Raw genomic sequence first — 143,557 nt, forward strand, 5'->3', positions numbered from 1 at the left:
AAACAGTTAAAATGCGGGTAGTTTGAGTTGAAATGTAATGTAAATGTAAAATGCACTCTGGACTTTGAGGCTTAGAATAAATAAAAAGAATGCAAGCTTGCTAAGTTTTTAATATTTTTATAGTATTATGGTCATATATTGGATTAAATCAAATAAATTAGTTTTGCTTTTCTTTTTTTACATTGTATGTGATTATTAGAGAATTTAAATTGCATTTGTGGCTGATACTATGTTTCTATTAGACAATGAGATTCTACCCCATTTTATGTATTTTATTCTATACATTTAAATATACATGCACTCATATATCAAAATGTATGGCTTTATTTTTCATAAATAGGAAACATGATGTTGTTCTTCAGATTTTTTTAAAATGATTTATTGATTCGAAAGAAAAAACAGATCTTTCATCTGCTGGTTACTGCTCAATTGGCCAAAATAGCTAAGTGGCAGCCAGGAGCCAGGAAAGTTGTCCTGGCCTCTCACAAAGTTTCCAGGGGCCCAAGTACCTGGGCCATCATCTGCTGCCTTCCCAGGCACTTTAGCAGGAAGCTGGATCAGAGAGGGAGCAGCTGTGACTCTAACTGGTACTCTGATGTGGGATAGTGGCATTGCAAGTGGTGCCCTAAGCCCTCTGTTCCGCATTGCCAGCCCTTGTCCAAATTTTTTTTCACTTAATAGTTTTGAACTTCTTTTTACACCAGTTCCCATAGACCAACCATATTATTTTGAACTTCTCTGTGGGAGTATGTATTATGGGTATTCATTTATCCACAGATGAGCAGTCATATTTTGTTTTTGCTGTTACAAATATGCTTGCAGTAAAAAGATCTTGTACAAGTCCCTTTGAATTTTTTAAAGATTTATTTATTTTTATTTATTTGAAATCGAGAGTAACAGAGAGAGAGAGAGAGAGAAGGAAGAGAAAAAGAGAGTTATCTGCTGGTTTACGCTCCAGACGGCTGTAACAACCAGGGCTTCTATAATTTAGAATTAGGTTATCACCTGAGAAGTGAGTTGGCTGAGTCAACAAACTTTATTAAAATTTTTTCTTCTAGCATTATTGAGGTATAGTTGTCAAGTAAAAATTATATCCATTCAAGGTGTAGTGTGATGGTAACATACATGTATACCTTGTGTAAATATTACCATTATCAAATTAATTCAGATATCCATCACCAAACATAGTTACTTATGTGTTTGTGTAGTGAAGACATTTAAGATCTATTCTTGAGGCTGGCTTGTGGTATAGAGTGTAAAAGCTGCCACTTATGATGCTGGAATCCCATATGGGTGCCAATTCGTGTCCCAGCTGCTCTACTTCTGATCCAGCTCCCGGCTAACGGCCTGAGAAAGTCAGCAGAAGATGGCCCAAGTGTTTGGGTCCCTGCCACCTATGGGGAGACCTGGATGAGGCTCTTGGTATCGGCCTGGCTCAGCCCTGACCATTGCAGCCATCTGGGGAGTGAACCAGTGGATGGAAGAACTCTCTCTCCCTCTCTCTCTCTGGAACTACAGAGAGGCAGAGAGAGAGAGAGATTGATTGATTGATTGTTTGATTGATTGATTCTGTATTGGTTCACTCCCAAATGACCATAACAGTCAGGTTCGGGCCAGCCTGAAGCCAGCAGCCAGGAGCTTCATCCAGTTCTCCCACAGGGGTGACAAAGGCTCAAATGCTTAGACTGTCTTTCACTGCTTTTCTCAGACCATTAGCAAGGAGCTGGGTGGGAAATGGACCAGCTGGGACATGAACTGGTACATGTATGGGATGCCAGTGTGACAGGTGGCAGACCACAATGCTGTCTCCTAGAGAAAGAAAGAGAAATCTTCCATCTGCTGGTTTACTCCCCAAATGTCTGCAATTGGGCCAGGCTGAAGCCAGGAGCCAGGATTTTCATCTGGGTCTCCTGTGTGGGTGCAGGTGCCCAAGGACTTGGGCCGTCCTCTGTTGCTTTACCCAGATGCATTAGCAATGAGCTGTATTGGAAGCAAAGCAGCTGGAACTTGAACTGGTGCCCATAAGCGATGCTGGCTTTACCCGCTATGCCACAGCCTTATCCCCCCACCTCAAATATTCTTAATTACAGTCACCATGATCTACATTAAATTCTCCAAAATTTGATCATCTGGTTCCTGAGAGTTTGTACCCTTTGATCATCATCTTCCCACATCTGCGTTCCCCGCCCCTAGCCCTGGCAGCTACCATTCTACTCTCTGCTTCTATAAACTTGACTTTTTTAAGATTTCACATATGCAGGTCTGGCTTATTTCACTTTGTATAGTGTCCTCCAGAGTCATCCATTCTATTAAAAATGGCAAGATTCCTTCTTTTCTTTATCTGAATAACATTCAGCCTTATGGATATTATTGATTATGTATTGTTTTTGTATGTGTCGTATCTTCTTTATCCATTCATCCCTCGATGGACACTTTGCTATTGTAAATGATCCTGGAATGGACATGATGTAAGTATTTCTCTGAGATGCTGAATTCATTTCCTTTGGATATATACCCAGAAGTGGGATTTCTGGGTCATACGGTAGTTTATTTTTAGTGTTTTGAGCCCAAGCACTTGGGCTATCCTCCACTGCACTCCCGGGCCATAGCAGAGAGCTGGACAGGAAGAGGAGCAACCGGGACAGAATCCGGCGCCCCCACCGGGACTAGAACCTGGTGTGCCAGAACCACAGGCGGAGGATTAGCCTATTGAGCTGCAGCGTTGGCCTCTACTAGTTTTAAGATGCTATTTTATTCTCTTCCACTCTCTTGTTTGTGATAAGAAATTAGCCATGATTCATATTGCTGCCCTCTTACATAATATATTTTGTTCTTTTGGTTTTCAGCATTTTCTCTTCTTTTTTCAACAGTGTCACAGTGTTGTGTGTGTTGTATGCATGTGTGTATCTCCTGCTTGGGTTTTGCTGAGCCTCTCAAATCTATAAATTAATAGTTGTCATAAAATTTATGCAATTATTACTTTGCCTACTTTTCTATTCCATTCTCTTTCTTTGTGATTCTATTGATATGTATATTAGCCATTTGATATCAATCCACAGATCACGAAGGCTCTGTTTATCAATAATTTTTTTCTGTGGTTTTGAGTTTAGTTCTGCCTTTGTGTTTATTGGCTGTCTCTTCTGCCAATTTCCTAACCATGGGTGTGGCCAACCAGTGAATTTTTCAGTTCCACTAATGAACTGGGATTTAATGTTGGAAATTTGGATCTTTTAAAATATTTTACGGTTTCCAGTTTTCTGTCATGATGTCTCATCTATTCAATGATAGCTATCATTTCCTATTAGACCTTTAATATAGCTGTAATAGCTGCATTGGAGTCCTTTGCCCATTGAAATGTGTGTGAGGCAACTTGGAATCAGTTTCTATTGATTGCGTTAACATTAATTATTTAGAAAAAGTAATGAGCATTTGTAGCATTCCCCTTAGTTCCTTAAAATTTTCACCAACATTGTCTGGATTTAACTAGCTTAAATATTTTTAATGTTTATTTTTTCATCTACTTAAAAGGCAGAGTGAAAGAGAAAGAAGGGTGGTGGGGGGAGCTTCCATCTGCTGGTTCTGTCCTCAGATGCCCACAACATCGGAGGCTGGGCCAAGCCAAAACCAGGAGCCCAGAACCCCATCCAGGTCTCCCATGTGGGTGGCAAGCACCCAAGTACTTGAGCCATCATCTGCCTTCAGGGGTGTGCACTAGCAGGAAGCTGGAGCAAAAATGGAGTAGCTGGAACTCAGATCACATACTCCAATATGGGATGTAGGAGTCATAAGCAGTAGCTTAAGCCACTGTGCCTTAATATCCACCTCAACTTATTGAAGTCTTTAAAACCATGTGCCATAGTAATCTCTCTGAAATGTTTGCAAATGTGATATTCATCAAGAAATTAGTATATGCCATGTACTCTATATCTTAAGATTAACGGCCCTAACTGTAGCCTCCAAATTTGGTGAAAATGTATCCATTATGCAGTAACAAACAAATAGATACTCAGAAGTTGAGAAGTGGGCAGTTGGCATACTAACAAGATGCCAGGTAGAATGTCCCTGTGCCACATCAGAGTGCCGCAGTTCAACTCCTGGCTCCAGCTCCTGATCCCAGTTTCCTGTGAATATACACCCTGGGAGGTAACAGGCAACAGGCGATGGCTCAAGTACCTGGGTTCCTGCCACCCACGTGGGAGACCTGGGCTGAGTTCCATACTCTGAGCTTTGGCCCCCAACCGTCACAGGCATTTAGGGAGTGAACTGGCCTATGGGAGCTTGCTCTGTCTCTGTCTTTCTCTCTCTCTCTCTCTCTCTCTCTCTCCATCTTTATTTCTCTCTGTCTTGAAAATAAATCAGCAAGTATTTTAAAACAGAAGTAGAAGAAGAAGTCATCATCATCAATGACGTTTGTCCGCAGCCCTGTGACATCCATCTGTGTTTAAGGTCACCCCTGGCTGCTCTGCCCTCACACTCATAAATGGGCACCTGAATCTAAGTGAAGGAACATTGAGTCAATCATTTATGGGTTTGTAGATATTTTTTGGCAGGGAAAAGAACCTATCCAACTCTCATTGATGTTGATTTCAATTCACAGGTTTTTTGTTATAATCTTGTTTGCTGTCACCATTGTCTGGGTCCCTATTATGAACACGCTCCAGAGCGAAACACTCTATGAATACAAGCAGGCAGTCAGGAGTTACTTGACGCCACCCATTACTGCCATCTTCCTACTTGCCATCTTTTGCAAGAGAGTCAATGAGAAGGTGGGTGTCGGCACGGCCACCACATGGGGTGGTGGGAGGGGCTTTGCTTTCACACTGGCATAGGCTTTGCAGGAGTCGCCCTAGGAGGGTGTCTTGCGCTTCCGGAGTTCCCACTGTGGGGTCGTTTGCTCCCTGAGAGATTATTTCCTCCTCGATGGCAAACCTGGTCCAAGCTCCCTCTTGTGCATGGAGGGGAAGGGAGAACTCTCATTCGCTGTCCTGCCTTTATGATGTAATCCACGCTCACCCATGCCTCGGATGGTGCAAAATGGCCCTGATTCTCCCTCACTCACTCATATTTGGCTGTAGGAAGATTTCCTTCTGTTGCTCATGGATGCATTGTGCTCAGAGACTTCATCCTGCACAGAAACAGCCTCCTCCCACCTCCCCTCCTGAGGTGATGATTAGTTTGAGCATCCCTTTCAGCCACACTGAAGTTCAAATGAAATCCCAGTTAATGGTTTGATCACTGCATCCTTAAGACTTCGAAAGCACAATTTGCCCAAAAACAAATGTTTGAGTCTTAAACCTTCTTTTGCGAAACAGCGCAGAGCAGCAGAGCCTTCCCCAGGTCCCTGCGCGGTGCTGAAGGACGCTGTGACCTAGCGCTGCCTACCTGTGGGCCTTGGCCTCTCCGTGCCAGGTCCCAGCTGCTCCAAACAACCTGTAGTTCTGAGGTCCTTCTCCAGCCACTCCCCACCCCATCGTTTGCATGGACCGTTTGCTTTGCCAGAAATATCTGTTTGCTCCCCCACACCTGGCCAGTGCTTTCTTCCAGACTCATCTCAGGGGCTCCGTTCTCCAGAGCAGGGGTGGAGAACGTTCAGCCCGCAAGCCATGTAAAGCCCTGCCAGGGCAACCACAGGCGAGACTCAAAACTCAATACATCCACAGAATTTTGTGATTTTGTGTGGCTTGCAAATGATGTTACAATTACCCAAATGGCGGCCGGCGCCGCGGCTCACTAGGCTAATCCTCCGCCTAGCGGCGCCGGCACACCGGGTTCTAGTCCCGGTCAGGGCGCCGGATTCTGTCCCGGTTGCCCCTCTTCCAGGCCAGCTCTCTGCTCTGGCCAGGGAGTGCAGTGGAGGATGGCCCAGGTGCTTGGGCCCTGCACCCCATGGGAGACCAGGAAAAGCACCTGGCTCCTGGCTCCTGCCATCGGATCAGCGCGGTGTGCCGGCCGCAGCGCGCCGGCCGCGGCGGCCATTGGAGGGTGAACCAACGGCAAAGGAAGACCTTTCTCTCTGTCTCTCTCTCTCACTGTCCACTCTGCCTGTCAAAAAAAAAAAAAAGAACAATTACCCAAATGGCCCTTGGCATAAAAACATCCCCCCTCCCCCGCCTGCCTTCTCTAGACCAACTGGCTGGAGCAGGACCCCTGCTCCTGCTGCGCCCTCTCAGCGGGATTCACTGTAGCCAGGCATGCGCCCCGAGGACGCCAGAGCTGCTGCTCTGCTCCGCTGGAAGGCACGTGGGCAAGTGGAGCAGGAGTCAGGGGATTTTGCCTCCCAGGCACGATGCCGGCCTCAGGGTCTGGGAGCCCAGCACCAGGGAAAATGCTGGGGGCAGAGTCTGGTCGAGGGCTTCCTGCCACCACACCTAAGGCCGGAGAACTCTCCAGGCCTCTCCCCTGCTATGGCCGGGGGCTCCTCATCTGGCTTCTGCCCTTTGCCTTCAGTAAGTGAGTCCTGCCTTCAGGTCCTACCTCGACGTGCTTGCCTATATACAAGGGGCTTTCAAAAGGTTCATGAAAAACTATGCCTGAATTTCAATATTTGGGGTACCAACATAAGCGTATCCTTTACTTCCATTTTCCATGAACGTCTTGACCTCGCACTGTGTCCTCTGTCTCCTCTGCCATCCGTGCCCCTGAGTCAGGCCCAAGACCGGTCCTCGCTCTCACAGAGTAGAGGTGCAGGTAATGGAGGTGGAGGGGACAGACAACACCGCTGAGGAGGTTGAGGTTTCTGACAGTCGTGTGGTGCTGTTTGGGAGAGAAGACAGGGAAAGGGCTCTGGTGCAGTGGTTGAAATGCCACGTGCGACACTACCTCCCGTTTCAGAGTGCCTCGTCCCAAGTCCTGGCTCTGCTCGCGATGCCAGCCTCCTGCTAATGTGCACCCCGAGAGGCAGCAGGTGATGGCTCCAACACCTGGGTCCCTGCCAGCCACGCGGGAGACCTGGATTGCATTCCCATTAACTAAGGAGGTGGGAAAAGACCTCTCCAAAGAAGTGACCTTGAATCTGAAACCTGAAGGGCAAGACAGAAATACCAAGATCTGGGGAAGCCCCAAGCAGACAGATGGGCAAGGGGGAAGACCCCAGCCAGAAACAGAAGGGCAGGCTGGAGGTGTGGGAAGATGGCCGCGATGACCGGAGGGAAAAGACCAAGGAGATAGAGCCGCTGGGCCGGGCTGGGGGTGGGGGCGTTGAGGTCTGATTGTGTTGGACGTGGTGGGACATCATTGGAGGCTTTAGACAAAGGCATGGCATCCCCCAAGGGGAGCCTGGAGAGAGCACTCCAGCTCCTGTGACCAAGCAGGGGACCAGGAAGGGCCCACCTGCTCCTGAGAAGAGCACAGGCCGGGTTAGGTCTGGGTTGCCATGGAGATGGTGGCGAGAGCTGGGATCCCGGATACCTTTGGGAGGCACAGCCAACAGGATCTGGTGAGAGGCGGGACAAGATGGAAAGGAAGGCGGCAGGGATGGCACCTGAGATTTTGACCTGAGCAGCCAGGGAGACGGAGGGGCTATTCAGAGGACTGCGGAATACAAGACTCTTTTTTTTTTTTTGACACATTTATTGAGATGCCCATTCATTATCTCACTCAAGAGTTTTTCAATCCTCTGATTGACCCAAGAGAGTGCAGGCGTCTCAGGCCTGGCATGTCCTCACCGTTGCAAACTCTGCTTCTGTGAGGTCCTGAGATGGCCTCCCCAGGACAAGTTTAAGTTCAGTGGCCTCGTCAGGAGAGTGAGGGTGAAGCCAGTCAGTCTCATGGCGTCTCCCTTGCAGGTGACTCTGTGGGCCCCCTTCTGATTGTAGAAATCCACTGGTACATTTTAAAACAAATGTATTCCATTATGCTGGCAAAGGCTTATGTGCAAAGAACAACTGTTCAGATTTAAGCTGCACAAAGCATCCCCAGGAGCACTCGTGGCAGGGACTCTGGGCCCAGTGTGGCACCCAGGGCTGCTCTCCGCAGCACACATCCTCCTTGGTCCAGTGGCCCCTACGGCCCGGCCTTCCGGTCTGATCCAGCCCAGGGCAAAACCTCCTGAGCAGGGATCTCAGTCTCTCAGCCTGGAAAAAGCGGCTTTCAGTCCATTCACGTCTCCAAATTTCTTTTTTCGTCCGGCTACCTTTAAAACATGCTCCATTATTTATTTTTACTTGACAGGACGAGAAACAGAGATCTTCCACGCACTGGAGTCCCGGCCCCCGCTGATCAGGGAGTCGCCTGCACCGAGGTAGCCCCAGCCCGGCACCAGCTGTGCAAGCAGAGGCACTGGTGAGCGGACTGCAGGCCGCCGCCGGGATCTGGCGAGGGTCCAGTCCAAAAGGCAAGGCCAACCAGAGCCTGGGAGGACAGAGGTCAGGTGGGGGAGGGTGCTTGCCGAGCCCCGGTGCCGGGAACCTGGAGGAGATATGGGGACCTGCCTGCCAGGGCAGGTAGCCACTGCTGTCAGCGCTGGGCTTCTGGGGCAGCCGGAAGGGGCGGGACACTCGGGCTTCCTGGGCCGGCAGCCGCCGGGTCGCAGGAGCGCCCTCTTCAGGCAGGGAGCTGTGGTGCCGTGCTCCCGCTGCCCCGCATCACTGCGCAGGCGCAGAGAACAACCCGCCCCACCTCAGGATGCTCAGCAGCCCCTGAGCAGCTTGAGGACCGCCCCCAGGGCTGGCCGCCTTTGCGCAGTCGCCAGCATTCCTTTCTGATTGGTTGGTTGGTGCCTTCCACGGTACGCAATGGAAGTGAACCTCTCAGGAGCCCTCATTTGAATAGCGGGGCTATAAATGCGCTGCCCGGGGGCTGCGGCAGCCTTGTTGCTGTGGTTATGTTCTGAGACGGAGGGTTGTCGCCTGCAGGATGTCCAGCGCGCCAGGCTTGACCTTCAGGACCGGAAGACGCTGTGGAGAGCCCCGAGGGAAGAAAGGGCCGGCACAGGGACACGAGGGCTCCAGGTGCCGGGCGGGTCCGCCTCCCGCCTGCAGAACGTCCCTGGTCCCTGGTGCCCGGTGCTGCACGTCGCCATCCCCGCGCTGCCCCTGAGGCCCGGTGAGTCCTGTGGTCAGCGTCTGAGGGGGCGTCGCGGGGTGGGGGTCGTGACCGGAGGCCCGGGACGCTCTCCCGGGGGTGGGAGCCGGGAGGAAGCCTCCAGGACGCTGGGAGTGTGCGTGTCGGGGACTCGGTGCTGCTTGGGGGGCGGCTGGTCTGCTGGGTGTCCTGCTGCGGGTGCTGCCGGGGCGGCGAGTTCCTGGAGTTGGAATAGAGGGAGGAGTTTTTGTTGTTGTTGTTGGTCATGGTTAAATTCCACGTGAGAATTATGACCTGCGCTGTGTTTTCATGAAGATTGTGTGTGTGTGTGTGTGTGTGTGTGTGTACTGTGTAAGGTTTCCTTCCAAAGCTTCTGTTTGTCATGCTTTGGGCTTATCGTTGGGGAAGTTTTGGGGGGGGATCATGTTACGTCTTGTGCGATGGTTTTTAGGTGAATAGTATTCATATTTAGGGCGTGTTCTTGCAGTGTTGTTGCGGTGTTGGTTTGTATAACTGCGTGGCTACTGAAGGGTGTCCTGTAACTTGGGGGTCACGTGTTGGGGTTTTGGGTGCCTTCCAGTTGGGCGGGTGTGTAGAATGATGTGAAGGATGGGTGGTTTTAAGGTAGAAATTGTTACTGGGTTTTAGAACGCAGAAGATGGAGTGACTTGAGGTTGAGGAAGTTGGCCTTTGTGGTTGTCCAGCTGTGGTGTCCTAGTGATGAAAGCTGGTTAATGTGGGTGCTGGTGTGGTTGGGTGGTCATCGTTACACTTTTATTTTTTACTTGAAAATTTTTTTTTTAGTTTATCAATAGTTTGTTTTTGAGGTAGCATTCTTGGTTCCCATTGTGGTCGAAGGCTTAGTGCTGCACCAAGTGAAGAGTTCAACAAGTACAGAGTGAAAAGCCCATAGCTGAGCAGGAGTGTAGGCAAGGGCTGTAAGTGACCATCAAATTAAAAGGGTTTCAAATTCATTCATAAATTTTAAAAGTCACAGCATCATTAAAACTGTAGTAGTGTCTAATTCTTAACTGTGACAGAGATTTAAAACAAAGTTTGTGGGCCAGTGCTGTGGTAAAGCAGTAAAGCGTCTTTCGAGTCTCCCACAGGGGTGCAGAGTCCCAACACTTGGGCCATCCTCCACTGCCTTCCCGGGCCTTAGCAGAGAGCTGGATCGGAAGTGGAGCAGCCAGGACTCAAACCAGCACCCATATGGGATGCTGGCACTGAAGGCCACAGCTTTAACCCACCTGTGCTAGGCCCTCAAACACTTACGTATCTTGATTTAGGTGCGTATTGTGTATCTATTTTATCTAACCCCTGTAGGTGTTTGAGTTTGTTTTTGTTTTGAGGTAGCATTCTTGGTTTCCATTGTGCCAAAGGCTTAGTGCTGCACCAAGTGAAGAGTTCAGCAAGTACAGAGTGAAAAGACTGTAGCTGAGCAGGAGTGTAGGCAAGGGCTGTAAATGATCATCAAATGAAAAGGTTCTCAAATTCGCTCCTAAATTTTTAAAGTCACAGAATCATTAAAACTGTAGTAGTGTCTAATTCTTCACTGTGACACAGATTTAAACTAAAGTTTGTGGGTCCAGTGCTGTGGTAAAGCAGGTAAAGCTGTCACCTGCAGTGCCGGCATGCCCTATAGGCACTGCTTCAAGTCCCTAGTGCTGCACTTCCAATTTTTGTTCTAAATTTTAGCAACTGCATGTAGCAGAGAACATGCGGTATTTTTCTGTGTTCAGCTTATTTCACTCAACTTGATGTCCTCCAGTTACAGCCTTCAGATCGGCACAGTTCTAGCCGTTGCGGCCAATTGGGGAGTGAACCATCAGATGGAAGACCTCTCTTTCCCTCTCTCTGCCTCTCCTCTCTGTGTAACTCTGACTCTCAAGTGAAAAATAAATAAATCTTTAAAAAAAAAAAGTGGAGCAGCCGGGACTCAAACTGTCATCTATATGGGATACTGGCACTGCAGGTGGCAGCTTTACCCACTACGCTACAGCTCCAGCTCCTGTTTTTCTGTCTTTAAGTTAACTTTTTTTTTCTTTCAAAGATTTTTAAATTTATTTTTGAAGTCAGAGAGATGGAGAGAGAGAAAGAGATCTTTCATTCACTGGTTCATTCTCTTGATGGCTACAATGGCCAGGGCTGCACCAAGTCAAAGCCAGAAGCTTCATCTGGGTCTCCTACATGGGTAGTAGGGGCCCAGGCACTTGGGTCATCTTTTGATGCTTTCCCTGGATCAGAAACAGAACAGCCAGGACTGTAGCCAGCACCCATATGGGATGCTGGCATTGCAGGTGGTGGCTTTACCCACCACACCAAAAAGTCAGCCTGAATCTTTTTTTCCCCAGTGCTTTCTCTTTCATGGGCTGTCAGGCCCATCCTATTTGTTTTAGTTTTTACTTTATAGTTCCAGAATTTCTCTATGATACTTAAGTAAAATGTCTATATTAGCTTGGTTTCCCATGAGTTCTCTCATTGAGAACATGTTGTCTTTTAAATCTTTGAATGTACTTTCCTCTGCATTTTGAATTTACTAGCATTTCCTTAAAGCCTTTGCTAAACCCAACGTGTGAAACATCTTGATGGCAGTTTCTATTGAGTCCTTGGTTTCACTGTAAATCGGATTTTCCTGTTTCCTTACATATCTGGGAACTTCAGGTTATTTAATGGTCCCCATGGAGGATTCCTCACGGAGGCTCTGGATTCTGCCATGCACTTGACTTCTGCCATCTGCTTTGTCCCTACGGAGGCCTCCTCCCTCTGGGGAGCCTCAGATAGTCTCCCTCCCCCACATATGTGCATCCCAGGCCTCAGCCAAGAACTCATGGACACTGCGCATGACATCTCTGCCCCCCCCCCCCCCCGTCCACGGCTCTATCCTCTCCAGTACCAGGATTTGTGGGTCACAGCTGCTCCGGCAGCTTTGTGCCCCTAAACACCTCGCTGTGCTGTGATTGGAAAGCTGTTCCCCAGGAAAGAGCCAGGGCAATTGTGGGGTGCATCTCGCAAGGCCTACAGGCTATCCTGGTGCTAGGAATTCCATCTGAGTCAGACCAATGACCTGATAATGTCTTCATTTTCTCCCTTCCCCTCCTCACCATCCACTGAGGCAAGTTCCATATCTGTTGGCTCAGCTGAGAGACGAAGCAGCAGAGAGAGAAAATGGTGCAAAGGTACAGTCTCTCCAGACACTAAGCCTGTGAAGAAGTAGGGCTCTCTAGGGAGACCACCCAGAGAAAGGAGGAATTGACATATGAGAGCAATGGTGAGGGGGCTCAGATTCCTGGACAGCCTCCCAGGAGCAGCAGGATCCTGGGAGATGGCCCTGCTGCCCACGGTGTCTAAGCTGGCATTGCCACCAGCAGTCTCCTGCCCTTGTGTGGCACTGAGGCAGCAGGAAGAGTCCCACAGCCCCAAGCGGAAGTGACCAGAAGTGGAGGGGGAACGTCCGCAACTCGAAGATCACAGGAGCACAAGGGCGATGCTTTGCTGTGACCTGTGAGAGAGGACCACAGACTGGTGTCCCTCCAGCCCACGCCTCTGCAGAACATGAGGCCTAGAACACGGAGAGAAGCCCCTACATTCACGAGATTAGTCTGACTCTCTAACAGACTGCGAACCGTAACTTGTTATGTACAGATAGACAGAAGTCTGTTCATGGCACACCTCAGTTGGTAAACAGAGATTTGTGTCATAATCACCATCGCAGCCCCCGTGGACAAGGACTTTCCTGCAAGCTGTACGTCCATTATCTTATTTACTTTTTAAAATATATATGTATGTATATTTATTTATTTGAAAGGCAGAGCAACAGAGAAAGAGAGAGAAATCTTCCTGCCATTGATTCTCTTCCCACATGGCCGCAACAGCCTGATCTGAGCCAGCTCCAAAGCAGGAGCCAGGAGCTCCATCCACTTGGGCGGCAGGGGCCCAAGGACTTGGGCCATTCTCCTCCGAGCTCATTTATTGGGAGCCCATAACCTCATCCTCCTCTGATGACTCCTATAATGTGGAAAGCTCATGATAAAAACATACACCTACTTGGCACCAGGAGTTAATGCTAAGGATCTCAGTCACGTCGTCGTCATCCTAAACCTATGCGGCATGTCCTGCCAGCTCTACTTTTCAAGTGTGGAAGCTGGAATTCGGAATTGTGAAGTGAGGATGGTATTTAGATCCCAGCCCTCTGGAAGTCACTTTATATCCCTTGCCATCAAGGAAACAAGATCTAAGGGCCTAACAGGAATATCCACAATATGATTTACACAATGAGTTTCTTTACATAACTTAAGCCAACTCCCTTTTTTTCCCACAACAAACATTCTAAGATCAGATGGATAATCTCTTGAATAAATGTTATATTCTAAGGAGACATTAAACAAAGCTCTGTAGCTGACACTGCTCTTCTTTCATACCTTGCTTTGGATCTTTTTTTGTTTCTGTTTTTGTTTTTGTTTTACTGTCCTCTCCTCACCTCACTCAGCGCTTGCCTCTGCTCTGTCCCATCTGAGCTCAGCTCATCTGAATGCTTTATTCACAATGGATCTGTCAGCTCGTGAATGTTCACTTTTTTAAAAGATATATTCCAATTCTCAGTTGAAATGGGCTGTCAGCATTTTTCTATCATCCCCCCTGCTTGCTTTAACACAGTAAAACTCTTGGTGAAGGGAACTGGCATTGTGGCACAGCAGGTTATGCAGCCGCTTGTGATGGCGGCATCCCATTTTGAAGCATGAGTTCGAGTGCTGGCTGCTCTGTTTCTGATCCAGCTCCCTGCTAGTGCACCTGGGAAAGCAACAGAGGACAGCCCAAGTGCTTGGGCCCCTGACACCCATGTGATAGAAAGTCAGAGTTACAGAGAAGGAGAGTCATAGAGTCCGAGAGTCCATTTGCTGATTCATTCTCCAAATGGCCACAACAGCTGGGTCTGAGCCGGGCCAAAGCCAGGAGCCAGGAACTCCATCTGGGTCTCCCATGTGAGTGGCAGGGGCCCAAGCAATTGGGCCATGTTCCACTGCTTTCCCAGGACATCAGCAGGGAGCTGGTTTGGAAGTGGAGCAGCTGGGACTTGAACCCGAGCCCTTATAGGATACCAGAATCACAGGCATTGGCTTTACCTGCTATGCCATAATGCCAGCCTTGACATTTTATTTTTACAAAGATTTATTTATTTGAAAGGCAGAGAGAGAGAGAGAGAGAGAGAGAGAGAGAGAGAGAGAAATAGAGAGAAATAGAAAAATCTTCCATCCATTGGTTCACTTTCCATACACCCACAACAGTCAAGGCTGGGCCAGGTTGAAGCTGGGAGCCAGGAACTCCATCTTGGTCTTAAATATAAGTGACAGGGGCCCAAACACGTGGGCCATCAACTGCTGCCTTCCCAGGTGCTTTAGCAGGGAGCTGGATTAGCTGAGTGGCCAAGATTCGTACTGTACTACAACACATTGCTGGCCCCTTAAATCCCCTTTTTTTCTCTGAATGTTCTGAAGTATACTCACCTTATATATACAAGGTGGAAGGTTAATCATGTCTTCCCCCAGAACTTCTTCCTCCGTCTCTGTTACACAGTGTTACTTAAAGGGATGGTGCCTCAATCCAATTGGAAATTGAGCTGAGCAGCGTGAGTCACAGTTCCAGTTGGACTTGAGCCACCTGGTTTCTTTCATCTTGAAGGCGAGGTCTCTCTTTGCTGTGGGAGATCTCCCTCTACCTTTGCAGCCCCTGTCCTGGCTCTACCCCAGCACTCAGCAAATATACAATGGGGCAGACAAGACCTCTGTCTGGGGTTCCTGTAGATTTTAGCCTGTAACAACAGCCTGAGTGGCCATCAAAGGTTTAATGTAGGGACAGGCATGGAGCCCAGGTGTTAAGACACCCACATCCCACATTGGAGTGCTTGGGTTGGATACCCGGCCCCAGGTCCTGACTCCAGCTTCCTGCTATTGCAGACTCTGGGAGGCAGCGGTGACAGCTCAGATGATTGGATTCCTGCCACCCACATGGGAGACCTGGATTGCACTGCAGAATTTCAGCTCTAGCTGAGCCCTGGCTGTTGCAGGCCTATGGGGGGAAAACCAGAGTTGGCGGCACTCTTTCTGTTTCTGTCTCTCTACCTCTGTTTCTCTGCCTCTCAAATAACAGAAGAAAGGTCAAGTGTAAGCCAAGTCCAATCTTCAGCCTTGACAAAGGCACTCGGGCTGCAAAAGACCAGCAAGGCCACCTCACTGAGGATGGGTGTCTCCTTCTCAGCTACTGCTGCTCTCTGATACCATGTGTGGGGCTGGCACTGTGGAATAGCAGGTAAAGCCTCCATCTCCAGTACCAGCATCCCATATGGGCGCTGGTTTGAGTCCCAGCTGCTCCACTTCTGATCCCGCTCTCTGCTTTGGCCTGGGAAAGCAGTGGAAGATGGCCCAAGTCCTGGGGCCCCTGCACCCGTGTGGGAGACCTGGATGAAGCTCCTGGCTCCTGGCTTCGGATCAGCCCAGTTCCAGCCATTTTGGCCATTTGGGGAGTGAACCAGTAGCTGGAAGCTGGAATCAATCAATCTCTCTCTCTCTCTCTCTCCATTTATAACTCTGCCTCTCAAATAAATAAATAAATACAACTTTAAAAAAATACCATGTGTGTCATTTATCCTGATTTTTTGGTTTGTCCTGGTTATTTGAGGGTAACAATGAGTTACTGACACCCACCCTTTCCTAGCTGGAAACACAGATTCCTGGAGGATACCACTGAGCATGCTGGGAGTACCTTCACAATCACCCCCGGAAAATCAGAGACAGCTTCTTGCATCTTCTCAGCAAACATCACAAAGACAGAGGACGTGTGATAGAAAGTTTATTTAAGATCTGTCTCTACCTTCTAGTCTCTCGGCAGTGCTCTTTGTTTACTCAGCTCCAGAGTGGCTAGGAGTGTAAACATACTTATCCTACTGGAGAGGGCTTTGAAAATTCAGTTGTTTGCTGTAATAGGATTTGCTCTTCCTGAAGTTTATAACATACCATTACAACTTCTAGGTTTTTTGTAATTTTTTTTACAATTTATATTTATTATTGTGAATAGATAACATTCTCACATGTTCAAATGTTACAAAAAAAAAAAAAAAACACTAGTCTTTCTAGAACTGTTTCCTTTCCTTTCCCAGTTCTTATTCCCAACAGGGACTCATGATTTTTAGTTTCATTTTAAAAAGACTTATCTATTTATTTATGTTAAAGGCAGAGTGGCAGAGAGAGGGAGAGAGAGAGAGAGAGAGAGAGAGAGAGATTGATTTATTTCCCATCTGCTGGTTCACTCCTCAAATGGCTGCAGCACTCGGGACTGAGCCAGGCTGAAGCCAGACAGCCAGGAACTCTACCTGGGTCCCGCACGTGGGTGGCAGGTACTCAAGGACGTGAGCCACCACCTGCTGCCTCCCAACATGCATTAGCAGGAAGCTCCATGGGAAGTGGAGTAGCTGGACCTGAACCAGGACTCTGATGTGGGGTGCAGGTGTCCCTGGAAGTGGCTTTATCTGCTGTACCTCAACACCAGTCCCCTGCAGGAAAGATTAAATTCATGTTCAAGCCAATACATGCAAACATTATTTCCCCCTTCTCTTCTACACAAACAATAGCACACCATGCTGCATGCTTTGCACCTTGAATTTTTTTTTTTGCTTTATCTGAAAGGGAAAGTATTGGCCCATGGCACTGCAAAGTCCAGAGCTGACAGCACCACAGGATCCAGGATCTAAGGCAGTTATGTCCAAACTCAGTTTCTTTCCTCCTGCCTGCACGCTTCTCTATGGGGGCCTCATTCTCAGACTGGCTCACCACTCCCCACACCAGATGCCCCCTCGCAGTCCCCAGTTTAGGATGACAGTCTGGCAAACCCAGAGAAGGCACACCTGCTACTACGTTCCCAGTAAATTCTAGTACAAGTCCTGGGGAAGGCTCTCATTGGACCAGCTGGTATCACAAGCTGCTCCTGAACCAATCACTGTGGCCAAGCCAGTGGGGTATTTTCATTGGCCCAGCTCAAGTCACATGACCACATCGGAGTCCTAGGCTTGAGCAGCCTCTCAGCCTGGTGTGAGTCTCACAGGCCGAGAGCTGGGAAGGACAGCTCCCTAAAGCGATGCCAAGGAGGTGTGGGCAGGCCAAACCCACGGAGGTCCATGGTGCAAGGCACTGTTTGCATGGTGCTCATTATTCTCCATGCTTTCCTCCCTGGACGCTGTTGTTTTGTGCTGAACTGACATGTGGCTGAGGCACACATGGCCCCTGGGACTGGGTCAGGGTGGGGAGGGGTGGTTCCCTCCTATGTTCTATGTTCTCACAGATGGTGTGTGTGTGTCACGCAATCACAGGGCACCCTGGCAGCCAAAGTTGCTTCTGGTTCCCCTGTGACACAGCTTTAGTGGTTGCCCCAAATCCTATTTCAAGCCCTCCAACCAAGCCTGAGGCCAACCCTCCAGCCACCTTCCTCACCTAACTTTTACCAGGCCAGTACTTCCCCCACCCTCAACCTCCCCAGCAGAGACAACTGGGGGCAGCCCTGATGCCACACAGCCCACCCGCAGCATTCCAGCCAGCCAGTCCCCAGCTGTGGCCCTGCCCTGCCCGGCCTTTGCCACGGGAACTCCCAGACAGGCTCTGAGTTGGCCCTTCCCTCACTCCTTTCTGCCTCTGACCAAACCTGCTGCTTCTCCGTGTGGCCCAGGGGAGTGTAGTGTGCCCCTTTGTCTTGAGAAATGCAGGTAAGTGATTCTCCTGTCCACAACACTGACTTCTTCTGCGATCACTCAGTCAGCCCCAGAACTGAAAATCCCCAGAACAATGGGGACAGCCAGCACTGTGAGCCAGGAGGCTGCTTCATGGTGGATGGGGCCCTGGGCCCACTCCTGGCCACGGCTACGGGGAGCCCCAGCGCTGTTGGCACACTTGCTCCCTGGCTGCCGCTCCTTTGTATGCACCTGCTGTTGGCTGCCCTGGACTTGCAACCTCAGCAGCTGCAGGACCCTGCAGGGGTCTCCTCTGGCTTATCAGTGCCATAGTCTATGTCAACAAGGGCCCTAAGTCCCCAGCCAGCACCCTACCAGAACAGTCCAGTCACTGCAGGCTGGATCTGTGCATCTAGTCTTCCTGGGAGGAGGGGGAGTTTAAGGTAATTGGCTGAGTTTCCAAGGGGAAGGTGCAGGGCTTCCTCAAACAGAGGAGTTTGAGTTCCACCTGTCTAGCCAAGGAGTCAACGGCTGCTCATGTGACTTCCCTCTCTTGAGGTCCTGTAAGTGATCAGCCTAATCGGGCTCTCCTCTTGGGGGGTGTCCCTGTCAGAGACCCGGGCTCTGGTCTCCGACATGCTGCAGGGATCAATGGATAGCATGGGGAAGGGATGCTCCCTCTCATGACAGCCACACAGAGCAGAGGCTGGAACGTGGCTTTAAGGGACATCCCTGGAGGCCCGAGCCTTTCTGTTGGGTGAACAAGGGAGTGGGGAGGAGTGCTTCATTCCACTCTGCTGTGACGCCTGAGGGAGTCTCACTGCTCATAGTTTGGACAACCTGGCCAGGGTGTGTGGGTGTTCCAGACAGCTGCTCCTGTCAACATGCTATGAACCGCTGCCTCTCAACATGCTAAGAGCTTCCTCAAAATTGTTAAAGCCATTGCTTCAGACTGAGAGCCTGTGCTAGGCCCCAATGGACCAGACCAAATCAAAATGGAGTCACTCACGCTCAACACCACATCATCAAACTTTAAGGAAACAGATGAATCCCTCAGGTTTTTCCTGAAAACAGGAGGTTCCAGCCTACCTGAGTCACTGCAGTAAGTCCCAGAGGGACCCGAGGTTCACCAATCCGCTTTTTCTCCATTGTTCTGTTTCCTGGTTCGTGCTTACAGAGCTCACTGCTTGGCTCTCCTCCTGTTTCCTAGAATGGATGACATCCTGGTCTGGTTCACGAGACAATTAGATTTAAAACTAAATTCAGCACTATTTTTTTTTTTTTGGACACAACCGAATGTTGTAAAATCAGAATGTGCCACCACTGCCCTCTTGGAAGGAGACCCCAGACCCTCTGAAGGTGACCAGGACAACTGGGAAAAGGAGGCCACTGCTCACAGCCCAGGCCCTCTGGGACCTCCAGACGCCTTTCAGATAAACACCAAAGGGAAATGGCAGGGACAGAGAAAAAGAAAAAGGGAAACCCTGAGCCCCTAGGAACACAAGCTGCTCTCAAGAATTTGTTTAAGGGGAGGGAAGTGGGATGGGAAGGAGAGGTTAGGTGGAGGCACAGTGGGGGGACCCTATCCCCCTTTCCTCAGCCTGAGGTGGAAACTGAAGCCTTCCACTGCAGGAGGTGGGAAGCAGAGGAGCCTGCGAGAGGAGCAGAGACACAACCCCAGATCCAGGGGAGAAAGTGAGAAGTAATTAAATTATGCCTAGAGACACAGCAGGGTACTTAAAAAACTTTCTAGATAATGGAATCGGGGGGGGGGGGTGTGTGTTATGGCACAGCAGGTTAAGCTGCTACTCGGGACACCTGCATCCCATATCAGAGACTCAGAGTTCCGGCTCTTCCACTTCCGATTCAGCTCCCTGCTAATGCATCCTGGGAGGTGATGGGTGATGGCCCAACATCTGCTCAGCTTATTGGGACACTTATTCTGTATTATGGAATGAAGTGTTGCTTCTTTTTTGTTAAAAAAATGTTTTATGCAAAAGGTAAAACAGGCATTTCCATCCACTGGGTTCATTCTTCAGATGCCTGCAACAGCCAGTGCTGGGTGTGCTAGGCCAAAGCCAAGGGACCCAGAACTCGATTTAGCTCTCTTGTGTTGGTGGCAAGGCCTCAAGTACTGGAGCCATCACCTGCTGCATCCCAGGTGTGCACTGGCCAGAAGCAGAGCCAGGACTCAAACCCAGGCACTAGGATATGGAATGTGGGCCTTGTCACCATTGTGTCAGATGCCAGCCCCCATTGCTTGATTCTTCAACCTCAAAATACAGCCCACTACAATCTTCAAATTGGGGGCCAGCACTGTGGCGTATTGGGAAAAGCTGCTGCCTGTGATGCTGGCATACCATATGGGCTCCAGTTCGAGTCCCAGCTGCTCCTCTTCTGATCCAGCTCCCTTCTGATGTGCCTGGGAAAGCAGCAGAAGATGGCCCAAGTATTTGGACCCCTGCCATTCATGTGGGAGACCCAGAAGAAGCTCCCAGCTCTTGGCTTCAGCCTGGCCCAGCCATTAGGGGAGTGAACCAGCTACCAGATTATGGGTCCCCAATGGTGCTGCCTTTCTGGGATGATGGTGGAGGATTTCTCCATGAAGTGGCACAAAAATCTAATCAAACAATTGAAATGTGCTCTGGTTTGGGGTCTCCCAGTGAAACATTAGTCCTCAAAAAGTGGGTAAAGACCACAGGTTGGAGGATGAGGATGTCATTCAGATTGTGAAGAAGTGAAACCTTCCCTTGTCCCCACCTGCTGAGCCAACCACAGCGGCTTTCCCAATGACCAAGCACCCTATCCATGAGCCTGTTGGCGCTGGCATCCACTGGGTCAGGACTCGGGGAGGGAAAGGAAGGCAAACGATCTAACTTGTCTTATCCTGGTATTGCCTGGTACATTGAACTGCATGAGATCTGGTAGACATGTCAAAACACACACTCATACATGCACACATTCACACACAGTTGCACACATGCACACTTGGCACATATGCGCATATACAGACACTTGCACACATGCACACCTACACACACACACAATAACTTCAGCCAGTGTGCTCTCAGTGAGGCAAACTTGAGTCTAAGAGGAGTAGAGGCAGCAGAGCCTGGCAGCCACTGTGCCACCCACAACACGGCCGCCCCCACTCCCTGCTGTGTCCAGGTGATTTTATTTCTAAACAAGATGGAAATCCAAGCAGCATTAATTTAGGGGAACAACAACAAAAGGTTAAAGACAAAGATGGTGCATGGGCAGAGCAGGCAGGAAATGCTAACGTCAATTCATAATCTGGGTTGTGGAGACACAACCGCCAACCAGCTCCCTTTAATCTTTTTGTTTCAGGAATTTGTTCAGCGTATACGAGTTTGTGTATGGATTTTGTTCCCAACTGGGTCAGATTAAGGACCTCTGTTAATTAGTTGGAGGGGACTATAACCAACACAGAGAATACCTTCATCACCATCCAGCCCCATGAGGGCCGGGGGGTGCTTGTGGAAGAGACCACCAAATGTCTGGAGCAGAAGGGATTCTGCCTTGTCAGTCTGAAATTAATGCAGGCGTCCGACACCTCCTCCAGGGTCACTACAGTGACGTGAAGGACCAGCAGTTATTTGCCCACCCGGTGAAATGCATGCACTCAGGGCCCTGGGTCGCCATGGTGTGGGAGGAACTGAATGTGGTGAAGACGGGCCGAGGAAGACTCTAGACTCCAAGCCAGGCACCACCTGTGGGGACTTGTGCAGCCAGGTTGGCAGGAACATCACTGGGAGAATGCAAAGAAGGATATTAGCTCATGGTTTCAGCCCAAAGAATGGGTGGATACAAGAGTTGTGCTCAGGGCTGGATCTACGAGACAGGAGGTGGGACTGGGTGGATACAAGCGTTGTGCTCAGGGCTGGATCTACGAGACAGGAGGTGGGACTGGGTGGATACAAGTGTTGTGCTCAGGGCTGGATCTACGAGACAGGAGGTGGGACTGGGTGGATACAAGTGTTGTGCTCAGGGCTGGATCTACGAGACAGGAGGTGGGACTGGGTGGATACAAGCGTTGTGCTCAGGGCTGGATCTACGAGACAGGAGGTGGGACTGGACTGTAGCAAACCTGGTCACTTCCAGAATTTCCTTATAGTCTGGAGGGAAACTCTTGGAGCTGTGAGTGTCCCTTGTACAGTGTCATGTGCTCTCATCAGATTAAAGTATTTCATCCAAAAGAAAATTTCTATTAACGCTGCATGGATTTTATGCAGGATGGCACTCAAGGTACAGGTCTGCCTGGGAGTTCCTACAAATGTAAGCATGTCTCATGTCATCTTGAGAAAGTAACTAAAAAGAAAAAAAGATATATCTTACTTTAATTATAGTCTGGCCTAAATTCCCCATTGTCATTTTTCATTGCTACATCCCCCTTACCGCACCCTAATGATTTCCCAAAACCCATCCCCTGTTAGGCACAGACACTGCACACAGCGAGGACAGAGGACATGAAAGGTGACAGGGTCCCCCCTCCAGCCTGCAGTGATCTTAGAGTAGAGCTCCAGGGCCCAGTGTTGCAGCATGGCGGGGTAAGCTGCTGGCTTATGTCCTGGCTGCTCTACTTTCCATCCAGCTCCCTGCTCCCCTGCCTGGGAGAGCATCAGACGATGACCCAAGTGCTTGGGCCCTTGCTGCCCACGTGGGACATCTATTTATTTATTTATTTATTTATTCATTTATTTATTTTTGACAGGCAGAGTGGACTGTGAGAGAGAGAGACAGAGAGAAAGGTCTTCCTTTGCTGTTGGTTCACCCTCCAATGGGCGCCATGGCCAGCGCGCTGTGGCCAGTGCACCGCGCTGATCCAATGGCAGGAGCCAGGTGCTTCTCCTGGTCTCCCATGGGGTGCAGGGCCCAAGTACTTGGGCCATCCTCCACTGCACTCCCTGGCCACAGCAGAGAGCTGGCCTGGAAGAGGGGCAACCAGGACAGAATCCGGCGCCCCGACCAGGACTAGAACCCGGTGTGCTGGCGCCGCAAGGCGGAGGATTAGCCTATTGAGCCACGGCGCCGGCCACGTGGGACATCTTGATGGTGTTCCTGGCTCTTGGCTTTGGCCTGGCCCAGCCCAGGCTGTTGTGAAACCAGCAGATGGAAGATATCTGTGTCTGTTTTTGTGTTTGTTTGAGTGTGTGTGTCTGTAACTCTGCCTTTCAAATAAATAAATCTTTTTAAAAATTTTAGAGCTCTAGCTTTAAGAACTAACTGCCCCCTCCTTCCCTCCATAATTTCCCAACTTCAAACACAGTCGGACCGGGCTAAGACTTTAACACAGTAGTCTCAGGGGGGCACAAACTTCAGTCCATGACCGGGGCATCCTGGTGGATTATTGCAGCTTAATGCCGTGGCCCCATTCATCAGGGCCCCCACATCCAAGATCCAGTATTACTTAAATTACAGACTCTATGAGAGTTCATGAAAACGTGTATTATGGAAAAACTATCCATGAATTTCAATTTTTTGTACCAAAATGAAATCATCTTTTAATTCTGTCTTCCCAGGAACTTTTTTAAAAAAGATTTATTTATTTGAAAGGCAGAGCTAGAGAGAGAGAGAGATAGAGAGAGAGAGAGAGAGATCTTCCATCCACTGGTTTACTCCCCAAATGGCTGCGATGGCCAGAGCTGAGCCAATCCGAAGCCATGAGCCAGGAGCTTCTTCCAGGTCTCCCACATGGTTGCAGGGCCCAAGGACTTGGGCCATCTTCTACTGCTTTCCCAGGCCATAGCAGAGAACTGGATCAGAACTGAAGCAGCCAGGACTCGAACTGGCACCCATATGGGATACCGGCACTGCAGGCAGCTGCTTTACCTGCTATGCCACAGTGCTGAACCCTCCCAGGAACTTTTAAGTGCCCTATTCCACTCTTATTATACTGGTACATAATTGGTGGACAGACGTGGCTCATATGTTGTGCTCAGTGCCTGTTGAAGCAGCTGCAGGTCTCCTTCCCCTCCTGAGTCATACAAATGCCTTTTCCAAGAATGAGGACATTGGCAGCCTGGCCATCGCACATGCTCGTGATCATGATTCTTTTTTTGTTGTTGTTGTTAAAAAAGATTTGAAAGGCAGAATTACACACACACACAGAGACAGAGATAGAAAGAGAGAGAATATTCCACCCTCTGGTTCACTCTCAAGACTGCAACAGCTGGGGCTGGGGGGAGCCAGGAGCCAGGAGCCAAGAGGTTTTCCAGGTCTCCCATGTAAGTGGCCGGGGCCCAGATACTTGGGCCATCTGCTGCTGCTTTCCCAGATGCATTAGCATGCAGTGGATCAGAAGTGGAGCAGCAGGAATCCAACTGGCACCCATATGGGATACTGGCATCACAGGCAGTGGCTTAACTTGCTAAGCCACAGTGCCGGCTCAGAGAGATCTGCAATCCGCTGGCTCACTCCCCACGTGCCAGGAGCCGGGAACTCCACCTGAGTCTCCCACATGGATGGCAGAGACCCAAATGCCTGAGCCATCACCTGCCCTCTCCCAGACACATTGGCAGGAAACTTTCCTCGCTTTCAATTCTGCTTCCACAGAAGAAGTCAACAGGCACTCACATTCGTACCCCCAGAGGTTCCTTCACCGCAGGGCCTGCATCAATCTCTTCTCCTGGCTCCTGTGGTCCTCAGATCCCAGGGCTTCTGATGAAGCCAGGTGGGGGCATTTGGCTGAGTCTCAATCATGCAATCACAGGGCACCCTGGCAGCCAAAGTTGCTTCTGGTTCCCCTGTGACACAGCTTTAGTGGTTGCCCCAAATCCTATTTCAAGCCTGAGCCCAACCCTCCAGCCACCTTCCTCACCTAACTCTCACCAGGCCAGTACTTCCCCCACCCTCAGCCTCCCCAGAAGGGACAACCAGGGGCAGCCCTGATGCCACACAGCCCACCCGCAGCATTCCAGCCAGCCAGTCCCCAGCTGTGGCCCTGCCCTGCCCGGCCTTTGCCACGGGAACTCCCAGACAGGCTCCGGCTTGGCCCTTCCCTCACTCCTTTCTGCCTCTGACCAAACCTGCTGCTTCTCCGTGTGGCCTGGGGGGTGGTGTAGTGTGCCCCTTTGTCTTGAGAAATGCACATAAGTGAGTCTCTTGTCAGTGTCTTTAGTCTGTCCAAGTCAGCAGTCACCTCCATGAATTCAAACCCCGAGGTTTCCAGTGACAGGGGCTGATGCTAGTGCTCAACATCAGACTTTTTTTCTTGTTAAAGTGTATTAACAGAAAATTCATCATTTTTAATATTTGTTTATTATCATTTACTTGAGAGAGAGAAAACACCTCCATCCACTGCTTTACTCCCCAAAGGCCCCCAAGCCCAAAGCCAGGATCCTGAGACTCAGTCTGAGTCTCTTTCTCTCTCCCACTTCCAAGCCATCACTTGCTGCTGTCCAGGGTACACATCCCAGGAAGCCGGATCACAACCCCAGGCACTGCACTATGGGATGTGGCATCTCAGCTTCTCCAGATACCCAGCCCAGATGTTACCACTTTTAAGTGTACAGTGACACTGAGCACTCACATTGTTGTGAAACCTTCACTGCTAGCCATTTCCAGAACTTTTTCTTCATCACCCCAAATAGAAATTCTGCCCATTAGTATCTACCCCCTTACCATCCCCCCAAGTCCTGGTACCCACTAACTTATATTGGAGAATTCAAGGTACCTCACATAAATGGAATCACACAGTACTTGTTCTTTTGTGACTGCTTATTTCATTTAGCATAATGTCTCCAAGGTTTTTATGCTGTGGCCTGTATTCAATTTCCCTTCCTTTTCAAGGCTGCATAATATTCCATTGCACTATGTGCCACATTTCATTTATCCATTCATGGGTATCAATGCATGCTTGCCTGTTTCCACCTTTTGACTGTTGTGAACAATGCTGGTATGGACTTGGGGTACAGATATTGTTCTCCACACAGCAACCAGAAAGAGCTTTCTAAAATGGAGAAGTATTCAAATTATTTCTCTTCTGAATACTTTCTGTGGTAAATTAAAACCAAAACAAGACACTTTTAAGTGACTTCCAGATAGCTAAAGTGAAGAGGACTGACAGTTTCAAGTGTCGACAGGATGTAGAAATAGAATTCACTGTTGGTGGGAGTGTGACATGGTTAAACAACTACTTTGAAGGGTAGGCATTCAGCCTAGCAGTTGAGATGTCCCTGTCCCACACTGGAGTACCTGGGTTCCATTCCTGGCTGTGGCTATTGACTCCTGCTCCCTGCTAATGCAGGCCCTGGGAGGCGGTCGTGATGGCTCAAGTCACTGGGTTCCTGCCACCCACCTGGAAGATCGGACCCCGTTCCCAGCTCCCAGCTTTGTTCCAGTCCAGCCCCCGATGCAGATACATTAGGGAATGAATTGGCGGATGGGAACTCTGCCTGTCTCTCTGCCTTTCAAATAAATAAATAATAAATAGACTTAACTAAGACCCAGAAATTCCATTCCTAGATATTTACCAAGGAAAAAGTCAATGCATTTATTTACAAAAAGACTTTTGGCAGTTTTATTTATAAAAGCCAAAGGGAAACAATTCAAATGCTCATCAATAGATGAATAATTGTATTGTGTTCATAACTGCATCCTACTGTTAAAAATACTTTTAATTTAAGCATGACTATCATGCAAACATAAAAGTGTCTCAGATTTTATTTAGCTTGTAAATTAATGAGATTCAAAAAGATTAGCTGATTCATAGGAAAATTCAGAGTCCTACAGGATGACAAATAATGAAATAACTTTGCAAACAGATGCAAAAACTAGCAGAAATGCTCACATCCAAATTCAGATTCCACTGAACGCAATCTACCTTTTGTAGACAAAAGTGGATTTTCTTAAAACGTAGAGTCATTCTGTAGCTCAGAGGCAGTGAAAGGCGGACAGCCCCCACTCAGTCACACATTTCACTTTGTTAACGAATGCCTAAGAAGAGCCTCTTAAGAAGAAAGAAGGTTTAGCTGGGCTCACAGTTTTGGAGGCCAACAGTCCAAGCTTGAGCAGCCCCATCAGTCTGGCATCTGATGAGGGTGAAGGGAGAAAGGAAGGGTGCCCATCCTCCATGGGACCTCACCTTATAAAGCCACCATGATTCGGTCCCAGGCTCCACCCCAGTGACTGAACACCATCTAATCACTTGCCAAGCCCACCCACCCCTCCCTCCTTCAGAAGCCACAACTGGATTAAGTTCCCTCCTTAATCCATTAGCACAAGATTCTGGGGGTCAAGTTCTTCACACACGGTCTTTGGGGAGAACCTAACTTATTATCTAAGCCATAACAAATCAAGACATCCCAGAAGGGTATGCTAGACATCTTGAGTTCAGCTGAATACCCTGACACCTTTTGAAAACCACTTCAATGCGTTTCACAATTTTTGTCTGTATTACCCAGCAACAGGGGAGAATAAGCTACAATACATACGGTAAGGATGAGGTCACAGGTACTGGGCTGAGCAAGAAACTGCAGACAAAACAGTATCCACTGTGTGACACCAGGTTACCCCTAGGAAGAGAGTGGGATGCTCCAGGAGAGATTCTTAGGGGGTGCTGGAAATCATTCATACTTATAGACAGACACACGATTGGTGCATAAACCTCTCAACACACCACCCTCACTCCTACAAAATGCTTCCTGCAGGGTGAAGTCCGAACTCAGATCTGGTCCCTGTGGCCTCTAGGTCAATTCTCCCCACACCCCATCTTCCTGATGGTTTCTCAGTTACCTTATCATCTTCCCGGGTTCCTGGCCTTTGAGTCCACATCATACCCCTCACTCATCTCTCGAGGTTCACCACACCCTCTCTGGAGCCTGAAAACCTCAGTTATGTGTCCCCCCCCCCCCGTGCTCACATAGCTGGCGTTCTCATGGTTTCACTGTCATTATGAAAGTGCCTTCCTCCACCAGACTGTGGACTCCACCAGGTAATTCCCAGAGCCCGGCACAACAGACTACAACAAAGAAGGCAAAGAAGTTGAAGAACAGAGAGGACAAAAACTAACAGGAAATGAAGGCAGAGTGTGGGCCCAGTGCTCTGGCACAGTGGGTTAAAGCCCCGGCCTGCAGTGCTGGCATCCCATATGGGTGCTGGTTCAAGTCCTGGCTGCTCCACTTCCAATCCAGCTCTCTGCTATGGCCTAGGAAAGCAGTGGAAGATGGTCCAAGTGCTTGGGCACCTGCACCCACGTGGGAGACCCGGAAAATACTGCTGGTTCCTGGCTTTGGATCAGTACAGCTCTGGCCATTGTGGCCATCTGGGGAGTGAACCAGCAGATGGAAGACCTCTCTCTCTGGCTGTACCTCTCTCTGTAACTCTTTCAAACAAATCTTTTAAAAAATGAAGGCAGAGAAGTGACACACACAGAGATTTATGATTTGCTGGTTTATTCCTCAAATGGCCAAAATAACTGGGCCTGACCTAGGTGGAAGCCAGGAGCCTCCAGCTGTAGTGGTGGGCGGCAGGGGCCCAAGCACTGGGCCATCTTCTGCTGCCTTGTTAGACTTTATTACCAGGGAGCTAGATCCAAAGTGGAGCAGCCAGGACTCCAGCACTCAGCTCTGGGATGCTGGCATCCACAAGCAGTGGCTTAACCCATTTACAGGCATTTCTCAGGCTGTATGTAGCTATCTGCTACTTCGTATCCTCTGGCCCAACGTTGTCCCACTCTCCCCCCAACCACTGTTTAGTTTTCTTCTAAAAAGATTCTGCGTGTAAGTGAGCTCATGCAATATTTTTTCTTTCTGATTGTTTCATGTAGCCTAATGTCCTGCTAATACCAGGATCCCAGGGTTTTTTAGGGCTGCGTAGTATTCCACTGTGTTCACATCCGAGTCTCTCCACATTGCTAGGCCTACACTCGTTTCCGGTTTTCTCGTCTTCTGTGACCAGCGTTGCAATGGACACGGGAGCAAAGCCTCTTGACGAGCAGGAACCTGCCCAGAAGAGGGATTGCTGGCTCATAAGGCAGTTCTATTTTAGATTTCTCTGGACAACTTCCCTTCTGTTTCTCATATTGGCTGTGACCATCGACATCCCCTCAGTGCTTAAAACAGAGAGAGGCGATGCAGGCAGGGCGGAGGGAGGGAAAACGGAAGAAAGCAGGATCCGGCCCGCTTTCCCGCGTGGCGACAGTCCGCTGGGACGCAGGCGTGGTTTCCCTCTCGGGTACTGCACCTGTCCCGGAAGGCCCCTGAGTCTGCGACCCCTTTTCCCGGCCAATGACAACTGGCAGTCGCTCGTGCACAGGAGTCCGGGTGGGCCAGAGGCCAGCCAAAGCCTCAAGGAGAGGCTGGTGGGAAGCGGCAAGTCTCAGTGCCCTTCAAACTCCAGGGTTTCCCAACCTTCCCATCGTCGGTCTCCCGCTGCCAGTTTCACTCGAAGCCTTCACCAACACTTAACACTCCAAGACAAAGACCCCGCCCAATACCGGAAGTCAGGAGGTTAATCATGGTCACCTGACCCTCCCATCTCGGCTCTGATTGGGCTTTGGGAGTACATGCATCTCCCAGCGCTTGTGGCGACCCCGCCTATCAACCCGAGGGGGCGGGGAACAAATGCCAAGGTATGACGGTATTGGTCGGCATCCTCAAGACGCAGCCAATCGGAGTCTGAGAGGGCGCCCACGCCGGGCCGAGATGGCGGCGCGCGGAGTTTGGATCGCGATTCGGCGGGCTCTGAACCCGCGGGAGAGGTGAGTGCGGCGCGCGAGGCTACGGGCGGGCCGCGGTTTGGTTCAGCTCTGCTACCGTGGCCCTGGCCCGCAGCCGGGGGCCTGGCCGGTCCCTCCGTTCCCTGCCCCGGTTCGCCCGGGCCCGCTGAGTGAGTGGTGAGGCGAGCAGCCTGGGGAGAGAGCGGGGACGCCGACGTCCTGGGACCCAGAGAAACAGAGCCGGGCGGGGCGGGCTTTGCCAGCTCGGGACGTCGGTGGCCACGCTGGGCCTGCAGCTCCTTATGTTCTTGTCGGTGGACTCCAGATGCCCACCGTGAGGCCTGCTGTGGAGGACTCCCTGGGTCACCCCGGGCCTCTGGCACTGGAGCCCCCGGTCTCCCCCAGAAGGAACAGCAAGGCGCCTTGTGCTTTTTCTGTGACCCTCCTTAGTCACGAGCCCGGCTGTTATTCCGAGTGTGTGTGGTGTGCCACGTACCTGGCTGGCACCTGCTGTCTTAGGCGGGTCGCTTCACGGATCGCGTGGGTTCGAATCCTGGCTAGCTCTGTGGCTGTTCACACCTTAGACAATTTGTGTGCCTTGTTTTTTGGCTGTCTTCTACTTCCTGGAGTCTTCTTTGTATTTAAGGAGATTGATGTATGCAACGGATGCTTCAAAGAGTATCTGGTGCGTATTTCCCACGCGCATAGGTGAAGCTGGCCTGAGATGGGGCAAGGGCCTGACAGCTCCCGGTACCACGTGGCATATAAGTAGCCGTCCTTTGCCACACGTAGATTAAGGGGCAGGAGAGGGGAAGGCAGTACTGTCTGGGCACTACTATATATAATTAAATTAATCAACATTTCATTGACCTGGTTACTCTCCTTGCATTCTGATAGGAGCAAGAGACCTTCTGGGTAACTTCAATGCCAGTCACCATGAAAGTCACCTTATACGTAGAATTTATAATCCTCATGTTAGCTGGGAGAAGTAGCTATTTTTTTTTTTTACTTTTATTTAATGAATATAGATTTCCAAAGTACAGCTTATGGACTACATTGGCTCCCCCCCCCCCATAACTTCCCTCCCACCTGCAACCCTCCCCTTTCACACTCTCTCTCCCCTTCCATTCATATCACGATTCATTTTCAATTTTCTATATATACAGAAGATCAGTTTAGTATGCATTAAGTAAAGATTTCAACAGTTTGCACCCCCATAGAAACACAAAGTGAAATATATTGTTTGAGTACTCGTTATAGCATTAAATCTCAATGCACAGCACATTAAGAACAGAGATCCTACATGAGGAGTAAGTGCGCAGTGACTCCTGTTGTTGACTTTACCAATTGACACTCCTGTCTATGGCATCAGTAATCTCCCTATGCTCCAGTCATGAGTTTCCAAGGCTATGGAAGCCTTTTGAGTTCTCCGACTCTTATCTTGTTTAGACAAGGTCATAGTCAAAGTGGAGGTTCTCTCCTCCCTTCAGAGAAAGGTACCTCCTTCTTTGAAGACCTGTTCTTTCCACTGGGATCTCACTCACAGAGATCTTTCATTTAGGTTTGTTTTTTTTTTTTCCCAGAGTGTCTTGGCTTTCCATGCTTGAAATACTCTCATGGGCTTTTCAGCCGGATCCGAATGCCTTTAGGGCTGATTCTGAGGCCAGAGTGCTGTTTAGGACATCTGCCATTCTATGAGTCTGCTGAGTATCTCGCTTCCCATGTTGGATCACTCTCCCCTTTCTTTATTCTATCGGTTAGTGTTAGCAGGCACTAGACTTGTTTATGTGATCCCTTTGACTCTTAGTCCTTTCATTATGATCAATTGTGAACTGAAATTGATCACTTGGACTAGTGAGATGGCATTGGTACATGCCACCTTGATGGGATTGAACTGGAATCCCCTGGTGTGTTTCTAACTCTACCATTTGGGGCAAGTTTGCTTGAGCATGTCCCAAATTGTACAGGGAGAAGTAGCTATTGCCTTCATGTTACCTGGGAGGAAACCAGGAGTTAAAAAATTAGGGGTCAGCGCTGTGGTGTAGTAGGTAAAGCCGCTGCTTGCAGTGCCGGCATCCCATATGGGCGCTGGTTCGAGTTCCGGCTGCTCCACTTCCGATCCAGCTCTCTGCTATGGCCTGGGATGGCCCAAGTCCTTGGGCCCCTGCACCTGTGTGGGAGACCCGAAAGAAGCTCCTGGCTCCTGGCTTCAGATCAGCGCAGCTCTGGCCGTTGCGACCATGTGGGCAGTGAACTATTGGATGGAAGACCTCTCTCTCTCTCTGCGTCTCCTTAGCTCTCTCTCTAAGTCTGCCTTTCAGATAAATAAATAAATAAATATTTTTTTTAAAAATTAGACATAGATATCATAATATACTGAAAGAATCCGCAGGGGAATTTTGCACATTCATCTTAGTATTACCTATGAGAGGGGGAATAAGTGGATGGGGCTAACAGGAGTGAGTGGGATTTCAACTATATCTAGAATGTTTTATGCCATTGAAAGAAACAGGGCCAAACTGATATGTGTCTTTATATTTCTTTTAAGGGGAGAAAGGTTAGAAAAGACCTGCAAAGTAATGCAAGATAACCTTGGGAGTTTAGTGCTGAAAGTCCCAGAGGTCTCCATCACCTGTAGGGTAAAGTCAGCTCCTGTGTGTGGTACAGGAGGCCTTTGAGTATCCACTGCTCACGCCATACCGTTCCACCCCCGCCTGTGTACCGGTAGTGCTTACACTACTCTTCTTCACAGCCTCAGGCCTGTCCTGCAAGATCCAAGTCAGTGTTCTTGTTGTTTTTAAGATTCATTCATTCATTCAAAAGGCAGAGAGATGGGGAGAGGGAGAGACAGAGATCTTCCCTCCACTGGTTCACTCCCCAGTTGGCTATGATAGGGGCAAGGAACTCCATCTGGTCTCCCACATGGGTGGCAGGGGCCCAAGCACTTGGGCCATCATCCACTGCTTTCCCAGGCACATTAGGGAGCTGGGCTCCAGGACTCAAGCCAGTCCTGTGATATGGGATGCTGACATCATAACACTGGTCCCAATTCAGTGTTTTCAAAAAGCTTCCCTATGATTTTATGATTTTCCTTTATCTGGAAAGCCATACCACTTTTTTTAAAAGATTTATTTAGTTATTTGTGGGACCAGCATTGTGACCCAGAGGGTTAAGCCACCACCTGTAGTGCCAGCATCCCATATGGGTGCTGGTTTGCATCCTAGCACCTCTACTCCTAATCCAGCTCTCTGCTAATGAACCTGGGAAAGCAGCAGTAGATGGCCCAAATCCTTGGACCCCTGCACCCACCTGGGATACCAGGTTGGAATTCTAGGCTCCCAGCTTCAGCCTGGCCTGGCCTTGGCTGTTTGTGGCCATTTGGGAAGTGAATCAGCAGATGGAAGATCTCTGTCTCTCTTTCTGTCACCCTACTTTTCAAATAAATAAATTTGTTTATTAGGGCTGGTGCTGTGGCATAGCAGGTAAAGCTGTTGCCTGTGATGCCGGCATCCTATATGGATCCTGCTTTAAGATCTGACTGCTGCACTTCCAATCCAGCTCCCTGCTAAATGTGCCTGGGAAAGCAGTGGGAGGTGGCCCAAGTGTTTGGGCCTCTGCTACCTGCATAGAAGACTGCAATGGAGTTTCTGGCTCCTGGCTTCGGCATGGCCTAGCCTGGCCCTTGCAGCCATCTGGGGAGTGAACTAGCAGATTGAATATTTCCCTCTCTGTAACTCTGGTTTTCTAATAAATAAAATCTTTTTTTATTTCACTTCATTTTTTTATTTTTTTTATTTTTTTATTTTTTTAAACTTTTATTTAGTAAATAAAATTTCCAAAGTATACTTTATAGATTACAATGTCTTTCCTCCCCCCATAACTTCCCTCCCACCCACAACCCTCCCATCTCCCACTCCCTCTCCCCTTCCATTCACATCAAGATTCATTTTCGATTATCTTAATATACAGAAGATCAGCTTAGTATACATTAAGTAAGGATTTCAACAGTTTGCTCCCACACAGAAACATAAAGTGAAAAATAATAGATGATTTTTTTTAATGATGATGAAATCAGATCAGACCTATTGTCATGTTTAATCCCAGTGAGAGTCAAGTTGGGAGTTGATAATTTCTTTTTTTTTTTTTACAGAGGATCAGTTTAGTATGCATTAAGTAAAGATTTCAACAGTTTGCACCCCCATAGAAACACAAAGTGAAATATATTGTTTGAGTACTCGTTATAGCATTAAATCTCAATGCACAGCACATTAAGGACAGAGATCCTACATGAGGAGTAAGTGCACAGTGACTCCTGTTGTTGACTTTACCAATTGACACTCCTGTCTATGGCATCAGTAATCTCCCTATGCTCCAGTCATGAGTTTCTAAGGCTATGGAAGCCCTCTGAGTTCTCCGATTCTTATCTTGTTTAGACAAGGTCATAGTCAAAGTGGAGGTTCTCTCCTCCCTTCAGAGAAAGGTACCTCCTTCTTTGAAGACCTGTTCTTTCCACTGGGATCTCACTCACAGAGATCTTTTTGCCAGAGTGTCTTGGCTTTCCATGCCTGAAATACTCTCATGGGCTTTTCAGCCAGATCCGAATGCCTTTAGGGCTGATTCTGAGGCCAGAGTGCTGTTTAGGACATCTGCCATTCTATGAGTCTGCTGAGTATCTCGCTTCCCATGTTGGATCACTCTCCCCTTTCTTTATTCTATCGGTTAGTGTTAGCAGGTACTAGACTTGTTTATGTGCTCCCTTTGACTCTTAGTCCTTTCATTATCATCAATTGTGAACTGAAATTGATCACTTGGACTAGTGAGATGGCATTGGTACATGCCACCTTTATGGGATTGAATTGGAATCCCCTGGTATGTTTCTAACTCTACCATTTGGGGCAAGTCAGCTTGAGCATGTCCCAAATTATACATCTCTTCCCTCTCTTATTCCCACTCTTATGTTTAACAGGGATCACATTTCAGTTAAATTTCAACACTTAAGAATAACTGTGTATTAATTACAGAATTAAACCAGTCATATTAAGTAGAACAGACAAAAAAAATACTAAGAGGGATAATGTATTAAGTTGTTCATTAACAGTCAGGGCTATGCTGATCAAGTCACCGTTTCCCATAGTGTCCATTTCACTTCAGGAGGTTTCCTTTTTGGTGTTCAGTCAGTTGTCACCGATCAGGGAGAACATATGGTATTTGTCCCTTTGGGACTGGCTTACTTCACTCAGCGTAATGTGTTCCAGATTCCTCCATTTTGTTGCAAATGACTGGATTTCGTTGTTTCTTACTGCGGTATAGTATTCTAAAGAATACATATCCCATAATTTCTTTATCCAGTCTACCGTTGATGGGCATTTAGGTTGGTTCCAGGTCTTAGCTATTGTGAATTGTGCTGCGATAAACATTAGGGTGCAGACCGCTTTTTTGTTTGCCAATTTAAACTCCTTTGGGTAAATTCCAAGGAGTGGGATGGCTGGGTCGAACGGTAGGGTTATCTTCAGGTTTCTGAGGAATCTCCAGACTGACTTCCACAGTGGCTTGACCAGTTTGCCTTCCCACCAACAGTGGGTTAGTGTCCCTTTTTCCCCACATCCTCGCCAGCATCTGTTGTTGGTAGATTTATGCATGTGAGCCATTCTAACCGGGGTGAGGTGAAACCTCATTGTGGTTTTGATTTGCATTTCCCTGATTGCTAGCGACCTTGAACATTTTTTCATGTGCCTGTTGGCCATTTGGATTTCCTCTTTTGAAAAATGTCTATTGAGGTCCTTGGCCCATCTCTTAAGTGGGTTGTTTTGTTGTTGTGGAGTTTCTTGATCTCTTTGTAGATTCTGGTTATTAACCCTTTATCTGTTGCATAGTTTGCAAATATTTTTTCCCATTCTGTCGGTTGTCTCTTCACTCTCCTGACTGTTTCTTTTGCAGTACAGAAACTTCTCAATTTGATGCAATCCCAATAGTTGATTTTGGCTTTGACTGTCTGTGCCTCCCGGGTCTTTTCCAGAAATTCTTTGCCTGTGCCAATATCTTGAAGGGTTTCTCCAATGTTCTCTAATAACTTAATGGTGTCAAGTCGTAGATTTAGGTCTTTAATCCATGTTGAGTGGATTTTTGTGTAAGGTGTAAGATAGGGGTCTTGCTTCATGCTTCTGCACGTGGAAATCCAGTTTTCCCAGCACCATTTATTGAATAGACTGTCCTTGCTCCAGGAATTGGTTTTAGATCCTTGATCAAATATAAGTTGGCTGTAGCTGTTTGGGTTGATTTCTGGTGTTTCAATTCTGTTCCATTGGTCTATCCATCTGTTTCTGTACCAGTACCATGCTGTTTTGATTACAACTGCCCTGTAGTATGTCCTGAAATCTGGTATTGTGATGCCTCCGGCTTTGTTTTTGTTGTACAAGATTGCTTTAGCTATTCGAGGTCTCTTGTGCCTCCATATAAATTTCAGCACCATTTTTTCCAGATCTGAGAAGAAGGTCTTGAATATCTTGATTGGTATTGCATTGAATTTATAAATTGCTTTTGGGAGAATGGACATTTTGATGATATTGATTCTTCCAATCCATGAGCATGGAAGATTTTTCCATTTCTTGGTATCCTCTTCTATTTCTTTCTTTAAGGTTTTGTAATTTTCATCGTAGAGATCTTTAACGTCCTTGGTTAAGTTTATTCCAAGGTATTTGATTGTTTTTGTAGCTATTGTGAATGGGATTGATTTTAGCAGTTCTTTCTCAGCCATGGCATTGCTTGTGTATACAAAGGCTGTTGATTTTTGTGCATTGATTTTATACCCTGCTACTTTGCCAAAATCTTCTATGAGTTCCAGTAGTCTCTTAGTAGAGTTCTTTGGGTCCCCTAAATAAAGAATCATGTCATCTGCAAAGAGGGATAGTTTGAGTTCTTCCTTCCCAATTTGTATCCCTTTAATTTCTTTTTCTTGCCGTTAACAAATCTTTTAGATAAACTGGTGCCCTGTAGTTAGGTGCATATACATTGATAATTGTTATATCTTCCTGTTGAATTGATCCCTTAATCATTATGTAGTGTCCCTCTTTGTCTCTCTTAAAAGTTTTTGTGGTAAAGTTTATGTTGTCTCCCATGAGAGTATTTCAGGCATGGAAAGCCAAGACACTCTGGCAAAAAGATCTCTGTGAATGAGATCCCAGTGGAAAGAACAGGTCTTCAAAGAGGGAGGTGCCTTTCTCTGTGTGGGGAGCAATCCGGACTGGACTGAGTTACTGGAATTAAGACTTATTCTATGCATCTGCTCTCCCACAATATGGCGCTGGGAGAGGAGGCAACAGCTTCTACCCAGCTGCCTCTCACTAACTTGACAAGCTGCAGGACCTGCTCCTGATTGGAGGAGAGCAGCGTACTCGGCGTGTGGGCAGCCGAGTTAGGATTGGTGGAGGAGGACTATAAAGGAGGAGAGAGACGGCATGCACCAGGAACATCTAAGGGGAACACCTGAGGAACACCTGTGCAGCCCCCGAGAGAGCCGGCCGGCGGTGTGCCGCTCCCCCGCGGAGGTGGGGAATGTGGCAGGGGGAACCGCCCTTCCACGGAGGTGGAAGGGACGGCAGCCAACCCGGGAAGAACCAGCAGCAAACCCGGGGAGGGCCAAGCAGACGAAAGAACAGCGCAGGGTCCTGTGTCGTTCCTCCACGAAGACGGGGAGCGACATAATGGTGCCGTGACTCGGATATGAAGCCTAGGCAGGGTTCAGTGTTGCTCCTCCACGAAGATGGGGAGCGACAGTTACTTACACCCTGAATAAATAAAATAAGTAAGTAAATAAATAAATAAAATGACAGAGATTTACCACGCATAACCTGAGGGTGTCACCTTTGCACACCTTTAACCAGGAAGAAACAAGCAGAGCTCTCAGGCCGCACCCATCTCAAGCCTCCAAGGCTCCTCCAACAGCAGGCAGTCCACTTAACACGGACATAGTATAAAATAAAATAAAATAAATTTAAAAAAAAACGCACAGTGACGAAAGAAGAATTAACTATGCCAAGCAACAAACACAGAAATCGAGGGAACAAGATCAACGATGACACTATGATGCCTCCAAATAAACAAAACACCCCAAACCAAGATTATGAAATGATGAGATAGAAGAAATGCAAGATACGAATTTCAAAAACTTTATGATAAGAACATTTAGAAGTTTTCAAAAGCAAATCCTTGAACTACAGAAATCCTTACTGGACAGGATTGAAAATTTCTCTCGTGAAAATGAAATTTTAAGGAAGAATCAAAATGAAACTCAGAAACTAGTAGAACAGGAAAGTGTGAGAGTGAAGAGAAATCAAAGTGAAATGAAGAGCTCAATAGATCAAATGACAAACACATTAGAGAGCCTTAAAAACAGAATGGGTGAAGCAGAAGAGAGAATATCGGACTTAGAAGACAGAGAACAGGAAAGGATACAGTCAAGCCAAAGAAAAGAAGAGGAAATTAGAAATCTAAAAAATATTGTTGGGAATCTACAGGATACTATTAAAAAAAAACCAACATTAGAGTTCTAGGGGTTCCTGAAGGCATGGAGAGAAAGGATTAGAAGGCCTTTTTAGTGAGATACTAGCAGAGAACTTTCCAGGTTTGGAGAAGGACAGAGACATCCTAGTACAGGAAGCTCATAGAACCCCCAATAAACATGACCAAAAGAGATCCTCACCACGACACGTGGTAATTAAACTCACCACAGTGAAACATAAAGAAAAGATCCTAAAATGTGCAAGAGAGAAACGTCAGATTACTCTCAGAGGATCTCCAATCAGACTCACAGCAGACTTCTCATCAGAAACACAACAGGCTAGGAGGGAATGGCGAGACATAGCACAGGTTCTAAGAGACAAAAATTGCCAGCCCAGAATATTATATCCTGCCAAGCTCTCATTTGTGAATGAAGGTGAAATAAAGACCTTTCATGGCAAACAGAAATTGAAAGAATTGGTCACCACTCATCTGGCCCTGCAAAAGATGCTTAAAGATGTGTTACACACAGAAACACAGAACCACGGACATCAATATGAAAGAAGGTAAAGGAAGAACACCTACCAGTAAAAGAGCATGGGAAGCTCAAAGCATATACTAGAAAATATTTCCGGGAAAATGGCAGGGCAAAGTCACTATGTATCAATAGTCACATTGAACATTAATGGTCTGAATTCTTCAGTTAAAAGACACCGTTTGGCTGACTGGCTCAAAGAACACAACCCAACTATTTGTTGCCTACAAGAAACACATCTCTCTAACAAAGAGACATGCAGACTGAAAGTGAAAGGTAGGAAAAAGATATTCCATGCCAACAGAAACCAAAAAAAAGCAGGTGTAGCCATATTAATATCAGACAAAATAAACTTTAATACAAAAACTGTTAAGAGAGACAAAGAGGGGCACTATATAATGATTAAGGGTTCAATTCAACAGGAAGATGTAACTATTACAAATGTATATGCACCTAATTACAGGGCACCGGTCTATTTAAAAGATATGTGAAGGGACTTAAAGGGACATTTAGATTCCAATACAATAGTACTGGGGGACTTCAATACTCCACTCTCAGAAATAGACAGATCATCCGGACAGAAGATCAACAAGAAAAAGCAGATTTAATCGACACTATTGCCCAAATGGATCTAACAGATATCTACAGAACTTTCAACCCTACATCTACAGACTTCACATTCTTCTCAGCAGTGCATGGAACCTTCTTTAGGATTGATCACATACTAGGTCATAAAGCAAGTCTCAGCAAATTTAAAAGAATTAGAATCATGCCATGCAGCTTCTCAGACCACAGCGGAATGAAGCTGGAAATTAGCAACTCAGGAAACCCCAGAAAGTATGCAAACACATGGAGACTGAACAACATGCTCCTGAATGAACACTGGGTCATTCAAGAAATCAAAAGAGAAATCAAAAACTTTCTGGAAGTAAATGAAGACAACAACACAACATATCAAAACTTATGGGATACAGCAAAAGCAGTATTGAGAGGCAAATTTATAGCACTAGGTGCCTATATCAAGAAATTGGAAAGACACCAAATAAATGAGCTTTCAGCGCATCTCAAGGACCTAGAAACACTGCAGCAAACCAAACCCAAATCTAGTAGGAGAAGAGAAATAATTAAAATCAGAGAAGAAATTAACAGGATTGAATTCAAAAAAACACTACAAAAAATCATCCAAGCGAAGAGCTGGTTTTTTGAAAAAATAAGTGAAATTGACACCCCATTGGCCCAACTAACTAAAAAAAGAAGAGAAAAGACCCAAATCATTAAAATCAGAGATGAAAAAGGAAATGTAACAACAGACACCACAGAAATAAAAAGAATCATCAGAAATTACTGCAAGGACCTGTATGCCAGCAAACAGGAAAATCTATCAGAAAGGATAGGTTCCTGGACACATGCAATCTACCTAAATTGAACCAGGAAGATATCGAAAACCTAAATAGACCCATAACTGAAACAGAAATTGAAACAGTAATAAAGGCCCTCCCAACAAAGAAAAGTCCAGGACCAGATGGATTCACTGCTGAATTCTACCAGACATTTAAAGAAGAACTAATCCCATTTCTTCTCAAACTATTCAGAACAATCGAAAAAGAGGGAATCCTCCCAAATTCTTTCTATGAAGCCAGCATCACCTTAATCCCTAAGCCAGAGAAAGATGCAGCACTGAAAGAAAATTACAGACCAATATCCCTGATGAACATAGACGCAAAAATCCTCAATAAAATTCTCGCCAATAGAATACAACAATACATCAGAAAGATCATCCACCCAGACCAAGTGGGATTTATCCCTGGTATGCAGGGATGGTTCAACATTCGCAAATCAATCAGTGTGATTTACCACATTGACAGACTGCAGAAGAAAAACCATATGATTATCTCAATAGATGCAGAGAAAGCATTTGATAAAATTCAACACCCTTTCATGATGAAAACTCTAAGCAAATTGGGTATAGAAGGAACATTCCTCAATATAATCAAAGCAATTTATGAAAAACTCATGGCCAGAATCCTATTCAATGGGGAAAAGTTGGAAGCATTTCCACTGAGATCTGGCACCAGACAGGGATGCCCGCTCTTACCACTGTTATTTAACATAGTTCTGGAAGTTTTAGCCAGAGCCATCAGACAAGGAAAAGAAATTAAAGGAATACAAATTGAGAAGGATGAAGTCAAACTATCCCCCTTGCAGACGATATGATTCTTTAGTTAGAGGATCCAAAGAACTCTACTAAGAGACTATTGGAACTCATAGAGGAGTTTGGCAAAGTGGCAGGATATAAAATCAATGCACAAAAATCAACAGCCTTTGTATACACAAGCAATGCCACAGCTGAGAAAGAACTGCTAAGATCAGTCCCATTCACAATAGCTACAAAAACAATCAAATACCTTGGAATAAACTTAACCAAGGACGTTAAAGATCTCTACGATGAGAATTACAAAATCTTAAAGAAAGAAATAGAAGAGGATACCAAAAAATGGAAAAATCTTCCATGCTCTTGGATCGGAAGAATCAACATCGTCAAAATGTCCATTCTCCCAAAAGCAATTTATAAATTCAATGCAATGCCAATCAAGATACCGAAGACCTTCTTCTCAGGTCTGGAAAAAATGGTGCTGAAATTCATATGGAGGCACAAGAGACCTCGAATAGCTAAAGCAATCTTGTACAACAAAAACAAAGCCGGAGGCATTACAATACCAGATTTCAGGACATCCTACAGGACAGTTGTAATCAAAACAGCATGGTACTGGTGCAGAAACAGATGGATAGACCAATGGAACAGAATTGAAACACCAGAAATCAACCCAAACAGCTACAGCCAACTTATATTTGATCAAGGATCTAAAACCAATTCCTGGAGCAAGGACAGTCTATTCAATAAATGGTGCTGGGAAAACTGGATTTCCACGTGCAGAAGCATGAAGCAAGACCCCTATCTTACACCTTACACAAAAATCCACTCAACGTGGATTAAAGACCTAAATCTACGACCTGACACCATTAAGTTATTAGAGAACATTGGAGAAACCCTTCAAGATATTGGCACAGGCAAAGAGTTTCTGGAAAAGACCCGGGAGGCACAGACAGTCAAAGCCAAAATCAACTATTGGGATTGCATCAAATTGAGAAGTTTCTGTACTGCAAAAGAAACAGTCAGGAGAGTGAAGAGACAACCGACAGAATGGGAAAAAATATTTGCAAACTATGCAACAGATAAAGGGTTAATAACCAGAATCTACAAAGAGATCAAGAAACTCCACAACAACAAAACAAACAACCCACTTAAGAGATGGGCCAAGGACTTCAATAGACATTTTTCAAAAGAGGAAATCCAAATGGCCAACAGGCACATGAAAAAATGTTCAAGGTCGCTAGCAATCAGGGAAATGCAAATCAAAACCACAATGAGGTTTCACCTCACCCCGGTTAGAATGGCTCACATGCATAAATCTACCAACAACAGATGCTGGCGAGGATGTGGGGAAAAAGGGACACTAACCCACTGTTGGTGGGAATGCAAACTGGTCAAGCCACTGTGGAAGTCAGTCTGGAGATTCCTCAGAAACCTGAAGATAACCCTACGGTTCGACCCAGCCATCCCACTCCTTGGAATTTACCCAAAGGAGTTTAAATTGGCAAACAAAAAAGCGGTCTGCACCCTAATGTTTATCACAGCACAACTCACAATAGCCAAGACCTGGAACCAGCCTAAATGCCCATCAACGATAGACTGGATAAAGAAATTATGGGATATGTACTCTTTAGAATACTATACTACAGTAAGAAACAATGAAATCCAGTCATTTGCAACAAAATGGAGGAATCTGGAACACATCATGCTGAGTGAAGTAAGCCAGTCCCAAAGAGACAAATATCATATGTACTCCTGATCGGTGACAACTGAATGAACACCAAAAAGGAAACCTTCTGAAGTGAAATGGACACTATGAGAAATGGTGACTTGATCAGCATAGCCCTGACTGTTAGTGAACAACTTAATACATTATCCCTCTTAGTATTTTTTTGTCTGTTCTACTTAATACTACTGGTTTAATTCTGTAATTAATACACAGTTATTCTTAAGTGTTGAAATTTAACTGAAATGTGATCCCTGTTAAACATAAGAGTGGGAATAAGAGAGGGAAGAGATGTATAATTTGGGACATGCTCAAGCTGACTTGCCCCAAATGGTAGAGTTAGAAACATACCAGGGGATTCCAATTCAATCCCATCAAGGTGGCATGTACCAATGCCATCTCACTAGTCCAAGTGATCAATTTCAGTTCACAATTGATGATAATGAAAGGACTAAGAGTCAAAGGGAGCACATAAACAAGTCTAGTACCTGCTAACACTAACCGATAGAATAAAGAAAGGGGAGAGTGATCCAACATGGGAAGCGAGATACTCAGCAGACTCATAGAATGGCAGATGTGCTAAACAGCACTCTGGCCTCAGAATCAGCCCTAAAGGCATTCGGATCTGGCTGAAAAGCCCATGAGAGTATTTCAGGCATGGAAAGCCAAGACACTCTGGGAAAAAAAAAACCTAAATGAAAGATCTCTTTGAGTGAGATCCCAGTGGAAAGAACAGGTCTTCAAAGAAGGAGGTACCTTTCTCTGAAGGGAGGAGAGAACCTCCACTTTGACTATGACCTTGTCTAAATAAGATAAGAGTCGGAGAACTCAAAAGGCTTCCATAGCCTTAGAAACTCATGACTGGAGCATAGGGAGATTACTGATGCCATAAACAGGAGTGTCAATTTGTAAAGTCAACAACAGGAGTCACTGTGCACTTAGTCCTCATGTAGGATCTCTGTCCTTAATGTGCTGTGTATTGAGATTTAATGCTATAACGAGTACTCAAATAGTATATTTCATTTTGTGTTTCTATGGGGGTGCAAACTGTTGAAATCTTTACTTAATGTATACTAAACTGATCTTCTGTAAAAAAAAAAAAGAAATTATCAACTCCCAACTTGACTCTCACTGGGATTAAACATGACAATAGGTCTGGTCTGATTTCATCATCATTTAAAAAATCATCTATTATTTTTCACTTTATGTTTCTGTGTCGGAGCAAACTGTTGAAATCTTTACTTAATGTATGCTAAACTGATCTTCTGTATATAAAGAGAATCTAAAATGAATTAATGTGAATGGAAGGGGAGATGGAGTGGGAAAGGGGAGGGTTGTGGGTGGGAGGGACGTTATGGGGGGGGAAGCCATTGTAATCCATAAGCCCTACTTTGGAAATTTATATTCATACTTGTATTTCAAATTTATTTTGGAGGTTGGAATAAAATCACCATTTAATTCAAAAAAAAATTCCTGTATTCGGTGCAATGATTAAACACCTCCAGCCCCACCTGGAATGCCTGTATCCCGTATTGCCTGGGTTAGAGTCTGGCTTCACTTCCGATTCCAGCTTCCTGCTAATGTGTACCTTTGGAGGCCCCAAGTGATGACTCAAGAAGTTGGGTCCCTGTTACCCAAGTGGGGAGGCCTGGATGGAGTTTCTGGCTCCCGAGTTTGGCCTGGCCCAGGCCTGGCTGCTGTGGGAATTTGGAGCTTTAGCCAGTGGTGCAGGGACCTAAGAATTTGGGCCATCACCTGCTACCTTCTGGAGTGTGTTAGCACAGGCTGATTTGGAAGCAGAGGGACTGGTACTTGAACTGGCATTCCAGGATGGCATGAGGCAGCTGAACCCCCCAGCCACAACGCTGCCCATTTCTGTCTCTAAACTCTTCCTTTCAGAAAAAAATTTCCTCTATCTGGATTGGGCATTTAGCCTAACAGTTAAGATACCGGTTAAGACACTCACATTCCATACCAGAGTGCCTGGGTTCAGTTCCTAGCTCTGGCTCCCAGTTCCAGCTTCCAGATCCTGGGAGGCAGCAGGTGATTGCTTACCTGATTGGATCCCTTCCACTCAGGTGTTAGCCCTGGATTGAGTTCCTGGCTACCAGCTTTGGCCTGGCCCAGACTTGATCAGTGCAGGTATTTGGGGAGTGAATCAGTGGGTAGGAACCCTCTCTGTCTTTTACCCACTCTCTCTCTCTCTCTCTCTCTCTCTCTCTCTCTCTCTCTCTTACTCTTTCTCTGTGTGTGTGTGTGTGTGTGTGTGTCTTTGCCTCTCAATTTTTTAAAAAAGATTTATTGATTTGAGAGGCAGAATTACAGGCAGAGGGAGGGAGAGACAGAAGAGAGAGGTTTTCTGTGTGCTGGTTCACTTCCCAAATGGCCATTATCATCCAGATCTGGGTTGATCCAGATCCAGGAGCTTCTTCAGGGTCTCCCATGTGGATGCAGGGGCCTAAGCACTTGAGCCATCTTCCACTGCTTTCCTAGGCCATTAGCAGGGTGCTAGATAGGAAGTGGAGCAGCTGGGACATGAACCAGTACCCATATAAGATGCTGGCACTGCAGGCAGAGGCTTTACTTACTACACCACAGTGCTGGCCCCTCGAATAAATTTTTTAAAAGATCCTGTATCTTATTGAAGCATATTCTCCATGTCAAGAGAAATATTGCAGTCATAATCCTGACTTTTGATCACTTCAGCTTTTTTGGTTTTCATATGTCACTTCCAAGTTTTGGCTATAAAATAAGCTATACAGATTTAGCAGCACAGATTCCTTAGGTAGCTTGTAACCATAATGTACTCATAATTTAGTGTTTTGCATTATGCTTCTCAATGTTAAATCATTCCTTGCAGCTACTCAGTCTTTGTGTTTATCATTTATTTTTTTAAGTTATCCCAACATTCCTCTTTCCCTCTTGGTTTCACGGGTATGAAACAGTGCTCCATACGATTAGCAGCTGGAAGATTCCAGCCTATTTAGTGTCTGGATTCTGAGGAGCTGTGTGCCTGCTCTTTGATCATTTGTTCATTGAAATTTGGGTGTGTTTCCTATGTGTTTAGTATTAATCCCTTTATTGTTTGTTAACTAATTTTTCTTTTAAAAATGTTTCATTGTGAGAAGCAAGATACATTTAAAAATACATTATGGATATAATTTTAGGAATATGGAGGGGGGCCAGCATGTATAGCAGGTAAAGCTGCCACCTGTGATATCAACATCTTGTATGGGTCCCAGTTCATGTCGTGGCTACTCCATTTCTGATCTGGCTCCCTGCTAATGGTGTGGGCAGAGCAGAGGAAAATGGCCCAAGCACTTAGGCCCCTGCCCCACATGGGAGTCCCAGAAGAAGCTCCTGGCTCCTGGCTTCAGCCTGGCCCAGTGCTGACCATTGCAGCCATCTGGGGAGTGACCAGTGGATAGAAGATACTTCTTTCTCTCCCTGTCTCCCTTTCTCCCCCCTTGCTTTCCCCCTCCCTTTCTGTAGCTATGACTTTCAAATAAATAAATCTTAAGCGTATAATCAAGTTACAAAGTTTAGTTTTACATTAAAAATTACACAATTACACAAATAATAAATGTAGAGACTAAGTATAAAGATTATACTTACATATAACCTGATCTGGATCAAGAAAACTAACATTTCTGGTACCCCTGGCGGTGCACCATCCTCATTATAGTCTCTACACTTTATAGGTGACCCTCATCTGTGTGTCCACTAGTAATATGACACTGAACTCCTGTAGCTCCATTCTGCCTGGTTTTGAATTCTGTAAGGGTGATGATATGTAGTGGTACTGTATTATAATATGTAGTATGTGACCTACTGAGTCTGTCTTATTTAGCCCAACATTATGTGTGTGAGATTCTTCCATACTCTAGATATAGGTAGGTTTTTTGTGTTTGTGTGTGTGTGTGTGTGTAGGTGTATGTGTGTTTAAGATTTATTTATTTGAAAGAGAGTTACAGAGAGACAGAGGCAGAGAGAGAGAGAATTCTTCCATCACTGGTTCACTCTCCAAATGGCTGCAATGGTTAGAATTGGACTGATCCGAAGCCAGGAGCCAGAAATTTCCTCTGGGTCTCCCATGTGGGTGTAGGGGCCCAAGCACTTGGGCCATCTTCCACTGGTAACCCAGGCCATAGCAGAGAGTTAGATCAGAAGTGGAGCAGCCAGGACCAGAACCGTTGCCCACAGGGGTTGCCAGCACTGCAGGTAGTGGCTTTACTCACTATGCCACAGTGCCAGCCCCTAGGTAGGTTTTTAATGTGAAATAATTTTTTGGCACAGCTGTTGGATCACTGCTTGGGACACCTGCATCCGATTTCATTCTGTCTGGGGTTGAGGCCTATTATTCTGTTCTGCCTATTATTCCAGCCTCCTGCTGACGTGCACCCTGGGAGGCAGCAGGTGATGGTTCTAGTCATGGGACCGCTGCCGCCCATGTGGGAGACATGGATTGAGTTCTGGGCTTCTGGCTTTGGCCTGGTCCAAGACCCAGCTGTTGCATGCATTTGGGGGGTGAACTGGTAGGTGGGATATCTCTATTGGTCTGTTTCTCTGTGTGTCTCTTTGCCTTTCAAACACATAAGAAATCTTTACAAATTTAAAATAAGAATAAGGATTTTTAAAAATAATATTTTCAGGGGCCAGTGTTGTGGCATAGTAGGTAAAGTGGCCACCTTGATGTGTCAGTTTGAGTTCCAGCTTTTCCACTTCTGACCCAGCTCTCTGCTGATGGCCCGGGAAAAGCAGTGGAAGGTGGACTAAGTGCTTGGGCTCCTGTACCCACATGGGAGATTTGGATGAAACTGTATGTTAGGGCCTGGCTCAGCCCTAACCACTGGCACCATCAGGGGAGTGAACCGGCAGATGGAAGATCTCTCTGTAACTCTGACTTTTAAATAAATAAATAAATCTTTTAAAAATGTTTTTAAAGAAGAAATTGATTTTTATTGCTATAGAATATTATATGATTATGTTACATTTGTTTAGACATTCTTTTTTTTGCCATTTTGCTTTAAATTTTTTATTTTACTTTCTTTAAAGGTTTATTTATTTGAAAGATAGAGTGAGAGAGAGAGAGAGACAGAGAAAGAGAACTTCCATTGCTGGCACATTCCCCAAGTGGCTGCAACAACCAGAGCTGGGCCAGGCTGAAGCCAGGAGTCAGGAACTCCATTCTGGCCTACCACATGGGTGACTGGGGTTCAAGCACTTGGGTCACCCTCCACTGCTTTCCCAGGTGGATTCACAGGGACCTGGATCATAAGCAGAGCTGCCAGTGCTTGAACCGAGACCCCATGCCAGTGTCACAAGTGGCAGCGTAGCCTGCTGTGCTATAACGTGGTCCCTTGCTTTAAGTGTTTTTTAAAGATTTATTTATTTATTTGAAAGGCAGAGAGAGAGAGAGAGAGAGAGAGAGATATTGGCTCACTTCCTAAGTGGCGGCAACATCCAGGTCTGGGTCACGCTGAAGCTAGGAGCCAGGACTTCTGTCTGGGTGCAGGGGCCCAAGCATTTGGGGCATCTTCCACTGCCTCCTGAGGTGCATTGGTAGGAAGCTGGCTGGGAAGCAGAGCAGCTGGGACTTGACTAGTGCTCTGAGCTGGGATGTCAGCATCAGAAGCAGACTTAACCCGCTGTGCCAGTCACATCTTTAGTTTTAATTTTATCTTACGTGCTAAGAACACTTACCATCAGATCCATCCTCTTAACAGATTTTCAAATGTGCGGTGCAGCACAGGCACAGTGCAGGTCTCTAGAACTTCCTCGTTTGTGTCACCGCAGCTTCCTACCTTTTGATTTGGAACTCCCATCTCCCCCCTTCTACTCCCTTGGCAACCACTGGTCACTCTGCCTCTTTGAAGCCAACTATTTTAGTTGCCACATATTAGTGGAATCTTGCATGTGTTCTTGCGTGAGAGGCTTATTTCACTTAACATAGTGTCCTCAGGGTTCCTCTTGTCTCATATTGCTGGACTTCCTTCCTTTTTAATGCTGAATAATATTCCATTGTATGTGTATACTACCATGGAGGAAAACCCATGTCTCCTCTGTGCTATACCCCATACCATACAATAAGTCCCTGACTTACGATGGTTTCGCTTGATGGTTTTTCTCAACTCTACGATTGCACGGAAGCAGTACACATTCAGTAGAATTTGTGCTTGGGATTTTGAATTTGGATCTTCCCTCGAGCGGTGGCAGGCAGCAGGTGCTCTCCTGGCACTGGCTGACAGCAGTGCTAGTCAGCTCTGTGCTCACCAGGGGAACCTGGGGCATGCTGCGGTGCGTGGTGCTGCTGAGCGCAGCTGCTCAGCAGGTGGTGGAGTCAGTGCATTCTCCACCTGAGATACCTGCAGCCTAGGACGGGTGTATCAGGATGTGCTTCCTGTCTCTCCTGGACTCGTGGGGTTTTCCCCACAGCAGTCCATTTTCCGCAGACACCTCCCCTAAGTTAACCCAGTTCTGGCACTGTGCCAAAGTTGCTGTATGGTAAGGGCTCAGTCCCACAACACTGCCTGCAGCTCTTCAGACTCGAATTGCAGTTGCCGGGTCCCTGTGTTACACACAGCTTTCTGTTCATCGTGGCTGCAAATCAGTAGTTCCCAGGACCGCCTTCTTGGGTTTGAGAATTTGCCAGAGCAGCTCATAGAACTCCAGGAGAACAGATTACTGGTGAAGACAACTCAGGAGTAACAGCAAGGCAGAGACCCATAGGCACGCTGTGTGTGGAGGGCTGGTAGAGCCTCCTCAACCTCTCTCTGTGCACACCCTCCGCCAGGGTCTCCGCAGCCTGGAAGCCCTCCCCACCACCAAACATTGTTTGGGTTTTATGTAGGCTTTGTTGCCTGGCCATTGGTGATTAACTCAGTGTTCAGTCCCCTCCCCCTCCCTGGAAGAAGTTTGTATTTAATTCGTTACAAACTGTTGGGTCAAAGAGTATTGTACCTGTTACTTTATAAGGCTGAATTATTCTCAAGTACTTCTTGCTAATATTTGGTTTATATTTAGAATCATTGCCAATCTTGTAGAGATATGTATAGTAGTACTTCCTAGCGGCTTAATTTCTCTGATTATTCGTGAAGTTGAGTGCCTTGTTTTGTTTGTGGGCTATTTCCCCTTTATTGAAATGCCTATTTATGTAGTCTATCTTATTGCTTTGTAGAATTCATTTTAATGCTCTGTATGCTAGATACATATCAGTTTCACATATAGGCAAAACATGCATATTGAGGACATTGCAAAAAGTTAATGGAAAAAATGAAATTAAAAGATAAGTTTGTCAGTCCAGTGCTGTGGCCCAGTGGGTTAAAGACCCTGTCTGCAGTGCTGGCATCCCATATGGGCACCAGTTCTAGTCCCAGCTGCTCCACTTCTGCTACAGCTCTCTGCCGTGGCCTGGGAAAACAATAGAGGATGGCCCAAGTCTTTGGGCCCCTGCACCCACGTGGGAGACCGGAGGGAGCTCCTGGCTCCTGACTTTGGATTGGCACAGCTCCGGCCATTATGGCCATCTGGGGAGTGAACCAGCAGATGTAAGACCTTTTTCTCTTTCTCTCTGCTGCTCTGTAACTCTTTCAAATAAATAAAAAATAAATCTTTTTTTTAAATGCTTGTTTTGTTACAGAAGTTTTTTGAAATCCATGCATAGTGTTTTGTAGTACACATTTCCTTGAACTTTTTGATGGCTGAGTATAGCAAATGCCTTCTAAATTGACTTTTTTTTAAAATATTTATTTATTTATTTTAAGGTCAGAGTTACACAGAGAGGAGAGGCAGAGAGACAGAGAGACAGACAGAGAGAGAGAGAGAGAGAGAGAGAGAGACAGGGAGAGAGAGAGACAGGTCTTCCATCTGCTGTTTCACTACCCAGTTGGCTGCAATGGCTGGAGCTGAGCCGCTCTGAAGCCAGGATCCAGGAGCTTCTTCTGGGTCCCCCATGTGAGTGCAGGGCTCCAGTCTTCAACCTTGGCCCAGCCCTGGCTGTTGTGGGCATTTTCAGAGTGACCCAGTGGATGAAAGCTCTGTTTCTTTTTCTCTCTCCACACCACCCCCCCAATAATTTTTTTAAATTAAGTCTTCAGTTATGATTTTGTAGTTGTCCTTCCCTCCTTCCCCGTAATACTTTTTGTTGCTTCACAAGTGTTGGAGTTCCGGTATAAGGCACTTACACATTTATGCTTATTCTGGCTTCTTGAGGAATTAACCCATCAGTCATTGTGCAGTGTCCCCTTGTGTAAATCTCTGAGTGTGCCCCTTCCCTTGAAGTCTGCATTGTTATTACATTAGCCCACACCAGCTTTCTCATGCTTAGTATTTGTCACATCTTTAATCTCTGCATGTATTTGAAGTGAGTCCCTTGTAGAGCAAATATAGTTGGATCTTGATTTTTTAATCTAATCTGACAAATGCTGCCTTTTAATTTGAATCTAAAGATTTATTTATTTTAAAGGCAGAGAGAGAGAGAGAGGAGAAACAGAAATCTTCCATGCACTGGTTCACTCCCCATGACTGGGGCTGGGGCGGGGCCAGGCTGAAGCCAGGAGCCAGGAGCTTTTCCGGGTCTCCCAGATAGATCCAGGGGCCAAGCACTTGGGCCATCCTCTGTTGCTTTCCCAGGCCATTAGTAGGGAGCTGGAGCAGAAGTACAGCAGCCAGAACTCAAAGCGGCTCCCATAAGGATACCAGTGTTGCAAGCAGCAGCTCATCCCACTATGCCACAGCGCCAGCCCCAGGCCATTTACATTTAACAGCATCATCAGTATGGCTAGAAATAAAATTTAATATTCTATTTTAATTCCTTTTTGTTCTGGAAATTCTTATATATGTTCTTAACCTATCACAGCCTATTTCCAATTAATATTGAGCCACTTTATGTAATAAGTAAGTCCTTTGCCACATTTTCCCCTTCCATATTTTGGATTATTTTTTTTAAGATTTTATTTATTTATTTGAGAGGTAGAGTTACAGACAGTGAAGGCTGAGACAGAGAGAAAGGTCTTCCTTCCACTGGTTCACTCCCCAAATGGCCACAATGGCCGGAGCTGCATCGATCCAAAGCCAGGATCCTGGAGCTTCTTCCAGGTCTCCCACGTGGGTGCAGGGGCCCAAGCACTTGGGCCATCTCCGCTAATTTCCCAGGCCCCAGCAGAGAGCTGGATGGGAAGAGGAGCAGCCAGGACTCGAACCAGTGCCCATATGGAGTGCCGGCGCTGCAGGCAGAGGATGAACCTACTGTGCCATGGTGCCAGGCCTGCATTATTTTTGTCATATTTTACATCTGCATATACTGCAGACTCCAACACAGTCATATAATTTTTTTTGCTTTATTGACTTCTATAAAAAGATTTTTTTTGAGAGAGAGAGAGAGCAAGTGCTCCGCACCACTGGTTCACTCAACGAATGCCTACAGCGGCCCCGGCTGGGTCAGGGCCAACACCAGGATCTGGGAACACAATTGACATCTCCTGTATGTGTGGCAGGAGTCCACAGCTGAGCTGTCACCGCTGCCTCCCAGAGTCTGCATCATGAGATGCTGGAGCCAGGAGCCCAAGTCAGGTGTCAGACCCAGGCATTTTAATACAAGACGTGAGCAGCTTAATTGGTGTCTTATTTGCTAGCCAAATCTCGCCCCTTATTGACTTTTAACAAAATTAAGATACAGGATAGGTGTTTGGTCTAGTAGTTACAGTGCTGTTTGGGACACTCACATCATATACCAGAATACCTAGGTTCAGCCGGCGCTGCGGCTCACTAGGCTAATCCTCCGCCTGCAGTGCCGGCACCCAGGGTTTCAGTCCTGGTTGGGGCGCTGGATTCTGTCCCGGTTGCTCCACTTCCAGTCCAGCTCTCTACTGTGGCCCAGGAGTGCAGTGGAGGATGGCCCAGGTCCTTGGGCCTTGCATCCGCATGGGGGACCAGGAGAAGCACCTGGCTCCTGGCTTCGGATCAGCGCAGCGTGCCAGACATAGCAGTCGTTTTGGGGGGTGAACCAATGGAAGGAAGACCTTTCTCTCTGTCTCTCTCTCTCATGTCTAACTATGCCTGTCCAAAAAAAAAAAAAAAAAAAAAAAAAGCCGGCGCCGCGGCTTACTAGGCTAATCCTCCGCCTTGCGGCGCTGGCACACCGGGTTCTAGTCCCAGTTGGGGCGCTGGATTCTGTCCCGGTTGCCCCTCTTCCAGGCCAGCTCTCTGCTGTGGCCAGGGAGTGTAGTGGAGGATGGCCCAAGTGCTTGGGCCCTGTATCCCATGGGAGACCAGGAGAGGTACCTGGCTCCTGCCTTTGGATAGGCACGGTGAGCCGGCCACAGCGCACTGGCAGCGGCGGCCATTGGAGGGTGAACCAACGGCAAAGGAAGACCTTTCTCTCTGTCTCTCTCTCTCACTGTCCACTCTGCCTGTGAAAGAAACAAAGAAAGAAAGAAAGAAAGAAAGAAAGAGAGAGAGAGAGAGAGAGAGAGAGAGAGAGGAAGGGAGGAAGGGAGGAAGGTAGGAAGGGAGGAAGGGAGGAAGGGAGGAAAGAAATGGGTCTGAGAGGACCAGTGATCGCCAGCCTGTCTGCCCAAAATAGTGTTCCTTCCAGTGCAATTGTGAGAGCTGGAAGGTGCTGCAAGCCCATCACCACTTCTTGTGCTCTAGGATTCCTGCTCAGCTATGGACAGTGCTGGGGCACCTGGACACAGACCTCTCATGTGTGTGCCAATTCCAGATCCCAGACATGGGTGAACCATGCAGGCTGAGGGGAACTTACAGTTATAGTCTCCTCTCACTGCCTTAAGATACTGGCATGGGGTGGGTGTTTGGGGCTGTAGTTAAGATGCTGCTTAGGGCCAGCACCGTGGCTCACTAGGCTTATCCTCTGCCTGAGGCACTGGCACTCCGGGTTCTAGTCCCCTTCGGGGTGCTGGATTCTGTCCCGGTTGCTCCTCTCCCTGTCCAGCTCTCTTCTGTGGCCCAGGAAGGCAGTGTAGGATGGCCCAAGTCCTTGGGCCCTGCACCCGCATGGGAGACCAGGAGGAAGCACCTGGCACCTGGCTTCGGATCAGCTTGGTGCACCGGCCGCAGCACGCTGGCCGCAGCGGCCCCTGGGGGGTGACCAACGGAAAAGGAAGACCTTTCTCTCTGTCTCACTGTCCACTCTGCCTGTCAAAAAAATGCTGCTTAGGTTGCCTACATCTCATGTTGGAGTGCCTGGGTTTGAGTCTTGGCCTCTTTGCTTCTGATTTCCAGTTTACTGCTAATGCATTCCTAGGAGGCAGCAGGTGATGGCTCAAGTACATGGGTCACTTCCACCCACGTGGGACACTGTGATTGAGTTCCAGGCTGCTAGCTTTGGCCTGGCTCAGCCCTGGCTGTTGCAGATACTCTGAGTAGTGAACTAGAGGAGGGAAGATTTTTGTCTATATTTTTCTGTCTCTCTGCCTTTCAAATGAAAAGATTTTTTTAAAATTGCCTCTTCCTTTTTCTCTGAAGGGAGGAGACAGCTTCCAGTTCATTTATGGCCTTATCTAAATACTGATGGAGATTGTGGACTCAGATGGCTTTCATAGCCTTGGCAGCTCATGTCAAGAGTCTCGGGTGATCACTGACATCATACATAATTGTGTTGATTATTAAAGTAACAACAGGAGGCCAGCACTCTGGCACAATAGGCTAATCCTCCTCCTGTGGCACCGGCACACCGGGTTCTAGTCCCAGTTGGGGCTCCAGATTCTGTCCTGGTTGCCCCTCTTCCATGCCAGCTCTTTGCTGTGGCCCGGGAGTGTAGTGGAGGATGGACCAAGTGCTTGGGCCCTGCACCCGCATGGGAGACCAGGAGAAGCACCTGGCTCCTGGCTTCTGATCAGTGCGGTGTGCTGGCTGCAGTGCACCAGCCACGGCAGCCATTGGAGGGTGAACCAATGGCAAAGGAAGACCTTTCTCTGTCTCTCTCTCTGTCCACTCTGCCTGTCCAATAAAAAAAGTAACAACAGGAGTCACTGTACACTTACTCCCCATGCAGAACCTCTGTCCTCAATGAGTTGAGAATTAACTGTAAAATTTGTTTTCAGTTTGTGTGTGTGTGTACAAATTGTTGAAATCTGCTTAGTATAGAGTTGATCTTCTGTGTATAAAATTAATTGAAAGTGAATCTTAATGGAGAATGGGAGAGGGAAAAGGAAGTGGGTTGGGAAGAATCACTATATTCCTAAAGTTGTATTTATGAAATTTGTACTCACTAAATAGAAAGTTCCTTTGGGGAAAAAATCACCTCCTCCTATTCCTTAAAAAAATAATAAAATAAGCACTAGTGAACCCATAGTAATCCCAGTACTCCCAACCCTGAGAGTGCCTTGTAAACCAGGATTCAACAGTGAGGGCAGAATAGGAGGGTGCTGCTCCAAGTCCTCTAGGTCCTCTCCTCAATAGGGAGAAGGTCCATTCCTTACTACTGCCCACGGTGACACACTACAAGAACTGTGTGGGTTCCAGTGCTACCTGTGAGAGAGCATGCACCCTGCCAGGTCCCCTGCCCTCTGCCATGTGAAGGTACAGTAAGCAGGCCCTCGGGCCCAGCCCAAATGTTGGACACGTTGGTCTTAGACTCACTCAGCATCCAGAACTGCGAGAAATATGTTTTTGTTCCTTCAGAATTACTGAGTCTTAGTTACTTTGTTTTAGCAGCAGAAATAGACTAAGACAATAGTCAGTGTCAAACCTAAATGAAAATCTCTCAGCTCATACCTAAGGAATGCCAGCCTGTCAAGACTCAGTTTGATGACAACAGCTGGCTAGATCCTGTCTTACAGAAAAGGTAAATTTTCAAATATCAGACCAAGAAAAGATAGTTACAAGCATAACACACTCAAAGTCTCTGGACCCAGAACCTCTTACTATGTCATTAAAATAGAAAGAGAACAAATCAGGATTCTACATGTTTCCTATTTTTTCCCCTGAGTTTATATGCCCCTTCCAAACTCCAAAGCAGCAGGTACAACCCAGCTGTTCCCAAGAAGCTTCCAGCATTGGGTCCTATCTGCACTATTGTTCCTTACCTGGAGATTCTTCATCCTCACTCCTGGGATCATAAATGCTTTCCATGAGCCAATGTCTAGAGACAAAGATACATGCCATAGGTTACCTGAGAGTGTGTCTTGTCCATTCCTCCCTCCATGGGCTCTGTGGACTAGGAGGCCTTCAGCAAGCCATTGATCACAGCTTCAAGCCTTCAGGTGAGAAGAGGGGCTGAAGGCCCCACCACTAAACTTCATACCTTGTCCACTGGATGGTGAAGGCTCCAGCCTCCTATGTGAAAAGTTCACAATTCCGACTATGGCGGACACTTTGAATAGTAGGATTTCAGCTAACAGACTCTGTGCAAGGCTGAGAGTGAGTATTCTGTGAGCAGCTGCCCAAGGCTGAGCTTGTGTATGAGAAGAAATGAAGAGGACACAGTCTGCCCTGACAGTGACCAGCTGTGGTCAGGATTCCTGTGTCTATCAGTGCAAGACTTTGGGCCCAGGTATTTCAAGACCCTTTGGAAAAAACACAAAATGAAGGTCCTTGGTTCATATGAGGAGGTTAGCAAGGATACCTGGAGGGAGCCCAAACACCACCCCCCCACCTTGTGTTCTGCAACTGCAGTGGCCCTGTGCTATGACACTCACTTCAATTTAAACATGTCTCTGGCCAGAAGACCCTTGGCCAATACTATGCAAAAGGACAAGTTGTCAGGTGACCTCCAGAAGCAGGTGATAAATGAATACTGGCCCCTTTTTGGCTCCAGGGGTCAGCTGGGGAACTTTCCTAGGTCTGCCCTCAACCAAAATCTGTCTCAGTGCTGATTCACATCCTGCCAGTGTGAGGAAGAGAAGTAGGCACCTGACTACTGCTGTTTGTCCCTCGTCTCCCTCATCAAGCTCTGTTAGTGTAATTGTCATCATTCCACAGCCAGCTGGAGAATATGTGGAGAGAGGAGAAAGCTCCTTCCAGGATATTAGGAAGATGTCCAGACAGTTCTCGTGCCCAGGCACAAAGGATCCATCCTGCTCATTTCCACTCAGAAGGGGGCCTGGATGTCCTTGCCTGGGTCCAAGTGATGATTGATTCTCCTGACCTTGCTGCCTTGAGGTCCACCCCCATTTCTCCTGGCCTCGGTATCCTTGTGTCTTCATTCTGCCTCTAAATCTTTGCTCTTTTTTTAAGGATTTATTTATTTATTTATTTGAAAGATAGAGTTACAGAGAGAAGTAGAGACAGAGAGAGAAGTCTTCCATCTGCTGGTTTACTCCCCAATTGGCTGCAATGACTGGAGCTGCGCCAATCTGAAGCTAAGAGCCAGGAGCTTCTTCCAGGTCTACCAGGGGCCCAAGGACTTGGGCCATCTTTTAATGCTTTCCCAGGCCATAGCAGAGAGCTGGGTGGGAAGTAGAGCAGCCGGGTCTTGAACTGGCGCTCATATGGGATGCCGGCACTTCAGGCCAGGGTGTTGACCTACTGTGCCACAGCACCGGCCCCAAATCTTTCCTCTCTTAAGGTCCAACTCAAGACTCTGCCCTGCTTTCTCTCATACAGCACTTTGGGAAGCTGTTCCAGAATTCTTAGAGCCTCGATTTTTATCTTCAGCACTTTGAGCAAGGTGGGGGGCCTTTGAGAAGCATTGGAAAGCTAGGATCTAGAGATGAATGATTTCTAGGTCAGTTTTTGGGCGTAAACAAATGACCATTTTCAGTGAAACAGTCTCATTGTTCTGTTTTCTGGGAAAATATTGACAACTATGGATAATCAAATTCTACTAAAAGGCAATATTATATATAGAAATGCTTCTTAGAAACTTGTGTATTTTAAAGGCAGAGAGAGACAGAAATCTTCCATGTAACAGCCAGGGCTGGGTCTGGCAGAAGCCAAGAGCCAGTTACTTAATCTGGGTCTCTTACATGGTGCAGACCCACATACATAACCCATCACCACTGTCCCCCAGAGTGTGCCTTAGCAGGTAGCTGGAATCAAAAGTGAGAGCTGGAACCCAACCCACCCTGGGCGCTGCAGTATGGGATGTGGCATCCCAGGTAGTGTTACCTGCCAAATGCCTGCCACTCCAATAGGAATCATAGACTACTGTCGCTCCCCCTCTTCGTGGAGGAACGACACAGAACCCTGCCTAGGCTTCATATCCGAGTCACAGCACCATTATGTCGCTCCCCGTCTTCGTGGAGGAACGACACAGGACCCTGCGCTGTTCTTTTGTCTGCTTGGCCCTCCCCGGGTTTGCTGCTGGTTCTTCCCGGGTTGGCTGCCGTCCCTTCCACCTCCGTGGAAGGGCGGTTCCCCCTGGCCACTTTCCCCACTTCTGCAGGGGAGCGGCACACCGCCGGCCGGCTCTCTCAGGGGCTGCACAGGTGTTCCTTCAGATGTTCCCCTTAGATGTTCCTGGTGCATGTTGTCTCTCTCCTCCTTTATAGTCCTCTTCCACCAATCCCAACTCTGCTACCCACACGCCGAGTACGCTGCTCTCCTCCAATCAGGAGCAGGTCCTGCAGCTTGTCAAGTTAGTGAGAGGCAGCTGGGTAGAAGCTGTTGCCTCCTCTCCCAGCGCCATATTGTGGGAGAGCAGATGCATAGAATAAGTCTTTTTTTTTTTTAATTTTTGACAGGCAGAGTGGACAGTCAGAGAGAGAGACAGAGAGAGAAAGGTCTTCCTTTGCCGTTGGTTCACCCTCCAATGGCCGCCGCTGCAGCCGGCGCACCGCGCTGATCCGATGGCAGGAGCCAGGATCCAGGTGCTTTTCCTGGTCTCCCATGGGGTGCAGGGCCCAAGCACCTGGGCCATCCTCCACTGCACTCCCTGGCCACAGCAGAGAGCTGGCCTGGAAGAGGGGCAACCGGGACAGAATCCGGCGCCCCGACCGGGACTAGAACCCGGTGTGCCGGCGCCGCAAGGTGGAGGATTAGCCTATTGAGCCACGGCGCCGGCTCTAGAACAAGTCTTAATTCCAGTAACTTAGTCTAGTCCGAGTTGCTCCCAATTGCTCCCCACAGACTACAGTTTGGCTCATTTTATATTTGTGTTAGAACAAACACCTTGTTTTCTTGCAAAGCTCTTCAGAAGCAGCCAACCCTGTTTCAGTCTGGAGGTGCAGTAGGACATGATGGAGGTTGTTCAGCCTCACGGCTGAGTTTACCTTTCCCCATCTTTCAGTGAGTGTCCAACCCTCTGTCCTTCCAGGAAGGGAGCCACGTGTCCAGCCTGATGCCCAGTCCCCTAATTAAGCCTCTAGTTACTCCTCACAGAAACCACAACTAGGCTAAGTGAGGGAAGGCCAGTTTGTCACTGGAGCGTGGTATTTCCTGTTCTTGGAAGCATTATCTGAGGGTCAAGACTAGACCTCTGTGGAGAGGGAGTGAATTTTCCCCATCTCAGCCTGGAGGCTCCTCCTTTCTCAGATTCCTCCCAGAACTGGGGTCTTAACTGCAGAAGCAAGGAACCCTGCCCAGCTGTCCAAGCTGTAGCATGGCTGGGAAGATTAGTTCTGAGACCTCTGGCACAGGAGACTGGTGAATGGAGGTTAGGGAATGTGCATCAGCGTCCCTTACTGAGGGAGAAAGGGATCTGGCATTCCCGCCATCTCAGCCCCCACAGTCACTCCACACAAACAGGTGAGAACAAGGGTTTCTATCACAGTTGAGTCAAACTCATAGTCTAAGGTCAGAGTCTGTCCTGGGCAGAACAGGTGTGAGGGGGAGTCCATGGACTTGACCTGAACTACAGCTCCCAGTTGTCAGGCTGAGCATTGGCAAGCTCACCAGCAGCGGCTCCATGTACAGTGTCGCACAAAGCAGCTGGGGCCATTGAAGACCGGGAATAGGGTACTGAAGAGGGGGCTCTCTTCCCAGTCCACTGGTGTGGCTGCCACCAAACTGGGCACAATGGCACTGAGGATGGGTGGGCTGACAGAGAAGCCGTGGTTGGGGTCTGGAGTGTACTCGGTCCACGTGAGCAAGGCTCACTCAAACTGGATGGAGATCGTGGTGACTGAGCTGGCGGGCAGCTGAATGAGCATCTCCAGGAGGTGGGGCTGCAGGCAGTCCTGGGCAGGCTGGTAGTGGATGTAACTTGGTTTGTTCTCCTTGCCCTTGGATGTGATGGTGAGCGTGTGCACGTAGAGCCGCAGGTACCAGGGCACAGTGTCCAGCAGCAGCACGGGGAAGGCGCGGTATGGGTGGGTGTTGTACAGCAGGGTGCTCAGCTGCCCCTTCTGCAGCCCGTAGCCACTCACATAGTGCTGGGCGTGCAGGAAGGGCACCGGTGGGGCCTTGCTCTCTGGGGTCTCTTCCACTTGAGCTGGAGGCTGAGAGAGCTGTTGATCAGGGCTGTGTCGAGCAGGTAGACTGCATAGGTCTTTCAGCTGTCCCGGATGACATCCTGGTACGTGGTAGTGGGTAATGGTGTGCATCAGCGGTGTGATCAGGGCCTCAGCCTGCAGGTGGAAGTGGTCCAGTGTGGCCCATGCTAGGGTGGTGGCGCACAGTGGCAAAGGGAGATTTGGCTCCATGGAGGAGCAAACAAGGCCAACAGCGGGGTAGGTGTGGTGCTAAGGGTGAGGCCCTGAGATGACAGGGGCAGCCAGTTTCCAAAGGTGGGGTCCCAAGCTCAGCTCCTACAGGGGAAGCCCTCCAAGGGGAAACGGGGTCTGGGCTGACTTTTAAGAGGCAGCGGGCTAAGAAAAAGACCACCTGGGAGTCTGAAAGAGAAAGGGGAGGAAGATGATGCGACGGGCTGTGCAGGCATGGTCGTGGTTCTTAGCATTCTGCAGCAGAGGCTGGTAACTGGATGGCCAGTAGAACATTCACTGGGCAGTATCGGTGTGGATATGGCCAAGAAAGAGCTCCTCCACCGGATGGTCCAGGTTGTGGCACAGGTACTGCTTCTCCACCCAGACCAGCTGCAGCTCATGCATGTGAAGTTCACGGCTTTGGTGTACTCGCAGCCATTCTCCTCCCACCACAGGTCGTAAGCCACGTCCTGCACCCAGGGGGTCCCTGCGGCCAGGAAGCCCGGGCACAAGTGGTTCATGCGCTGGCTGAGCTGCTCAATGACCACCTCTGAATGGCAGATGACCTGTCCGCTGTGCAGCTGGCAGTCAGCTTCCATGCCACCACGGATGATCCAGGAGGCCTGGCGGAGGTGGATCTTGCCTCGGATGATGAGGGTGTAGGTGGGGTTTGTTGCATTGGTTGCTGCCATAATAAAACTGGTAGGCCTGAAAAGTGTTGTTGTGGTAGAATCTGTAAGACCGGGTGATGAACTCTGGACCCGATCTGACTTCGGGTCTGACTCCACCTGGCCCATGGAGACCCAGTGGCCCTCAGTGGTGGGTGACATCTGCACGGTGATGTGCACGCCATTGTGCAGATGTTTCAGCATGTGATGGCACTGGGATTCCTTGAAAGCCCTCCAGGCGCTCTTGTCCAAGGACCTAGGATGGGTCCTGCTGTCTAGATGAGGGAGAGCAGAACCCTCTCCCAGCCTGTGCAGCAGGAGGGCCAGGAACAGGTATCTGAACAGGATGCGACACGTCCAGGACATCTCCAGTGCTCCTCGGGGCGCACCCGCTTGCCACCCTCCAAACTGGTGCTTGTACAGCCCTGCAACTCGGCGCGCACCACCCTCCGCCTCCAGCTGGGTCCAGCGAGTATTCAGGCATGGGGTGTGTGCCGACACCACTCCTCGGCTGTAGCCTGCAGGCAGCCAGAATAGACCCTGGCCTCAGGTGGCTGCAGAGCACCCCATACCCGGTGGGCACAGTGCAGTGGTGCGAGGCACGCACTTGCTCGGCACTGTCAGGCCAGGGTCCATGGCCGGCCCGCGTCCACGTCATGGCCTCTTGGCGAGCCACCCCGGCCTCTCCTCGCCCGGCCCTGCATTCCCCACTTTGTTCGGCAGTGGAGAGAGGGGCCCGGAGCTGCAGCCCTCCCCTTCCTCCACCCGCGGCCCCCGCCCAGGCTGCCAGCCCCAGCACTTACTGCCATCATCCTCCGGGTCCGCGCCGCCACTCGACCCAGCAGGTGGCAGCTGTCAGCCCCATGCCAAGGCCACTGCTGGCCTGGGGCGACCCCTGCCACTGCCACTCCAGCTCCTGTGGTCCCCACTGGGCTCCATGCGTGATGATCCTTCCGCACAGTGTCGTGTGGGGACTCTGCCTGGCCCCAGGAGCAGCAGCACCAGCAGAGAAAGTGGCATAGCCGCTGCCATGCCAGTGGCTGCTCCCACATAGGTCATCTCATTTCTCCTCCCTCCTCCTGAGCAACCGCAAGGGTCCAGATCACGTAGCTCCCTCCGTGGCTCTACATAGGGGGAGGCCACCTCTGCCCCCGGGAGGTATGGGGGGGGTTCCAGTCCTTCTGGGGCAGATGGGCTAGGTGGAGTGACTTTTACTTTCGTTTTTGCTTCCTGATTACTCTTAGCCCATTCTCTTTCCCCGCCATCTTCCTCTGAGTCATTGGGCTCTCCCAAGTCCTGTAAGGCCTTTAAGGCCGAGTCCTCTTTGGACGAAACTGCATTACCCATACTGAGGGTTTCACTTACCCTGAGAGACTGCTTAGCCTCAACCGAAAAGTTACGGTTCGAGCCCCACGTTGGGCGCCAGATGCAGGGTCTTAGTTCACCCGAACAAGGATGGACTGAGTCTGAGGAAAGGTGAGTGCGCCACTTGCCCGTTCCACAGCCTTCTGATCCCAGAGACAATCAGATGAAGGGGGCGTCAAGTCAAACAAGAACCCGTTTATTGCACGCATAACAAAGCCTTTTAAAGCACCAAACTGCAGAGTCATTGGGGCAGGGCATAAGGACCAACCAATCACTTAAAAGGTCAGTTTATGGGGCAGTTTTTTATAGGACTAGCCATATGTCTATACACTTGTCATCAGTTGTCGTCACTTCCCCTGATGTTGTGTGGCCAATTAGCTTTGGGTTCCACCCACCTTACTTCCTTTGGGCACCATCTTTGAATTTCCTCATGTGCCTAATTACCCGCACATAGACAGAACTCTTCCATCACTGGTTCCCTCTCTAGATGCCCACAAAGGCCAGGGCTGGACCAAGCAAAGCTGGCAGCCAGGAACTCAATTCAGGCCTCCCATATGGGTGGTAGGCACCCAACTACTTGAGCCATTTAACCTGCTGACTCTCAGGTGTGCATTAGCAAGAATGTTGGAATTAGAAGCAGAGCTGAGACTCAAAACCAAGTGCTCTGATACGTGAGGCAGTGAGTCCAAGAGACATCCTAACTGCTATGCCAAACACCTGTCCCTAAATTTATCTCTTTTTTTAAAGATTTATTTACTTGAAAGAGTTACAGAGAGGCAGAGAGAGAGAAAAGTCTCCTATATGTTTGTTCACTCCCCATTTGGCCACAATGGCCTGTGCTACGCCGATCAGAAGCCAGGAGCCAGGAGCTTCCTCTGGGTCTCCCATGTTGGTGCAGGGTCTCAAGGACTTGGGCCATCTTCCACTGCTTTCCCAGGCCATAGCAGAGAGCTGGATCAGAAGTGTAGCAGCCTAGACTTGAATTGGTGGCCATATGGGATGGCGGCACTGCAGGTGGACGCTTTACCCGCTACGCCACAGCACTGGCCCCCGCATTGATATCTGAGGTTGATAACACACCCTGTTATCAAACAGTTTTGTCATCTACCTGTTCCTCAGCCCCTACCTTCAACTCCTGACTTGCAGCCCAGCCTCTCTTTTGCACTTCTTAAGACCTCCAGATCACCCCATGGAGGATACTGCTACCCTCCTCATCCACTGGTAGATAATTAAACTTGCTCTTTCTTTCATCCTCCAGCTTTGTCCTCGTTAATCTGGCACTGTTGATGAGGACTTAGATTTCAGTAACACTTCCACTAATGAGAGTCCATACTCCACATGTTTAGACTTCTCTCAGCCAGACAGGACAGACCTGATGTCAAAGCTCACACACAAGGAAGAACAGGGAAAGAACACTCAAGGCTGCCTGGTGCCCAGGCTTTAATTCTAGGATACCACTTATTCCTATTTTTCAAAAATGGAACTCTTCCTGGTACATCTCTTCCCTTTTGTTCAGGAAAAGAGATGATAAGAGACCACCTGCTGGTGAAACAAGCAAACCTAAATTTCCATTATTTAAAACAAAAAGGACAAATAGATTTCCAGGATGTGGGCCAATGTAGGAAACATGGGGCTTGGCACTCACAGCTTCATAACAAGAGAAAAGCTTAACAAACTGAAAATTAACTTTTCTTGGATACACGAGAGATGAGGTCACAGACAAAACATCCCTCCAAAAACAGATGTGACTGGCAGATCAAAGAATCACAGCTTTCCCCAGGCAGAGGCCCCTGCTGGAGGTAGAACGTGGGTGGGAAATCACAAATGGTAATAGGTGAATCCTGGGGGTCAATGTGGACAAGCTGAAGTGTTGAAAACTCCTGGGGCTGGCATTGTGCATAGTGGGTAAAGCTGCTGCCTGCGATACCAGCATCCCATATGGGCACCGCTTTAAGTCCCAGCTGCTCCACTTCTTCTCCAGCTCTCTGCTAGTGTGCCTGGGAAGGCAGCAGAGGATGGCCCAAGTCTTTGGGCTCCTGTGCACACCCACATGGGAGACCCAGAAGAAGCTCCTGGCTCCTGGCTTCAGATTGGCCTAGTTCCAGCCGTTGTGGCCATTTGGGGAGTGAACCAGTGGATGGAAGACCTCTCCCTCTCTCTCTCTCTCTCTCTCTCTCTCTGTCCCTCTCTCTCTCTAACTCTGCCTTTCAAATCAATCAATTGCATGTGCAAAGGAAGTAAAATCACCCCTAGATGAAGTATTTGCAGTCCCAGGTTCATTGACATGTTAGTCACCATTGCCCAGCCAGAACAATTAGAGAAGAAAAAGAAACTAAAGGACCCCAGCTGGAAAGGAAGATGTGAAATTATGTTTGCATTAGGTATGATCATATATGCATAAATTTTTAAAATAAATGATCTACTTGCCTATTTGAAAAAGAGAGAGAAAGAGAGAGGGAGAGTGAGAGAGAATCTTCCATCTGCTGGTTCACTCCCCAAATGTCTACAACAGCCAGATCTAGGCCAGGCCAAAGCCAAGGACCAGGAACTCCATCTAGATCTCCCACATGGCTGCAGGGGCCCAAGCACTTGGACCATCTTCCACTGCTTTCCCAAGACCCTTATTAGCAGGAAGCTGGATTGGAAGTGGAGCAGCTGGGATTCCAACCAGTGCTCTTAACCCACTTTATCCACTGCACCACAACACCTGCTACACAAAAAACTGTGAAGCCTCAACAAAAGTACTGTTAGAACTAGATAGGCTCAGGGCCAGCGCTGTGGCGCAGTGGGTTAAAGCCCTGGCCTGCAGTGCTGGCATCCCATATGGGTGCTGGTTCTAGTCCTGGCTGCTGCTCTTCCAATCCAGCTCTCTGCTGTGGCTTGGGAAAGCAGTAGAGGATGGCCCAAGTGCCTGGGTCCCTGCACCCATATGGGAGACCCAGGAGAAGCTCCTGGCTCCTGGCTTTGGATCAGTGCAGCTCTGAACATTGTGGCCATCTGGGGAGTGAACCAGCAGGTGGAAGACCTCTATCTCTACCTCTCTCTCTCTAACTCTGTCTTAAAAATAAATAAATCTTAAAAAAAGAACTAGATAGGTTCAGTAATATTGGAGGGCACAAAGTCAACATATGAAAAGCAATCATGGGGACAGCACCATGGCTCAGTGGGTAAAGCAGATGCCTGCAGTGCGGCATGCCCTATGGGCACTGGTTTGAGTCCTGGCTGCTCCACTTCTGATTCAGCTTCCTGATAATGTGCCTGGGAAAGCAGTTGAGGATTACCCAAGTGTTTGATCCCCATACCCACCTGGGTAACCTGAAGGAAGCCTGGCTCCTGGCTGCCCAGCTCCAGCCATTGTGGCCATTTGAGGGGTGAACCAGTAGATAGAAGATCTCTCTATCTCTGTCTCTTTTTCTCTCTCTGTAAATCTGCCCTTCAAATAAATAAATAAATATGAAAAAGGCTATCATATTTCTGCACACAACAATGAATTGTCTAAAAAGTAAATTAAGAGAATGTCACTCAAAAGTGTCATTGAAAAGAATAAAATTCTTTTTTTAAGATTTACTTATTTATTTTAAAGTCAGAGTTACAGAGAGGAGGGGGGAGAGAGAGAGAGAGAGAGAGAGAGAGAGAGAGAGAGAGAGGTCTTCCACCCACTGGTTCACGCCCCAGATGACTCCAATGGCCAGAGATGTGCCAATTCGAAACCAGGAGCCAGGGAGCTTCTTCCAGGCCTCCTACATGGGTGTAGGGGCCGCAGGACTTGGGCCATCTCCTGCTGCTTTCCCAGCAGAAAGCTGGCTCAGAAGTGGAGCAGCCAGGACTCGAACTGGCATCCATATGGGATGCCCGCACTGCAGGCAGTAGCTTTACCCACCATGCCACAGCACCAGCCCCAAATAAAATTCTTAAGAATAAGCTTAACCACAGAGATGAAGAGTTTCACATGGATAACTGCAAGTCAGAAACAAAAGAAAGAAGATCTAAGCAGAAAGAAAATAACCCCAAGATCAAGGATTGAAAGGCTATTAAGAGGACACTATTACCTGTTCCTAACTCCCAGCACTTGTGAAGGTGGCATCATTTGGAAATAGTCTTTGTGCATATAATTAAGATCAGGTCATAGTTGATTGTGATGGCCCATAATATGATAGGACTGGTGTCTTTCTTTTTTGACAGGCAGAGTTAGTGAAAGAGACAGAGAGAAAGGTCTTCCATCCATTGGTCCACTCCCCAAATGGCCGCTATGGCCAGCATGCTGTGCCAATCCAAAGCCAGGAGCCAGGTGCTTCCCCTGGTCTCCCATGTGGGTGCAGGGCCCAAGCACTTGGGCCATCCTCCACTGTGTTCCCGGGCCACAGCAGAGAGCTGGACTGGAAGAAGAGCTCCCGGGACAGAACCGGTGCCCCAACCAGGACTAGAACCCAGAGTACTGGCGCCGCAGGTGGAGGATTAGCCTAGTGAGCTGCAGTGCTGGCCTGGACTGGTGCCTTTTAATAAATTGATTTATTTAAGGAATTTATTTGAAGGAGAGAGAGAGAGAGAAATAGAATGGAGGGAGAGGGAGAGAGAAAGGGAGTGGGGGGAGGCAGAGGGAGCTCTCCCCACCATGGTTCACCCCTCAGATGCCCACAGTGCTGAGGCTGGACCAGGCTGAAGTCAGGAACCAGGAGCTCCATCCAGGTCTTCCACAGGGGCAGCAGGGACGGAAGCACTCGAGCCATCGCCTGCTCCCTTCCTAGATGTGCATACGCAGAAAGCTGGGTTGGAGGCAGAGGGGAAACTCGAACCCGTGCACTCTGAGGGGATGTGGGTGACCCGAGGTGGGGACTCAGCCCCTGCACCCCATGCCCACCCATCCAAGCGCGAGTTCAGAACACACGTGTCCCCTCGGCTTTGGGGAGCACACCTGCATTTTCCAGGGTCGGCCCTGTGTCTCGGATTCAGTCTCTGGCTTTGAACTTGGACCTCTTCCTTGGAGTTTCTCCTCAAGCCCTGAGCCAGGGACTTTACCTCCTGGAAGGGCAGGTGACACCTGCACAGCAGGTGCGTGGAGGGCAACGTTCTTTTTCCACCACGATGCCAGAAAAAGCCCCTCTGCTGTTTCCGGTGAGCGCGAGAGCCCTCACTGCTGAGGGTGTCCTCTGTCTGCTTCCCTCTCAGAGAAGCCACACTAGTCTTCTGCCCATGGCTGCTTTGGAGCCAAGAGTCCTTCACGTCCTGGCCATCACCACTGCCTGCAGGGGTCTTCCTGCCTCTCACTCCCACCATGGATTCCCAAGGCCATGCTCCTCATTGGAAAGCATGGAGAAGGAGTTTTATTAACCATGTATTTATTTATTTATTTGAAAGGCGGAGACAGAAATAGGGACAGAGAGAGAGAGGTCTTCCATCTGCTGGTTCACTCCCCAAATGGCCACAACTGCCGGGACTGGGCTGGCCCAAAGCCAGGAGCCAATAGCTTCTTCCAGGTCTCCCATGTGGATGCAGGGGCCCCAGGACTTGAGCCATCCTCTGCTGCTTTCCCAGGCACATTAGTAGGGAGCTGGATCAGAAGAGGAGCAGCTGGGTTTCAGGCCAGCACCCGTAGGGGATGCTGGCCCTGTAGGCAGAGGCTTAACCTACTATGCCACAGTGCTGGCCCTGGAAAAGTGTCTTGTAACCACCTCCTGGTGTTTTGATAACTGGGCACTCAGGCAGATTGGCCATCACCAGGGCTCAGGGCTCAGGTCCTCATGTATCTGCCTCCCTGTTTCCTTATTATCATGTTACAATGGTTTATTTGACAGGGAAAGGGGTAGAACTGGAGAGACATATCTTCTATCTGCTGGTTTGTTCCCCAAATGGCTGCAACAGCCAGGGCTGGACCAGGTCAAAGCCAGGAGGCGGGAACTCCATCCAGATCTCCCATGTGGCTGGCAGGGACCCAAGTACCTGTGCCATCATCTGCTGCCTCCCAGTAAAGCTGGATTGGAATCACAGAGTGGCCAGGACTTGAACCAGGCACTCAGACATGGAATGTGACATCCCAAGTGACAGCTTGCTGTGCCAGTTTTGAGGTGACACAGTTCAGTCCTAAGAGGACCAAGGGGAACCTGCTCTGTGGGCTGGAGAGTGGGCAGGGCTAGGAGTCTGGGTTCCCCTGGGGTCTCCTTCTCAAGACTCCAGTCACTCTACTTCAATCTTAGGAGGGACAGGAGCTGGGCTGAAGGCATGCCTAGGGCGAGGAAGGGATCAGAACACCCTATTCTCTCCAGGGCCTGTGAAGTTAAATGCACAGAACCGCTGGTCCAAGTGAGAGAGGAAAAAAATGCATTCACTCTTCTGCACGGGAGAGTGGCAGGACCTGCAGATACTTCCTGGAAAGGGCTGTTTCTGGCTTTGTGGCCCAGATGGTCTCTGCCACTACTCAACTGTGTCCTTGGAGCGAGAAAAGAAGCCACAGACAGGGGCTGGTGTGGGGGCACGGTGGGGGAGGCTGCCACCTGTGGTGCCTGCATCCCATATGGGCACAGGTTTGTAGTGTCCCAGCTGCTCCTCTTCCGATCCAGCTCCCGTCTGTGGTCTGGGAAAGCAGCAGAAGATGGCCCAAGTCCTTGGACCCCTGCACCCACATGGGAGACCCGGATGGAGTTCTTGGCTCCTGGCTTCAGGGGCTGTTGTGGTCTTCTAGGGGAGTGAACCGATAGATGGCGGATTCTCTCTCTCTCTCTCTCTCTTTCTCTCTCTCTCTCTCTCAACTCTGCCTTTCAAAATAAATAAATACATAAAATCTTAAAAGGTCACAGACAACAGGTGTGTACTGAGCAGGTGCTGTCAGCAGCCTGAGGCTGTGTCTTCTCTTTCCAGTTCGCTGGGCATTTAAAGTGGGACAGGAAAAGTTATTTCTGAGGGCCCCAGCTCCCTCTGAGGGGGAAGCTGAGGTCACTCCCAGGAGGGACCCGAGCCCACCGGCTGCCGTCCTGGGCCCCGGCCTGGGAGTCTCCAGCAGGTGCTTCCTCCCTCAGAGGCTGCCACGGAGCAAGACCAGAGCCACAAAGGCTGTTCCTGTAACTGACACTGCAAACCAGTGAAAGCCTGGGATGGTAGTGACCAGGGACCGGGGCGTGTAGGGTCCCACCCGTCGGAGCAGGGAGGGAGCTGCCGGCTCAGAGTGAAGACCCCAGGAGTGGAGGTCATGGGAGATTGTGCTGTGTGGCTAGGAACCATGTCCTGGATTCCACTTTGGCTCCTGCTACTTGCCCAGTGCGCAGGTGAGGGAACTGGGAACCCCCGGAGCCCAAGCCCCCTGCCCCTGCGCGCCTCTTGCCCTGCCCCATGTGCTGAATTTGGCCCCCAGGTGGTGGCCCTCAGCCGGCCTTGCACCAGCTGCCAACCGCGTCTTCGGCCCTGGGGACCACGGTCCGTCTTGCCTGCACCCTGAGCCGCGACCACAGCGTGGGACTACACAGCATCTTCTGGTATCAGCAGAGGCCGGGCCACCCGCCCAGGTTCCTGCTGCGGTACTTCTCGCACTCCAACCAGCTCCACGGCCCCGGGATCCCTCCTCGCTTCTCCGGATCCAAGGACATGGCCCGGAACAGCGGCTACCTGATCATCTCGGAGCTGCGGCCGGAGGATGAGGCTGTGTATTATTGCGCCATGGGCAGCCTGGAGGAGGAGATGGAGAGGAAGAGGGGGGAGGAAGAGGAGCCTGCGGCCTCAGGGTCCCAGGTGCCCAAGGACAGCGCGCCTTGAGGTGGAGACACCAGGATCGGTGCCCCCTGCCAGTTCCAGGAGTCCCCAGGCCACCCCGGAGTGTCTCTTGGCATGGGCAGTGTTGCTGGAAGCCCCCCGGGTTGGAGGCTGGGGTAAGGGATTAAAGTTCCTGTGTCTTGGGAAGTCGCAGTGCTGTGTTTTGCTGGACACCAGGATTGGCACCCCCTTAACTTGGAGAGAGGCCGGCGTGGGGGGAAGGAGGTGCCCCCTGCCGGCCCCAGGAGTCCCCAGGCCGCCCCGGAGTGTCTCCTGGCACAGGCGGTGTTGCTGGAAGCCCCCCGGGTTGGAGGCTGGGGTAAGGGATTAAAGTTCCTGTGTCTTGGGAAGTCGCAGTGCTGTGTTTTGCTGGGCACTGGAGCAGTCAGGATGGGTGGGGCGCAGTTGCGAGCCAGGATCCCAGAGAGCCTGGCCATTACGGCTGGCTTGGCTGGGCAATGTGGCCGGGGGCTCACCCCAGATCACGGCACTGGGGTGGGGGAACAGTTGACCAAAGCACCCTGCATTCTTGGTGGGGGTGGGAAAGGGACATCTTTGCCAAGGGCGTGCCTTTCTGTAGGCATCAGCTGACTCATCAGCTGAGTTTACAGGGCTAATGAGCGTAGGGACACCTTCCCTGGGTCTCTGGGGGAGGTGACCTGGGGGTGCAGGGAGCTCCACCTTGGTTCTATTGAGATTCTGGGCTAAATAGTTCTCAGCTGTGGGGCTGTCCTGTGCATTGCAGGATTGGCCTCTGCCCACCAGCTGTGTCACTCCTCGGATTGTGCCAATCCCACGGGTCTCTAGACGTCACCAAGTGTCGCCAGGTGTGGCAGAGTCTCCCCAGCTGAGAAGCACCCATCTAAGGGAGAGCAGTGCCTTCACTCTCGGGCACAGAGCCAGGATTTGTTTGTTTTTTCCTGGAAAGGGCCAGGGAGTAAGTATTTTTGACCCCGTGGGCCGTTGCAGATGCTCAATGCTCAGTCGCAGCCAGAGATCATGGGAGCCCGCGCCGGTGCCTGTGCTCCTCAGATCTCACTTACAGAGCCAGGTGGGGCTGCCGGAGGTGTGGCCACTGGGGCCATAGTGGGCCACCCCTGCTCTGCAGGACCCACCCCCCACCCCCAGGTCCCGCCTCCAAAGGCTTCAACCAAGCCTTTGCTTCCTGGGATCATCAGGGTCCCCTTCAGCTCCTCCTGTGACCCCAACTTGGGTGAGAACGTCCACTAGGATGGTAAAAAAGACCCCGAGAGCCCCTCCTCCTCTCCAACCAGAGACGGACACATGTCAATACTGGCTGGTCCCCACGTGCTGGTGGCCTGCCTGTGGTCAAACTGCTGTCAGCTCACGGCAGGCCCCGGGGACCCTGTGTTCTTTCACTTCCTCGAATGCACAGAAGTTTCAGGCTCCCCCTGCCCCTGGCCCCACCCCCAAGGTCAGCCACGTGGCCTCCAGAAAAACGCCATCTTCTGCCTGTCACCCCCGCCCCCCATTCATACTCTGTGACTCCGGGATTCTGTGCTAGCACAACAAATCCAGGACAACTGTCCTGGGCTCCATTATCCTCCACGAGGGTTCGACCTTGGACTTGGGCTGTTGTTCAGCTGCAGGGAGGGGCTTAGCTCTGTTGGCCTTGGAGGTTTCACCAGGTAGCATGTAGATACGTAGGCTAGCGTGGATTCATTTTACGCGAAGCATTTAGCCCCGGGGTTGACTGTCACAGGCACTCCACAAAACGCCACTGCCACCCTTTCCTCGCCAGTCACCAGCCTGTCTTTTCCTTCCCGCTGAGTCAGGTCCAGCCTCAGCCATTATCAGGCCTCGGGCCGCCCCCCACTCCTCACCTTGTTTCTGCCTACTTAAGCTGATGGCAATCACAAACACTGATTCCCTTGGCGGCCTCCCAGCCTCCGCCCAACTGCTTACTTGGAGGAAGGATTCGCTGGCCCTTGGCAGCCGCCGGCCCAGGGTTCCACCATTCCTGCAAACCTCAGCTCTTGGGCAAGACCCCCAGAGGGAGCAATGACTGGCTCCCTCTGGTGCGCCAACAGCACGTTTTCCTACCTCGATCCAGCCCCTCCCCGACACCTCTACATCTATCTAGGGAGACTCCCCGCGCCTCCACGGGCCTGCAAATTGTCAGCGGTTCCGCACCTGACGGGCATTAGGAGAGCCGAGCGAATCAATGAGTGAGCAGAGGAAGGCACGAGTCAGCGAATTATCCTGATTCTGGGATCCAGATTACAGTGGCTGGGGCCATCGTAAGGCCCTACGGAGGGAGAGCCAGCCCAGACAGCCCCTGTCATGTTAGTGAATGGCCACACACACAGCCTGTCATATTAGTGAATGGCCACACACACACACACACAGCCCCTGTCATATTAGTGAATGGCCACACACACACACACAGCCCCTGTCATATTAGTGAATGGCCACACACACACCCACACACACTTCTGATTTGCCCTGCCTATGAAGTGCAGGGATAGGCAAGTTTGAAACAGGCCAATGCAGAGAACTTTCTGAACTGTAATGGGGGGAGGAGGTATCAGGAGAGGGGTTCTCAGATTGCCAGAGTCCACCCCCCAGTAAAGACCCCTACAGGTGCCCACAGGGCCTGAACAGGCCAAAGAAGGGCATGGGGGTACTGAGAGTTCCCGCTGTTACCTGGAGGGGGCAGGCAGAGGGTTCCTGGCTCCCGGGCCCAGGTTAGGAAGATGGAGATGAGGCCCACCTGGAAGCCCCTCCTGGTGCCCCCGTCTGCGCACTTGCCCCTGGGATTGTGTGCACCTGCTGCTGCCCTGCCTGCCATGGCCCCGACACCCTGCCTCCCTCTTCCCCCGTGGACACTGTGGCTTTTGTTGTGTGTTGACTGTGTCTGGACCCTGAGAAAAACCCATCTGGAGAAAAACAGATCAAAGGTTCTAGATTTTTCTATCTGATGAAAACAGCTGTGTTTACTTTGGTTAAAAGTGGCGATTTTTATAAATGATGGAGACTATATTAGATGTAATTACAGACAGTACCTTTAAAAATTCAATACATCTTTTGCATTTTGGCCATGTCTTTTTTTTTAAGATTTATTTATTTAGTTGAAAGGCAGAGTTACAGAGAGGCAGAGGCAGAGAGAGTCTTCCATTCTGTGGTTCACTCCCCAGATGGCCACAATGGCCACAGCTGAGCCCATCTGGAGCCAGGAGCCTGGAGCTTCTTCTGGGTCTCCCACGTGCGTGCAGGGGCCCAAGCACTTGGCCCCTTCCCTTCTTTCCTTCTTTGCTTCTTTCCTTCTCTCCTCCCTCCTTCCCCCTTCCCCCCTTCCCTCCTTCCCCCCTTCCCCCTTCCTCCTTCCCTCCTTCCCTCCTTCCCCCCTTCCCCCTTCCCTCCTTCCCTCCTTCCCCCCTTCCCCCCTTCCCCCTTCCCTCCTTCCCCCCTTCCCTCCCTCCCCCCTCCCTCCTTCCCTCCTTCCCTCCCTTCCTCCCTTCCCTTCGTTTTTAATGACTTACAAAGGCTTTAGGTAGAATTAGTTCTCTTTGAATACAGTAACTTTTAAAAATTACCTCAACTCAAAGCTGAACATTCCCAAAGTTTTTTTTTATCTTTTATTTAATGAATATAAATTTCCAAAGTACGACTCATGCGTTACAATGGCTTCCCCCCCATACCGTCCCTCCCACCCACAACCCTCCCCTTTCCCACTCCCTCTCCCCTTTCATTCACATCAAGATTCATTTTCGATTATCTTAATATACAGAAGATCAGCTTAGTATACCTTAAGTAAGTATTTCAACAGTTTGCTCCCACACAGAAACATAAAGTGAAAAATAATAGATGATTTTTTTTAAATGATGATGAAATCAGATCAGACCTATTGTCATGTTTAATCCCAGTGAGAGTCAAGTTGGGAATTGATAATTTCTTTTTTTTTTTTACAGAAGATCAGTTTAGTGTACATTAAGTAAAGATTTCAATCGTTTGCACCCCCATAGAAACACAAAGTGAAATATACTGTTTGAGTACTCATTATAGCATTAAGCCTCAGTGTACAGCACGTTAAGGACAGAGATCCTACATGAGGAGTAAGTGCACAGTGACTCCTGCTGTTGACTTTACAAATTGACACTCCTGTTTATGGCATCAGTAATCTCCCCATGCACCAGTTATGAGTTTCCAAGGCTATGGAAGCCCCTTGAGTTCTCCGACTCTTATCTTGTTTAGACACGGTCATAGTCAAAGTGGAGGTTCTCTCCTCCCTTCAGAGAAAGGCACCTCCCTCTTTGAAGACCTGTTCTTTCCACTGGGATCTCACTCACAGAGATCTTTTTGCCAGAGTGTCTTGGCTTTCCATGCCTGAAATACTCTCATGGGCTTTTCAGCCAGATCTGAGTGCCTTTAGGGCTGATTCTGAGGCCAGAGTGCTATTTAGGACATCCGCCATTCTATGAGTCTGCTGAGTATCTCACTTCCCATGTTGGATCACTCTCCCCTTTATTTATTCTATCGGTTGGTGTTAGCAGATACTAGACTTGTTTATGTGCTCCCTTTGACTCTTAGTCCTTTCATTATGATCAATTGTGAACTGAAATTGATCACTTGGACTAGTGAGATGGCATTGGTACATGCCACCTTGATGGGATTGAATTGGAATCCCCTGGTATGTTTCCAACTCTACCAATTGGGGCAAGTCAGCCTGAGCATGCCCCAAATTATACATCTCTTCCCTCTCTTATTCCCACTCTTATGTTTAACAGGGATCACATTTCAGTTAAATTTCAACACTTAATAACTGTGTGATAATTACAGAATTAAACCAGTCATATTAAGTAGAACAGACAAAAAAAAATACTAAGAGGGATAATGTATTAAGTTGTTCATTAGCAGTCAGGGCTATGCTGATCAAGTCACCATTTCTCATAGTGTCCATTTTACTTCAGGAGGTTTCCTTTTTGGTGTTCAGTCAGTTGTCACCGATCAGGGAGAACATATGGTACTTGTCCCTTTGGGACTGGCTTACTTCACTCAGCATGATGTGTTCCAGATTCCTCCATTTTGTTGCAAATGACTGGATTTCATTGTTTCTTACTGCGGTATAGTATTCTAAAGAGTACATATCCCATAATTTCTTTATCCAGTCTACCATTGATGGGCATTTAGGTTGGTTCCAGGTCTTGGCTATTGTGAATTGTGCTGCAATAAACATTAGGGTGCAGACCGCTTTTTTGTTTATCAATTTAAACTCCTTTGGGTAAATTCCAAGGAGTGGGATGGCTGGGTCGAACGGTAGGGTTATCTTCAGGTTTCTGAGGAATCTCTAGACTGATTTCCACAGTGGCTTGACCAGTTTGCATTCCCACCAACAGTGGGTTAGTGTCCCTTTTTCCCCACATCCTCGCCAGCATCTGTTGTTGGTAGATTTCTGTATGTGAGCCATTCTAACCGGGGTGAGGTGAAACCTCATTGTGGTTTTGATTTGCATTTCCCTGATTGCTAGCGACCTTGAACATTTTTTCATGTGCCTGTTGGCCATTTGGATTTCCTCTTTTGAAAAATGTCTATTGAGGTCCTTGGCCCATCTCTTAAGTGGATTGTTGGTTTTGTTGTTGTGGAGTTTCTTGATCTCTTTGTAGATTCTGGTTATTAACCCTTTATCTGTTGCATAGTTTGCAAATATTTTTTCCCATTCTGTCGGTTGTCTCTTCACTCTCCTGACTGTTTCTTTTGCAGTACAGAAACTTCTCAATTTGATGCAATCCCAATAGTTGATTTTGGCTTTGACTGCCTGTGCCTCCCGGGTCTTTTCCAGAAATTCTTTGCCTGTGCCAATATCTTGAAGGGTTTCTCCAATGTTCTCTAATAACTTAATGGTGTCAGGACGTAGATTTAGGTCTTTAATCCACGTTGAGTGGATTTTTGTGTAAGGTGTAAGATAGGGGTCTTGCTTCATGCTTCTGCACGTGGAAATCCAGTTTTCCCAGCACCATTTATTGAATAGACTGTCCTTGCTCCAGGAATTAGTTTTAGATCCTTGATCAAATATAAGTTGGCTGTAGATGCTTGGATTGATTTCTGGTGTTTCAATTCTGTTCCATTGGTGTATCCATCTGTTTCTGTACCAGTACCATGCTGTTTTGATTACAACTGCCCTGTAGTATGTCCTGAAGTCTGGTATTGTGATGCCTCCGGCTTTGTTTTTGTTGTACAAGATTGCTTTAGCTATTCGAGGTCTCTTGTGCCTCCATATGAATTTCAGCATCATTTTTTCTAGATCTGAGAAGAATGTCTTTGGTATCTTGATTGGGATTGCATTGAATCTATAAATTGCTTTTGGGAGAATGGACATTTTGATGATGTTGATTCTTCCAATCCATGAGCATGGAAGATTTTTCCATTTTTTGGTATCCTCTTCTATTTCTTTCTTTAAGGTTTTGTAATTTTCATCGTAGAGATCTTTAACGTCCTTGGTTAAGTTTATTCCAAGGTATTTGATTGTTTTTGTAGCTATTGTGAATGGGATTGATCTTAGCAGTTCTTTCTCAGTCATGGCATTGCTTGTGTATACAAAGGCTGTTGATTTTTGTGCATTGATTTTATATCCTGCCACTTTGCCAAACTCCTCTATGAGTTCCAATAGTCTCTTAGTAGAGTTCTTTGGATCCTCTAAGTACAGAATCATATCATCTGCAAAGAGGGATAGTTTGACTTCTTCCTTCTTGATTTGTATTCCTTTGATTTCTTTTTCTTGTCTGATGGCTCTGGCTAAAACTTCCAGAACTATGTTAAATAGCAGTGGTGAGAGTGGGCATCCCTGCCTGGTGCCAGATTTCAGTGGAAATGCTTCCAACTTTTCCCCATTCAATAGGATGCTGGCTGTGGGTTTTTTATAAATTGCTTTGATTATATTGAGGAATGTTCCTTCTATACCCAATTTGCTTAGAGTTTTCATCATGAAAGGGTGTTGAATTTTATCAAATGCTTTCTCTGCATCAATTGAGATAATCATATGGTTTTTCTTCTGCAGTCTGTTAATGTGGTGAATCACATTGATTGATTTGCGAATGTTGAACCATCCCTGCATACCAGGGATGAATCCCCCTTGGTCTGGGTGGATGATTTTCCTGATGTGTTGTTGTACTCTATTGGCGAGAATTTTATTGAGGATTTTTGCGTCTATGTTCATCAGGGATATTGGTCTGTAATTTTCTTTCAGTGCTGCATCTTTCTCTGGCTTAGGGATTAAGGTGATGCTGGCTTCATAGAAAGAATTTGGGAGGATTCCCTCTTTTTCGATGAACATTCCCAAAGTTTAACATAACCTAGTGTGAGATCCAAATTAAAATAAGCTGACCCCACACCACAAACATACGTGCTTCTCTGCAAACCGGCAGAGGGGTCAGTGTATCTGGAGAAATGCACCATCCATCATGTGTTAGTGTTGGATAAACACTAACACCAAACAGGTCAATTTGTATAAGCACTGCAAACAGTGCATTTACTCCGCAGTTGGCTGACAACCTTAATTAGCTGGCAGATAGCTGGGAGCAAGGCAGTAAGGACAGATAGACAGAGGTAACAGACACAGGAGAGAGCCAGCGAGCGAGCCAAAACCCGGAGTGACAAACAGAACATCAACTAAGAGGCTGCGAGGCCCCACTCAGAGCTTATTTTATAAAATCCAAATAAAGTCATATTTTATCTACTTCTAAAGGAAAGAGTTGAGAAATATTTCCTTCAAAGATGGTTAGAATTTTTTTTTAAATATAGGTGGCTTTGGAATGAAATTTTCAGTTATCTAAGAAAACATCTAAAGTGATTTCACCTGTAGTGAAACGTTGGGCCATTTTCCACTGCTTTCCCAGGCCATAGCAGAGAGCTGGATCAGAAGTGGAGCAGCTGGGACTCGAACCGGTGCCCATATGGGATGCCGGCACTGCAGGCAGCGGCTTTACCCACTACACCACAGTGCTGGCCCCCACCTGGTTGTATTTAACAATGAAAGTCAGGTGTTTAGTTGTATCGTGTGTATCTAGTCATGTCTTTGGGCTGTCTAAATGACTATAGGCAGGGACAAAGTAAGACTGACTTGAAGGGTTTTAGAGGAACGGTCTGTGTTGTGGTGCAGTGGGTTAAGCCACCGCTTGCAACACCAGCCCCCTATGTCGGAGTGCCAGCTGGAGTCCCAGCTGCTCCACTGCCAATCCAGCTCCCTGCTAACGCACCTGGGAAAGCCAGGGGTAGATGGCTCAAGTAGTTGGGCGCTGTTACCCATGTGGGAGACCTGGATGGAATCCTGGCTCCTGGCTTGTCTAAATCTGTTTTAATAAACCTTAAAAAAAATCTGCAGAGAGAAGAGACTTGGAGGGGTTGGTGTTCTATAGCCAGAGGGCATTGACAGCAGCCAGAGCAGGGGATGAGGGAAACAAGTGCCTCTCTCTGAAATGTGAATTAAGGAAGAAAAGGGTCTGTGTGTGTGTGTGTGTGTGTGTGTATTGTTGGGTGGATTTCTGGGGCAGAACGTTCCAGAAAAAACACAAAAAGCAGGCACACGAGACAGAACTGTAAAAAGGCGCAGTCATAGGAGGGATTCTCAGAGCCGAGTCTGGGTGGGAAAGCAGACTGACTGCTTTGTTGGCCAAGGCGACATCCACAAACTGGAGAAGACACTGTGGATTGAACCCTGACAATTACCAAAAAAAAAAAAAAAGGTAGTGCAGGGAGCTACTGGGGGCATTACATCAGCCCCACACCAGCTCAGAGCTGATTGGTCTGGGGGGGGGCGCCTACCCAGCGTGACCAATGAGAGGCCTCGGCGGCTCCTTCATAAGCACAGGGAGGTGGCGGCGGCGATGGGTGCGGCAGCTTTCCGGTCGCCCTCTGCTTGGTGCCGGCGTGGCTCAGGACTCAGGTGTCACGCTGCAGGGCTGTAGGTAGGTTCTGCTTCTTGCCTTTAAATCTAGGTCCACTTCATCTCGGTCCTTTGTTCTTGCTTGGTTTGCCTGCTTTAAGACTTATTTGAAAGGCAGCATTACAGAGAGGCAGAGAGCTCTTCCATCATGCTGGTTCACTCCCCAAATGGCCCCAATGACTGGAGCTGGGGCTGGGCCAGGCCAAAACCAGGAGACAGGAACTTCTTCCAGGTCTCCCACATGGTTACAGAGGCCCAAGCACTTGGGCCATCTTCTACTACTTTCCCAGGTGCATTAGCAGGGAGATGGACTGGAAGTGGAGCAGCCGGGACTCAAACCGGCACCTTTGTGGGACGCCAGTACTGCAGGCGGCAGCTTTACCTGCTGTGCCACAGAGCTGGCCCTGCTTTAGGTTGTCTTTAAACGCTGGTGAGATAACTATATTCTGACTGGTACTCCAAAGCATGGCCTAAACTGTAACTAGCTTGATAGTCTAAAGCTGGAGATGTTAAAACCCAATTCCTGAAGATTCTGCGTGTGTTTTTCGCCCTTTGCTTCTACCGCCCACTGTGTGTCCATGCTGTCTCCAGGTTGAAGCTCCGTTCCTCCTGCAGGTACTGCTCACACACCATTAAGGCTGTGATGGAGCACAGGAGTATACTTGGTTCTCCTCACCACTTATTTCCGTGTTATTTGAAAGGCAGACAGACACAGTGAGCGCCTATCCCTGGTTGACTCCCCAAATGCCTGCAACAGCTGAAGCTGGGCCAGGAGCCCCTGACTCCACCTGGGTCTCTGACGTGGGTGGCAGGGACCCAGGGACTTGAGCCATCGCCTGCTGCTTCCCAGGTGCAGGTCCGCAGGACGCTGGAATTGGGAGCGGAGCTGGGACTGAAGCCTAGGTGCTCCCATATGGGATTTGGGGGGTCTATGGAGGCTGCACCAAATACCCACCCCTCTACCACTACTGACTAATAGGCTGTTGCTGGTATGCACTGGCAGATTCCTTGACCAAACTCCCAACTGGGCTCCCCTGAGCCCTCTTCAACCAGGCCTCCAGCCGACTTGAACAAATGCGAAGGGTTCCTAACAACTGTAGGCTGCAGCCTTCATCTGCCTGCTGAGAAGACTCAAGATGGCCAAGCAGGTTCACGGCTACAGCCAACACCTGGAGGAAGGGCCCCCACCTCCCAGCTTCTGGGAGGGCAGGAGCCTGACATCAGTAAGCACCTTAGCTACACGGATGGGTTTCACGTGGCCCGAAAGTCCCCTTGCTGCTGTTCCTAAGACTACACTTGCTTGGCTGAACTCGGCCATGTTTACCGTCTTCCCCATGCTCTGCTTGAGTGCCTGGATTCCAGAACTAAGTTCCAGATCAAGTGAGGACACAGTGACTCCCTCTGAATTGTCCATTGATACACTTTGCTCGTTAGGGGAAAATCCCACTTCTGGGGTATCTCTCTCATGGTTAACATAATTCTTAATTGTGTTAGTACATCAACTACAGCCACTGAAAACGTCTCTTCCTAGCCTGTGGCTCCCCTCCCCCTCCTTTTTTAAAGATTTTTTTATTTACATGAAAGAGTTATACAGAAAGGAGAGGCAGAGAGAGGGCTTCCATCTGCTGGTTCACTCCCCAGCTGGCTGCAATGGCTGGAGCTGCGCCGATCCAAAGCCAGGAGCTTCGTCTAAGTCTCCCATGCAGGTGCAGGGGCCCAAGGACTTGGGCCATCTGCTTTCCCAGGCCATAGCAGAGGGTGGGATCAGAAGTGGAGCAGCCGGGACTCGAACTGGTGCCCATGTGGGATGCCAGCACGGCAGGCGGCAGCTTTACCTGCTACACCACAGTGCCGGCCGCTTGTACACTGTTACTGCTAATGAAGATGCTCAGAACCATCTCGGTCAACTAAGCCAGGAGCAAGGGTGTCTTGTGACCAAACACTGGAGCAGCCAAGAGCTACCACTTACAGGGCTTGTTTTCAGGGAAGTTCTACCTACTCATGAAGTTCTGGGATGGATGACGTCTATTCAAAGGGTGGTGGATGCATATGCCCACGGAGTTATTGAGGTAACACGAGTTTCTTGTTCAGCTGAGGGTGGAGAATGAACAGTGAGGGGCTCGGGCTTCCTGTGTTAGGTGAGTTAGATGAGGCTGCTGCTCGGGCATAGGGTCCTTCAGCCTCAGCTGGGTCCGGCTACTGTGGCGCATTCACCGCTAGATGGTCTCGAGCCAACTCGTGTCCACGTACAAGCACATCTGGTTGGTTTTAACCAACATCAAAACAGGATTGGACCACTTATTTTTACAGATGCATTTGAAAGGCCGAGTTAGGGAGAGGTCTTCCATCTGCTGGGTCACTCCCCAAATGTCCGTGAAGGCTGGGCTGTGCCAAGTCAGATCCAGGAGCCTGGAGCTGCTTCTGGGTCTCCCACGTGGGTGGCAGGGGCCCAGGCTTTTGGGCCATCTTCAGCTGTCCTGGGCACTTTAGCAGGGAGCTGGTTCAGAAGTGGAGCAGCTGGGTCTCCAATGGGCGCCTATATGGCATGCAGGCATCACAGGTGGCAGCTTAACCTTCAGTGCCACGATGTCGGCCCCGGGTCATTTTCTTTAAGTAGTGGGCTGTGCTGTTAGTTCCACTTCTTGGCTGCTGATCCCGTGAGGGTGGAAGCTCGCATCCCGATCCTGGGTCCCAGTTCAGAGCTGACCCCTCCTCCCGTCCCGCTCACTCACCCTTGGCCCCTGTTATCTGCACTCAGCGGTGACTGGTGCACCCTTGCTCCTTGCTTTGTGTTTGGTTGGTGGTCCAGCAAGATGAGATCCTGTCCCGGGGTCTATCTCACTACCTCTCAGAAGCCTGTGCTGTGGCAGAAGCAGATAGGCAGTAGGGGGCTGTGTTTTCCTTTTTTATTTTAAAAGCCATAAGTAGTACCGTGGGATAGGATGGTAATGACAGTAGTCCATCTGCCACCCCCATTCCCACTCCAAGTGGTAGTGGCTTCTTGGGACAAGTTGTTGGTCTTATGTGGGGAGCAACTGGGAGCAACTCGGACTAGACTAAGTTACTGGAATTAAGACTTATTCTATGCATCTGCTCTCCCACAATATGGCGCTGGGAGAGGAGGAAACAGCTTCTACGCAGCTGCCTCCAGTTCAACCAATAAGCAGCAGGAGCTGCTCCTGATTGGAGGAGAGCAGCGTACTCGGCGTGTGGGTAGCAGAGTTGGGATTGGTGGAAGAGGACTATAAAGGAGGAGAGAGACAACATGCACCAGGAACATCTAAGAGGAACACCTGTGCAGCCCCCGAGAGAGCCGGCCGGCGGTGTGCCACTCCCCCGCGGAAGTGGGGAAAGTGGCAGGGGGAACCGCCCTTCCACGGAGGTGGAAGGGTCGGTAGCCAACCCGGGAAGAACCAGCAGCAAACCCGGGGAGGGCCGAGAAGACAAAAGAACAGCGCAGGGTCCTGTGTCGTTCCTCCATGAAGAGGGGGAGCGACAGTCTTATACTAACTTCTGTTACTACCTGGTCTCAACATGATGCACACTGTTAAGTCCATGTTTTTCCCCCTAGGTTTGTTGTCAATTTCCTGCTTTTTCCTGTCCTGAAACAGGATTATCCATTTATTTAAGAGATTTTTTATCTGTTTGAAATGCAGAGTTGGGAAGACAAGTCTTCCATCTGCTGGTTCATTCCCCAAATGGCTGCAACAGCCAGTGCTGGTCGAAGTTGGAGCCCGAATCCTGGAACTCTGTCCAGGTCCCTGTGGAGGTGGCAGGAGCCCTAGCACTTGAGCCTCTGTTGCTCTCCTGGGCACAGGAGCAGGGAGCTGGATGGGAAGTGGAGCAGCCAGGACTCAAGCCGGTACCCATATGGGACACTAGTGTCGCAGGCCGCAGCTCAACCCACTACGCCAGTCCCTGGGATTATCCATTTTACCTCTTCATTGACACACCATTCCTCTTACCTCATATCAGTCCTTTAAGTTGACTAACAGCCACAGTATTTTTCTCTGACTATTTACCATTTGCCTGTCTAAACATCCATCAACGTAGAAGGAAGATATTTTGGTCTCCATCCCTGCCTCCTGGCCAGAACCCCTGGAGCCCTTGTGGTTTCCTAAGTGATGAGGGCATAGGAGCACCTGTTAAATTTTCATTACCCATCCACCCCCCGCCCCATTGCTGAGGTCACTCAGGCACAAGTAAGGTGAATAGAACCCTTTATTGGCAATAAGCCTCTTTAACCACACCTCAGTCTAGCCTGGTGTGGCCACTGGGAAAGCTGTTGCCAGAGCAACCAGCTACAGGACCAGAGCTCCACCCCCTGACCTCCCGGGGAGCAGGGCGAGGCTGGAAGTGGAGTTTAGTTGCCTGTGGCCAGTGATTCACTCAACTGTGCACATGGAACGTGACCTGAGGGCACTGGGTCTGGAGCACTCCGAGGTGGGGAACGAGCTGGCGGCAGCTTAGCCCACTGCACCGCTAGGCGGCCCCAGCCACGAGGGTGTGCACCTTAGCTCCTTAGCTCCGTGCATTTAAGGCCAGGCAGTGGGAAGGCGGTGCCTAAGCAGTTGCAGATAGCGCTGTAGAGTGTAGCCTTTGTGCCTGGCTGTTCGCTGTGAGAAATCTCCCAAATCGATGCACTTAGGCTCCTGGTCTGTCACCTGGCAGACTCCTGGGCTGAGGGCCATTGTGCTGAGAGGCTTGGATTCCTGGCTGGGAAAGGAAGCTGGGCCTCGCCCATCAGTCCGCTTTCCTGGGGCCATGCCTGGGCCACCTGCCTGGTTTGATTCTTGGTGGCTTCCCTGTCCCCTTACAAGCTGAGCTCTGAGCTGCGGTCTGCACAGAAGTTAAGCCCTCAGTCCACCTTCTCTCCGGCTCCTGAACCTGTGCATGTGCTGATGGGAATTCCCTGGGGGGGGGGGTTGGGAGGGGACACAAGCTCTCTCCGCTTAGACCTGTTAAGGAACAGCGGATATGCTGAGATGCCTGTCTTCCTGCCAGCCCCCAAGTGTCCAGGACTGGAAGAAGCCCCTGTGGCTTCTCTTGGGCAGAAAGGGAGCTGTGGGTCTCTGCTCGAGGCATGAGCAGGGGTGGGTGGTGAGGATGCTGCTGTCAGCGGGGAGGCCTGGGCTGCCTTCCGTGACATGGGAAGAGGCTGAGCGGTGTGGGATTGCTTGAGGGTTTCCCCGTCTTGTTCTCGGGTTGGTGGAGATGCACAGACCAGTCCCCCTCTCGGTGTCTTGTATCTTGCAGTGCGGAGCCTGTGAGTGCTGAGGACTCGGCTGTGTCCTGTCCCTGGAGAGCTCCCTCTTCCAGACCCTGCCATCAATGAGGGCCACTCGAAGATGGACAGTGATGGCACAGGCCTGGCCCTCTCCTTGCCTCCAGCTGGGATCATCGAGTAAGCCATGGCTCAGGAGTTGTGGTCCCGCTGCTCACCCAGGTAAGGCTGGAGCAGGGGGAGGTGCGGGCAGAGGCACAGTCAGTGTGCTCACCCAGGTAAGGCTGGAGCAGGGGGAGGTGCGGGCAGAGGCACAGTCAGTGTGCTCACCCAGGTAAGGCTGGAGCAGGGGGAGGTGCGGGCAGAGGCACAGTCAGTGTGCTCACCCCAGGTAAGGCTGGAGCAGGGGGAGGTGCGGGCAGAGGCACAGTCAGTGTGCTCACCCAGGTAAGGCTGGAGCAGGGGGAGGTGCGGGCAGAGGCACAGTCAGTGTGCTCACCCAGGTAAGGCTGGAGCAGGGGGAGGTGCGGGCAGAGGCACAGTCAGTGGGAGTCACCCCGGGGTGGGAGCCTCCGTGGACGTGCACCTGTTGGGTGTAGGTCAGGTCTGCCTGAGGTGGGCAGGAGTGGGGACGGCCCTCTGACAAAGGGCTGCATGGGAGAAGGGACGAGAGGCCTGCAGAGAAGCATTGTGTGGACAAACCCAGTGCCTGGGGTGGCAGGTGGGGTGGGGCAGCTGGTGGCCTGTGGAGGGACGGGGACCAAAGGCCTGCTGCATCCCAGGGCTGCGGCTGCTTGAAGGAGCCTGTATCCTTGCCCATCTTCACAGAAGGCCAAAGCTGAGGGTGCTGGGCTCTACCTAGGAGGGAGATGTGCTGGGAGATCTCTAATCCCTTTTGTGTCTTGCACACGCACATGCACTAGCCAAGGCAGGGCCGGCCTCGGTCATGGCCAAGGCCAGGCTAGTAAAGAATCGAAGGCCGGAGCCTCCATGGGTCCCAGAGCTGGGGGGACTCTTGCCTTGCTCTCGTCTTCCAAGGCAGAGTGAGATGGTCTCCTGCTCTGACAGGAAGTTGCCACTTCCTATCCTGTCTCCTCCGTGCCCGGGGAGGGTCTCCATGCCTCCAGGGCAGGAAGCTGCTCGCTCATGGAGTGCCGTGCCCCCTGTGGTGAAGATCCTGGGGAAAGGGAGCCGATGTTGGCAGCCACAGGCTGCACCCCTCCCCCACCCCAGCAGGAGCAGACCTGCTCACACCACGGTGCATCTCCAGGAACTCCTGTGGCCTTCTTCTCCTGGTTCGATAAGCTGGACTACCTCCGTAAGCTTTGCTGTCTCTTGGGCCAGCCACACAGCTGCCAGGTGAGCACGTGGGAGGGTTGTTTGAATACGAAATGGCCTGTGTAGTAGACTCCCAGGGGTCCCATCGTAGGATCCCAAGCTGGGTGGCTGAAAAACACGGTAATGTATTCCCTTGTGAGTGAAGGCTGGACGTCGGAAGTCAAGGTTTGGACATGGCCGTGCTCCCTGCAAAAGCTCTGGGGGAGGAGTTGTTGCTTGATGTTCTACCTCCTGCTGCTTGCTGGTGATCCTTTGTGCTCCTTGGCACGTCAGGGCAGTCTGCCTCTGCACATGGCTTCTTCCCCTGTGTATCTGTGTCTGTAAGGGACCACAGTCAACAGACTAGGGACCCACCCTCTATAGTCTTACCTCACCTTGACCTGATCACATCTGCCAAGACCCTATTTCCATTCAAAGACTCCTGTTGGACATGCACTTGAGGGAGGGTGGTGACACTGTTCAATCCAGGACAGCAGGGAACCCTTGAATCCCTCATGAGCAGGGCTCTGGAGTTGGAAGCCGGAGCTGGGAATCAAACTAGCACCACATTTGTGCAGTGCTACTGTCTTCACGGCTAGGCTAGGCACCCCTCTCACAAATGGTGAGCTTGTGGAAACTCCAGTAGGCTTTCTGCTCAACTAGGAAGCTAGCAGTTGGGGGGAAAAGGGGTGCAAAGGGGGGGAATAGAGCATCTTCCCAAACTCGTCACCTAGGAACAGATCAGCCCTAGCGTGCAGAGATCTTTCCAAAGCTTGACCTCCATAGCTTCCGTGGCAGAAGTGAGGCTCACGTGGGTAGCAGTGGCCCAGTAATGTGTATGTAGCATCCATGGTAGGTATGGGAGAGCACCTGACTCTGAAGTCCTCTCGAAGTGAGGAGATGGTCTCCTATGGTCGTCTTAGGGTGTGTGGGGGGCAATGGAGCTGGACCAAGCTAAGAGCTCTGGCCTCAGCTCCCTGGGAATAACTACTTGTGTTGTCTTAGTGACATGCAGAGACCACTGGAGACCTTAAGATGTGGACTGCTGGGCACCAATATTACCCATCTGTCCTACAGACTTCACACTGCCCACCTGCAGAACGTGGGCGTGGGCAGCAACAGCCTGCTCCACGTGATGCCTGCGCCCTGGAGACTGCTGGGTGGGGGTGGTCTTGAGCTCCTGCTGCCACCTGAGTTCCTGCTGCCAGCCCTGTGCTGCTGCCCCCACCCCGGGGTGGTCATCTCCCACGACCTCCTAAACTGCCCCTCCTACAGATAAGACGGTGTGTGGCAGTGCTCGAGCTGAAGAATGTTGAAGTATCCTATCCTTGTTGAATGCTCTGGATATGTGGATGACCACCCTGGATTAACGCTGCTTTAGAAGCCAAACCGTGGCTGAGCTAAGCTGGACAGCATTGGATCAGATGGGGGAGGGGAGACCCACAAACTGCGTAGCGCTGAGGGCTGAAAGCCGTGCAGAGCTCCACCGTGCAATAGTGCGCGCACAGCAGCCAGCGGAAGTGCCGTGGTTCAGTGTCCTTACTTGCACGTGTCTGGGTAGCTTCTAGTCGCTGGCCGAGACTCCGGCTCCTTGTTGCAGGAGGTGTTCTGGCACGATGGGAGAGGCAGGGCCCAGCTGATCTGTTGCTTGTAAAGAATATTTTAACTTTCAACATAAAGGATGATCTCAAGCTCGTCTCTGTCTTACAACATCAACTGTACTCGGGTCTCAGGGATTTGAGGCTTCAACTTGAACTTAGATGTTCCTCTGCTGTGTCCTAGACTGTTCTAGATGCCTGGTATGAGGACAAATGAGACACTTAAAAAAATCCTTCCTTAAACTTATTTTATTTGAAAGGGTCAGAGAGGTAGAGCAAGAGAGAAGGCTTCCATCCACTGGTTCACTCCCCACATGACTGCAACAGCCAGAGCTGAGCTGATCCAAAGCCAGGAGCTTCTTCTGGGTCTCCCAGGCAGGTGCAGGGGCCCAGGGACTTAGGCCATCCTTTGCTTTCCCAGGCCATTAGCAGAGAGCTGGATTGGAAATGGAGCAGCCGGGACATGAACCAGTGCCCAGGTGGGATGCTAGTGCTGCAGGCCAGGGCTTCAACCCACTGTACCACAGCACCGCCCCAAATGAGACTTTTTGTGAAGGATCTCTAGATACAGGTGTCCCTTTTGTCTGGTTTTCCATTTTGTTTTTTCTGCAGTTTCATATTTGTTTTTTTGGGGTGGGTGGGCATGTAAAAATGGTTGAGTTAATCTTGATAAACTTCAGTTCCTCACTTGTAAAACTGAGGTCTTTTTTTAAGACTTATGTATTTGAAAGAGAGGTAGAGACAGAAAGAGAGGTCTTCCATCTGCTGGTTCACTCCCCAGATGGCAGTAATAGCCGGAGCTGTGCTGATCCAGGAGCCAGGAGTCTCCTCCAGGTCTCTCATGTGGGTGCAGGGGCCCAAGGACTTCGGCCATCTTCTGCATTCCCAGGCCGTAGCAGAGAGCTGGATTGGAAGAGGAGCAGCCAAGACTAGAACTGGTGCCCATATGGGATGCTGGTTCTTCAGGCCAGGGTGTTAACCCACTGCGCCACAGCACCGGCCCCTCTTTTTTGTGTGAAAGCTGTCAGCATAGTGCATTCACTTATGCAGAAGGTGTTTGAGGCTCTGCCCTTCCCTGGGCTGAGTGCTGGAGGCAGGGGTGGAAAAGACACGCGTGGTTCTCATGTTTCTAGGAACTTGTACTGAGATGGGTGACTCGGGCGATCGGCAAGTTACATCGAGAAGCAGGACAATTTCAGACAAGAGGCACGGGGACAGGATGCAGTGGAAGGTCACTGGGGTGGGGGGGGGGTAGCATCGTATGTGTGGGTAGCCCGGGAACGGTGCCTGAACACTGAGGCCGGGAGTCACAGGACATGGAACAGGAGCCTAAGCAGAGGAAATGCAGGTACGGAAGCCTGAATGGGCTGATGAGGCTGGAGGTTAAAACAGGAATAGGTTAAGCAGTCGGCTGAGGGAGCCACAGTGAATGGATCACTTAGTGAACATGGGTATGTTTGTGACCATGTTATCAAAAGGAACCACTTCCACTGGTGCCGTGGTACGAAGGTATCCCCCAAAGTTAGTGCGTTGATCACCAATGTGAAGCATTTTAAGAGGGGCTGCCTTGGGGGCCGGCACTGTGTTGGAGGCTTCAGCTGCTGTCTATAGAGACAATATTCTATGGATGCCAGTTTGAGTCCTGGTTGCTCCACTTCTAATCCAGCTCCCTGCCAATGTGCCTGGGGAAAGCAGTGGAAGGTGGCCCAAGCGTGTGGGCCCCTGCACCCATGTGGGAGGCCTGGAGGAAGCTCCTGGCTTCAGTCTGGACCAGCTCTGTAGTGGCCATTTGGGGAGTGAACCAGTGGATGGAAGACCTCTGTTTCTTCCCTCTCCATGTAACTCTGATTTTCAAGTTTTTTTTCCAAAGAGGGGCTGCCTTTAGGAGAGGATCAAATCATGAAGAACCCTCATGAACGGGACTGATGACCTTATAAAAGGACCTCAGGGTCCCAGCTGGGCCCTTCTGCCATGTGGGGATGTGTTGGTTTCCTGTGGGGCACATGGTGAGGTGCCATCTTGGAAGCAGACTCTTCAAAGAGACAGTATCTCCTGGTGCCTAGATTGGGCTCCCCAGCCCCAGAACTCAGATTTCTGTTCATGGATCATCCTTCTAAAGGCTTTTTGCTACAGAAGCAGGTGTAGATTAAGTTGGCTGATGCTGTGGCACGAATTCCGCTGTGTCTTGGGCTCTCCAAGTCGATGGCTTAGTGAAGCCCTACCCAACAGGTGAGGACATGGAGAAATAGTAGAACCCAGGAAGCCACAGAGGCAGAGCAAGTTTGGTCCATTTATGTGTGCTTTCTGGTTTATCTTACTTAAAATACTATCCTCTATTGGGGCTGGTGCTGTGGCATAGTGGGTAAAGCTGTTGTAGTGCCGGCATCCCATGTGGATGCTGGTTCAAGTTCTGGCTGCTCCACTTCTGAGCCAGCTCTCTGCTGTGTCCTGGGAAAGCAGTGGAAGATGCCCCAAGTGCTTGGGCCCCTGCACCCATGTGGGAGACCCGGAAAGAAGCTCCTGGCTTTGGATCAGCGCAGCTCCAGCTGTTACAGCCATCTAGGGAGTGAACCAGTGGATAAAAGACCTCTCTGCTTCTGCTTCTCTGTGACTCTGCCTTTCAAATAAATCTTAAATATGATCGTCTGGGTTCATTCATGTCACAAATGACAGGATTTCCTCCCCCCCCCTTTCTTAAAAGGCTGATTATTGCTCTTTGAGTCTAAACCACATTTTCTGTTTCCATTTGCCCACTGATGGACATCTGGGTTGTTTGCACGTCTTGCTCACTGAACAAAACTGCTGTGCATAGGGCAAGGTGCGCATCTCTTCACGACGCCATCTGCAATGCCCTCGCGTGTCAACCCAGAGTTTTGACTGCTGTATTTTCATTTAGTTAAATCTGTTTTGTAGTTATTTTGTCATCTTTATTGATATCTTTAAGATTTATTTGAAAGAGTTACACAGAGGAAAGGTAGAGAGAGGTCTTCGATCTGCTGGTTCACTCCCCAGTTGGCCGCAACAGAGCTGTGCTGATCTGGAGCCAGGAGCCTCTTCTGGGACTCCCGCATGGGTGCAGGGGCCCAAGGACTTCGGCCATCTTATGCTTTCCCAGGCCATAGCAGAGAGCTGGATCAGAAGAGGAGCAGCCAGGACTAGAACCGGCGCCCATATGGGATGCTGGTTCTTCAGGCCAGGACGTTAAACCACTGTGCCACAGCACCAGCCCCTTGATGTCTTTGTGATTTGATTTTTTTGTAGTGATATACTTGATTAGCCTTATCTTTTTTGTATCTAGTATAGGTTTCCATTTATGATTATCACAAGACTTGGATAGAGCAACATATTTTGAGACAATTATAACCTCATAGAAAATAAAAACTTACCCCACACCACATACTTTGCTATTAGTATCAGAATTCATTTTATATTGTTTCTATTAACCAATTTTTCTGGTAATTTTTTAAAGTTACTTTAGCTGCCAACTACAGGGTTGGCATCCCATATGGGTGCTGGCTTGAGTCCCAGCTGTTCCACTTCTGATCCAGCTCGCTGCTAATGGTTTGGGAAGGCAGTGGAAGATGGCCCAGGTGCTCAGGCCCCTGCAGCCATGTGGGAGACCTGGAGGAAGCTCCTGGCTCCTGACTTGAGATTGGCCCAGCTCTGGCTGTTGTGGCCAATTGGGGAGTGAAGCAGCAGATGTCTCTCCATCTCCCTCTCTCTGTAGTTCTGCCTCTCAAATTTTTAGAAACATATAATTTAAAAATCATTAATATGACAATAGCATCTACTTAAGGCACTTCAGAGGAAAGCTGAACATTTCAAAATTTTCACAAAACAGCATTTTAAGTCACATATTTTAGTGAGTCTGTCCTCCATGGATTTCAGCCAGAATGCCCCTTTAGCTGCTCACAGCTTCTTTAAGGGAACAAAAGACAAAAGGCTTTGTCAGTCCATCAGTGCTCGTGTCACACGATCTGGAGCTGTAGCGAATGGAAGGCAGCAGCAGCCCCTGTCCCTCTGTACAGGTTATTTTTAGGTATGTGAATGGTAGAAGAGAGGGAGAGGGAGAAAGTACCTTCCATCTGCTAGTTCACGCCTCAGATGTGCACAACAGCCAGGGCTGGGCCAGGCTGAAGCCAGGAATTCAGCCTGGGTCTCCCCCGTGAGTGGTGGGGGGGGGCAAACACTGAAGCCGTCATATGCCGCCTGCCTTGAGGCTTCAGCCTGCGGCTGGATCAGAAGTGAAGCAGCCAGGACTTGAGCTGGTCACCCAAGTGACAGCTTAACTCACCGCATCACAAGTCCCATGCCTCTCCTTCAGTGTTTTGTTTAAGATTTTATTTGAGAGGTAGAGTTAGAGATGGAGAGAGAGGTCTTCATCTTCTGGTTCACTCCCCTAGATGGCTGCAATGGCTGGAGCTGCGCTGATCTGAAGCCAGGAGCTTTATCCGGGTCTCCCACGTGTTTGCAGGAACCCAAGCACTTGGGCCATCTTCTACTGCTTTCCCAGGTCATAGCAGAGAGCTAGATCAGAAGATGAACTGTATGGGATGCCGGCGCCGCAGGTGGAGGGCTATCCTACTGCACCACAGCACCAGCCCCATCTCCTTCAGGTTTCAAGGATGGTTTCTTCCAGCAGCTTGAATGTTTCCTCTCAGCGCTGGCCTCCAAGGCTTTTGCTGGGAATCTGCCAGTCTTGTGGCATCCCTGCTCGTGTGGTGACTGCAGGGGACAAAGGTGCTCTGGAGAAATCTGAAAGTAGGTTTGGGGCCGGCACTGTGGTGCATCGGGTAAAGCCGACGCCTGCAGTGCTGGCATCCCATGTGGGCAGCAGTTCGAGTCCTGGCTGCTCCACTTTTAAATTTATTTGACAGGTAGAGTTGTAGACAGAAAGAGGTCTTCTTCTGTTGCTTCACTCCCCAAATGGCCATCACGGCCAGCGCTGCGCTGATCTGAAGCCAGGAGCCAGCTGCTTCTTTGTCTCCCATGTGGGTGCAGGGGCCCAAGCACTTGGGCCATCCTCCACTGCCCTCCCGGGCCACAGCAGAGAGCTGGACTGGAAGAGGAGCGACTGGGACTAGAACCTGGTGCCCATATGGGATGCCAGCGCTGCAGGCAGAGGATTAACCAACTGAGCCACAGTGCCAGCCCACTGCTCCACTTCTGATCCAGCTCTCTTCTACGGCCTGGGAAAGCAGTAGAAGATGGCCCAAGTCCTTGGGCCCCTGCGCCCACATGGGAGACCTGGAAGAAGCTCCTCACTCCTAGCTTTGGATTGGTGCAGCTCCGGCTTTTTCAGCCAACTGGGGAGTGAACCAGTGGATGGAAGACCTCGCTCGCTCTCTGCCTCTCCTTCTCTCCCTGTGTAATTCTGACTTTCAAATAAATAAATCATTTTTATAAAAAATGGATTTATTTTGGTTTATAGTTTGAGAGATGGTGGGAGCACAAAGAAGGTCAACAGAGAAAGGAAAAGAATATTCCAGATTCTGCAACGATTGGCACATCGCTGGCACTGAGGTGGCAGCTGTGGGTCAGGGGCAGGGGAACATCTGTTCAAGTGAGGGAGCACTGGCTGCACGGGGCCTGCTGACACCACAGTGGGGCAAGCAGGAAGCAGCTACTGGGACAATACATACACAGGGCCAGGTGCACCTGTCCCCGCCACTGGTCCCCAGGGCCAGCGGTGTCCCCCAGGAGGGCAGGAGGCTGCTTTCAGGGACCCCGTGGAGACACCTGGGGCTGGCTCACAGGGATCACATCCAGCCACAGGGCCAGGCTTCCGTCTCTCCCTGAGGAATTTCTTCGGCTGTCCATGTCCCCTGTGATGTCGACACCACTGTAAGAAGTGCCTCTCCTAGGCAGCTGGACGTAGCGGATTTCTCTCTGCACCTGTATGTTGTTAAGGTCCCCTCACTTTGGGTTTATGAATGCACTTTTAAAATCCCTTTTGTTGGGGGGATGGCATTTGGGGCAGTAGTTCTGCTGTCTGCCTTCCGTATGTGGGAGCATGGTGTTCAAATCCTGGCTCCTTTATTTCCAATCCAGCTTCCTCTTAATGGGCACCCCAGGAGACAGCAGGTGATGGCTCAAGTGGTTGGGTTCCTGCCATCCATATGAGAGACTGGGATTGCGTTGTGGAATCCTGGCTTTGGTCTGGCTCAGCCCCAGCTATTGGTGGGGTGGGGTGGCAAGATTTGGGTGTGAACCAGTAAATGGAAGCTCCCTCCCTCTCTCTGCCTTTCAAATAAAATACAAATATTTAAAGACAAACTTAAAAATTCCATTCATTTCTATTTCTTTGGCTTTGTTATTAGCATGTGTCTGAAAACCCATCGTTGCATATGGTGGAGGTGTGCAGCTGAGTATTTTTTCCCTTAAGGGACACAGGACAAATAGTTAAGAATGTGGGGACCGTGCCCCTTGCCCTGGGTGGGGGAAGCCTGTACGTTGTGAGGCTACAGAAACTGAACGATGAAGGAAACTCCTATTCTGTTAGGTGAACGCTATGCTAGGAGCAGCTGGGCAGGCCGCGGAGGGCACTGCCCCTGAGCCTGGGCTTTCTGGGGGATGCCATACCCCAGAAGAGCCTGTAGGGGGCAGACGAGAGCCGGGCAGTCCAGGCGCTGAAAAGGCATGCACTGCAGGAATGTTCTGTGACCAAAGGGACCAGTAGCTTGGAGGAAGAGCGGGGAGAGTGGTCCAGGGGGCCTGGGAGCCATGCTAAGGTCTTGGGCTTTTCTGTCCAATAGCACAGAGGTCAACACGAAGTTTTATTTGTTGTGTGCTTGTGTTTGCTTTTAATGCTCACATTCTGACTTAAACACGGAGATCCTGCTCTGGTTGAAGGCATCAGCTGTCTGGGACCGCTGGGGTGCAGGAGGGGCGGGGTTTAGGCCAGGGCCATGCATACCGCGTGTGGCCTGTGCATGTGTGTGTGTGTCATGGTGGCTCCTGAGATGGGCACCTGGGAGACCTCGGCTCACCCTCTGCAGGTGGTCTCACACACAAGGGCGCCACAGATGTCTCTGGGGTTTGTGCTTTTAGCTCTTTGCAGGCCAGACCCAGGTTTAGGCCACAGTCAACTGCTGTCAGAGGGATTAGGGTGGCACTGAGGATCGTGGCCTCTTCTTCCCCAGGGGTTGGGGGTCCTGGCAGGGCTCAGGGGAAGTTGGATGAGGCTGCTTGGGTCACTGTGGGTCTCCTGGAGTTCCATTCCCACCCCACCCCCAGGCCCATTCAGGGTGGGGCTGGGAGGGTCAGCCTTGACTTCTGCCTGGAGAAAGTCGTCCTAGAATCAGCCAGAACTGAAGGAGCACAGAGGCCCTCCACCCCCAGCATCGCCCTTCTACACACACAGCTGAGCAAGGCGGCCCCTCGCTCCCCAGGGTCTCGCTGCATGAGCGTGAAGCCGGGCCAGCCAGTGCTGTCAATCACGCATCCTCTCGGGCAGTGTGGACACAGCTCCCCCGTCTCTGTGACGCTGCGATGCCAGACCCCGGTCAGGCCTTTCACGTTAGGAGGCCCCACGCTGTAGGCATCAGAAACTTCGGTTTCCAACAGAAATTTTCCACTGGGGGAAAGCAACCCTCATCTGGGGTCACAGTTCCCCAAAAGCAATGAGGTACGTTTGGATCAACAACATGCGCTTTGTGGTACCAGGTAAATTATCTTCGAGTTCTGCAACCTTTGTTATTGATTTCTTTATCTGAGAGGCAGATGGAGCGAGAGAGGGAGAGAGCTCTCACTTGCTGGTTCATGCCTGCAACAGCACCCAGAGCTCAATCCAGGTCTCCTAAATGGACGACAGAACCCCAACTACTTGAGCCATCACCCCTGCCCCCAGTGGTCTGCATTAGCAGGAAGCTTGGGCCTGTGGGGTGGGGCTGATTGGCAGGGGCTTCTGTGACAGGGGAGCAGGGCAGGATGTGCGGGTGCCAGAGGGACCTGGAAGGCTCTGGTGAGGTGGCAGGGACCCTGCACAGAGGCTCAGGACCCGTATTCCTCTATGTGGGTCTGGATCTAGCCCTTGGCACAGCTTGCGCCAGGGGGGCGAGGGGCCTGGGCTGCCAGAGCTGTGGCTGCACCAGCCTGGGGAGGACTGGTCTGGCCCCGGAGGGTGTCCAGGACCCAGCCAGACTCGGTTCTGTTTTCAACCAAGGGAGGATGTGGCTTATGGTGGTCACGTCTGCCCGAGATGCCATGGTAGGCAAGCACAGGGGCATCAGAGCAGCCAGCAGTGCTGTTTAGGGCCGGCCCCTTCTTCTCCCCAAGACTGGGGCTTGTCCTGGCCTTGAGAGGTGTGGGGAGGCAGGGATCATGGCTCCCATGCTGTGGGCAGTGGTATCACACCCACATGGGGGTGCAAGTGTGGGAAGCAGCTTCAGCACAGACCTCTGGGGGCAACCCTGCCCCAGGCTCCAAGGCTATGGTTAGAGTCAGGAGTGGGCCAGCACTGCACTGGGGGGGGCTGGGCTGGGTCATGAGCCTCCTGGGAGCTCTCCCCGCGCCCCATAGGATGTCTCTGAGGGCACCCACACACTGTTACTGGTCAGCGCCTTGCCCATCTCGCTGATGACCGCAAACCCTCCAGGATGCAATGCCTGGCCCTCAGGGTTTGTGGGACACAGGGATCCAAGCACAGTCCCATCAGCCCATGGGTTCTGACTTTCCTTGTGGTCCTCAGGATCCACATGTGGTTAACAGGGAGTTTGTCTGTTACAGAATCCAGTGGTCACGGCTGGACATGAGCCAGGGGATATCTGGGATGGCTGCCCCACTAGGGGCATGTGGGATGCACAGAACTCATTCTAGGGGGGGCCTGGGGAGAGCTTCAAAGAGATGGATGAGCCTTTGGGACAGCATTGGCCTGAGTGGACAGGGACAGACAGAACCTCAAGTGGTGGGAGTCTCAAGGATGCACTCCAGATCAGTCAATGGTAAAATACAAGGGCACTTCAGAAAGTCCTTGGAAAGTGAAATTCAAAGGTAAGTTTATTTTGGTGCCAAAAACAACAACAACAAAACCACCCTGAAACCCGTTCACCCAAGGGAGCCTCACAAAATGCATGAAAAAAGCTTCATAGGAAAAACTGCTTGGGCTTGAGTGATTTTGTGTTTGTGTGTATGCCACAATAAACTTATCTTTCAATTGCATTTTCCTGTGAACTTTTTGCTCATACAAGAGTGGATCTGCAACCAGTTTTGACTCTTAAGGATAACTGAGCCTGCATGTCCCAGGACAGTGTTTTGTTTTGTTTTGTTTTGTTTTGCAATTTCCTTTTTTTATTTAATAAATGTGAATTTACAAAGCGCAACTTTTGTATTGTTGTGGCTTTCCCCCCCAACCTCCCTCCCTCCCACGGCCCTCCCCTCTCCCACTCCCTCTCCCATCCCACCCTTCATCGAGTTTCCTTTTCAATTACCTTCATATACTGAAGATCAACTTAGTATATACTAGGCAAAGATTTCAACAGGCTGCACTCACACAACCATACAAGGTATAGGGTATTGTTCGACTAGTAGTGTTGTCTTTAAGTTTCATAGTAAAACACATTAAGGACAGAGATCCTACATGGGGAGCATGTACCCAGTGACTCCCGTTGTTGATTTAACAGTTGGCACTCTTATTTATGACATCAGCAATCACCCAAGACTCTTGCTATGAGCTGTCTAGGCTATGGAAGTCCCTTGAGTTCACCAATTCTGAACTTGTTTAGTGAAGGCCATATCACAGTGGAGGTTCCCTCCTCCCTTCAGAGAAAGGTGCCAGGACAGTGTTCTACAAAAGATTTTCCTCTGGAATATTCCCAGTTAGGAGGCAGGCGTTTAGCTTAGTGGGGCAGACACCTGCATCCCCCATTGGAAAACCTGGATGCAACACCTGGCTCTGTCTGGCTCCTGATTTCAGCTTCCTGCCAGTGAAGATGGCTAAAGACATTGGGTGCTGGGGTCATTGTTATGGCACAGGTGGTTAAGCATCCACCTACCTGTGACACTGGCATCCCCTGTGAGCCCTGGATCGAGTCCCAGCTGCTCCACTTCCTATCCAACTTCCTGCTAATGCACCTGGAAAAGCAGCAGAAGATGGTCCAAGTGCTTGGGCCCCTGCCACCCTGTTGGAGACCTGTGCAGATGGAGTTCCTAGTTCTTGGCTTTGACCTAGTCCAGTCCTGGCTGTTGCAGCCATTTGGGGAGTGAACAGCAGGTGGAAAAAAATCTCACTTTATTTCTTTCTCTCTCTCTCTCTCTCTCTCTCTCTCTCTCTGTTACTCTGCTTTTCAAATAAATTTAAAAAAATTTAAAATTGGGGAGGGGGGGTGCTGGTGCTGTGGCACTGTGGTAAAGCCGATGCCTGCTGTGCCAGCATCCCATATGGGCACCAGTGTGAGAGCTGGCTGCTCCACTTCCAATCCAGCTTGCTGCTATGGCCTGGGAAAGCAGTAGATGTTCCAAGTCCTTGGGCCCCTGCACCCGCTTGGGAGACCTGGAAGAAGCTCTTAGCTGCTGGCTTCAGATCGGCACAGCTCTGGCCATTGTGGCCATCTGGATTGTGAACCAGCGGATGAAAGACACACACTCTCTCTGTGTCTCTGCCTCTCTTCCTCTCTCTGTGTAACTGTGACTTTCAAGTCAAATAAATAAATCTTATCTATTAAAAAAAAAGAAAATTGGGTGCCTTCCACCTACATGGGAGACCTGGATTAAGTTTCCTGCCTCCCTGCTTTGGCCCTGGCCCAGCCCCAGCTGTTGTGGGCATGCAGGGAGTGAACCAGCAGACAGGAGAGGAGTGTCCCATCAAAATCAAGAGCCAACCAACACAAAACCAACAGCCAGTAATAAACCCACATCCCATCCCCTCTGTGTATTTAGACAACTGGACCCACATCCCACGAAGCATCCCTTGCTACCAGGGGCCTACTTTTCTGGTTGCAACCAGCCTGAGCTGACTTCACAACCTTCTCTGAGCTGCAATGCAAATGTGAAGAGTGGCACTTGAGGTGTCACTGGAGATCCATTCATTTGCTGGTGGCTAATGGTTTCGCCTAAGCTACACCAGCCACACACCAGCTGGTTAAAATCATCACAGGTGGCTCCCATCAGTGATACACATGCAGCACTTTCATTGGACAAACCGGGCATGCTTCCATTTGTACACAAGGGGCTTGAGCCACCAACTTCATAACGTGACAGAGGGGGGAACAGTGGCCAGGGGAGTGGGGAGCTGGTGTTGAGTGGGTCCAGAGTTTCAGTTTCACAGGAGGAAAAGTTCTGGAGGTGGATGAGGGTGGTGGTTGCCAAGTGATGTCAGGGGACTTAGTGCCATTGAAGTGCAGGCTTAAAAAAATGGTCAGGATGGGGCTGGTGCTGTGGTGTTGTGGGCTAAGCCCCTGCCTGCAGTGCTGGCATCCATATGGGTGCCGGTTCAAGTCCCAGCTGCTCCACTTTTGATTCTTCTCTCTGCTATGGCCTTGAAAAGCAGAAGATGGCCCAAGTGTTGGGACCCTGCACCCACATGGGAGACCTGGGAGAAGCTCCTGGTTTTGGATCAGCTCAGTTCTGGCTGTTGCAGCCATTGGCAGAGTGAACCAGCAGGTAGAAAACCTTAGTTTCTCTCTCTCTCCCTCTAAAATAAATAAATATTAAAAATGGTCAGTGGGGGCCTGTGGTGTAGTGGGTAAAGCCACCACCTGCAGTGCCAGCATCCCATACGGGCACAGGTTCAAGTCCTGGTTGCTCCACTTCCAATTCAGGTCTCTGCTGTGGCCTGGGAAGGCAGTAGAAGATTGCCCAGGTCCTTGGACCCTGCATCCATGTGGGAGACCCGGAAGAAGCTCCAGGCTCTTGGCTTTGGATTGTCCCAGTTCCAGCCATCAGAGTCATTTTGGGGTGTAAACCAGAAGATGGAAGACATCTCTCTCTCTCTGCCTCTCCTTCTCTCTGTGTAACTCTGAATTGTAAATAAATAAATAAATCATTAACAAAATGTTCAGGATGGAAATTTTATTACCTATGCTTGATCACAATTGAAAAAGAAACTTAGGAAAACTTGCTGACAAAAAGCCCACTTTTACATCCATTGTCTTGCACCACCAACCATGGTCCTGGGGGGTGAGCAGAACTGGCAGCACTTCCAAACTCACCTCCAGGGGAAGGCAGGGAGCTTGGAAATTTCCAGTGGCCTGTGGGGTCACTCCTGGCCCCCTCCTCACTGCCTGCCACCCACCCGATACCAAAGTACAGGGTCCCAGGGCCCAGGGGCTCACAGCCTAGGAAGAGGGTGAAGGGGCCTGGCCTGTGCTCCCAGTGGTGACTCCCCTATAGCCCCTGGATGAAATCCGTGATGATGAGTTTGCGAGAGCTACTGCACAGCACGGAGACTTCAATGAGGCCCAAGGTTTTTCTGCACTGTGCCGAGAATGCAGCCCTGTCTGCTGAGCCTGTGCCTGTAATGCCCCACAGGTTGCCGCTCCAGCCCGGCCCCCAAGAGGCAGGCCCCAGGTGCTGGCCCCACGGGTTTTGGTCTGAGTCTCAGTCATGGTGGTATATCTTTGGCAGTGGGACCCAGCTCTCAGTCACAGGTAAGTGGCTCTCTGAGCCTCTCCCTGCCATCCCACCTCCTGCTGTCTGTGCAAAGTCTGTTTTCTCTCCCTGGGGGCTTTGCCCTTCTGCCTCTCCCAGCTTTAGGGTCCTTGCCTTTCACCATGGGTTCTGGGAGAGGTAGATGGTCTCAGGACAGCTCACAGAAAGGATCCCACAGCAGGAGCCTTCCTATCCCAACACTCAGGCATGGCCAGGTCTGGGGACCTGGGCTAGGGGTTGCTCAGGGACAGGGGCTCCTTCCCTCTTCTAAGGTCCCTGAGAAGGGGCAGAGACTGGTTCTGATCAGAGGTTCCAGCAGGCATTAGAGACAGCCCCTGAGTCTCTAGGGTCTGTGTTGAGGGCCTGAGGTCCATCTAGGCTGGGAGAAGCACCCAGGAGGCCCAGGGGCATGGCCGGGGCTGTGACCCCAGCACCCAGAGGCACAGGATCCCTCTGAGGGAGGGCCAGCAGAGGGTGGAAAGGGCTCTGACTCTTGCTAGGCTGTGCTATCTGAGCCTCTGCTGGGCCATGAGGACACAGGGACACTGAGGGACAGGACAGACTGGGTGAGGTGACCAGAGCCCAGGGCTAGTCACAAAGGAGCAGATCTGGAGCCCCTGGGGCCCATGTCTCCCCTGACCATGGCTGGGCCTCCTGCCTTCCCTGAAGGGCACAGTAGACCCAGTGGCCCAGGATGGGGGAGCAGAGGGCAGCTCAGAGAAGCTCTGGCTGCCGGGTGGAATGAGAGGCTGCTGGGGCAGCCATGGGGGTCACTCTGCCCTGGTTTGGGGAGCATTCCCAGGAGCCAAAGCAAAAGTGAGCCACTGGGGGGGAGGGGGGCCTCACTGGGACAGAGCCTGAGGGGGCAGGAGGCTTCAGGACCCTCCCTCACATGCCGAGCACAGGCTGGGGCCGTCCCCACACAGCCCTGACTGTGCTGCTGGGAGGGTGGGACCTTTGTTCAGAGGAGTCTCCAGGCACTGAAAGAATGAAGTGGAGGCCTTGGCTGGGGCTGGGGTTCAGCAGGTCAGGGCCAGATTCCAATCTCAGCCTCTGGGGACCGGAGAGGAGCAAGGCTGCCCAGTTATGAAGGGGAAGCTGAGGCTGCAGAGGGGATGAGAAGGGTCAACTCAACTGGGAGAGACTTGGAAGGGCTTTGGGAGGGGGCAGGACTGTTTGTTCCCTAGGCAGCTGATGGGCAGGAGGGGAAGAGAAAGGAGCATGGTCCCTGGCGGGGGGCGGGAGAGGATGGGGACAGATGGTTGCATTGTGAGAGAGCTCCCCAACACCCAGACCCATCTCTGCTATGTCACATCCCTCTGTCCCTGCAGGTCAGCCTGTGGTTGCCCCCTTGGTCACTCTGTTCCTGCCCTCCTCAGAGGAGCTCAAGACCAGCAAGGCCACCCTGGTGTGTCTGATCAGTGACTTCTACCCAGGCACAGTGACGGTGGCCTGGAAGGCAGATGGAGCCACCATCATCCAGGGTGTGGACACCACCCAGCCCTCCAAACAGAGCAACAAGTACATGGCCAGAACTTCCTCAGCCTGTCACGTGGACAGTGGACATCGCATAGCCGCTTCACTTGCCAGGTCACCCATGAGGGGAAAACCACAGAGAAGAGCGTGGCCCCTGCACGCTGTCCTTAGGGACCAACTCTCATCCACCTATGGGGTCTGGAAGCTGCAGGACCCCAGGAAAGGGCTTCTCCTTCTACCCCTTCCCTGATATCCTGGCCCTCCCCACCCCTGCATCCAATAAACTCTCAATAAACATTCTCATTGTCAATCAGACATCCTGCTTGGTCTCATTTTTTCTAGTCTCTTATTTAATCTGCAACCTCCCTGGAGTTCTCTGGTTGGGGGAGGTTCCCCACACCCAGTGAGGAGGCAGCCCAAGGGGTGAGACTCAGGGCCTTCTGAGGACATCACACAGGAAACACCCCAGGAAGGAGAAGTTTGGTCACTGACATCAGGGCCTCTGACCTTTCCTTTCTCCCCTTCCTCCTCCCAGGAGAGGGCCCCCCGCTCCTTGCCTCTCTCTTGGGTGGAGACGTCCTTGACTGACCTCTGCATCCTCCCACCCCATGCCTTCTTTCCTCAGCCTGAACCTCTGCCCCTGGCCCCTGCCCCCTGGAAAGTACCCACCTCCTCTTCCCTGCTCAGCTCCTGCCTGCCTGCCTCCATTCCCCATCACCCCCGGTGATCTGGACAGCTCACAGGGCACACAATGCTTCAGAGCTACTGGATTCATGGGCTTTGAAATTCAGTGGCTGCCTTGAGTCCTCACTCCATGGCAGCTTCAGAGGCAAAGGGGAACAGAGAAACCCAGGAAAGAAACTGTCTCACAAAGGGACTGCCAGGAGGCAGGCACCTGAGGGGTCTGGCCAGGCAACAGGAACTCCACAGGAGACTCAGCCACCAGCTAGGGAAGGAGCTGGAGGAACCTTCAGAGAACTGGGTCAGGATCTCCCCCACAGCCAACCTGAGACTGATGGGGAAGAGAAACCCGAGAGACCCCCCAGGCTCAAGAACGTGTCACGTGGTCCCAGTGGCACATCAGAGTCTCTGTGGGATCAGGCTGAGCGGGACCCATGGCCATGCTTGAGCCTTTCCTGCCATAACCACTCTCAATCGCCACAGCTTCCTCCTGAGAGCACTGCTCATACTGCAAGGATCTGTTGTGGAAAATTTCCTACTGGGGCCCTCAGAAAGCCCTGGGCTTTCCCAGAAACTTCTGGGGGATATGGGTGGAGTTGTCATTTAGTCAGGTAGGGAAACAATCCAGAAGTGGGAGCAGGAGGTACCACATGTTTCTCTTAGAAAAGAGTATTTATTGGAGGGATACAGACAGAGACACAGCTAGACAGAACTCCCATCTCTTGGTTTCTCTCCTCAATGTCCACAGTGACAGGGACTGAACTGATGCTGAGACCTGGAAGCAGGTCTCCCATGTGCGTGGCAGCAAACAATTACTCAGCCATCACCACTGCCTCCTAGGGTCTGCATCAGCAGGAAGCTGGGGTCAGCAGCTGGAGCTGGGAATGGAACTCAGGTATTCCAATGTGGACACTAGGCTACATGGCCCCTCCCTACAATGCACCTGTGCTGAGCACCTTCTGTTTCCAGGAACTGTCTAGAGTGTCAGGACTTCTCTTATGCATGCAGCATGAAGGAGGTCCTTCCATGAGGACTGCAGGTCAGAAAGCATTAGTACATTTTTGTGTGTATAGTCATGTACAAATGGCAATAACCATAGAAATCTTATCTTGTAGACTTATAATTACTTATTGAAAATGACAAATTTAACAGTGCCGTGGCTCACTAGGCTAATCCTCCACCCGCAGCACCAGCACCCCAGGTTCTAGTCCCGGTTGGGGCGCCAGATTCTGTCCCGGTTGCTCCTCTTCCAGTCAGCTTTCTGCTGTAACCCAGGAGTGCAGTGGAAGATGGCCCAAGTCCTTGGGCCCTGCACCCTCAAGGGAGACCAGGAGGAAGCACCTGTCTCCTGACTTCAGATTTGTGAAACGCTGGTAGCAGTGTGCGGGCCGCAGGGGCCACATGGGGGGTGAACCAAAGGAAAAAGGAAGACCTTAAAAAGAAAATGACAAATTTCATGAGCCATTTATTAATTTCTTAATTCCTAAATAATTTGAATTTTCTGTCTTCGAAATCACTTGAACATACAGTTTGATATTTGAATGTAGTACTATGGCAATTATCGACTATCATCATTCTCTGGCCAGGAACAGTCTGACTTTTTTTATTTTTGTGGGACAAAAAGGTAACATGACATCCACTATCTAGACAACATAGTCAATGAAAGATATAAGCTCAGGAGCAGATATTTAGGATTCTCATTTCCTGTGTATCTGAAACTATTTCTGGTGAACACCAAATCTCCATGTCTATCCCCAGCTCAGAGCAAGACCCCTCTTCTGTTTCTATGAGGTTGGCAGCTGGAATATCACCTGTGCATCTAAGTAGAATCACAGAGGACTGGTCCTCCTTTGACTGCCTTATTTCACTGAGAATGACCCAGCATCCCGATTCTGGATGAATTGCGAGAAGAACTGAAACTGGGATGGAAACATCTATATGCTGCCATGTTTTCTGCAGCACTATCCCTACCAACTGAGACATGGAAACAAGTTCGGCATCCACTGACGGATGAAGGAATAAACAAACGGTGGTGCATGGACACAGTGGATCATCCTCCTCCTTTCAGAGGAGGAAATCTTGTCCTGCAGGAAATGTAAATATGTATGAAAGTAGCTGGAACACTTCGATGGGACAAGATGGAGAGCTCCATATAACCTATCACTCACACAGATGAAAGTGAAATCTGAGCAGAGGGCACATTCTTCAACACTCTTAGAAGGCCACACTGAGAGGCAGATTGGATTAAGTGCAAATCTCAACAACAGCCTGATGGGGGTCAGGGTGGGTTTCTCACCTCATTTTCTCTCAGCCTCCTCCAATGCAGGTGAAGTCTGGGAACGACTGAAAGGAAAACCAAGGGTGAATCCCTGTCTCTCTCCAGAAATGTGAAAAGGAAAATTTTGGGGTATCAAAGAGATGGTTATACCAATTTGCTTTGTTCATCTCACTTCACTGACAAAGCTGTCCTAATGTCTCTGCAGTGGCTAATGGATAACATTGAAAATTACTATATTTCAGTTAAAAAGAACCAAAAAGAAGAGTGTTCTCCAAGGAATAAGAGGAAAATCTCTGGTATCCCTTTCTCATACTATTTGACCTTACAGCTATTCTTTTCGGTGGTTCTGGACCACGGCATGTGTGTAAACACCACTGAGAAGAACATGGAAGAGCGGCACTTGCAAAGGTCAGGAGAACTGTGCACATCAGAGAGCTGCAGGGGACAAATAGTCTGCAGGTGAATCAGCACAAGATGTGAGATCCCTCTGACGGCACATACACAGGCCACGCCTCAGAAGAGGAATGACTGCAGATCTGAGACCCCATGGAACCAACCAATTGATTCCAGGTGACCTCTGAAGGGGACAAGGTCTGAGTGGACACAGCTCCATGAAAATGAGTTGAAAACTGCACAAAGGGGCACCACTGTAGGACATGAGCCAAAACACCAAGATCAGTTAGATGTGCGCTATGTGGTTTGCTTCACAGAGCAACAGAGAAGGAAATGAGCATCCTCCTGAGAGCTTTTAGTCTCCCACACTGTCCAGAATACCACGGAGCAGTACACAACAAAACATAGAGATGACTAGGACAGTCTGATCAGCTCTCAAAGAAAAAGACCACCGATTGGCTCTGAACCTGTCCTCATAGAGGAATGACTAGGGACAGCATCTCCTCTAACCATTTCCAAAGAAGGAAAGGCAAATGCTCTTGAAATTAATGGGAAGAAAATGTTCCGATCAGACGAAGAATTACATGAAAAACACAAGCTGGAAATGTCAGGCCTGAACGTACAACATACATATCAAAATGCAATGGATGGAATCAGGGCCAGAGTGTAGAAAAAGAGGAAGGATCAGATTACATGCCAATCAACAGAAAGGTACAAGTTGAAGAACAAAAAGAAGGGAAGAAGCTGGAAGCTAAATGAATGGAGCCTCAGAGATGTGTGAACCAGAGCAAGAGTCCTAATGTTTGGGAGCCTGAAATGCTGGGGGGGGGGGAATGGGAGGGGGGGACAGTGAACAACAAAATCCATAAAGAATCCAATGGCCAGGGAGATCACCCTTTTAGGAATACAATCCAAGTAGCTCAGAAGCATTACAGGGACTTGTGAGCAATGCACAAAAAAGGAGAAATCTTGAAATCAGAGCCAATGGAACCCTCCCAACGAGGGAATACCCACATGAGAGGGTTTGACTTCTCATCAGAAAACACAAAGTCCACAGGATACTAGAACCCTGTCCTCCAAGTGCGGAAAGAAAAGACCTCCCCAGGAATCTCCAGGGAACCAAGACACCCTGAAGGATCTCAGCCCCCTATGCAGAAAAAGGAGGGGTGATGGACAAGAAGGAATACTAAGAGCAGTCATCAGAAGACCACTTGCTATCAAAACAGCACCAAGTGGATGGAATTCTTCAGGCTAAAGTGAAATCCTGCCCACAGGAAGTCTGGTACATCAGGAGTAATGAAGAGCAGGAGAAACGTTAAGGATTTAAATCACTGCTGGCTGTGTTTTCGCCCTTAAATTCTCTAAACGGCATCTGCAGAACCCAAAACAGAAAGCACAGACTCAGAGGGTGAGGCTCCATTTGTACAAAGGTCACACCAAGGGGAACAGTCACAACAGAGCAGAGGGTCAAAGAATCGTGCGGCCCTAAGGTTTCATTACTCTGCCGAACAGGAAGAAAAGGGACTCTAATCAGATGGGAAAAGCAACAGGACCCACAGTGCTATGCCCAGAACAACTGAAACATGAAGACACGCTCTAGAAAAGCTGGATGTGGGCCGGCATCATGGTGCAATGTGCGATCCCACACCCTGAGGCACTTGCAGCTCTCTGCTAATGTGCCTGAGAAAGCAGCAGAGGATGGCCCAAGTCCCTGCGCCCCTGTACATGTGAGAGACATGGAGGAAGCTCCTGGCTTTCTCCTGACCTGCCCTGACTGTGGTGGCAACATGGGGAGAGAACTGGCAGATGGAGGATCATTCTCTCTCTAATTCTGTCATTCAAATAAATTTAAAAAAAAAATTTTTTTTAAATAAGAGGATGAAGTTGGGTCACCTCAGGATCTAGATCTGGGAATGGAGCAGCAACAGATTGATAAACAGGTCTTTGTGGAAATCCAACTTGGCGTTTCCCCAGAGAACTCGCAGGAATGGAATCTCAGTTATATGGTCAGCATGTCTCTCCCAGCCTACCTGGCCCAAAACTATGCTGCCAGCACCTCAGGCTCTGAGGGGCACATGCATTTCTGCCCTGAGGGCTCTCTCCTCAGTGTTTCCAGGACAAGGGAAGGAGGACCCACACTGGGTGACACCAATGCGGCCATAGCCTACAGGACCTGCTTGCCAAGAGACCGCTCCTAGCACTCACCCACCTGAGGGTCAGGGATCGGGCAATGGGTCCTGCCCAGTGCCCTGAGGGCTCTAGGCCCTGGAAAAGCACTGAGGGGGCCACCGCACTACCAACAACTCATGATGCTCAATACAGACACCCTCTGCCCTCAGTAGGAGCCTGGAGGGACACAAGAGTCCAGAGGGGATCGGCAGCCTTTGCCGGGGCCACTTCCTCCTGTGTCATCTGCACAGTGAGCAACTCCTGAGTTGGCAAACTCCTTGGCAAAATCCTTCCCTAGCCTGTGCCCTCGACACACCCATTTCCAAGCCCTGCTCTCTATAATGCGCACCCATACCAGCAGATTTTGTGACAAGTGCCCATTCTATGATGACTAATCTTCTGTAGATGTGGCCTTTTGGCCTTAGCCCTTCAGAGAGATAGCAGCCAAAAGTGCTTTGGGAAATCTACATAGTATAGAGACTCTCTAGCTTCCTGTCAAAAATTTTGGGGAGCAAATTTTGCCCCCCTCACCTGCCCCAGCAATGGGGGCTGACCACTGACCTAAGGGGCCCCTAGGTCCAGGTTGGGTCACACTCCTGCCTCTGGCCCTGGATAAGTTGGTCCACGGGCAAAATACCATAGGTCTTACAGACCAAAAGTCAGACAACCCAATCTGATGCTGAGAAAACTCAAGGCCATCGTGGCACTGCTGACCACTCTCTGCGGGCTTCAGACTCGACAATGCGTGTGCTCCAATAGAGTGAACATCGGCAAGGCCAGGATGCCACCACCCCCTAAGCCAGGTAACCTGATCATCATGGAAATCTGAAAGCCTTGTAGGGGAGGTGTGGTAGAAGTGCGGGGAGCACGTGTGTGCGCAGTGCTGTGGTGCAGTGGGCTCAGCCACTGCCTGCAACACCAGCATCCCAAAGGAGTGCTGGGTTGAGTCCCAGCTGCTGCACTTCCAATCCAGCTGCCTGCTAATGTACCTGGGAAGGCAGTAGAACATGGCTCAAGCACGTGGCCAGTTTGGAAGGCACTGGTGAAGTGCCAGGCCCCTGTCTGGCCAGCTATCATGTCAGCTGTGGTGGCCATTTCAGGGTCAAATCGGCATATGGAAGCTTCTTTTTGATTTCTCAATCCTCAAATCAACCTTTACACATAATTCATTTGTAACAGAAAGCAAAAGCACTTTGGGAGGTGATGCTGAGGTCACCCAGGTGCACAGCAGTACACATCCTTCCTGCATTTTCCCTTCTAGGACCTGTATTGACTACACCTGATCCTACCAGACGAACCGGCAATGGAAGGCAGAGGAAGCAAACCTGCGAAGTACATCATCCAATTATCCAGGCTATGGACACTTTATCCCCCTGATACTCCTCCACAGGAGGAAGCCATGGATAGCTGTCCCCCTATACTCCCCAATGGGGAGTATCAAGGGACGTATCACCCCCATATGTTCCCTGAAAGTTGAGAGCTATAAAAAACTCATCCCTCTCTGCTCCCCTACAGGAAGAAGTCATGGACACCACTCCTCCATACACGCCACCTGGGGAAGAGGAGCCCATGGACCCCCCGCCCCCATAAGAACCCTCTTGGCTGGAACCAATGGACACCATGCCCCCGTATGAACCTTCTGGGCCGGAACCGATGGATACCACACCCCGTTATGTACCATCTTGGCCAGAACCCATGGGCACCATGCCCCCATATGTACCATCTTGGCTGGAGCCCATGGACACCACATCCCCATATGTGGCATCCTGGCTGGAGCCCTGGACACCAAACTCCCATAAGAACCATCTTGGGCAGATCCACACCTCCCCATGTTCCACCAAGGGAAGAGCCCAGGGACACCACACTCCCAACATTCCACCATGGGAGGAGCCTATTGACCCACACCCACTTTGTTCCCACATGGGAGGAGTCCCTGGACACCACAACCGCCTAAGCTCCACCAAAGGAGGAACCAATGGATACCACAATCCCATAGGCTCCTCCTCCAGAGGAGCCCATGGACACAACACCAACCTACACTCCCCCTCCAGAGGAGGCCATGGACCCTTCACCCCGTAGTTTCCAGCATAGTCCATGGAAATGTCAACCATGTCTCCTGCCCTCTGTTTTCCTCCCGCTGGTCCCAGGGGCAGTTTTATGCCTGGCCTTCCCACCTTTCCTTGCATCTTCATACCCAGTTTCCCAGAACCTATGGATATAGACCCTCCCGTGTGACCCTTCCTCCCTCCCCTCCAGGACATGGCACAACTCTGCCCCCAGGCAGCTCCTTTCATGGCCTCCAGCTGGCTCCTCACCACACAAGATTCTTATTTAATATTAAACACCATAATCATTCTGTTTTTTGTGTCTGTGCTCTGTAGATCCAGTGTGAGAAATGCTGGCTTGTGTGAGTGCTGACAGGAGGTCAGATCCTATGGGAAAATGTTCTTGTGGTGCAAGAAACAGGGGCTGGAGGGTTGGGGGCTAGGGAGTAGAAGGAGCCAAAGGCCATAATGACTTCCTCCTGAGCAGAAAAGCTGTGGCTCATGGGCCAGCACCTGTGCCGGCATAGTGGGTGAAGCTGCGGCCTGCAGTGCTGGCATCCCATATGGGTACTGGTTCAAATCCTGGGAGCTCTACTTCTGATCCACCTCTCTGCTATGGCCTGGGAAAACAGTAGAAGATGGCCCAAGTCCTGGGCCCCTCTACACATGTGGGACACATGGAAGAAGCCTCTGGCTTCTGGCATTGAATCAGTAGAGCTCCAGCCTTAGGAGCCATTGCAGAGTGAACCAGTGGATGGAAAAACTCTCTTTCTCTGCCTCTTCTTCTCTCTCTCTGTAACTCAGACTTTAAATATATGAATAAATCTCTAAATGAATGAAAAAAACAACAAAAGCTGTGGCTGAACATAAGGGATGGGGCCCAGGATCAATGAGCCCAGGAAGGGAGGAGACAGGAAGGGTCATTCTTGCTGTGGCAGCAACCACTTCTCACCTCCTCTCTGGGCTGCAATTGGCCGGATCTCCGCTCACACACCAGCAGTTTACACTCTACACGTTCACACCTGGTCCCTTAGGGAAATCTACACTCAAAGCCCAGCCAGAAAGCACACATCTGGCATTGAAGCTCACAGGCCACGAAGAACAGAAGAAGAAAACTCATCACTCCACAATAACCAAGGACAACCATAACTGTAGGAAGTCACTGATTCCCGGGTGATCTGATTGTCAACATGCGGAGATGTCCTCCTTGTTGCTCTTCCATTCAGATCTGGAAAGGGGAAGCAAAGAGACAATTTTCAGGGAAAACAAGTTAAGTTAGAGTCCCTTTTTCCAAAAAAAGGATTAATTGATTTATGTCTTTTAACCCACAAGTACAAAGCATATCAACAGTCACTCCCAGCCATGCCACAAGACAAAAGCTGAACACCTGAATTCACCAACTCATCTTGTATCCTACAGAAAAGTGAGGTCACTTGCAAAACACACCTTCAGAAATTGCCTTGACTGTCAGATACAGAGAATCCCAGCTTAACTGAGCACAGGCCTCTGCTGGGGCTCAAATGTAGGTAGGGAACACAGACTGTAATAGGTCAACTGCTGGGGGCACAATGTGCACATGCTAGAGAGGAGAAAACTCCAGGGAGGGGGCAATCTTTTCTAAAAGAAGAGCTAACAAAGTTTTTAAAAATGTATTTTCATTTTATTTGTTAGGAGAGCTGCAGAAAGAGATGGAAACAGCCATACTCAGATCTTCTTTCCTATGGCCCACTTCCCACATGCCTGGAATGCTGTTGTCTTCCTTCTTGCTCTCTCTCTCACACAAATCAAACCCCAAACTGTGCTGCATTACCTGGAAATATCTAGGAAATACCTAGTCCCTCATACATGCCAGTGCAGGTGCATCCCATCAATCTATGGCCTGGAATTCTCAAGACATCAATCTCATCATAATCAAGTCAGGTCTAAGGAGATAGGCATTGCAGTACAATAGATTTGCCATCTGCTTGGGAAGCCCCCATTCCATATTGGATTTCCTGAGATAGAGTCCCACCATTGCTTCTGATCCAGCTTCCTGCACATGTGCACCCTGGGAGGCCCAGGTGATGACCTCAGTGCTTGGGTTCCTGTCATTCATGTGGGAGCACAGGATGGAGATTCTGGCTTCAGTCAGGCCCAGCCCCTCCTTTGTATTTGGGAAGTGAATTAGCAAATAGAAGGTCTTGAGATCTCATTCTCTCTCTCTCTCTCTCTCTCTCTCTCTCTCTCTCTCTCTCTGTGTGTGTGTGTGTGTGTGTGTGTGAGTGTGTGCATGTGAGTGGGTGCGTGTACCTTTCAAAGTAGTAAATGGATTCTTTAAGAAAAACATGAAGAGTCTGAGACTAAATTCTGGATGTAGTGTTGGTACAGAAAACAGACATGTGGGTACAGCTAAGGAATTTGAATAAACTGTGGCCTTTAGTGAATAATAAAGTATCAGTACAGGTTCACTGATGGCAATAAACACACCACACTAAGGAAAGATGTCCATACGAGCTACTTCCGGCAGTTCCTTTATGAAGGGACTTCAAAAGGTCATGGAAAATGCATATTATGAGTAAACTGACACATGGACTTAAATTCTTTCTGCAACAAGGTAAATTCAGCTTTTCTCTCATTTCCTCCCCAAGGAGTCTGAAGTTTTCTCACCTGGTTTCACATTGTGATCTTTTCCTTGCCATTGGGATGCCCATTCACCAAACCACCTTCAGGGCAAATATCTATCAAGACCAAGGCTGGACCTCTCAGGAGCCACTCCCTGAATTCCTTATCACTGCACATGCATCCTACTCACAGGAATTACTACTGTGCTCAGAGGATTCAACCTTCTCTCTCATACTCCCTATTTTCCAGTGCCTGGAATAAAGACCTAAGGACTGAATGCTTTAAGCCTTGGACAACCGCACTGAATGATCCTGGGTACAGACATGGGGACATGTCAAAAACAAAGCACCACCCAGAAAAGCAAGGGCCTGGCTTCACCAGCAAGACACAAGGAGGTCTTAGCTCAGCCCTTAGCACTCGATTCTGTCCATCGTCCTGAACAGTTTCACACCTCTGCACATTTATCCAAACTCATCTCACCCAGGGGCCAACCACTGCTCTCCAGAGCACACAGGAAACCACCTGACACCAGACAACAAAGGCCACACCACAAGGAAGCTGTCATCCCTGAGCAGCTCCTTTGTGTCGAGGCCCTGCAGGCACACCACCTTCAGTTCCTCCTCCCTCCCACCTCACTGACAGGAGGGTGCAGTTACAAGTTCAGCTGACAGATAAGAGTTTGGATTCCAGACCCCCACCATGAGATAAGTACTTGGTGGCTCTGGGCCTCAGTGTCCCACATGTCCACTGGGGCTACTAACAGTCTCTGCAGTACAAACAGCTGCTGCCTGAGCTCTGCTGCTCCCATTGCTATTCCCATCCCACCCCCATTTGAAAGAGGAAGGAAGGAGAGGTCCTAAGATCCTGGCTCATGGCTTCAGATCAGCCCAGCTCTCACCAGTGTGACCATTTGGGAAGGGAACCAATAGATGGAGCATCTCCAGTGGATGGAGTATCTTGGGATCACCCCAACACCACCACCACCCCTTAATATTACTGTGCCTCTCAGACAAATAAATAAAATCTTTAGACAGAGATCAAGATGCATCTCTTCTGCAGGTTCACCCTGCAAATACCCACAGCAGCCCAGTTGTAGCCAAGCCACAGCCAGCAGACATGAAGGCACTCTGGGTCTCTTACCTGAATCACAGGCAACCAACAGCACCCAGTACCACCTGCTGCCTCCCAGGGTGCACATTACAAGAAAAGGTCTCTCTTTGCCACCTGATTTATCTTCCTCACTTGTGACATGGTCATAATAATAATATCAACCTCAGAGAGATTCTACGATACTTAACTCCATTTGTGGTGGTTGTGACAAAAAAATACTTCTCATGATACAGTATTGAGTCAAAGCCCAACAGAAAACACACATGAGGAATGTGCAGGGAGACAGAGTTGCGAGAGACCTCACTTTTACCCAGGAAGGTGGCTGCCTTCAGCCCAGCGAGTGTGAACCAAACCTGTTTTTGGTCACACATACACCTGTCCACTGTCTACTGGGATGTAACTGTACTACATCCTGTGAGGGCTGAAGCCCACCCTTGGGAATTGGAAACCCACAGATGTTTTCTCCCTTAGGTGTCCATCCTGAGCCATATGAAATCTATTGGAATTCTCTTCACAACAGAGTAACTCTTCTAGCGTAACTTCATAATTCTTTGTTACCTTGTCCTAACTGAAATACTGTATGAGTTCCTGGATGACTTAACTGAGTGACTTTTCCCCTTCATGCCTATCTCTGTTTGTATTTCTTGCACAAGAGTTATTAATAGAGGATGGTGCTGTGGGAGAGAAGGTAAAGCCTCCACCTGGTGGGGTCAGCATCCCATATTTTTCCAGTCTGGGCTGCCTCGCTTCTGATCCAGCTTCCTGCTAATGGCTTGGGAAAAGCAGCAGCAGATGGCTCAAGTACTTGGGCCCCTGCATCCACGTGGGGGATCTGGATGAACTCCTGGCTCTGCGCTTTGGCCTGGCCCATCCCCTGCTGTGTGGCCACCTAGGGGTGCACCAGTGGATGACGGTCTCTCTCCTTCTCTCTCTGTATCTCTGCCTTTCAAAAAATAAAACCTGTAAGAAAAGTGTTATTAATAATTCCTCTGAACTAACTCAGAAAATGAATTCCCACTTAGTTTACCTAAGGGTTGAGAATCACCATTCCACAAAGTTGGATAATCAGTAGGTTTGCTTAGAAATTACATTGCATTGGGTCAATCATTTTTTATGAATCACCTTGCTCCTAAGGTTGAGCAATGATTAGAAAGAATAAAGGTTATTGTTGGCTTTTTTATCCATCCTTTAAATGTGAAACAATTCATGTGCAAAAGGAACATAGTTGAAGCTCCTGTTATATCTCCAACCAGCTCTCATGTTTCCTGTTCCCAACTACTGTTTCTTCAGTCAGTGCTGCACCATGCCTGTCCCCACCCCAGCTGCTCTGTGGGATGACTTATGTATAACTGAACACGCTCCTCAACCACCTCAAGGCTAACACATTGGAGAAACAAACTGATCTGTCCATGGGGGTAGGGGACTTGCAAGGATCAACCCAATAGTTGATTCAAATGGAGAATGAATGATACTGGGGAAGGCCCATGCTGCAGAGTCAATTCTGTGTTGACTTGAAGTTGTCAGGATTTACTATTTCAATTCTCCATGAAACCCAGTCATCACTAATCCCAGGGATTACAAACCAAACTGTCACTGTGAGGGAATGTGGAAATGACCGAAATGTGGATGCTGTTGAGCCTCCCCTGGGGTTCTCTCCATGGCTGGCACACTCAGCAGTACACAGGGAACACAGCAGAGCAGCCAAAGATTCACATCCATACCTGAGTCTCTTGTCTTGGGGTGCAGAGATTAAAAACAGTGAGACTTTTGAGGTCCAATTAGGAATATTTAGTGTCCAGCTGGTGACTGCCCTCTCAGAGCAAGTCTGGAGAAGACATCAGAGAGTTGCAGGGGCAGAGAGTCTGTAAAGGCAAAACCTACTTTTTATCAGTCATTTAATTACATGTGCAGGATTCTGCAAGCAGGACTCAGACATACAGAAGCGAGAAGCACTTAGCCAATCAGCCAGTTTCTTTGTAACGTTATTGAAAAATGTAAAGATTTAATTATTTGATTGTTCCCAGTCAGGCTCAAACATGGTGCCATTGACCTTGGTGCCACCTGTGTGATCTTGTGGTTGCATCCAGGACAAGACAGGAGAAACAGTAGTCTGGTGGCCTTGGCCATTATCAAGCAAGCGGAGGAACAGAAGCCAGAAATGGGAGGAGGGCAAGATGGCAGAATAGGAAGGGAGCACATCAATACTCCGGGAAAGGACAGTTTAATAAAAGTGGAGATACTGCAGGTTCAAGGAAGAGTTAGGGAAGAAACAGCAGAGGAGACTCTTACGGAACTACTGGTTCATGGTGGACCTACATGGAGGGAGGAATCAAAATGAAATGCAGGAACTAGTACAACAGGAAATTGTGATAGTGAAGAGAAAATGAAATGAAATGAAGAATTCAATACATCAAATGACAAACACATTGGAGAGCCTTAAAAACAGAGTCAGTGAAGCAGAAGAGAGAATATCGGACTTAGAAGACAGAGCACAGGAAAGTTTACAGTCAAACCAAAGAAAAGAAGAGGAAATTAGAAATCTAAAAAATATTGTTGGGAATATACAGGATATATTTAAAAAAAAAACATTTGAGTTCTAGGAGTTCCTGAAGGCATGGAAAGAGAGAGAAAGGATTAGAAGGCCTTTTTAGTGAGATACTAGCAGAGAACTTCCTGGGTTTGGAGAAGGACAGAGACATCCTAGTACAGGAAGCTCATAGAACCCCCAATAAACATGACCGAAAGAGATCCTCACCACTACACGTTGCAATCAGACTAAACACAGTGAAACATAAAGAAAAGATTCTAAAATGTGCAAGAGAGAAATGTCAGATTACTCTCAGAGGATCTCCAATCAGACTCACTGCTGAATTCTCAGGAGATACCCTACAGGCTAGGAGGGAATGGCAAGACATAGCCCAAGTGCTAAGAAAGAAAAACTGCCAGCCCAGAATATTATATCCTGCAAAACTCTCATTTGTGAAGGAAGGTGAAATAAAGACCTTTCATAGCAAACAGAAATTGAAAAAATTGGTCGCCACTCATCCAGTCCTGCAAAAGATGCTTAAAGATGTACTACACACAGAAACACAGAACCACGGCCATCAATATGAAAGAAGGTAAAGGAAGAAAACCTCACAGTAAAAGATCACACGAAGTTCAAAGCATATATTAGAAAATATCTTTGGGAAAATGGCAGGGCAAAGTTACTACTTATCAATAGTCACATGGAACATCAATGGCCTCAACTCTCCAGTTAGAAGACACAGATTGGCTGAATGGATTAAGGAACAAAACCCATCGATTTGCTGCTTACAAGAAACACATCTTTCCAACAAACATGCATGCAGACTGAAAGTGAAAGGCTGGAAAAAGATATTCCATGCCAACAGAAATGAAAAAAGAGCAGGCATAGCCATCTTAATATCAGACAACATAAACTTTAACACAAAAACTGTTAAGAGAGACAAAGAGGGGTGCTATATGATTAAGGGATCAATTCAACAGGAAGATAGAATGATTATCAATGTATATGCACCTAACTACATGGCACCAGTTTATTTAAAAGATATGTTAAGGGACTTCAAGGGAGACTTAGACTCCAATACAATAGTACTGGGGGACTTCAATACTCCACTCTCAGAAACAGATCAACCGGACAGAAGATCAACAAGGAAACAGTAGATTTAATTGACACTATTGCCCAAACGGATCTAACAGATATCTACAGAACTTTTCATCCTACACTTAAAGAATTGACATTCTTCTCAGCAGTGCATGGAACCTACTCTAGGATTGACCACATACTAGGATATAAAGCAAGTATCAGCAAATACAAAAGAATTACAATCATACGATGCAGCTTCTCAGACCACAGTGGAATGAAGTTGGAAATTAGCAACTCAGGAATCCCTAGAGCATACGCAACCACATGGAGACTGAACAACATGCTCCTGAATGAACACTGGGTCATAGAAGAAATCACAAGAGAAATCAAAAACTTTCTGGCAGTAAATGAGGATAACAGTACAACATATCAAAACTTATGGGATACAGCAAAAGCAGTGTTAAGAGGAAAGTTTACAGCAATAGGTGCCTACATCAAGAAATTGGAAAAGCACCAAATAAATGAGCTTTCAATGCATCTCAAGGATCTAGAGACACTGCAGCAAACCAGACCCAAATCTAGTAGAAGAGAAATAATTAAAATCAGAGAAGGCGGCGGGTCCCAGCGGCTCGAGCGGCGGGAGGAGCAGCAGCAGCCAGGCAGCCCAGCTCCGTGAAGGCTCTCAGCATGCTGCGGCCTGCAGGCACCCGACACGCACCCTCTGTGCCACCAGGATGCCCAAGAGGAAGGTCAGCTCTACCGAGGTGGCGGCCAAGGAGGAGCCAAAGAGGAGGTCAGCACGCTGTCGGCAAAGGGGAAGAGAGGAGCAAAGGGAAAATAGGCCGAGGTGGCTAACCAAGAAGCTAAAGAAGACTTGCCTGCAGAAAATGGAGAAATGAAAAATGAGGAGAGTCCAGCCTCTGATGAAGCAGAAGAGAAAGAAGCCAAGTCTGATTAATACCATACACTATGTGTTATCAGTGGTCCCTGTCTCGCTTCTTGTACAATCCAGAGGAATATTTTTATCAACTATTTTGTAAATACAAGTTTTTTAGTAGCTCTAGAAACATTTTTAAGAAGGAGAGAAGCCCACCTCATCCCATTTTTTAAGTGTAAATGATTTTTTAAGAGGTGAAATCATTTGCTAGTTGTTTATTTTTTGGTACAACCAGAAAATAGTGGCATATTGAATTCTGGGAGGCTTTGACTGTCTTCGGTGTCAGCTTAACATTCCATAGGTGGGGGTGGTTTTTATATCCTACAGTACAACGCATAATAAATGGCAATTTGGAGTCTCAATTGTGAATTTAATCTGTCTTGAATATTTTCAGTTACTTCTCCCGTGTTTTGTAGAATTGTTTCCTACAGAAAACCACCCCTTGTTCTGTCAGAACCATGTGCACTCTGTAACATCTTCGGTTGTGGTAGACCAGTTTTCCTAATGATTTTGTTAATGTGCCGTGAAAGATTGAAAATTTGAGGGTCGTGTATATGCTATTATATTGTGAAAGGGTGGAATTTATGTAACAGCAACATTTGAAAATACTTGTACTTGATAGCCTCTTAAGGAAGAGTTGCCTCCAAATTTGAAGCTGGAAAGTCACTGGAATAACTTTTAAAAAAAGAATGACAATTCATAGCTTTTTAGATTTTTGGTACATATGTTAAGAATTGTGTACAAATTAAAATGCGTGTGCTGATTCTCAACACCAATAAAATCTCAATTATGGACAAAAAAATCAGAGAAGAAATCAACAGGATTGAATCCAAAAAAACACTACAAAAAATCAGCCAAATGAGGAGCTGTTTTTTTGAAAAAATAAACAAAATTGACACCCCATTGGCCCAACTAACTAAAAAAAGAAGAGAAAAGACCCAAATCAATAAAATCAGAGATGAAAAAGGAAACGTAACAACAGACACCACAGAAATAAAAAGAATCACCAGAAATTACGACAAGGACTTGTATGCCAGCAAACAGGGAAATCTATCAGAAATGGATAGATTCCTGGACACATGCAACCTACTGAAATTGAACCATGAGGACATAGAAAACCTAAACAGACCCATAACTGAGACAGAAATTGAAACCGTCATAAAGGCCTTCCCAACAAAGAAAAGCCCAGGACCAGATGGATTCACTGCTAAATTCTAACAGTCATTTAAAGAAGAACTAACTCCAATTCTTCTCAAACTATTCAGAACAATCAAGAGAGGGAATCCTCCCAATTTCTTTCTATGAAGCAAGCATCACCTTAATCCCTAAGCCAGGAAAAGATGCAGTATTGAAAGAAAATTACAGACCAATCTCCCTGATGAACATAGACGCAAAAATCCTCAATATGGTTCAATGTTCGCAAATCAATCAAGGTGATACACCACATTAACAGACTGCAGAAGAAAAAGCACATGATTATCTCAATAGATGCAGGGAAAGCATTCGATAAAATACAACACCCCTTCATGATGGAAACTCTAAGCAAACTGGTTATAGAAGGAACATTCCTCAATACAAGCAAGGCAATTTATGAAAAACCCACGGCCAGCATCCTATTGAATGGGGAAAAGTTGGAAGCATTTCCACTGAGATCTGGTACCACATAGGGATGCCCACTCTCACCATTGTTATGAAATATAGTACTGGTAGTTTTAGCCAGAGCTATTAGGCAAGAAAAAGAAATTAAAGGGATACAAATTGGGAGGGAAAAAGTCAAACTATTCCTCTTTGCAGATGATATGATTCTTTATTTAGGGGATCCAAAGACTCTACTAAGAGACTATTGGAACGCATACAAGAGTTTGGCAAAGTAGCAGGGTATAAAATCAATGTGCACAGATCCAAAGCCTTTGTATACACAGGCAATGCCATGGCTGAGAAAGAACTTCTAAGAACAATCCCATTCACAGTAGCTACACAAACAATCAAATACCTTGGACTTCACCAATGATGTTAAAGATCTCTAGAATGAGAATTACAAAATCTTAAAGAAAGAAATAGAAGAGGATACCAAAAAATGGAAAAATCTTCCATGCCCATGTATTAGAAGAATCAACATCATCAAAATGTCCATTCTCCCAAAAGCAATTTATAGATTCAATGCGATACCAATCAAGATACCAAAGACATTCTTCTCAGATCTAGAAAAAATGATGCTGAAATTCATATGGAGGCACAAGAGACCTTGAATAGCTAAAGCAATCTTGTACAACAAAAACAAAGCCGGAGGCATCACAATACCAGATTTCAGGACATACTACAGGGCAGTTGTAATCAAAACAGCATGGTACTGGTACAGAAACAGATGAATAGACCAATGGAACAGAATTGAAACACCAGAAATCAATTGAAACATCTACAGCCATCTTATATTTGATCAAGGATCCAAAGCCAATCCCTGGATAAGGACAGTCTATTCAATAAGTGGTGCTGGGAAAACTGGATTTCCACATGCAGAAGCATGAAACAAGACCCCTACCTTTCACCTTACACAAAAATCCACTCAACATGGATTAAAGACCTAAATCTACGACCTGACACCATCAAATTATTAGAGAACATTGGAGAAACTCTGTGAGATATAGGCACAGGCAAAGACCCAAGACTCTTGGAAAAGACCCAGGATGCACAGGCAGTCAAAGCCAAAATTAACATGTGGGATTGCATCAAATTGAGAAGTTTCTGTACTGCAAAACAAACAGTCAGGAGAGTGAAGAGACAACTGACAGAATGGGAAAAAATATTTGCAAACTATGCAACAGATAAAGGGTTAATAACCAGAATCTACAAAGAGATCAAGAAACTCCACAACAACAAACAAGCAACCCACTTAAGAGATGGGCCAAGGACCTCAATAGACACTTTTCAAAAGAGGAAATCCAAATGGCCAACAGGCACATGAAAAAATGTTCAAGATCACTAGCAATCAGAGAAATGCAAATCAAAACAACAATGAGGTTTCACCTCACCCTCTGAATATGAGAATGACTCGCATTCAGAAATCCACCAACAACAGATGCTGGTGAGGATGTGGGGAAAAAGGGACACTAACCCACTGTTGGTGGGAATCCAAACTGGTCAAGCCACTATGGAAGTCAGTCTGGAGATTCCTCAGAAACCTGAATATAAACCTACCAATCAACCCAGCCATTCCAATCTTTGGAATTTACCCAAAGGAGTTTAAATTGACAAACAAAAAAGCGGTCTGCACCTTAATGTATATTGCAGCTCAATTCACAATAGCTAAGACCTGGAATCAACCCAAATGCCAATAAACAGTAGGCTGGATAAAGAAATTATGGGACATGTACTCTATAGAATACTAAACAGCAGTAAAAAAAAATGAAATCCGGATATTTGAAACAAAATGGAGGAATCTGGAAACCATTATGCTGAGTGAAATAAGCCAGTCCCAAAGAGACAAATATCTTATGTTCTCCCTGATCGGTGACAACTAACCGAGCACCAAAAAGAAAACCTGGTGAAGTGAAATGGACACTATGAGAAACAGCGACTGATCAGCCCTTGCCCTGACTGTTGATGAACAACTTAATACGTTATCCCTCTTAGTATTTTTTTGTCTGTTCTACTTTATACTATTAGTTTAATTCTTAAGTGTTATTCTTAAGTGTTGAAACTTAACTGAAAAGTGATCCCTGTTAAATATAACAGTGGGAATAAGAGAGGAAGAGATGTACAATTTGGGACATGCTAAAGTTGACTTGCCCCAAATGGTAGAGTTAGAAACATACCAGGGGACTCCAATTCAATCCCATCAAGGAGACATGTACCAATGCCATCCCACTAGTCCATTTGATCAATTTCTGTTCACAATTTATCATAATGATAGGACTAAGAGTGAAAGGGATCACATAAACAAGACTAGTGTCTGAAAATACTAACCAATAGAACAAAAAAGGGAGAGAATGATCCAACATGGGAAGCGGCATACACAGCAGACTCATAGAATGGCAGATGTCCTAAATAGCACTCTGGCCCCAGAATCAGCCCTTAGGGCATTTGGATCCAGCTGAAAAGCACAGGAGAGTATTTCAGGCAAGGAAAGCCAAGACTCTGTCAAAATAAAAAGGAACTAAATGAAAGATCTCTGCAAGTGAGATCCCAGTAGAAAGAACGGGCAATCAAAGAAGGAGGTACCTTTCACTGAAGGGAGGACAGAACTTCCACTTTGACTATGGCCTTGTCTAAATATGATAAGAGTCAGTGAACTCAAAAGGATTCCATAGCTATGGCAACTCATGACAAGAGCCTAGGGTGATTGCTGATGCCACAAACAAGTGTGTCAATTTGTTAAGTCAACAAAAGAAGTCACTGTGCACTTACTCCTCATGTAGGATTGCTGTCCCTAATGTGCTGTACATTGTGATTTCATGCTATAACTAGTACTGAAACAGAATTTTTCACATTGTGTTGCTATGTGGGTGCAAGCTGTGGAAATCTTTACATAATATATATACTAAACTGAACTTCTGTATATTAAGGGTATTGAAAATGAATCTTGATGTGAATGAAAGGGGAGAGGAAGCAGGAAAGGGGTGGGTTGCAGGTGGAAGGGAAGTTAAGGGGGGGAGCCACTGTAATTCATAAGCTGTACTTTGGAAATTTATATTCATTAAATAAAAGTTAAAAAAATAAACAAGAAAAAATAAGATTAAAAAAAAAAACATTGTACACAGAAGACCAATACTCTACTAAGTAAAAGATTTCAACAATTTGCACATACACACACAAACACACAGACACAAACTATTGAAGAAGTAGTTTTACAGTTAACTCGCATAATTCAACTCATTGAGGACAGCAGACCTGCATGAGAGTTAGTGTACAGTGTTTCCTGTTGTTAATTTAACAATTAGCACTCTCATGTAACGATGTCAGTGACCTCCTGAAGCTGTTGACATGAGTTATGGCTGAATACCTTATAACTTTCTTAAATAACTAACAAGTGACACTGAAGTCTTTCATCTCAAAAGTCACACCGTTTTATTGTACCTCACCCTTTAGCAAACAACTCATGGGACACTTCAACAAAAAATTCTCTAATTACTGACTTTAACAGGAGCCATTTAAATGCAAAGGAAAGAGAAATCATACAGCATTTGCTAAAAACCACAGCAAAAACTGAGATGCATGACAGATCCCTCCACACCACCTATTCCTGGAAGAGATTTATATTCCACTGAAGACACGGGATTGTAGGGGGAAAAAGTGTTTTTCTAGACAACTTGCTGACTCCTTGAGACAATGGAATGCATATGGGGAACTGTGACGTTAACTTGATTCTGACACCAAGGATGATGGTGAGAACGGGGGCAGCTCACACACATCACAGCCTCACAGAGACTTTACCCCTGTCACTCAGCCACGCAACAGAACTCATGCCATGGGTTAGCCTAACACTATCAACACATTCTCTTTCATTCCAAGAGCTCCATACTCCACAGTTGTAAATGTTTCTAGGAAGAAAGAGAACAAGAAATGCAGGGAGATGCACTGCTTCCAGGCTCCAGTCCCACAGAAGGTCATCCCCTCCAAGCCCATCCCAGAGACATCACATGATGCACCCAGAGGCAAGGAACTTCTGGGACACAACGGGCTTGAATGACTCATCCAGGGTTGTTCAACTTCCCACCCCCTGGGACGCTGACACATTTTCAGTGACCTCCACATCACAGGTCCAGGGCAAGTTCCCTGTGTCACCCACCAAAGTTCTCAGTGCTCTGCCCTAGGGGTGTCACCTCTATACTCCACAGGGCCCCATGGCCACTATGCACATACTTTAAATATGATTGTCCATTTTGCCTATGCTTTGTAAATGTACATAAAGAATGGATGTTAAGTTTTCTATTTGTGTTATTTATTTTAAACCAGGGTGATGACAGAGAGAGAGATAGGAGACAGACAGAGACAGGGTGAGAGAGAATTCCCACAGTTAAGGGGTATGGAGTGAGAGGGGAGAGAGAGATCTATCTTAAACCCACTGGTTCACTCCCTAGATGGCAACAATGGCCAGGACTGTGCTAGGTTGAAATCGGGATCCAGGAGTTCATCCATGTCCCCGATGTGGGTGGCAGAGGCCCAAGCACTTGGGCCATCTTCCGCTGCTTTTCCCAGGCCATAAGCAGGGAGCTGGATTGGAAGTGGAGCAGCTGGGAGGGCATAAACCAACCCCCATACGGGATGCTGGCATTGCAGGTGGTGGCTTCCACAAAGCCAGCCCCAGCTTTGCACTATTTTTAAATATGAGATTCCCTTTTGCCTATACTTTAGAAATGTCAACAATGAAACTAAAATAAATTCAAAATTTAAATTATTTGTTTTAAAGGCAGAGTGACAAGAGTGAGAGAGATTTCTCTTCAGCTGGTTCACTCCCTAAAAGCTCACCTCAGGAAGAGCTGGGGCAGAGTGGTTCCAGGACCCAGGAACTGAATCCAGGTCTTCCACAAGGGTGTCAGGGACCCTGGCAGTTGCACCATGACCTGCAGCCTCCCAGCACTCACAGTAGCTGGAAGCTGGAATCAAAAGCAGAGTCAGGAATCAAATCCAGGCACTCTGATACAGGACGTGGGTGTCCTGAGTGGCAGTGCAACTACTGTCCCAAACACCAGCCCTGAGGAGATTTCACAATGCAGCAAGTGGTGTGCATATTCATGAATCCTGAGACCTTAGAGAATTAGTCATCCCCAAAGACAGCCAATCCTTATTCCTGATGGACACTCTCAGGTGTAAGAGAACTCTGTGCCAAAACGTGCAAGAACAGAGCAACAAGGAATGTTGTGCATGACACACCACACACCAACACTCACACGTCACCCATGGATACACCGATATCTGTGTCTTTTACTATGTCACTCTAAAATATCACTGTGGCACTACACTACTGTATCAACCTCTTCCACACTATACTCCACCAACTACTATATATCACTATCACAATATGTCAGTATAGGGCTATATTGGTCGTATCTGTTTATCACCATATCTCTCACCATACATATGATTTCACTGTATATCACTCTGTCTCTGTGTATCACTGTCACTGTATATCACCATATCTGTCCTTATGTATCACTATATCACTACACATCACTACATCTGCCACTATACATTACCATATCTGCTCTATGTATTACTGTATCTGTCACTCTATATCACTATACACCTATATTTGTCACTGTACATCACCATATGTCACTGAATATTGCTTTGACACTGTATACCACTCTACCTGTCTCTGTATGCCACTATTATCTGTCACTGTATATTAACATAGCACCAGATATGACTGTATCTCATGGTGTATCTCTGGGTCACTGGCATCACTTGACCACTGCTCCATCACTATGCACCTCTCAGAACACATCACAGTGCACTGCACAATGTATTATACAGACATTATAAAACATATCTCAGACACAGTGGATGCTGATCCACATACATGTGGACAACATTCCCCCAGGAGGACACAGGTGATGACATTTTCTAATCAGGTCACAAAGAACCAAGAGACTCAAGAAAATACTCTTCATCCACACATGATTATTGCATCCTGCAAACTCCCCCTATATCTGCCTGAGTCGGCCCCACTCACAGGATCAGGTGTCTGAGTTGAACCTATCACCATGGAAGTCATTACTGAGAACCTCCAGGTCACCTCCAAAGCAAAGCCACTCTGAAAGAGTCTGCTTGCCGGGCCTTGTGACCAGGCTTTGCCCCAGGCCCCACCTGAGATAGAGGGAGCACCCAGCACACCCACTTGTGAGAGGCTGAACTGAATCCACCCCATGCCATGCTCTCCCTAGTGCCCACTCTGGCCAAGCTGGGTGATGAGCTGGGAGATGCAGGCAAGTATGAGTTAGGGGTGGAGAAAGAGGCCAGGGCCACCCCTCCTCTGACATAGAGCTTCCCCCACCGAACCCTGGACTCTGCTAATTCCCAGAGGTCAACCCTGTACTGTTGACTCCCCAAGTCATCCTTGATCCCTTCACATCCTCCCAGCATCACCTGGCCTCCTCTCTATCACTCTCTCCACATTTCTAGCACACCGTGACAGCCCCAGTCTGAGCCACACCCAGGAACCACCACAACTACACATTGTCTCTTTTGTCCACCATCCTGCACAAGTGAGGAAATAAAGCACACAGGGGCTTTCCCTCGCTTGTCCAAAGTCCCACAGTCCAAGCCTGAAGATCAGTCACCAGAGGTTTCTCTTTGCCACCTTAGACTTATCTTCCATTACCTGTGACATACATGGTCGTAATAATAATATCAACCTCAGAGAGAGTTTGAAATACTTAAATCCATTCGTGTTCCTTAAAAAAAATACTTCTCAAAACACAGGACTGAATCAAAACCCATAGGAAAGGGGCTGGTGCTGTGGCGTAGCTGGTAAAATGCCACTGCCTGCAGTACCGGCATCCCATATGCATGCTGGTTCAAGTCCTGGCTGCTCCAATTCTGATCCAGCCCTCTGCTATAGCTTGAGAAAGCAGTGGAAGAAGGCCCAAGTTGTTGAGTTTCTGCAACAATGTGGGAGACCCAGAAAAAGCACCAGGATCCTGGCTCATGGTCATTGCTTTGCATTGGTGTAGCTCCGGCCATGGCAGCCAACTGGGGAGTGAACCAGTGCCTGGAAGACTCTCCCTCTCCCTCTCCCTCTCCCTCTCCCTCTCCCTCTCCCTCTCCCTCTCCCTCTCCCTCTCCCTCTCCCTCTCCCTCTCCCTCTCCCTCTCCCTCTCTCTCCTTCTCTCTCCCTCTCTCAACCTTTCCCTCTCTAACTTTCACTCTCTCACCCTTTCTCTCTCTCTCTCTCCCCCCTCTCTCCTCTTTCCACCTCTCTCTGTCTCTCCTCCCTCCATGTAACTCTTTCAAACAAACAAATACATCTTTTAGAAAAACCAAAGGAAAACACACATGAGGTGTGTGCAGGGAGACAGAGTTGAGGAGAGAGGGAGACAGACCTCAGATGGCTGTCTTCAGCCCAGTGAGAGTGCACCAAATCTGCACTCAGTCATACAAACACTTGCCCACTGTCTGCTGGGATCAACTGCAACCTGTGAGTTCTGAAGCCCATCCTTGGGGAGTGGGACCCCTACAAATGTTTACTTCCTTAGGTGCTCTTCCCGAGCCCTAGGACACCTATTGGAATTCTCTATACAAGAGAGTTACTCTTCTATCGTAACTTAATAACTCTTTGTTACATTGTCCTAATCAAACTATTTTCTGGCTTCCTAGATGGCCCAAACTGAGTGATTATTTTCTCTTCATGCTCATTCCTATTTGTATTTCTTGTACAAAAGTTATTAATAGCTGATAGTACTTTGGCATAAAAAGTAAAGCCTCCACATGGTAGGGTCTGCATCACATATGGTTTGAGTCATGGCTGCTGCACTTCTGATCCAGTTTCCTGTGAATGGCCTGGGAAAAGCAGCAGAAGACAGCTCAGGTACTTGGGCCCCTGCACCCACATGGCAGACCAGGATGAAGCTCCTGGCTCTGGGCTTCAGCCTGGCCAAACCCCAGCCATTGCAGCCATCCAGGGGTGAACTGGAGGATGGAAAGTCTCTTTCCTTCTCTCTCTGTATCTCTGCCTTTCAAATAATTAACATCTGTAAGAAAAGTGTTTTTTTTTTTTTGACAGGCAGAGTGGACAGTGAGAGAGACAGAGAGAAAGGTCTTCCTTTGCCGTTGGTTCACCCTCCAATGGCTGCCGCGGCCAGCGTGGTGCGGCCGGCGCACCGCGCTGATCCAATGGCAGGAGCCAGGAGCCAGGTGCTTTTCCTGGTCTCCCATGGGGTGCAGGGCCCAAGCACCTGGGCCATCCTCCACTGCACTCCCTGGCCACAGCAGAGGGCTGGCCTGGAAGAGGGGCAACCGGGACAGAATCCGGCGCCCAGACCGGGACTAGAACCCGGTGTGCCGGCGCCGCTAGGTGGAGGATTAGCCTATTGAGCCGCGGCGCCGGCCAAGAAAAGTGTTACTAATATCCACTCTGAAGGAATTCAGGTAATGAATTACCACTTGCTTTACCAAAACGATTTAGAATCATGGTTCCACAAAGTTGGGTAATCAGCAGCCTTACTCAGCAATTACGATGTACCAGGTCTAAAATGAGGGTGAACATGTCCAGCTATCATTTCTCTTTTATGGATCACCTCAATCCTATGGCTGATCAATGATTAGCAAGAATAAGGTTTTTGTTGGCTCAATTGATCCATTATTTAAATGGGAAACAATTCACATGCAACAGTAACATAGTTGAAGCTCCTGTTATCCCCCCAACCAGCTGACTCCTTTCTTGTTGCCAGCCATCATTTATACACAGTAAGGGCTGCTCCATGTCTGTCCAGTCACAGCTCCTTCCCCTGGATGACTACATATGAACTGTACACTCTCCTGCGACACATCAGGGCTAACTGCAGAGAGAAAAAACTGAGATGCATCCATGGGGAAGGGGAGCCTGCAGGGATCAGCCCAATGCATTCAAAGGGGCAAGGAATGACACTGGGACAGGCTCATGCTCAATATCAACTTCTGTGCTGCCTTGAGGAGTGTCAGGGTTGATCATTTCTATTCTCCATTAAGCACAGTCATCACTAACTCCAGAGATTACAAACCAGTCACGATAGGGAACATGGACATGACTGAAATGTGGACACACTTGGCCCTCCCCTGGGGTTCTCTCCATGGCTGGCAAACTCAGCTGTGCACGGAGAACACAGAGGCCAAAGAACCACGGACCCACCAGGCTGACAGGCCAGCCTGTCATGGAGATAAAGGGAGGGTCTTCCTGACCGGGGCTGCAGTCAACCTGAAACTGATGGGGAATAGGAATGTTATACCCATTTGTTTTGTTCCTCTCCCTTCACTGACAAAGCTGTCCTTTCTCTCTGCAGTAGCGAAGGGAAAACCTTGAAAATAACTCTATTTCTGCTCAAACAAATTAGAAACAATGGCATTCTCCAAGGAAGAGGAGGAAAGTCTCCAGCGATCTTTTCTCAAACAATCTCACCTCACAGGTATTCTTGTCGGTGGATCTGGACCACGGCATGAGGGTAAACACCACTGAGAAGAACATGGAAGAGCAGCACTTGCATAGGTCAGGAGAACTGTGCACATCAGAGAGCTGCAGGGGACAAATAGTCTGCAGATGAATCAGCACAAGATGTGAGATCCCTCTGACTGCACCTACACAGGCCACGCCCCAGAGGAAGAAAGACTGCTGAACTGAGCCCCCAAGAAACCAAGCAATTGACTTCCAGGTGACCTCTGAGGGGACAAGGTCTCAGTGGACACAGCTCCATGAAAATGAGTTGAAAACTGCACAAAGGTGCACCACTGTAGGACATGAGCCAAAACACCAAGATCAGTTAGATGTGCGCTATGTGGTTTGCTTCACAAAGCAACGGAGAAGGAAAATGAGCATCCTCCTGAGAGCTTTTAGTCTCCCACACTGTCCAGAATACCACGGAGCAGTACACAACAAAACATAGAGATGACTAGGACAGTCTGATCAGCTCTCAAAGAAAAAGACCACCGATTGGCTCTGAACCTGTCCTCATAGAGGAATGACTAGGGACAGCATCTCCTCTAACCATTTCCAAAGAAGGAAAGGCAAATAATCTGGAAATTAATGGGAAGAAAATGTTCTGAGCAGAAAAAGAATTACATGAAAAACACAAGCTGGAAATGTCAGGCCTGAACGTACAACATTCATATCAAAATGCAATGGATGGAATCAGGACCAGAGTGTAGAAAATGAGGAAGGATCAGATTACATGCCAATCAACAGAAAGGTACAAGTTGAAGAACAAAGAGAAGGGAAGAAGCTGGAAGCTAAATGAATGGAGCCTCAGAGATGTGTGAACCAGAGCTAGAGTCCTAATGTTTGGGAGCCTGAAATGGGGAGGGGAATGGGGGGGGCAGTGAACAACAAAATCCATAAAGAATCCAATGGCCAGGAAGATCGCCCTTTTAGGAATACAATCCAAGTAGCTCAGAAGCATTACAGGGACATGTGAGCAATGCACAAAAAAGGAGAAATCTTGAAATCAGAGCCAATGACACGCTCCCAATGAGGGAATACCCACATGAGAGGGTTTGACTTCTCATCAGAAAACACAAAGTCCACAGGATACTAGAACCCTGTCCTCCAAGTGTGGAAAGAAAAGACCTCCCCAGGAATCTCCAGGGAACCAAGACACCCTGAAGGATCTCAGCCCCCTATGCAGAAAAAGGAGGGGTGATGGACAAGAAGGAATACTAAGAGCAGTCATCAGAAGACCACTTGCTATCAAAACAGCACCAGGTGGATGGAATTCTTCAGACTAAAGTGAAATCCTGCCCACAGGAAGTCTGGTACATCAGGAGTAATGAAGAGCAGGAGAAACGTTAAGGATTTAAATCACTGCTGGCTGTGTTTTCGCCCTTAAATTCTCTAAATGACATCTGCAGAACCCAAAACAGAAAGCACAGACTCAGAGGGTGAGGCTCTGTTTGTACAAAGGTCACACCAAGGGGAACAGTCACAACAGAGCAGAGGGTCAAAGAATCGTGCGGCCCTAAGGTTTCATTACTCTGCCGAACAGGAAGAAAAGGGACTCTAATCAGATGGGAAAAGCAACAGGACCCACAGTGCTATGCCCAGAACAACTGAAACACGAAGACACGCTCTAGAAAAGCTGGATGTGGGCTGGCATCATGGTGCAATGTGCGATCCCACACCCTGAGGCAACTTGCAGCTCCCTGCTAATGTGCCTGAGAAAGCATCAGAGGATGGCCCAAGTCCCTGCGCCCCTGTACATGTGAGAGACATGGAGGAAGCTCCTGGCTTTCTCCTGACCTGCCCTGACTGTGGTGGCAACATGGGGAGAGAACTGGCAGATGGAGGATCATTCTCTAATTCTGTCATTCAAATAAATTAAAAAAAAATTTTTTTTAAATAAGAGGATGAAGTTGGGTCACCTCAGGATCTAGATCTGGGAATGGAGCAGCAACAGATTGATAAACAGGTCTTTGTGGAAATCCAACTTGGCGTTTCCCCAGAGAACTCGCAGGAATGGAATCTCAGTTATATGGTCAGCATGTCTCTCCCAGCCTACCTGGCCCAAAACTATGCTGCCAGCACCTCAGGCTCTGAGGGGCACATGCATTTCTGCCCTGAGGGCTCTCTCCTCAGTGTTTCCAGGACAAGGGAAGGAGGACCCACACTGGGTGACACCAATGCGGCCATAGCCTACAGGACCTGCTTGCCAAGAGACCGCTCCTAGCACTCACCCACCTGAGGGTCAGGGATCGGGCAATGGGTCCTGCCCAGTGCCCTGAGGGCTCTAGGCCCTGGAAAAGCACTGAGGGGGCCACTGCACTACCAACAGCTCATGATGCTCAATACAGACACCCTCTGCCCTCAGTAGGAGCCTGGAGGGACACAAGAGTCCAGAGGGGATCGGCAGCCTTTGCTGGGGCCACTTCCTCCCATGTCAGCTGCACAATGTGCCACTCCTAAGGCCATCTTGGCAAACTCCACCCCTAGCCTGGGTCCTGGACACACCCATCTCCAGGCCCTGCTCTCTATGATGCGCACCCCTAGCAGCAGGTTCTGTGACACGTGCCCATTCTGTGACCACTAAGGTTCTGCAGATGTGGCATTTTGGCCTTAGCCCTTCGGAGCGATAGCAGCCAAAAGTGCTTTGGGAAGTCTTCATAGTATAGAGACTCACCAGCTTCTTTTCAAACACTTTGGGGAGCAAATTTTGCCCCCCTCACCTGCCCCAGCAATGGGGGCTGACCACCGACCTAAGGGGCCCCCAGGCCCAGGTCGGGGTCACACTCCCGCCTCTGGCCCTGGACCAGTTGGTCCACGGGCAAAATACCATAGGTCTTACAGACCAAAAGTCAGACAACCCAGTCTGATGATAAGAAAACTCAGGGCCATCGTGGCACTGCTGACCACTCTCTGCGGGCTTCAGACTCGACGACGCGTGTGCTCCAACAGAGTGAACATCGGTAAGGCCAGGATGCCACCACCCCGTAGGCTAGGTAACCTGATCACCATGGAAATCTGAAAGCCTTGTAGGGGAGGTGTGGTAGAAGTGCGGGGAGCACGTGTGTGTGCAGTGCTGTGGTGCAGTGGGCTCAGCCACTGCCTGCAACACCAGCATCCCAAAGGAGTGCTGGGTTGAGTCCCAGCTGCTGCACTTCCAACCCAGCTGCCTGCTAATGTACCTGGGAAGGCAGTAGAACATGGCTCAAGTACGTGGCCATTTTGGAAGGCACTGGTGAAGTGCCAGGCCCCTGTCTGGCCAGCTACCTTGCCAGTTGTGGTGGCCATTTCAGGGTCAAGTCAGAAGATGGAAGCTCTCTTTTGGTTTTCTCACTCCCCAACTCAACCTTTACACATAATACATTTGTAACAGAAAGCAAAAGCACTTTGGGAGGTGATGCTGAGGTCACCCAGGTGCACAGCAGTTCACATCCTTCCTGCCTTTTCCTTTCTAGGACCTGTACTGAGCACGCCTGATCCTACCAGACGAACCGGCAATGGAAGGCGGAGGAAGCAAACCTGCAAAGTACATCATCCAATTATCCAGGATATGGACACTTTACCCCCTGATACTCCTCCACAGGAGGAAGCCATGGACATCTCTCCCCCTATACTCCCCAATGGGGGGTATCAAGGGACACATCACCCCCATATGTTCCCTGAAAGGAGAGAGCTATAAACAACTCATCCCTCTCTGCTCCCCTACAGGAAGAAGCCATGGACACTACTCCTCCATACACTCCACCTCGGGAGGAGGAGCCCATGGACACCACGCCCCCATATGAGCCACCAGAACTGATGGACACCACACCGCCATATGAGCCACCAGAACTGATGGACACCACACCGCCATATGAGCCACCAGAACTGATGGACACCACACCGCCATATGAGCCACCAGAACTGATGGACACCACGCCCCCATAAGAAACATCTTGGGCGGATCCACACCTCCCCATGTTCCACCACGGGAAGAGCCCAGGGATATCACACTCCCAACATTCCACCATGGGAGGAGCCTATTGACCCACACCCTCCTGTGCTCCCCCATGGGAGGAGTCCCTGGACACCACAACCTCCTAAGCTCCACCAAAGGAGGAACCAATGGATACCACAACACCATAGGCTCCTCCTCCAGTGTAGTGCCTGGACACCACACCCTCCTACGCTCCACCAAGGGAGGAACCAATGGATACCACAATCCCATAGGCTCCTCCTCCAGAGGAGCCCATGGACACAACACCAACCTATACTCCCCCTCCAGAGGAGGCCATGGACCCTTCACCCCCTAGTTTCCAGCATAGTCCATGGAAAAGTCAACCACGTCTCCAGCCCTCTGTTTTCCTCCTGCTGGTCCCAGGGGCAGTTTTATGCCTGGCCTTCCCATCTTTCCTTGCATCTTCATACCCAGTTTCCCAGCACCTATGGATATAGACCCTCCCGCGTGACCCTTCCTCCCTCCCCTCCAGGACATGGCACAACTCTGCTCCCAGGCAGCTCCTTTCATGGCCTCCAGCTGGCTCCTCACCACACAAGATTCTTATTTAATATTAAACACCATACTCGTTCTGTTTTTTGTGTCTATGCTCTGTAGATCCAGTGTGAGAAATGCTGGCTTGTGTGAGTGCTGACAGGAGGTCAGATCCTATGGGAAAATGTTCCTGTGGTGCAAGAAACAGGGGCTGGAGGGTTGGGGGCTAGGGAGTAGAAGGAGCCAAAGGCCATAATGACTCCTCCTGAGCAGAAAAGCTGTGGCTGATGGGCCGGCCCCTGTGCCGGCATAGTGGGTGAAGCTGCGGCCTGCAGTGCTGGCATCCCATATGGGTACTGGTTCAAATCCTGGGAGCTCTACTTCTGATCCACCTCTCTGCTATGGCCTGGGAAAACAGTAGAAGATGGCCCAAGTCCTTGGGCCCCTCTACACACATGGGACACCTGGAAGAAGCCTCTGGCTTCTGGCATTGGATCAGTAGAGCTCCAGCCTTAGGAGCCAACTGGAGAGTGAACCAGTGGATGGAAGAACTCTCTTTCCCTGCCTCTCCTTCTCTCTCTCTGTAACTCAGACTTTTCAATATATGAATAAATCTCTAAACGAAGGAAAAAAAAGCTATGGCTGAACTTAAGGGATGGGGCCCAGGATCAATGAACCCAGGAAGGGAGGAGACAGGAAGGGTCATCCTGGCTATGGCAGCCACCACTTCTCACCTCCTCTCTGAGCTGCAATTGGCTGGATCTCCCCTCACACACACCAGCAGTCTACACTCTACACATTCACACCTGGTCCCTTAGGGAAATCTACACTCACAGCTCAGCCAGAAAGCACACATCTGGCATCGAAGCTCACAGGCCACGAAGAACAGAGGAAGAAAACTCATCGCCCCACAATAACCAAGGACAACCATAACTCTAGGATGTCACTGATTCCCGGGTGATCTGATTGTCAACATGCGGAGATGTCCTCCTTGTTGCTCTTCCATTCAGATTAGGAAAGGGGAAGCAAAGAGACTATTTGCAGGGGAAACAAGCTAAGTTAGAGTCCCATTTTCCAAAAAAGGATTAATTGATTTATATCTTTTAACCCACAAGTACAAAGCATATCAACAGTCACTCCCAGCCATGCCACAAGACAAAAGCTGAACACCTGAATTCACCAACTTGTCTTGTACCCTACAGAAAAGTGAGGTCACTTGCAAAACACACCTTCAGAAATTGCCTTGACTGTCAGATACAGAGAATCCCAGCTTAACTGAGCACAGGCCTCTGCTGGGGCTCAAATGTAGGTAGGGAACACAGACTGTAATAGGTCAACTGCTGGGGGCACAATGTGCACATGCTAGAGAGGAGAAAACTCCAGGGAGGGGGCAATCTTTTCTAAAAGAAGAGCTAACAAAGTTTTTAAAAACTTATTTTCATTTTATTTGTTAGGAGAGCTGCAGAAAGAGATGGAAACAGCCATACTCAGATCTTCCTTCCTATGGCCCACTTCCCACATGCCTGGAATGCTGTCGTCTTCCTTCTTGCTCTCTCTCACACAAATCAAACCCCAAACCATGCTGCATAACCTGGAAATCTCTAGGAAATACCAAGTCCCACACACATGCCAGTGCAGGTGCATCCCATCAATCTGTGGCCTGGACTTCTCAAGACATCAATCTCATCATAATTAAGTCAGGTCTAAGGAAATGGGAAATGTGTCCAGAATAGCACCCTGAGAGCTAAGGCCCTGGAAAAGCATTGAGGGGGTGACCATACTACAAACAGCTCATGGTGCTCCATCCACATACCCTCTGCCCTCAGCTAGAAACTGGGGAGACACAAGAGTCTGGAGGGGATCAGCAGCCTTTTCCAGTACCACTTCCTCCCATGTCATCTGCAGATGTGCCACTCCTGAGGTTCCACAGATGCAGCATTTTGGCCTTAGCACTTCTGAGGGACAGTGGCTGAAAGCTGTTTGGGACATCTACTGTTGTAGAGAGACTCTCCCTGTTTGAGAAACACTTTGGGAAGTAAATTTTTCCCCCCTCACCTGACCGCAGCAATGGGGGGTGACCACTGACAAAAAGGGATCCCATGCCCATGTTGGGGTCACACTGCTGCCTCAAGCCATGGACCAATTGGAAGATGGCCAAAGTATCATAGGTATTACAAACCCTGCGTCAGACAGTCCTTTCTGATCCTGAGCAAACTGAGTGGCATTTTGGCACTGCTTTACTCTGTCTGTGGGCCTCAGACATGGCATGTCCTCCAGCACAGGGAGCACTGCCAAGAACAGGATGCCACCACCTCCTGAGCCAGGTCACCTGATCATCATGGAAATCTGAAAGCACTGGGGTGGTGGTCAGAGTGCAGCAGGCATGTGTGTGCACAGTGCTGTGGTGCAGCAGGCTCAGCCACTGCCTGCAACACCAGCATCCCAAAGGAGTGCTGGGTTGAGTCCCAGCTGCTGCACTTCCAGCCCAGCAGCCTGCCACTGTACCTGGGAAGGCAGCAGAACATGGCTCAAGGACTTGGACCTTTGAAAGACTCTGTTGAAGATCCAGGGCCCTGTCTGTAAGTGACTGCGCTAGCTGTGGTGGCCATTTCAGGGTCAAATCAGCACATGGAAGCTTGCTTTTTTTCTCGCTCCCCAACTCGACCTTTCACACAAAATACATTTGTAATAGAAAGCAAAAGCACTTTGGGAGGTGAGGCTGAGGTCACCCAGGTACACAGCAGTACACAGCCTTCTGGCCTTTTCCCTTCTGCAGGTCCTGTTCCAAGCACTCTTGCTCCTAAAGACCAACCAGCCATGGGAGGCGGAGGAAGCAAGCCTGCAAAGTACATCATCCCATCATCCAGGATATGGACACTGTACCCCCGATACTCCACAGGAGGAAGCCATGGATATCTCTCCTCCATCTTCCCCAATGGGGGGTTATCAATGAACACATCACCCCCATATGTTCCCTGAACTGAGAGAGATACAGACAACTTATCCTCCTATGCTCCCTGACCAGATGAGGCCATGACACCACACCACCCTATGATCCAACATGCGAGGAAGTCATGGGCACCACACTCCCCTATGCTCTCCCTCAGGAGGAGCCAATGGATACCACACCCCCCTATGCTCTCCCACACAAGGAGCCAATGGACAGCAAACCCCATATGCTCCCCCATGGAAGGAAGCCATGGACACCACACCCACATACACTCCTCTACAGGGCATGAAAAAAAAAAAAAAAACAAAAATCACTACTCTATGAGCCCAGAAGGGGGACAGTCAAGTCCCTACGCTCCCCACAGAAGGATGCCATGGACACTTCACCCTGCTGTGTTCCATCACGGACCACAGAAATGTCAACTGCACCTCCTGCCCTCTGTCTCCCTCCTGCTGGTCCCAGGGGCAGTTTTGTGACTGTCCTTCCCACCTTTCTTTGCATCTTCATACCTGGTTTCCCAGCACCTATGGATATAGACCCTACTGCATGACCCTTCCTACCTCTCCGCCAGGGCATGACACAACTCTGCCCCCAGCCAGCTCCTTACATGGCCTCCAACTGGCTCCCCAAGCCTCCAACTGGCTTAGTCATTAAGCTAATGCTTAGGACACCTATGTCCCACATAGGAATTCTTGCATTTGATCCCCTACCTCTGTCTCTAGTTCCTGCCCATATGCATCCTGGGAGACAGTGGTGATGGCTCAAGAAGTTGGGTGCTTTCCAGCCACATGGAAGATGTGGATCAAGTTCTCAGTTCCCAGCTTTGGCTCCTGTAGTTGTAGCAAGCATTTTAGAAGTGAACCAGCAGAGGACATCTCTTTGATTCTGTCTATGCAATTAAAAAATAACCAGGAAGTTCAATGTACCCTGGCATTATAATTTCATATCATAATAAGCTGAAGGCCAAAGAGAGAGACTCACAAGAGTGAAACACTGTGTATAAAAGAGCTGAGAGATCAACACTAGGATGCCTGCAAATTGTTCAGAAAAGTGCTGCCAGTGAGGTCGCAAAATTGGAAACTTCAAACACTGCTTCAGCTAATCCCCCCAGAAGTGTGACACTTTCTCAGAAAGTTAAACTCAGGGCTACTGTGTGGTCCAGATATTCTGCTCAGGGATATCTAAGCAGGAAAAAAAATCTTTCCTTCATGTAACAATCTGAGGCAAATGTTCATAGTGGCAGTATTCACAGCAGCAACAAAAGTGGAAGTGGCCCACTTTCACATGTGGAAATGTTGAAGGGCCTGTGTATTAGGATGGCTGTGAGGTTAAAAATAAGTTAATTCAAAGCCTGAAAAAATTGGCTGTTATGTCATAAGAGCCATTGACATAAGTATTCATTTCCCAAGTATCCAGTAGAGTTAAGGAGACCTGAGTGCTAGTGTCCTCAGAGGAGGGTCCTCACAGGTGACAAATCAGAAAATAGGGCTTTCTCTTCCACACTGGCATGGGACTGATTCTTCACAGCTCACAAACAAAACCTATGGTCTTGAGATGTAGTGTAGGCAGAATAGCGGCTGTGACTTCTGATGGTTTCAAGGCACTGAAATAAATGAGATTAAATGACTTCCCCAGAGTTACCTCACTGATGATTCATGAATCTTAAGGTGAACGTACAGCTGGATTCCCTAAGCATGGAGATCCCTGAACCCTGAGACCACAAGATGCTACCCTGGCCATGGAACCAAGGACTGTCCTCCCACACTTTCCAAAAATCTCCTGGGGGGTTGCAAGAGACTGCTGATGTCCTTGAAGATGTACATGACCCCAAATCCTGACTAACCTCATGGCTCCATATTTAAAACCCATGCCAAAATGCAATCGCTTCCCTGATATGCAGCCCCGCTGAAGAATCAGGGGGTCCACACAGTGTCCATCCCCCCATAGCACATGGCTCAACCTACCACCCTGCATTGAGGCATCACTGTGGTCAGGGACCACCTGGAGTGACCAGTACACTGCTCAGTCCCCAACGGTCAGAAGCCAGGACATTCCAAACCAACTGCCCATATGACAGGCAACAGAACTTGGTGAGGAGCAGTGAGGAGGCATCAACTTGGATGGTGAGGAGCAATGAGGAGGCATCAACTTGCAGGGCTGCTGCTCAGCTGCTTCAGTGATATCCACAAGCCCCTGGGTCTCAGAGTGAGGGCTGGACTTGGGTTCACATCTAATCATGGTTGGCACAAGGTCTAGAATGGGGGAGGGGTCATGGACACTGCCTACCCCTCCAGGATATGACCAGGCCATCTCTGGGACCTCAAGGGAATCAGCCCTCACTCACAATATGGTCCTACCTATAGCTTTTGTCCAGAAGATCCCCAGGATTGTTCACTTAGGTTTTGGCAGAGTTCCCAGCCAAAGGTGAAGGGTGAGAGTTTAGCTGTCTATCCAAGCACCCCATGTGACTCCACATCCCTAAGGGAGTTCCCCATGCAAACTCTGTCCTCACTTCTGCCCTTGACCAGAGAGCTCAACTGTTTTGATCCCATTTACTCAGCCTGCCAAGTTCCTCTGTCAGATCAGGGTCAGCACCTGTCTGTGGTACTATACTGATGGGTAGGACATAAGGGAAAGGCCCCAGGATCTTGCTGCAGGGGTGCAGGTCTCTCTGATCACCACCCTGAGTTCACTGTGCCACCCTGAGGTGCTGCCTTCGATTCATGTGCTCATCACCTCTGTGCAGGCCTCACTGGCAGAACAAACTCACCACCATCCCTGCAGCTCAGCGAACACTTTCAGCAAAGTACAACCACTACAGTCCCCACCAAGAGAAATAATGGGGTCACCAGGAAAGACCATGACAGGGAGAAGCAACAGGGCTGTGGAGCATCAAGAGCATGTTGGGGGTGAAGCAATGGCCACCCAGAGCAGAGCAGCACACAGCCTCCTCCTTTAACCCTGTGCCAGCTGTAGGAATTATTCATTTGACTGCTGCCCTTCCAGTGTCCAGCAACAAGGAAAGCAGAGGACACAGAAGAGGAAACAGGAGACACCAGCAGGGCCACTGCCCAGGGTGCAGAAGAAGAACCACCCATGGATATTGGGGCAGGTGTTGTAGCGCAGTAGATTAATCCTCCATCTGCAGTGCCAGCATCCTATATGGGTGCCAGTTTCAGTACCAGATGCTCCTCTTCCAGTCCACCTCTCTGCTATGGCCTGGAAAAGCAGTAGAAGGTGGCCCAAGACCTTGGTCCCTTACACCCACATGAGAGACCTAGAAGAAGCTCCTGGCTCCTGGCTTTAAATGGCCTCAGCATTGGCCATTGCAGCCATCAGGGCAGTGAACCAGCAGATGGAAGACCTTTCTCTTTGTCTGTCCCTCTCAAATAAATAAATAAAAAGAAAAATCTTTTTTAAAAAGCCCATGGGTATTTCTTTCCATGCCAGCCTCTCCTCTTGGGGCTTACAGCTGTCTCCAGGGGACCATTTTGCCTGCATTCCTGCCTTTCCCTGCACCTCTGGACCAGATTATCTAAGCCCTAGGGATGTGGACCCTCATAGCTGCTGCTGTCCTACCGCCCAGGCAGTGTCTGATGAGGGACACGGCCATGGATGCAGGACCCACTTGCCAACCTGCTTCCTGCCTTTTCTGGCCTCCAGACCTGATTCCTTAGTCTCTTCATTGGAGACCCTCCCATCTGTCTGATCCTCTCCTCCGCCCTCCAACCTGTGGCACACCTCTTACTCAGGAGAACCCCTCGTCTTGTGGCCTCCTGCTGGCTGAACATTGACATTAGATGGCAGTGTTCAATGCAAAAGCCTCCTTGTCTCTTGTGCTCATGTGTCTGCTCTGCAGATCCTGTGTCAGAAAGCACTGGCCTGTGTGACAGCTACCAGGGAAGGTCTAATCCTATTGGAAAGTTTCTGTCATGTGGGCCAGGGGGCTGTGGAGCCCAACACACTGGTGTCCACAAGGACTGACACCTGAGCAGGAAACCTGTGGCTGAACTGAAGGGATGGGAGCCCAGGATTCTCTCCTGGCTGAAAAGAGTGGCTACTTCATCTTAACCAATTACAGGATGGGGGCCTCTCAGCTGCCATGCCCTGCCTGTGGTCCTTGTGGGACAGAACAGAGTCTTTCCTCCTGGCCCCACTCTCTGGCCCACCCACTAGAGATGTCTTGCAGGAAGGTTGCAAAGCCCTCACCCGTCTGCACTGCTGGCTGCTTCCTTGAAAGAATGCTGTGGCTCAAATGTCCTCCCAAAATACCTGTGCTGGAAACTTAGCCCCCAGTGCAATGGCATTGGAAGGAGGGGCCTTTTATAAAAAAAAAGACTTATTTCTCTGAAAGACAGATTACAGATAGAGAGGGCTAGAAACAGAGAGAGAGAGATTTTCCATCTACTGGTTCATTCACCAAATGATTTCAATGATCATGGTTGAGCCAGGCCAAAGCCTTGAGTTAGGAATTCCAGCTGGGTCTCCCACACATTGGAAATGGGGCAAGCATTTGGGCCAAATTCTGCTGCTTGCCAGGTGCAATAAACATCAGTCTTGCCTAGTACCACCAAAGCCTCACTGTACTCAATCATTTGAGCATGCTTTACTCCACAGTGCCCCCTGCCAGACAGCAGGGACCTAGTAGGTTCAGCCTGTAACATGTCCTTGGCTGGCGGGCTCCCTGTCTTCCCCCACCACTGGGGCAACTCCAGTGTTCTCATTATGCATTTAAAAGATTTTTAAAGTTATTTATTTTGTGGTGACAGCATCATGGCACTATGGTTTAGGCTGTCAACAATGACGCTGGCATTTCATGCTGGAGTAATGATTTGAGTCCTGGCTCCTCCACTGCATATCTGCCTTCTTCCTAATGTGCCTGCTAAGGCCAAAGGCACCCCAAGTACTTGGGTCCCTGTTCCGCATGTGGGAAATCATGATGGAGTTCCACACATGGCTGCTGTGGCATTCTAGGAAGTGAACCACTGGATGGAAGATCTCTCTGTGTCTCCCTCTCTGTCACTCTGCCTTTCAATAATGAACACATCTTCTAAGTCTTTAAATTTTTGGAGAGGCTGAGACACAGATGGTACTCCCATTTTTTGGTTTATTCCCAAAATTCTTGCAACCAAATGGGATAAACCAGGTAGGAACTGAAGCTGGGAGCTGGAAATGCAACCAAGGATTCCCATGTGGCTGTGGCTGGCAGGAATTGACTTACTCAGGTCATCACTGATGCCTTCTAGAGTCTGCATTAGCAGGAAGCTGGAATCAGGAGCTAAAGACAGGAGGAACTGAACCTAGGTCCAATGATGTGGGTTTCTTTTTTGTAAATATTTACTGTATTTATTTGAAAGACAGAGTCACAGAGAGAGAGATAGAGACAGAGAGAGAGGTCTTCCATCCACTGGTTCACTCCCCAGATGGCCGCAATGGCCAGAGCTGTGCCGATCCAAAGCCAGGGGCCAGGAGCTTCTTCTGGGTCTCCTATGTGGGTGCAGGGGCCCAAGAACTTGGGACATCTTCTACTGCTATCCCAGGCCATAGCAGAGAACTGGATCGAAAGAGGAGCAGCCTGGACTAGAACCAGTACCCATATGGGATGCCAGCGCATCAGGCCAGGGCTATAACCTGCTGTGCCACAGCACCAGCCCTGACGTGTGGGTCTCTTAATAAGCATCTTAATCACTAGGCTGAATGTCCATCTAGTGATTCTTACTATATTTTGATCATCAGCTTTGCCAATAACAAAGTGCACTGGAAACACAGCAAATTTGTTGCCAAACAAATTAACAAGATGATTTTATTGTATAATATTCCATCAATGTAGGCAGAAACTGAAAATCACAGGTTTCATTTTTTAAAATAAGTTGGTCCATGCCACTGAGATCAGGTACCAGACAGGGATGCCCACTCTCACCACTGCTATTCAATATAGTTCTGGAAGTTTTAGCCAGAGCCATCAGGCAAGAAAAAGAAATTAAAGGGATACAAATTGGGAAGGAAGAAGTCAAACTATCCCTCTTTGCAGATGATATGATTCTTTATTTAGGGGATCCAAAGACTCTACTAAGAGACTATTGGAACGCATACAAGAGTTTGGCAAAGTAGCAGGGTATAAAATCAATGTGCACAGATCCAAAGCCTTTGTATACACAGGCAATGCCATGGCTGAGAAAGAACTTCTGAGATCAATCCCATTCACAATAGCTATAAAAACAATCAAATACCTTGGAATAAACTTAACCAAGGATGTTAAGATCTCCACTATGAGAATTACAAAATCTTAAAGAAAGAAATAGAAGAGGATACCAAAAAATGGAAAAATCTTCCATGCCCATGGATTGGAAGAATCAACACATCAAAATATCCATTCTCCCAAAAGCAATTTATAGATTCAATGCGATACCAATCAAGATACCAAAGACATTCTTCTCAGATCTAGAAAAAATGATGCTTAAATTCATATGGAGGCACAGGAGACCTTGGATAGCTAAAGCAATCTTGTACAACAGAAACAAGCTGGAGGCATCACAATACCAGATTTCAGGACATCCTACAGGGCAGTTGTAATGAAACAGCATGGAGGGCAGGCGCCACAGCTAACTAGGCTAATCCTCTGCCTTGCGGTGCCGGCACACCGGGTTCTAGTCCCAGTTGGGGTGCCGGATTCTGTCCCAGTTGCCCCTCTTCCAGGCCAGCTCTCTGCTGTGGCCAGGGAGTGCAGTGGAGGATGGCCCAAGTGCTTGGGCCCTGCACCCCATGGGCGACCAGAAGTACCTGGCTCCTGCCATCGGAGCAGCGCGGTGCGCCAGCCGCAGCACGCTGGCCGCGGCAGCCATTGGAGGGTGAACCAACGGCAAAGGAAGACCTTTCTCTCTGTCTCTCTCTCTCACTATCCACTCTGCCTGTCAAAAAAAAAAAACCAGCATGGTACTGGTACAGAAACAGATGGATAGACCAATGGAACAGAATTGAAACACCAGAAATCAACCCAAACATCTACAGCCAACTTATATTTGATCAAGGATCTAAAACCAATTCCTGGAGCAAGGACAGTCTATTCAATAAATGGTGCTGGGAAAACTGGATTTCCACGTGCAGAAGCATGAAGCAAGACCCCTACCTTACACCTTACACAAAAATCCACTCAACATGGATTAAAGACTAAATCTACAACCTGACACCATCAAATTATTAGAGAACAATAGAGAAACCCTGCAAGATATTGGCAAGGCAAAGACTTCCTGGAAAAGACCCGGGAGGCACAGGCAGTCAAAGCCAAAATTAACATGTGGGATTGCATCAAATTGAGAAGTTTCTGTACTGCAAAAGAAACAGTCAGGAAAGTGAAGAGACAACCGACAGAATGGGAAAAAATATTTGCAAACTATGCAACAGATAAAGGGTTAATAACCAGAATCTACAAAGAGATCAAGAAGCTCCACAACAACAAAACAAGCAACCCACTTAAGAGATGGGCCAAGGACCTCAACAGACACTTTTCAAAAGAGGAAATCCAAATGGCCAACAGGCACATGAAAAAATGTTCAAGATCACTAGCAATCAGAAAAATGCAAATCAAAACAACAATGAGGTTTCACCTCACCTTCTGAATATGAGAATGGCTCGCATTCAGATATCCACCAACAACAGATGCTGGCGAGGATGTGGGGAAAAAGGGACACTAACCCACTGTTGGTGGGAGTACAATCTGGTTAAGCCACTATGGAAGTCAGTCTGGAGATTCCTCAGAAACCTGAATATAAAACTACCATTCAACCCAGCCATCCCACTCCTTGGAATTTACCCAAAGGAAATTAAATTGGCAAACAAAAAAGCGGTCTGCACCTTAATGTTTATTGCAGCTCAATTCACAATAGCTAAGACCTGGAATCAATCCAAATGCCAATGAACAGTAGACTGGATAAAGAAATTATGGGACATGTACTCTATAGAATACTATACAGCAGTAAAAAAAAAAAAACAATGAAATCCGGATATTTGAAACAAAATGGAGGAATCTGGAAACCATTATGCTGAGTGAAATAAGCCAGTCCCAAAGAGACAAATATCTTATGTTCTCCCTGATCAGTGACAAATAACGAGCACCAAAAAGAAAACCTGGTGAAGTGAAATGGACACTATGAGAAACAGTGACTTGATCAGCCCTTGACCTGACTGTTGATGAACAACTTAATACGTTATCCCTCTTAGTATTTTTTTGTCTGTTCTACTTTATACTATTGGTTTAATTCTGCAATTAATACACAGTTATTCTTAAGTGTTGAAACTTAACTGAAAAGTGAACCCTGTTAAATATAACAGTGGGAATAAGAGAGGGAAGAGATGTACAATTTGGGACATGCTCAAGTTGACTTGCCCCAAATGGTAGAGTTAGAAACATACCAGGGGACTCCAATTCAATCCCATCAAAGTGGCATGTACCAATGCCATCCCA

At 48.8% G+C, this 143,557-nt stretch overlaps 2 protein-coding genes, 1 long non-coding RNA gene and 4 pseudogenes across 4 annotated transcripts; 5 read left to right on the plus strand and 2 right to left on the minus strand.

The window, feature by feature from the left end:
* The first annotated feature begins 410 nt into the window (after positions 1 to 410).
* LOC127488352 (uncharacterized) lies at positions 411 to 100,915 on the plus strand. Its single transcript, XR_011385165.1, has 5 exons — positions 411 to 4,766; positions 8,170 to 8,280; positions 8,853 to 9,042; positions 83,789 to 83,978; positions 100,588 to 100,915. It is a non-coding gene; the product is annotated as an uncharacterized lncRNA (long non-coding RNA).
* On the plus strand, positions 21,176 to 21,593 carry LOC100352624 (non-metastatic cells 1, protein (NM23A) expressed in pseudogene; annotated as a pseudogene).
* On the minus strand, positions 59,004 to 59,760 carry LOC127488351 (GPI transamidase component PIG-T pseudogene; annotated as a pseudogene).
* On the minus strand, positions 59,632 to 62,676 carry LOC127488350 (protein APCDD1 pseudogene; annotated as a pseudogene).
* On the plus strand, positions 69,107 to 69,636 carry VPREB2 (pre-B lymphocyte 2). Its single transcript, NM_001171144.1, is given in 2 exon segments — positions 69,107 to 69,152; positions 69,239 to 69,636. Coding segments are annotated over 2 exon segments (444 nt in total).
* A 15,435-nt stretch (positions 100,916 to 116,350) lies between the features above and the next one.
* On the plus strand, positions 116,351 to 117,401 carry LOC127489657 (non-histone chromosomal protein HMG-14 pseudogene; annotated as a pseudogene).
* Positions 117,402 to 130,267: 12,866 nt separating this feature from the next.
* LOC103351730 (proteoglycan 4) lies at positions 130,268 to 132,249 on the plus strand. 2 transcript variants are annotated; one of them, XR_011385162.1, is made up of 3 exons: positions 130,268 to 130,671; positions 131,131 to 131,201; positions 131,384 to 132,249. XR_011385162.1 is itself a non-coding variant. In XM_051831468.2 (3 exons), exons 1-3 carry the CDS (start codon positions 130,410 to 130,412, stop codon positions 131,600 to 131,602), a joined length of 519 nt encoding a protein of 172 aa, XP_051687428.2. In that variant the 5' UTR covers positions 130,276 to 130,409; the 3' UTR covers positions 131,603 to 132,249. The 2 variants fall into 2 exon arrangements, 1 of the variants encoding a protein (XP_051687428.2); XM_051831468.2 differs by having other exon boundaries at positions 130,276 to 130,638.
* Positions 132,250 to 143,557: the final 11,308 nt, after the last annotated feature.

The sequence above is a fragment of the Oryctolagus cuniculus genome, chromosome 21 (assembly GCF_964237555.1).
Source record: "Oryctolagus cuniculus chromosome 21, mOryCun1.1, whole genome shotgun sequence".
NCBI classification, from domain to species: domain Eukaryota; kingdom Metazoa; phylum Chordata; class Mammalia; order Lagomorpha; family Leporidae; genus Oryctolagus; species Oryctolagus cuniculus.

Bases quoted from the DNA above. Each gene is read 5' to 3' on its own strand.
- LOC103351730 (XM_051831468.2), top strand. From the start codon at position 130,410: ATGGGGGCTGACCACCGACCTAAGGGGCCCCCAGGCCCAGGTCGGGGT. The intron at 130,639-131,130 runs GTAAGGCCAGGA...TTTCCTTTCTAG, and splicing joins CTCCAACAGAGTGAACATCG to GACCTGTACTGAGCACGCCT. The intron at 131,202-131,383 runs GTACATCATCCA...GCTCCCCTACAG, and splicing joins GGAGGAAGCAAACCTGCAAA to GAAGAAGCCATGGACACTAC.